Source organism: Aplidium turbinatum, chromosome 14 (assembly GCF_918807975.1).
Source record: "Aplidium turbinatum chromosome 14, kaAplTurb1.1, whole genome shotgun sequence".
Classification (NCBI taxonomy): Eukaryota; Metazoa; Chordata; class Ascidiacea; order Aplousobranchia; family Polyclinidae; genus Aplidium; species Aplidium turbinatum.
Window position 1 is genome coordinate 659,367 of NC_137485.1, and position 112,528 is coordinate 771,894.

The 112,528-nt window shown below is 39.4% G+C and overlaps 6 protein-coding genes across 6 annotated transcripts; 4 read left to right on the top strand and 2 right to left on the bottom strand.

Moving 5' to 3' along the window:
* The first annotated feature begins 11,015 nt into the window (after nt 1–11,015).
* LOC145783570 (kelch-like protein 12) lies at nt 11,016–12,491 on the top strand. Its single transcript, XM_082595466.1, has one exon. It carries the CDS (start codon nt 11,016–11,018, stop codon nt 12,489–12,491), a length of 1,476 nt encoding a protein of 491 aa, XP_082451592.1.
* Nucleotides 12,492–22,882: 10,391 nt separating this feature from the next.
* Nucleotides 22,883–26,006, top strand: LOC145783571 (kelch-like protein 12). Its single transcript, XM_082595467.1, has one exon. It carries the CDS (start codon nt 22,883–22,885, stop codon nt 24,503–24,505), a length of 1,623 nt encoding a protein of 540 aa, XP_082451593.1. The 3' UTR covers nt 24,506–26,006.
* Nucleotides 26,007–32,596: 6,590 nt separating this feature from the next.
* LOC145783572 (uncharacterized) lies at nt 32,597–33,598 on the bottom strand. The gene has a single exon (XM_082595468.1). It carries the CDS (start codon nt 33,596–33,598, stop codon nt 32,597–32,599), a length of 1,002 nt encoding a protein of 333 aa, XP_082451594.1.
* Nucleotides 33,599–39,914: 6,316 nt separating this feature from the next.
* On the top strand, nt 39,915–41,474 carry LOC145783573 (kelch-like protein 12). Its single transcript, XM_082595469.1, has one exon. It carries the CDS (start codon nt 39,915–39,917, stop codon nt 41,472–41,474), a length of 1,560 nt encoding a protein of 519 aa, XP_082451595.1.
* Nucleotides 41,475–51,468: 9,994 nt separating this feature from the next.
* On the bottom strand, nt 51,469–63,063 carry LOC145783574 (sushi, von Willebrand factor type A, EGF and pentraxin domain-containing protein 1-like). Its single transcript, XM_082595470.1, has 23 exons — nt 63,006–63,063; nt 62,616–62,701; nt 61,310–61,405; nt 60,909–61,026; nt 60,517–60,672; nt 60,145–60,237; nt 59,876–60,013; nt 59,477–59,603; nt 59,034–59,146; nt 58,663–58,857; nt 58,024–58,218; nt 57,554–57,751; nt 57,192–57,386; nt 56,557–56,736; nt 56,202–56,381; nt 55,806–55,994; nt 55,246–55,425; nt 54,872–55,060; nt 54,444–54,632; nt 54,188–54,299; nt 53,682–53,833; nt 52,902–53,071; nt 51,469–52,736 (listed from the first exon to the last, which is right to left on the bottom strand). Exons 1-23 carry the CDS (start codon nt 63,061–63,063, stop codon nt 52,485–52,487), a joined length of 3,561 nt encoding a protein of 1,186 aa, XP_082451596.1. The 3' UTR covers nt 51,469–52,484.
* Nucleotides 63,064–79,385: 16,322 nt separating this feature from the next.
* LOC145783118 (AP-2 complex subunit mu) lies at nt 79,386–85,206 on the top strand. The gene is made up of 11 exons (XM_082594896.1): nt 79,386–79,542; nt 80,003–80,129; nt 80,376–80,514; nt 80,863–80,945; nt 81,792–81,927; nt 82,252–82,390; nt 83,025–83,144; nt 83,269–83,353; nt 83,541–83,689; nt 84,192–84,303; nt 84,654–85,206. The coding sequence occupies exons 1-11, from the start codon at nt 79,469–79,471 to the stop codon at nt 84,786–84,788; spliced, it is 1,299 nt and encodes a 432-aa protein (XP_082451022.1). The 5' UTR covers nt 79,386–79,468; the 3' UTR covers nt 84,789–85,206.
* Nucleotides 85,207–112,528: the final 27,322 nt, after the last annotated feature.

Sequence of the window (112,528 nt, forward strand, 5' to 3'; positions counted from 1 at the left end):
AGGGATCGAGCGGAGAATCTCAAAATGAGGGCTGGAGCTGTGGAATATGTAGCCTACGCATATAAAAACAATATGAGGCAGGGTACAAGTTGAAATTTACTTTTCTTCCAGCGTTTTAAAGCTTGAAATTTTTGCATAGTTTCTAGCACAAAAATAACGTAACTGATGGTGGTAATTTGCAATGGAGAGATTGCAATCTAGATCTTGTAAGCTTGTTTAACCAGGTGACAGATAACATTAGCTAATATAGAAAAATTGAGAGGCGGAGTTTATGAAAAAATAAAAAGAAGGAACATGAAAGCGAAAGGTTGCAAAAAAGATCTGGTGAACTTGATCTTAGAAAAATATGAATAATTTTGATCTATTTCTGGATATTTTTGTAGAATCTGACATTTTCCAACTGCAAACCTTTGGAAAAATGGTGAAAGTTTCAAGTTTCTGCAGTGTTTCAAGTTTTATTTTTTAATTGGCACGTTGCGCGAAACCAACTCGTCCCCTTGATTTCTTACTAACAAATAATGAAACTAATTTTGATTGATTTTTGCAGCAAACAAAAATATCAACTGATTAATGAACTTTCCAATACGATGCAACCATAATGAATAAAATCAAACGAAACAGATTTTGTATCTTGCATAGCATCTTTTCACATATAAACTAGGTGGGCAATTGCCCACCTAGTCCCTTTGCTTGCCCCCCTAGCCCTTTCTTTGCCCACCTAGTTCAAAACTAGGTGGGCAATTTTTGAGACTTAATTTTTGTTTAAGTTAGATCCAAGTTAAAGAATGAACAACTAAATGGAAAGCTTCAGCATACATTTAGAACTTATCAGCCTACCTTTGACTTTACTTATAATATCCTTAATGTTCCATTCAAGCAGATTAATTATTATCAATTTGTGTTGTGAGTACCTCATATTTTGTGTGAGATTCTAAATGTCTGAATTACCGAAGTTTGTTTCCTGATTTTCATTAAAATAAAATACCATCAGCTCTTTAGAATCATCTAATTCTGCAAAGATTCAACTCATTGTACTATCTTAGCAGTTGTGCTTCATATACTGTATTATCATAGTTGTTTCTTTTTACTTTAGTACAAGAGAGCTCTGCAACTAAATGTCGCTAGATTAAATTTTATTAGATTACACAGGCCAACAAAAAAGATAAAAAATTTTGTGTCTGCAATGTAAGATGTGATTTGGGGTATAGGCTATTGAGGCTGCTGATTTCAAAAATCACAGATTTTACCCATCACATCAAGTTTTTGAGATTTTTGCGTGATATTTTTTCATAATTTTGGCTGTTTGGCCGAATTTTCTCTTACTGTTACCGTTTTGTAAAGACCTTATGAGCCTATAGTGTTTGAAAATTTGTCATAATCATGGAAATGATTTTATTTTGTAACATTTGTGTTGTATTTCCAGACGTTTAATATAAAATAAACAATAATAATTGTAGCGATAGCCAACCAAGTGAGAAAACCATTTACCTCTTGTTACTTACTGATTCAGTGTATAAAATCAACGCAATATATAGTACGAAAGAAACGCAAAACAATCAACTGAGGAACGTGGTACAGAACGCTCAATTGATTACACGCGCAGTGCGGTGGTAATCAATTCCAACGTCTGTACCAGAAAACGCTGAACGGTGATTATGTAGTGACGCTGGTCACGAGTTACATATATTCAACGTAGATGACGACTATAACACCTCCCCGATAATTTTTATACACAAACATAAAAAATGAACAAGACACCGAATTAACAATAAAACTCAAAGTCCGAAACGAGCCGGAGGTCTGCGGCGACGGCTCGACCTTCGTGGGTTGTGTGGCCCGAATTCCGGTACAGTCGGTGTGTCGTCCGAATTCGTTCGGGCTGAGGTGGAGAAAGCGGAAGAGTCGATTGTTGGTGCAGGAGTATCTCCCGGCTCCTGGTCCTCCGATGATGCATAGCGAGGTTGCAGTTGGTCCATATGGCGCCTCCACGTCGGACCATGTGGCAGCAGACGTACCAGGAAGATTCGGCTACCCTGTCGCTTGATCACCTCGGCTGGAACCCAACGAGGATCCTGGCTCCGTCGTGGAGTGAATGATAGCGCGTAACAGGGATCTCCCGGTTTGAAATGTCGTTTGGTACCTTCGGAGGCGTCGGTGTTGTGAGGGTTTTGTCGGGGTACCACTTGAGACGGTGTAGGGAGAAGCGTGTCGATCTTGGTTCGAATCTGACGATTGTTGAGTAATTGGCTTGGAGAGTAGCCACTCGGAGTGGGCGTGCGTCGATATTGCTGTAGGAATTCCAAGACGGCCTGCTTCGGGGGTAGGGAAGATTTGCGAAGTGCTTGCTTGAACGTACGTACGAGGCGCTCCGCCGCTCCATTGGTTTCCGGATGGTAAGGTGCACCCATGATGTGTACCATACCCCTCTCCTTACAGAAAGTTTGAAATTCTGTGGATTTAAAAGTAGTAGCATTATCGGTAACTATAGTATGGGGATAGCCGAAATGAGCAAAATCTTCTTCTAGCAGGTTGATAGTAGCTGTTGAAGATAAAGAAGTAGTAGCATGAATACATGGGTATTTAGAAAAAGCATCAATGCTGAGTAACCAATGGTAACCCATGAATTCTACCGCATGATCTATGTGCAAGCGACTCCACGGTGCTTCTGGAACCGTCCATGATTGGACCTGGGTTTTAGATTGCGGTTGATATTCGCCACAGGTACTGCACTTGTGACAAAGTTCCGCTATGTCTCGGTCAATGTTTGGCCAGTAGACGGACGTTCTTGCCAACTGCTTCATTCTCTCAATGCCGAAATGTCCTTCATGAAGCAATTGAAGGACGGAAGGACGAAGTTTGGACGGGATGACCACTCTGGAACCGTAAAGTAGACATCCGTAACAAGTAGAAAGAGAGTCTGCGTACTTACGAAACGGTTCGACCGGGTCTTGTGGAGAACACTTGGCCGGCCATCCTTCATGAATGAAACGCATTACCGTGGAAATGGTAGGATCTTTAGAAGATTCTTTACGCAGTGAGGCAGCATTTGGGGTCTGGACCTGTAAATCCAAAGCATCGATAGCGCAGACGATATCAATGTCATCCGCACTTTCCTCTTCATCGAAGACTTTATCCCCTCCTGCTGGTAAGCGACTCAAAGCATCAGCGTTTTGATGATCCTTCGTCTTCCTGTACTCAATAGTGTATGTAAATTGCGACAAAAAGAGTGCCCAACGAGCCAAACGATTTGCTGCCAAAGAAGGTGTCGATTTGGTCGGGCCAAAAAGACTAAGCAATGGTTTATGATCTGTGACCAAAATGAATGATCTACCAAAAAGATATTGATAGAATTTCTTTAGCGCAAAAATTATCGACAAAGCCTCTTTCTGAATTTGACTATAGTTTCTCTGAGATGCTGTTAATACTTTTGAAACGTTTGCTATAGGCCGTTCTGTGCCATCTGGGTAACGGTGAAACAAAGTAGCACCGATGCCCACACTAGAAGCATCACATGCGATACCTACCGGAAGTGAAGCATTGAAATGTGTAAGAACCTCATCAGTAGAAAGATAATGCTTCAGCTGAACAAAAGAGTTTTCCTCTTGTTTTCCCCATCTCCAAGGAATGTCCTTTTTCGTGAGATGGTATAGTGGTTCTGCTACAGTAGAAGCGTTCAACGGTAGAAACTTCGAGTAAAATTGTAAGGAACCTAAAAATGAACGAAGAGAAGATACGTCAGTGGGGGCAGACATCTCCAGTACGGCGTTTACCTTGGGACCTTTGGAGATGCCCTGCCTGGACAAAATGTGTCCGAGATACTCTACCTGAGGTTGTGCAAACTTACACTTGTCCTTTCTACACCTCAGGCCTTTTGAGTGAAGTCGATCGAGGAGCCGTCGAAGATTCTGGAGATGCTCCTCAGCAGTAGTGCCACTGACAAGAATGTCGTCTAGGTAGACTGCGACCCCTGGAAGGTCGGCTGTAAGGTCGTCCATGATCTTCTGAAAATAACCTGGAGCAGAAGATATGCCAAAAGGTAAAACATTTTGTAAAAGTACGCCACGGTGAGTGCTTAATGCGAGTCGTTTTCGACTGTCAGGACCAAGTCGAATCTGATTGTAGGCATCAGCCAAGTCTATCTTGCTGAAACCATACCCACCACCCAACTTTTGCATTAAGTCTTCTGGTAAGGGTAACGGGTGACGATGGGTCTCCAGGGAAGGGTTCACCGTGACTGAATAATCGCCACAAATGCGTAACTTGGCCTTCGCTTCTGAAGAATTTGAAGGCTTACGGACTGGAACAACCGGTGTGCCCCAATCGCAAAACTGAACTGGTGTCCATACACCACGTGCAATGCCCGAATCATAGGCTTGTGCTAAGTCCTCCTTTAGCGCGAAAGGTACAGGCCTAGGTTTGAGAAAAACAGGTTTAGCATCAGACTTAAAATCTATGTCTAGTTCATAATCTCGTAAGCACCCGAGTTCAAGCTTAAAAACATCTTTGAACTCGTCACATAAGAGGGAGCATGCCTTCTCCAGACTCTCATCAGGCTTGTCGCATGACTGGATGCTCTGTAAAGTAGAACAGTTAGACAGAAGGAATTTATCGATAGAAATTCCTAAAGACGAGATTGCATCACGACCTAGCAAGTTTAGTCCTTTGACTGTCGTGACTACAAAAGAAATATTATCTGACCTTCCCGTGGAAGGACAAGTTACCTGGGCCGTGAAAGAACCCGTGATTGGTACTAGATGCTTGGTAGCAGATTGGAACTGCGACACTGGTGCTTGCAATTGAGGTGCGCCTACCCGAGTCCAGACGTCGCTGGAAAGGAAATTTCCATTTGTAGCAGTGTCCAGTTCTAAGTGTGTGGTTACCGAATTAATGGAGATCGGTACTTCCAACTTTGAATTTCGAGGTTTTCTGCAAGAACTAGAAAGCATGTTAATTTCCTCGATACAATTTACCTTAGAAGGTTTAAACTGTCTAGCTTTCTTTCGACAAACACTCTGTAAGTGTCCCGTAATATTGCAGAAATGGCAAGTGGCTTTCTTAAACCTACAGTCATTGGCGTTATGGTTGGAATTTCCACAACGATAGCATTCTTTATTTTTAGAAGTAAAGAAAGTACCTGTAAGTTGCCTAGTTTTTGGAGGTTTGCTGATGGTCCTTACTTTCGCAACTGGTGCTGGTGGAGTGCCGTAAACAGTTTCTTTGGCCACCTTGGCTGCCTCTTCGGTTTCTGATGCAGCCTCCACCGCACGTTTGAAAGTAAGTTCATCAGCTCTGATTTTGAATAACGCCTTAAGCACCGCCTCGTTACCTATTGAACAAATAAAACGAGTACGTAAAGCTTCGTCCAATGGATTTGAAATGGACGAGAAGTCACAGGTGGCAGCTGCCTGGCGTATGCGGATGGCTAGTTCTTGAGCTGTTTCACCGGGCTTGCGCTTCATTTCGCTCCAGAAACGGAATCGCTCCCTCACGATGAAGCGTTTTGGGTCGAATTGTTGAGCCATGTAATTTGTAATTTCCGTCATGGTGAGATCGTTGACTTCTTTTGGGTTTGTTTCCTGCGCAGCCAAATTTGTTAACATTTTGTAGATTGTAGGTGATTGATTGGTGAGAAAAACCTGCGGCATTTTGTCTTGTGCGACTGAATGTGCTGCTACAAAGGTGTTAAACCTCTTCCAATAGTCTGCCCACAGTTCAGTGGTGGCTTCGAACGCTACGAACTTAGGTAAAGATACCTGTTGTTGTATTGTTGTTGGCTGTGATCTCGCAGTTTGGGCTCGTATTTCTCGTAGTTGTTCTTGGTGGCGCCTTTCTTGTTCTTCTTGACGTTCCTGGTGACGTTCTTCTTGTCTAGCAATTTGCTCCTTCGTCTGGCGTTCTTGGTTGACAATTTGTTGTTGCAGGACTTCGATCAGTTTCTCCATGTTTCTAAAATCCTGTAGAAATTCTGTAAAGATCCTGCCGACGACGCCAGTTAAATGTCTGTTGTATTTCCAGACGTTTAATATAAAATAAACAATAATAATTGTAGCGATAGCCAACCAAGTGAGAAAACCATTTACCTCTTGTTACTTACTGATTCAGTGTATAAAATCAACGCAATATATAGTACGAAAGAAACGCAAAACAATCAACTGAGGAACGTGGTACAGAACGCTCAATTGATTACACGCGCAGTGCGGTGGTAATCAATTCCAACGTCTGTACCAGAAAACGCTGAACGGTGATTATGTAGTGACGCTGGTCACGAGTTACATATATTCAACGTAGATGACGACTATAACAATTTGGAGATGTATGATGATACCATGACCATTGGGGTGACCGACCTATCTTCAGAAGGTACACTAGTCAGAAGACCCCTTAGCTAGATAGTAGGGTGGAGTGAAAAAAGAAAATTTTGATTTTTGCTCTGTAATAGCGATTAAAAGTTGTAGTGTGGCTTGACTATTAAGCTTTGAAAATTTCAGCGTTTTAAAATAAAGTTTTCGTCTGCCGCAAGCAAGTTCAAGATTACAAGGGATGTGCTGATTAAATATCACAATTTGCCTCAGATTTTTTACCGCAACAAAACCATCGCATGTGACGTCATAGAGGATATTTCTTACGATTCAATTAGTCCATTTAAGCAACATAATCGGAAATATGCAATTCTTAAAAAGGGCATGAAAAAGCCATTGCAGCGGTTTGTATGTCTGTTGCATTTTAATGAATTACCACTGAGACACTTGATGCATTATCTTGATGGAGTTACATTTGGTCCACTAAGTTTTTCTGGCTCCATTGGTAAAAAACTTGAAGACTGTGACAGTTTACCAGTCACAGAGTTTGAGGCTGTTGATATTCAACTGCCTTCAATTGACGTGAGCTTAAGCACAGACCAGCAGTAGCCTACTGTACTTGTATGGCATCTGTAAAGCAATTAGCTCAGGGCGTTGTGATGCCAAGCTTGCCTATTGTAATCCAAGAAAGATGAATCACTCCAGATGGCTGACAACAACCAATCGCATTTTGAAGCTTTATGTTTCACGAAACAATCCGTGTAAAATCTGAGAGCGTTGGTCTTCTTCATCGTGTATCACACGGCCGTAGCCCAGAGCATCACGCAGGCTCTTGCTCTATCGTTGAACTCGGCCAAATCCTGTGCAGAGCACCTTGCTTTTAGGTCAGGGCATTCGAGTAGATGTTGCATCGTTTGCTCCTGTCCGCATTTGCAACTTGTGCTCCCCATGGAATACCCCCAGTGTCTCATCAAGGTTTTACACCTGCCAATACCAGTTCTTAAGCGGTTGAGGCATCGCCAATACTTCTACGGTTCACGTTTTCCGGGAGGAAGGCTCTCCATGGGTGTGAGCTCCATATTGGCCAATGTCGGTCCGGCTGCCAGTCTCTCCTGCCATAGTTGAACCCGCACATTGGCGGCGACATCGTCATGACCTATTGGGACAACTGAAGCAAGGAAACTTTTGGTGGAGTAGCCTACATTGCCAAGTTATACGCTCCAACGTGGTTTGCAGTGAAAACGCAACCTTCCTGTACTACTTACTGTAAAGGAGCTAAACACTTTGTTTCACGTAGTTAAAAAGTCGCGCTGTCTTAGCGCTGAACTAAAAGCAATAGTTGTCCCTGGTATCAACCGAAATGCCTTTTTTGCTCACCAAGAGAACCTATTGCTGTGGATGTTGGTAGATGAACGTCTGTACAACAGAAAATTAGCACTGAGAAGAATACTTTCCAGAAAACAAGGTCGTGGAGATTCCATTCGTCTCTTTAAAGTTCCACTCTTGATCTTTGAAGCAAACAAATACTTTGAACTGATTGATTGGCAGCATACAGAGAGATATGAACTACCGCTAACTCGAGACATACCGGACAGTCAGTTAATGTCCTTCATTCAAGATGCTGCAGCTCCAGAGCTTGAATTTCCTAGCTATCCGTGTCACACGCAAGCCATGGAAGGGGCCGTGCGCCTCGTTATTGAAGCAGCATCTGCGGAGTGTGGGCAGAAACAACGGGAAGGATTCATTCGAAGTAGACTGCAGTCAAAATTAGAAATGCCTGTATTCAATACAAAACGAGAGTTTTTGGCAAATGGAGTGCTTAATGAGATTTAAACTCATGGGAGTCGGCAGAGAGGGGCACTTGTCCCCCTGGATTTGGGTTTTATAAACGTTTCTTTCCTTATGAAAACGATAATTTCAAAAATGTTTCTTACCTTTGGGCGATAATATCTTTTTCATCCAATTTTCTTCGAAGTAAACCAACATTTTTCCAGGACTATTTTTTCGCGCTTTCGGAAACTATCGCTAAGTATGCCTTGGAAATATCTTTAATTGTAACGTTTTCGCTCGTGCCATCCAAATTTACGTTACATTTCATCAATACACTTAGCTACGTTGCACTCGTTGTAGCTCACAAGATGAAATTTGGCTTAAAAGATGTTTGCCCCCTCCCCCTGCAATCAGGGGCTCTATCCACTTTTAAAATTCGGGCGGGTGATTTTTGAACAGTGGGCTAAAATCGTCTTAATAACTTCAAAAACTCCAATGAGTGGGGGGGTGATCACCCCCTTCACCCCCCCTTGGATAGAGCCCATGCCTGCAATATTTCTGCCAACGCCCATGTACTGTATAAGCTGATGATTTAAAAAGCGCTTACAATATTTATATGGGATCAAAAGTAAACAGGCAACCGAAATCTCAATATTGTCATATTAAGAAAAACACTTTTCTACTGTAGTTTGCTTTACCTTCATTGCACATACTTGCTTAAACTGTGGTGATGAACTTGTGAAAGGAACAGAAATTTGAAGAAAATAGCTTAAAATCCGTGTTTTTTTTTATCAGTTGATCATATACATGCAACAAGCGTTCTAAAAGACGTATTTTCCACTGCATTGCAACGATTTATGTGTAATTTACAACTCTGATATTGTTAGATAGAAGTACCGAAGGTAGAAGTTAGATAAAAGTGACGATCTGCTAATTGTGATGACGTCATAGCTCCAAAATACCAGTGAAAACTTCAATGGACTTGCGGCAGACGTAAACGTTGATCAAAATCAAAAATATTTCAGCATGTGAATACATTTACCACATCACAACTTTTAGTAACTATTACAGATTGATTCTATCAACTTTCATTTTTAACCTATGTTTCACTCCACCCTACTAGATAGTCCACTGGTCAAAAAAGTCACATAGACCGTCTGGCTAGTGGACCATCTGTCTATGGTAGACCATTCAACTTATGTATCTTCTGAGAACTGTCCATAAACCACCCCTTACAGGCAGGGTTACGTTCACGTTGTCAGTACCACTCCACTTTTGATATATAACATCGGTTTTATCTTTTTTGTTGAACGTGGAGATTTAAGCTTATGTGAAACTTGTCTATAACTCATTCTTTTTTGAATTTTCATGTATTCAGATTTTTTCATATTAGCAAGGTGTTAATTCTGTTTGTGGTGTGAATAAGTAGCAGGATGGCATCTTCAAGGAGAAAATGTGAAAATGACCCTGATGTTTTTCGTTACATATGTGGCAGTTATACTGTTCCTAACCAAAGGCAAACCATAACAAACTTTGTGAAACTAGCATATTTTGCATACTTCAAAATTCGCCTGGGTGATCAGGACAAATCATGGGCTCCACATACTGCATGTAAAGCTTGTGTGGAAAACCTAAGACAATAGATCAATGTAAATCCTAAATCAACTCACAACATTCACGAAAATTATGCAAGCGAAAGTTTGTCCCAGAGTAACGTTTCCCAAAACTGCATGTGAATTTCCTTTTTTCTGTAGAACTGAACCTATTTTTAAGTGTCTATATTCTATTCAATTTCTACAATTTTATTTTTCTTTGCTGGCACAAACATATAGCGAATGACATTACAAACACACAACTGTAGCACCAACAATAGGACAAAATGGAAAAATCAAAAGGTTTAAAATATGCATTGGAGATTTGCACAGCCACCAAACTTACTTCTTAACACGAAAAAAATAACAATGTAGCCTATACTCTTGTAAAAAAAAGAACATTGAACGTTTAGTGTTAGCAGATAAACTTTGAAGAATTGGGTTCAAGTTACCAGACGTCAATAAAATAAAAAAATAAAACAGGTCTTGAAATACCTCAATGTTTTCATTAATATTATATTTGTATGTCTTGTGTAGACTTTAGACTTTATCGTGATGAATTTAGACTTTATCGCAAACCTTGTTGACGAAAAAGGGTTCAAATTCCATGAAACGCCATAGTCTACCAATACAGATCAGGAGTCAATTTTACCAATTTTTACCAAAAAAGCATACAGATATCATGAAATCCTGATGTGATACAAAAAATCTGATGTGATTTTTGAATTCAGCACCCAAAATATAGGCTACCCTAGAATGACATTTATTATGCTGACACAAAAAGTGTGTTGGCTTGTGTTATTATTTATAAAATATTGTGGGCAGGGATGAATATAGGAATCAATTATGGGTCTCAAATGTTTAGTCTAGGTATAATCTGCCTTTTTACCCACAATTTGCCTGAGAAATCTACATTTTTAAGCTTGCATAGTTTACGCTCGCGAAAAATGCCCTTTTTCCCATTATTTACGCACGAAAAGTGCCCTTTTTTTAAAATTTGCCCACCTAGTCCCAATTTGTGAAAAGATGCTATGGTATCTTGGTTTCCAAATTTACTTTCATTTCGTAAAACTTTGCAAATATTGTTTGAATAACGTTAAGAACATAGTTTATGTCCAATGAAGGAACTGAATATTTGCCATTTTGCAGAAACATAATCAATTAAGTTAACTGCAAACCAATAAAAATGAAATCAATAAACTATAAAAGTAATCACGCTTTAGAAATTTTGTCAATGTTGAACAATGACAGAATCAAAATAAAAAACTATTGCAATGTCACTTTAACTGCTGGATCTAACGAATTTGCTGGACACAAATGTATCCTTGGAGTGTTTTCAACATTTTTCTCAAAAATGTTTTCTGTGGAAATGAAGGAAAAGTATGAAGGAAAAGGAAATGTCCAAGGAGTGACTGAAGAAACACTTGAAGCTGTTTTAAACTTCATTTACACTTGTGACATCACAATCACAAGTGAGAATGTGTACAACTTAATAGAAGCAGCTAATTACATGGAGATTCCCCACTTGAAGGAATTCTGTGAGGAGTTTTTACTTGAGCAAATTGATGTAACAAACTGTCTACATATTCGATCATATGCAAAGCTGTATAATCTTGACAAACTTGTAAAAGAAGCAGATTTTGTGATTGCAAACAACTTTGAAAGTCTAATCAAGGAAGAACAATTTAACGAATTGAAATTTAAAGACATCAAAGAAATATTTGAAATTGAAGATAAACAAGTGACGTCTGAGGAAATAGTTTTCCATGGAATGATTGAATGGATCAAACATGACGTCGATGGACGTCAGCAACACTTGACTGAGCTTTTCAGTTTATTGAAACTTGAAAATTTATCTTTGGATTTCTTGCAAGATGTTGTCACCCAAGAAGAATTGATCAAAGTCATTGTTCGATCAAATCTTTTTCAATCTCGAATTCAACAAAACAATCAAGCCATTGTTGAGCAACATAAAGCAGAGAAATACTTCATTGCATTTGATGGAAGACAAGTATGGAAATATGATGTCATAAGGAAAGAAACAAGTAATCTACCAAACCCAATGTTTGATCACATGGGCGGATCAGTTGTGAGTCACAAAAGGAAAGTTTACCTCATTAGTGGAAGTACCATCAATGCCATGGAAAGATTGGACTTGGACGACCAGGCGTCAGGTTGGAAGGAATTAGCTTCTACAAATGTGAGGAGAGGATTTGGTGCTTCTGTTGTTTTCGATGATCGCATTTACAATTGTGGTGGATGGGGTGGTCAACGATCTGGAGAATGTTATAACATTGACGAGAACAAATGGTACAGGATTGATGACATGAATAAAGGACGTTCTCGCTTTGCCTTGGTTTCTACCAGTGGAGGAATATATGCAATTGGTGGTTTCAACAATGGTGATTACTTAAACTCAGTTGAACATCACGATCCTCGGCAAGGTGGTTGGAATATTCTTCCTTCAATGAAAGTTGAAAGAGGTGGTCTAACAGGTGTTGTTCTCAATGATCGATTATATGCAATAGGAGGCGGGAACTACAACAATGGAAAACTCAACTTAGTCAAACAGTTTGATGCACTGAAACAAACTTGGTGCAATGTTGCGAGTATGAGTTATGCAAGATCCTACCATGGAGCTTGTGTTTTAAATGGGAAAATCTACGTCGCTGGAGGAGGATCAGATGCTGTGGAGGTTTATGATCCAGAGAGGAATGTTTGGGAAATTGAGGCAAATATCCCAGAGTTTAAAAACGTCCAATTTGTTGTTCCCTCTGACGAAGTTACAGGTTGTTTTTTAACTTTGTCTTTCACAAAGTTATCGAAATAATGATTTCCAAGTTTCCCAATCGAACAAATCATTTGATGACCTCAGATGATTTGTAGTAGTTTGATTTATTTTATTGTTTTTATTGTTTTGAATGATTTGTAAAACTATGATCAGCAATTTCATAGCTTAGCTCAAAATTTTTTTTTTCTTTTTATTATATTTGCCTAAGCATTTGGCAACCCTGGTACCTTGTAGAATGTTACTCCAGGAATTGGCTGCTATAACGCAACAGAAACTGCTGTTTTTCGCTGCATATCAACGTTGTTGTAACGCTTGTATAATGTAACCGTCGAAAAACAGCAGTTTCTTATACCTTCTATCGAAATTTCTTATATCGAAAAACAGCAGTTTCTATTCATGGGACAAAAAATGAGACTAGCCGACCAATAAATAACTTGTTATATTTTATATTTTCAATCTTCTGCTCCACCAAAAAGCGAAATATCTCGTCGCTGTTGAGTTTTGTTCCTTCATGGATTCTCTGCTGTAAATTACTTTCAAGACATCCAAACTGCAACATAAATGTATTGTTCAGCTGCTATTTATCGGGAGCGTTGTCCCCTGCATAGTTCAAAGTGTAAATTCAATTATTACTAATGATACTTTTACAAAATTCATTTCTATAGCTATGTTTTTGTGTATCTGCTGTTGCTATAATTAATTAATAGGCTACAAGAATTCTCCGAAGAATTCCCGACTCAAGTGCAAAAGTGATCAATTCATTTCATAATGTTCAAACGATTTTTCTGACTCAGACGATAAGAATTTGGATGACGAATGCACATTTGAGATTTAATTTCTTTCATGAAATCAGGTTTTTAATGTGTTGTAACAAAAACTGGAATTTGTACATTACATTACTGTACAACGTGGAGTTTGTTTGTACATAGGTCGACTACAACGCTGTATCCACTGTCCTGGTTTGTAGCAACAAGCTGACAGCCATTATTATGCAAATATAATTGTGATGGATGAATGGAAGGTAATCTTATTTTTGTTTGGATGCGAAACGCCGAAACATACATAAAACAAAAACTGACTGAATAAGAATGTAAAAAAAGCAAAAAGAAAAAGACAAGAATGTAGCAAAAGACTATTATTACTCGTAGAATGTTGTGTGTCGATCTGTGGTGTAGGGCTGTAGGCTATCACTGTTGATGCAAAATAAAAGAACTTCTTCTCTCTATCAACCAACTTAGAAGACTCGATAGAAGATTAACAGTAGAAAATTGCTTGTACAAAATGTACGAAACTCATCTCATCAAAGAGTAAATGATTGTATTTATTGTTCCACTGAGAATAAACTTATTTGTTTTTGTTTAGAATATTGCTAGTCAATTTTAGGTTTATTGCAATAAATCAATTCGAGCCTTGATGAACGAAATCAAATGCAGCAGAGGCTTACCCTAATTATGTCACAATTGCATCTATGTCCTAGCTACATTCAGGCAAAGTGGAACACTCGCTTCACTTCATTTCCTGAAACTCTTTCAATGTGGAAAATTAGCGTTGAAACTTTTATCTTAGCATCATCAGCGCTTCAATGCAAATTACTAGAAGTTTACGTTGCTAGCATTTTGTCAATTTGTGTTTTGTTGGAATTCAGTGACGTCACTATATGGTAGTTGTTTTGTCAACTTTGATTTTCTGGTGATCAAGTAGTCAGCGCATCAAGAGCAGTTGAAGCGTGATTTCGTTTCTGTTGACAAATTTTAGTTTTTTGATTTCGTAGTTTTTCCTCTCAATTTGTTCATTACTGCAAACACAATTTAGAGCTACATTGATTATTTCACGCAGATACATTTACAATAACCAGCATGATGTAACAATGCAATGAGAATGACCATATAGTAAACAACTTCGCAGACGTGATGATTATATTTATGGCAAGTTGAAATTATTTCGCTACCCAGAGTGGAAGGTCTAGTGGCCCAAGTTTAGATCGTGCTCCCTATTTGTGAACTCGTAGTCTTTCAGTGAAGTTTCGAAAATCCGTCCGAAATGTTTTCATCCCTATACATCTCACCTCATATCTCTACTACTGATAGAATAGGTTAATTGTTAACTTGTCGAGTGAGCGACGAGTTTAATTTGGAATATAGCATAAGTTTTGATAAACACATCGGCTACAAAATGCCTATACTCCCTAAAACCACTGTTATAAATACGCGTTCCCAATGCAGCAGGTCAGGTTCATAAAATGTGACTGAACGGGAAAAACAAATGAGAAAAGTTTGCAAAAATTTAAAAAATAAAAAGTTTTTTCTTGTTTTTTTACTACTGTAGTTGAAACTCCAACTCAGTGATTTAACATCCGGGTCTCCAAAGAAGATGCTCAAGCGAGAGGATAATCTTCATCGAAGCGCACGTTGGTATGCGAGTGAATAAATGGTTGCTACACGTTGAAGATACGTAAAAAGTAAGCTGCTATTGGTTCAAAGATTTCAACAAATATTTCAGGTTCAAAAGTACCTATAGTCTGCTTTTACTCGAATAGTTTTCAGTGAAAAGACGTGAAAACAACGTTAATTAATATTGCTTTGATGGTTTTCACTGAGTCTTGTCAAGAATGTCTGCAGCTTTCATGGACAACTTTCCTTTGGTATTTTCACTTGGATTCGCTTGATTGAATTTCACTTGGTGCAGCAACAGTTGGAAGAGGACAGATTCAATGTGTAGGTTATATTCACAAACATGAAGATACTATGGAAAAGTAGCAAAAATATGTAGCGGCACCTTACTTGTTAGCATGCCCGCTCATATACAGTCGTCGATGGGACGACAACACTTCTGGGCATGATTATGGCTAGAAGTGATCAGGACACGATGATCTTCGCTATTGATTCATTCCAACGTAACAAGCTTGACGTAGAACGACAGAATTCAGGCAACAAGAACCAAATGGAAAACACCGGAACGACTGACAGTCTCACCACCAGAAATTAACACAACGTTCAGTCGTCCTATATTGCCAACTTGACTTCAAAAATTAAGATTTCTTGAGTGAGTAAGAGACTGAGAAAGAATCAGTAATCATGGTAGGCTACAGGCTTTTACGCATGATACAAGGAAAAAGAAGCAGAGGTCGGCAAAGATTGTTATTTTATTTAGTAACTTAACTTTTTTCATTAGTTTGAAGTAAAATCGAGTTATTGAAAAATTCGAATAAATGTGGAAGTTGAATAAAACGATCAGAGTCGAAGAAATTAAATTAACTGGAGCAGTGTAGATCGAATAAAACAATTTCTGCTTCGAAGGCTCCTAGTGATGCATACTCGTTTCAAAAGCTGGCAAGGTTTCTTCAGTTACTTTGAAACGTCATCGCGAGAGCTGATAAAAAGTTTACAAAACCAGTTGATGATATGCGCCATGCTTGAGCTGGGCAATGTGCCATGCTTGAGCTGGGCAATGTGCCATGTTGGAGCTGGGCAATGCACCATGCTTGAGCTGGGCAATGTGACGCATATCGGCGGAGAAGGAGTTGAAAACAATTTTTGCAAAGAGGACGTTAAATTGTAACTATGGCCTATGGGTACAGACAAACTAGTAGCCTACTAGGTACAGCTAATTTGCATTCATCAAATGCTGGCATTTGCACAACAATCTAACCTCTTAGTGTAATTTATTAAGTTAAGAATCGATTTCGCTATAGTAATAGCATCTTCAGCTAGCACATGTAAAAAAAGAAGAAAATTTGAAAAATACGTAAAACGAACAAATAAAGCAAACTCCGATGTTATCAACACGCATAAAAATTATATTTTAAATAGATGGTTACATAATATTAAAATCAAAACCTGCAAGCCTAAATCTTAACTGGTGTTCTCCCACGATTTCCAACAATACACTGGTACAAAATTCAAGAAATACATTAACCTGATCATCCGTCTAGTAAATTACAACAGTTTAAGAAGGCGAATACAAAGAAAAAACGCAATTTAGTTTCAGTCCATTGCTGTAAGTTTATATCGATAAAGCGTCAATAAAGAATAAGTGTAAATGGGCATCCATCTAGTAAATTACAACAGTTCAACAAGACGAATACAAAGAAAAACGCAATTTAATTTCAATCCATTGCCATAAGCTTACATAGATAAAGCGTCAAAAAAGAATACGTTTAAATGGGCATAGTTGAAGAATCTACACCACAGGGGTCGGAGGTTGCTGATGACATGGGATTTAAGTGGTTGGTCGAATCAATTTCTGTATGTTTATGGTGGCTTTGATTGTATGTAACCATTTATCTTCAGCGATGTCTAAATAATGTTTGCTGGGTTGTTCGGCGAAAGTAACGACAAAGCAGTCTGCCAGAGCTGGTTTCTTTTTGAGTTCAATATTGTGGAGTTTCGCATAATGTTTCAATAATGCTGCTTTGTCACCGGATTTATCAAAGTAATTAAAACTGTTCCAAATAGATCTATGTGTGGCCCAACGTGTGGAAAATTTTGTCATGGTTTGTCCTACATAGTGTTCGTGACATATGGTGCACGTTGCAATGTATATCCCGTAATTTTGGCAAGTTAATTTTTGTTTGAGACTGTATGTTTTGTTGAGTTAAATTTAATAGAGGTGCATTCTTTTACCATAGGCTTATGCGCTCCATGGTTACCACACAGTGCACATTTGCCGCATGGTTTGGAGTAGCCATTGGTTGGTGTTACTGTATTCAGGGCAATTTTTTTGTATTTTGTGAGTAAATTTCCCAGCGTGCTTGGCTTTTTATATGTCATCATTTGATTGGGCTGTAGTTTTTTCTCTGCGTTGGTGGTCTTGAGTAAATTAGGAAAAGATGTAGGCCAGATTACTCTGTGGGCTTTGGTTGCATTTTTTTCTGTGGGTTTAGGTATCCGTTCTGTCCATTTTTCAGCAAGTTGAATTTTTTCTTTGATAAGTTTTTGGGGAAAATTTGATTTCAAAGCCTTGTTTTTAAGATGTTTTTAAGAGGTACAGTACAGACAAACGTAAGTGCGCGGATGATAGCCCACAAAATGTAAGTTCTCAGGTGCACTAATGCTTATGGCTATAAAGTTGCCGAGCTCATCAAACGGACTTTACTTTTATCGATGCTAGCCCCTCAGTGCTGAGAACAATCCCCATTAGCTCAGTGGTTTTGCGCCCAACTCAAGTGGCGCTGGTTCGATTCTCGGGGTGCGCGCTTGAGCAACGCACTTCAGGACTACTTTCGATTTAGTAGATGAAATAGCTCCCGGGCAACAACACTTCAACACAATCGGAAAACTTCACTTTGTCAATCTCGGTAACCAGACTTGTGTCAAGAGCCTCTACAAGTATGCGAAACTACCAGGAATAACCAATCAAGGCTTTGTCCGCCCGAGGATAAAGATTCAAAGCCAAGCAATCACGTGGTTTAGCTTTAGAATACTGCGTTGATATGTGATAGAGAAGCGCCCATGCTGACGGTGTGCCAAAAGCCTGTCACTGGATGCGTGACCGTCTGCTCACTGGTGTAGAACGGTTTGGTGCAGATATGTTGCCTTGTGGCTTGGTAGAGATTGCTGCTTGTGCGTGCAATGAGGTATAGACAGCAGCACATATAACAATCAAGGACTGCAGCTGTTCAGACCTTCTTATGTTGTGAAGAGCATAGTTTCCATTGACATCAGGCAGAACCGACAGGCGCCTTGATAATTAAGGATAATACGAGAGAAGAAGAATGATCAATGCATAGTGCAGACTTTTGTGTTTTCCATGTTTTGACATAACATTAACTTAAGAGAGGTGAGATTTTTTCGATTTGAGCAGAAAGGTTGGAAATAGTAGGTTACCGTACAATATCTTCAAGACGTTCTAGTAAATTTCTGATGCTTTTTCACTTTTAAAAATTTGTCTTGACCGAAAGAAAATTTCTAAATTTAATTTAGTCACATTAGGCCTTTGGCGTTTTTCAAAGCGATGTTTTAAAGAATCAATCGCGCAAATTAACAAGCTGAAAAAGAACTTGGTTTTGAACTTCATCACTTCAGAAACATGATTATTTATTTATTCCTCACAATGCTTCACGTTTTTCATCAAACATTTGGTAAAGGACTATTCTACTAACTGCTGAAATGAATTTTGCAAGAAAGCGAGAATATAAAAGCCTAACATATTATTTATAGCCATAACATATTATATGATTTACCGCTTTCGTTGATTTAAAATAATCATTGCAATTGATGACCAATAAAACAAAGCTCCATCATGAGACGATGAACTATAAAATATCGAGCAATATTTTTATCTTTCATTTATCTTCAATAATCAAAACCTCATAATTTGAGACTGTAATAAATATTGATTGGCCTCATAAAGATTTCATTAAAGCTTTTTTGGATTAGCTAAACTTTCAACATACAAACACCAAAACACCAAGTTACAATTGAAAAAGCACGCGGAGCCATGTTGGGAGGTAGAAATTAAAATCATTGAATTTGCTACTTGGGCAGTGGCGTACGCAGAAATACGAGAAAACGTTGTTTTTTTCAACGTTGTTGTGATTGTGTAAAACAAACATGTTGTTGTTTGAGAGTGGTCTGGGGTAGCAGGATCGGATCATCTACCCCTGTACCCAGAGATGCGCTTGATCTAAGATCACTTTTTTTTTGTGTGATCTTGATCTTGAAGAACAATAAGATCAAGATCACTTTAAAATTGAAGTTTACTTACAAGATAGAGCCATTTTTAAAAAACTCTACTGCACGAAGTAATTAATGGCAACCAGAGCTGTGGAGTCGAGCGAAATATATACAACTCCGACTCCTCGGTAATCGGTTTATAACTGGCTGACTCTGGCTTCAGTGTTGCCAGATTTTTGAAAGTTGCCAGACTTTTCTGAATTTTTGTCATATTTTTTAAATCGATTTCACTTAAGTTGTGAACAAAATTGAAAAGGCGACTTCCAAAAACTAACAAAAACCATTTACCTGCCAAGGTTGCCAGATAGGTAAATAATGTAAATAATATAATAATAATATACTGTAAATAATATACTGTATATATACTATAATAATATACTGTATATAAATAATATACTGTATATAAATCCGACTCTTCGGTTTACAACTGGCTGATTCCGGCTTCAGTGGTGCCAGATTTTTGAAATTTGCCAGACTTTTCTGAATTTTTGGCATATTTTTTAAATTGATTTCACTTAAAGCTTTGGTAGAAAGTTTGCATTGTTGAACCATAGGGAAATAAAACATAGTAACTTTAGCGGGTTTAGCATACTTTATTACACACAAAAATATAACATAATTAAATAAAATAAACTCAAACGTTTTCGACACGTACGTGTGTCCTCATCAGGAATTAAATCTGCAATACATAAAATGAAAAATCGTAAGATAAATTTGACTATGCACTGTAACGACACTCTGGACTGAAAAGCACAAACTGAACAAATGATACAAGAATGATTACGAGTAAATTATACGGTGAGAAACAGATCACATGCATTGTAAGCTACAGGCATGTGACAAACAATTAGAACACACACAAAAGGAACGATGAGCTACAAACGAATAACTGCCGGTTGAGAGATGGATTGTTACGTTTGATTCTTAAGGCTTCCGTGATCTTAGTTTGAAAATCAGATCTGCCTCGAGAGGTGATTTTAAATTGGTCGATCGAGACATTGTCAGTGCACGTTTCACAAGAGGTGATGTGCTCTTTAATTGCACTTTTGGTTATTAAGTTTGGGTTTAAGTGCTCCCCGGCCCTTATCAACGAATGTCTGGTTGACATACCAATGTATGTCTGGTTTGCGTCACGCAAACAACTAAATTTATACACAACATTCGAAGAAAGAGCAAAGGGGGTAGGCGACTTCAGTTGAAAATATTGGTGCACTTTAAATGTTTTATATACAGGATGAATGCCACATGAAAATTTCTTTTTTATAAGTTTAGCTGTAGGTTTTTCGCAAAACTTGTTGAATCTTTTCCTAGAAAGGGTATACAACATTTGTTGACAAGGGCCGGGGAGCACTTAAACCCAAACTTAACAACTAAAAGTGCAATTAAAGAGCACACCGCCTCTTGTGAAACGTGCACTGACAATGTCTCGATCGACCAATTTAAAATCATCTCTCGAGGCAGATCTGAATTTCAGACTAAGATCATGGAAGCCTTAAGAATCAAACGTAACAATCCATCTCTCAACCGGCAGTTATTCGCCTGTGGCTCATCGTTCTTTTTGTGTGTGTTCTAATTGTTTGTCCAATGCCTGTAGTCTACACCTCACATGATCTGTTTTCACCGCATAATTTACTCGTAATCATTCCTGTATCATTTGTTCAGTTTGTGCTTTTCAGTCCAGAGTGTCGTTACAGTGCATAGTCAAATTTATCTTACGATTTTTCATTTTATGTATTGCAGATTTAACTCCTGATGAGGACACACGTACGTGTCGAAAACGTTTCAGTTTATTTTATTTTAATTATGTTATATTTTTGTGTGTAATAAAGTATGCTAAACCCGCTAAAGTTACTAAAACCACGTACTATTACTTCCACGTACTAAACCACGTACTAGCACTATTACTACTAATTACTTCACTTAAGTTGTGAACAAAATTGAAAAGGCGACTTTCACAAAAACTAACAAAAACCATTTACCTATCAAGGTTGCCAAATAGGTAAATAATGCAATAAACATTGATATAATCCAGCGATAGTTACAGCTACTTAGTCACTCGAATGAAAGCTTCCCATATGAACCACACAAGACTTTTGTAAACAAATGATGCAGTTTAAAGTTGTTTATTTTTTAAATAAAAAGCATAAAGTTAATTGCAAATTTTGTGACTTTTTCAATACTGCAATTTCCCTCGGCCTTGGGTGTGACGTTATAATTCTAAGCAAACCACGACAACGATTGATAGGAGTAATAGCAACGGTAACTAACTTATTACACATCTTAGGCCAGCGATCTAGTAATTGAAAGCAACAGGCTAGCAATACCAACCAGGTTGCTTATAGTTTTTTGTTGTTTTTTTGGTTACTTGAATAGGGCTAACATGTGTATGGCCGAAAACATTTGTAATTTTTAGTTTATTTTCATGTTATTATGATTGTTAAATGCTGTCTGGCTGTTAGGTTTTATTTGTCTATTTTTCATTTAAGATGCAGGTTGTATTAGTTTAGATTAGAAGCATAATCAAATTTATTCTTTCACATTAAGTTAGATTTAAGTTAATGATTTCATTAACTTAAAACAATGAATTTACCTATAACCCATTAATTTGATACATGTGCTGGCACAAAGGCCTTAATGCTGAGTTTAACAATTAATTTTAATTTAGTTTAGAAAAACTGAATTAAAATTGAATTAGTTTAGAACAGGGATTCCCAACCTGGGAACCATGGCCCCCTTGTGGGCCATGAGCCTTTTTCAAGTGGGGAAATTTTGAAATTTGGAAAAAATTAAAAAATAATATTTTTTTAAATTTATCATCTCTAAGTCCACTCCAACACTATATAACAAAAGAAATAAATTAAAATCTAATAAAAACACAAGTACATTTTGCCCAAATCTTTATGAAATGGTCTTTAATTCCCGGTTGTTTCAAAATAATAATATATGTTTTTGAGTTTTCAACAATATTACTTCTGAAGACAAAGCAGCGCAGTGTTTTGGATATTCAATATGACATGCGGCTCGCTCTTTCCACCACCAAACCAGCAATTAAGACATCGTCAGAGCAAAAACAGGCTCAACCATCACAATAACTGTATAGGTAATAACTAATTAATGTACTATCATGTTTATTGTGTGTTGTATTTATATCATTTTATCATTCTAACTACCGGTTACTGTATAAACAAGTTTTTTAATTAAAATGACGTTTCTTAAAATTTCAAACGGTTGAAAAAATAGGGGGGCCATTGATTTTTCAAAATTTTTAAAGGGGGGCACGATGTAAAAAAGGTTGGGAACCCCTGGTTTAGAAAAACTTGACTGACTCTTTGTGTTAGAATTTATTTTAGAATATTTTTAAGACCTGAAATTTTCCAAGATGTATTTTTCTCGTTTTTTTATTAAATAACAACTTTTTGTATTACATGAAACCAACTGCTCCTCTGGATAATGAAACAAATTTAGATCGATTTGTTGCAACAAAAACAAATCTTAATTGGTTAAGAAACTTTCGATTACACCACAAATACAACCAAACGTCAAAAATTTTGGATCGTGGTTTTCAAATTTACTTTCATCATGGCCACCTCCAGTTGGTTTCATTCTGAAAACTTTGCAAATGTTGTACAAATCAACAGAAGAATCTTTCGTAGCGGATGAAAAAGCATTTGTTGCTTTATATTTAATTTTTGCTTTACTGGATATTTATAATTTTGCAGAAACATAATCAGTTTGGTTGAGATAGAAATTGCAAAAATGAAATCGAAAAACTATAAAAGTAATCACGCTTTAGAAATATTGTCAATGTTGAACAATGACAGAATCAAAATGAAAAACTATTGTGATGTCACTTTAACTGCTGGATCTAATGACTTTGCCGGTCACAAATGTATCCTTGGAGTGTTCTCAATATTTTTCTCAAAAATGTTTTCCGTGGAAATGAAGGAAAAGTATGAAGGAGAAGGAAATGTCCAAGGAGTGACTGAAGAAACACTTGAAGCTGTTTTAAACTTCATTTACACTTGTGACATCACAATCACAAGTGAGAATGTGTTTGAGTTATTAGAAGCAGCAAATTACATGGGGATTCCTCATTTGAAGGAATTCTGTGTGGAGTTTTTACTTGAGGAAATTGATGTAACAAACTGTCTACACATTCGATCATACTCAAAGTTGTATAATCTTGACAAACTTGTAGAAAAAGCAAATTTTGTGATTGCAAACAACTTTGAAAGTCTAATCAAGGAAAAACAATTTAACGAATTCAAATTTGAAAACATCAAAGAAATATTTGAAATGAAAGATAAACATGTGACATCTGAGGAAATTGTTTTCCATGGAATGATTGAATGGATCAAACATGACATCGATGCACGTAAGCAACACTTGACTAAGCTTTTCAGTTTATTGAAACTTGAAAAATTATCTTTGGATTTCATGCAAGATGTTGTCAGCCAAGAAGAATTGATCATGAATTGTCTCGATTGTACCAAAACTATTGTTCGATCAACACTTTCCCGAATTCGAGCTCAACAAAACAATCAAGCCATTGTTGAGCAACATAAAGCAGAAACATGCTTTATTGCATTTGATGGAAAGCAAGTATGGAAGTATGATGTCGTAAAGAAAAAAACAAGTAATCTACCAAACACATTGTTTGATCACACAGAGGGATCAGCTGTGAATCACAAAAGGAAAGTTTACATCATAAGTGGAAGGAATACCAATGCAGTGGAAAGATTGGACTTGGATGACCAGGCGTCAGGTTGGAAGGAATTAGCTTCTACTAATATAAGGAGAGAAAGTAGTGCTTCTGTTGTTTTCGATGATTGTGTTCACAATTGTGGTGGATGGGGTGGTCTACAATCTGGAGAATGTTACAACATTGACGAGAACAAATGGAACAGGATTGATGACATGAATAAAGAACGTTCTCATTTCGCCTTAATTTCTACCAGCGGAGGAATATATGCAATTGGTGGTTTCAACAATGGTTTCTTAAACTCAGTTGAACATCACGATCCTCGCCAACGTGGTTGGAATATTGTTCCTTCAATGAAAGATGCAAGGTATGATCTAGCAGGTGTTGTTCTCAATGACCAAATATACGCAATAGGAGGGAGAAACAACAAAGGAAATTTGAAATCTGTCGAACGATTTGATCCACGGAACCAAACTTGGAGCAATGTTACGGAGATGAATTATGCAAGATCCTATCATGGAGCTTGTGTTTCAAATGGGAAAATATACGTCGCTGGAGGAGGATCAGACGCTGTGGAGGTTTATGATCCTGAGAGGAATGTTTGGGAAATTGTTGCATATATCCCAGAATTTAAAAACGTCCAATTTGTTGCTTACTTTGACGAAGTCACAAGCTGAAAGCTATAAAGTCGTTTTTTAACTAGTCTTTGTCTTTCACAAAGTTATCGAAATAATGATTTCCATGTTTCCCAATCGAACAAATTATTCAATGACCTCAGATGATTTGTAGTAGTTTGGTTTAATATCTTGTTTTTATTGTTTTGAATGATTTGTAAAACTATGATCAGCAATTTCATAGTTTAACTCAAAAATATTTTTTTTCTTTTTATTATGTTTGCCTCTGCCCGGGTTCCATTGTCCATTAGTGTCGCCAAATATGGAATGTTATCCTCAATTTAGCAAAATTTGGAAAGATTTGAAAGTCATTGTGGCACCAAATCGAGCGCCCTTGAGCACATCACGAGTTCGTGACATGCTCTTTCTCAGAACAACAATCAGGAACTCCATTGGACACGCGCCTTCTTCGCACGATTTTATAACCTTCGTTGACTGTGCCCTCATTCTTTTCTTTTTTTGTAGGCTACTGCATTGTTTTTGTATTGAGTGGAGATTTTGTTTAATTTAAAAAACTTCTTAAACCCTGACAACAGCTTACCTTGACGTCATCCACTGAGTCGTTTCATACATCTCAGTCTTTTACCAAATTTTGTTGTTTACTTTTCTGCAATCCAGTGTTTGTTGTGCTTGGCGGAGAAATGACGTTGACTGTCGACCTCTTTTCCTACTGTTGCACTTTTGTTTGCAAAAAAAGGATGTTTAAAATTTCCTGTTGACATCTAAAGCAATGGCCTGCTCGCTGTAACATATGTCGTTCCGTTTTGAAATTAAGAAATATTTCGTTTCGACCAAAAATTATTTATCTTGATTTCGTTTCGGAACAAATTTTAGCATCATCAGCGCTTCAATGCAAATTACTAGAAGTTTTCGTTGTGAGCGTTTTGTGGATTTGTCTTTTGTTGGTATTCAGTGACGTCATTATATGGTTGTTATTTTGTAAACTTTGATTTCCTGGTGATAAAGTAGTCAGCACATCAAGAACAGTTGAAATTTCGTTTCTGCTGACAAATTTTAGTTTTTTGATTTCGTAGTTTTTCTTCTCACTTCTGTTTGTTACAGCGAACACAATTTAGAGCTGCATTGATTATTTTACACAGATACATTTACAATAACCAACATGATATAACAATGCAATGAGAATTAAATTATAGCAAACAACTTCGCGGACGTGATGATTATATTTATGGCAAGTTGAAATTATTTCGCGACCCAGAGTGGAAGGTCTAGTGGCCGAAGTTTAGATCGCCCCCCCTATTTGTGGACTCCTATAGTCTTTCAGTGAAGTTTCGAAAATCCGTCCGAAATGTTTTCAACACCCCTTGCACATCTCACCTCATATCTCTATTAGGCTACTACTAGAATAGGCTAATTTAATTGTTAGCTGATTGAGTGAGCAACGAGTTTACTTCGGAATACAGGGTAAGTTTTGAAAAACACGCAGGCTACAAAAACGTCTATACTCAATAAAACCACTGTGATAAATAGGCGTGCCTAATGCATCAAGTTAGGTTCATAAAATGTGATTGAACGGGCAAAGCAAATGAGAAAATTTGCAAAAATTAAAAAAACAAATGAAAAGTCTTTTCTTGTTTTTTTACCAGTGTGAACTGAAGTTATGGCTGAAGCTCCAATTCAGTGATTTAACATCCGGGTCTCCAAAGAAGATGTTCAAGCGAGAGGATAATCTTCATCGAAGCGCACGTTGGCGTGCGAATGATCATGTCGACAACAAAGGTTTTGCGTGTGGATGAATGAGTGCTACACGTTGAAAATACGTAAAAAGTAAACTGCTCTTTGTTATGAATCCTATACTCATTCATCACAAATCCTCAAATTAAGGTTTAATAAACAAAACACACGATATAGCTGAACATAAACATAGCGGTTAACATCAACATAATAAGGTAGTAGGTCAGCGACGTTCGGTGGCTTAAACCGTTGGGAAAGCAACTTGGAAATATGCTGTAGCAATGTAGTAGGCCTGGGCACGAAGGGCGTAACCGTCGGGCGAAGCCCGAAGGCGTGTTGCCGAAGGCAACACTTCCAGCGGGGGGTCCTCCCCCAGAAATTTTTGAAAAACACTTCCAATTTGGTGCGCTCTGAGAGCATTTTCAAAACAAATCAAACATAAAAATCTGTCAAATTGTGCTTCGCCTATGTCGTGATCATACATCCATTTAATGTTTAGAAGTCATGAACAATCTTAATTTTAACGTTGCAGGACCAAAATCCAGTGTTAGACATGAAATAATAGTTGTCTAAATATTTAATTCGTCATGAATGTTCATTCTGAGATATTCAGTTAGGCCTACATAGATATTCAGTTATTCCTACATAGGCAGTCATTCATTACTACATGTGTGCTTCTCTCTGTTTTTGTTTTATTTTTTGCTATTTGTTTTTTGGGTTTTGTGGCCGTGCTAACTACTGATATATAGCCTAGGCTACTACATAATTTTCCATTCAGGCACGTTTTAAACCTTTCAAGGTTTTGCCACCTTTTCCCGTTCGTTAACGTGCTGGTAGGTTTATATCGATTTTTGTAGTTAGTATCTTTTTCGTCCCGGACGCGTTAATGACGAAAAATAAAATGATTGAATGATTGATTGATTACACTACAAAAGCTAACACTTAGGTCTAAACATTACAACCGCAAGCAATTTGTACAAAAAGCTGGATAAGTTTGCCTCCTGCGTATAGAAGCTTAACGAACTAAATATTGCATCCGCACCTGAACGTTCATTGGCGAAGTAACGTTATATCAACGCTGTAAAAAGGGCAAAGGCATGACTATGAAAGCTAGTAGGCTAAAGTACATGGCGAGGAGACATCAAAAAACAGCAACAATTATTTCGGCATTATGATGCTTGTGCTGTGTACCGTGACGAGCACCATTCTGACGAGTTAGTCTAGCCGCTCTAGCGAATGAATGCATTGACGTCACTGGGAAAGCAAGACTCACCTGGTCTCACCATAACACATCTGATTGGCTAAGCAGCTGGTGACGTTTTGCAAAACGAGTGATGATTGGTTAAAACGAAGGCGTTTTTTGACATTTTTGAATCTGGATAAGCAACTTTGATAGTTGCTTACCTTGGAGCAGGGTTGTCATATTGGCGTTTTTCCTGCCAAATTCCACAAATTTGGCGTTTTTTGAAAGCGTTTGGCAGGAGAAAATTACGTTTGGCAGTTTGGCATTTTTTTGGCATTTTTTATTTTTGTGACTGGCATTTTTTTGTAATTATTACGGTACTGGTAGGCTACAACTCACCACTACAGCTTTTTCAAAAACTTTTATTAATGAAAGTCCATCAAAAAACTTTAATTTATGGACTGGAAACTCCGAATTCCTGATTTATTGAAATGGAAGCTCCACACCAGAGGCCACTGGCCAGTCTCACCAGTCACCAACCAAAGTTGGAGTTGGACTGGGCAGCTGGAGGGATGCGGTTTTGACATTTATTTTCTTGCCCAATAGTAAGTGTTAACAGGGTATGGTTAATGATGCGCAGTCGCACCGTTTGAGTTGAAAGCATAGCTTAGGCCAGAGATCTTGTAGAAATTTGAACCGGAACGTATTTGGCCTACCGGTATGCTGTACTGTGTATGAATGGCTGGCTGGGCAGAACACGTTGACATACAGGTAGGCTATAAACCTATACGGGAGGCTACTGTCTCGAAGAGCACACGGTCACTGTGCAGCCTACCAGGAATTTCGTTGACTTGAGCTGCTGAATTGGTACCGGAAGTTCCTCACCAGTAGGCTAACGTACATGCAGTCTATTATATATGGCATGTGAAAATGACATGCGTTTTTTTATCAGATTATAATCAAAATCTAAAATTGTAGTCTGCAAGTGCCGCCCCCAGACGTGCCGCTTGGGGTGGGCCCCCCCCCCCCCCCCTTACATACGCCACTGTAGATCACCTTCAGTTAAGCTTATTCAAACAGAATATTTGCGATGCAAAAGTTTTAGACAGCTGTTTGATATTATAACTGCATGTGAAAACCCATCGGATGCCAGAATAGCTCCACATCCACTTGTAAAAACATGCACTACAAGGGCAATTGGTTTTTATCACCTTCCTCTGGTTGCGCTTGGTTGATGCTTGATAGCTCCAACTATGTGGCTGCATACAACCTTTGAAAGTTTGTTGTAATTTAGCTTGATACATGCAGTGTGTGTTTCATTATTCATACTAAGTGGTCTATCAAGTTAAATTAAGACAATATACCATCAGACAGAGCTATATGTAGCACCAAATAGTATGGTGTATGACCTTTCTGATTAACAGGACAAGTAACTACTAATGGCAAGTAACTACAAGTAACTACTAACGGCATCTAATGGATGGAATAGTTCCCCGGCAACAAGACTTCAACAATCGGAAACTACACTCTGTCAATCTCGGTGACCGGGCCTGCGTCAGTGATTCAAAGCCTCTACAAGTATGCGAAACTGCCAGGATTAAGCTCTGCAAGAAGCTTTCCCAGTCCGAGGATAAAAATTCAATCAATCAATCAATCAATCACTAACAGTTTGGCAGTTTTTTTTGAAATCCTGAAAAATTTGGCAGTTTTTTGGCGGTTTTTATGAAACAGTTGGCAGGCAAAGCTACTTTGGGTCTGGCAACCCTGCCTTGGAGCCTCAGTGATTGTTTCTGACAGAAGCGTTTGCGTTAATTGGCATTTGTAGGCAAGACATGCGGTTTGGTGAGGATTTAGACTACTCACAAGCGTTACGAGTAATTCTAGTCACGAATACAGTAATTTTCAAGTTAAAATAGACATGATAAAAATAATAAGAAGTTAAACCTAGAAGTCAGTCATTATAGCCTACTTTGCATAGTTTTCGCTCAGGTAAGCACTGCTTTCCTTGCTTTCCCTCACCGATCGTCACTGTAGTAGGTATTAACTTAAATAAAAGATTATACACTACAGCTTACAAACTAAAGATTACATGCAACTAATAATAATGTTATGGTTTTATTTATTGTCGCTCTACAACAGCTAAGGTCTTTTAGCGACAGAGCTCATTTTTAATTTGTATCAGGTTTACGATGTTATCACATTATTACCCGACTCATTCTCACTGCGCTATGCAGGATAGAACACAATCGGTACCGTTTTTAAAGTCTTCGGTTTGACCCGACCTGGAATCGATCTCAGATCTACCAGCACCAGAGCCGAAGGCGAAACCACTCGGCCACTGAGCTGGTTATTACATGCAACTGAAATGTCTTCACCACTAAACAATCTGCTGTAAGAAGCAAGCTACGCTGCTAGAACACAAGTAAAATGTCACGGCAGGTATTTGATTGTTTAAACGAGCAATAACCTACGTCATAGTACCGCAAGGAGAAGCAATAGAAATGATTAGGCACGAGGCAAAATACGAATGGTCAGTTGTAATCTACAACATTCTCCTCTGCCAAGAAATCGAGTTCAAACGGGTATTTGTATCATTCATACATCAAACGATCAGGAGGGCGCCTTATGCGGGAAGAACGCCTCAGCATTGATTCTTCTCTTGTGTTAGGCTCTTCATTGACTTCAGAATGACGATCAACTTCGGTGTTTGGTTCAGCACTTTTCACGTTGCTGTGATGCATTTTATCAACGGGTGAATCGCTTGGAACGGTTTCATCATTGTACGATTGATCATTAATGAAAACAGAAGTGTCAGAATCAGTTGCGCTATTTTCGAAAGCATTTCTTTCTCCCACAGGAGCAACATCACGCAATGATACAGTAGTCTGGCGACCATTCGGTAATCTCACAAAAGCATACGTTGGAGTAGCATGAATTAATTCTACTTCATCTACAGCAGGTTCATATTTGCTCGTGCGAACGTGGCGCTTCAATAGAACAGGACCAGGAGTACTGAGCCATGTGGGACTTGATGATCCCAGCATGGAACGCCGACTAAACTTCATAAAGCGCTCGTGGGGAGATACATTGATCGCAGTACAGAGCAGTGAACGTACGGAATGTAATACGTCAGGCAAAACACTTTCCCATTTTGAAATGGGAAAATTGCGCGTTCTTAATGCAAGTTGCACTGCGGTCCAAATAATATTATTATATTTTTCACATTGACCATTACATCGAGGGTTATATATTGAAGTTTTGCTGAGAGCTATTCCTTTGCTGTGCGAAAATGACATAAATTCGTTTGACATAAATGCAGGCCCTCTGTCAGAATGAATATATGAGCAAAGGCCAAACAAAGAAAACAGTTGCGATAAACATGAAATAACAGTTCCGGCATTTATATTTGCACAAGGAAACGCAAATGGAAACCTCGAATACTCGTCGATTACAGTCAATATATATTTGTTTCTTGTGGCTGAAGGCAATGGGCCTTTGAAATCAATATTTAGGCGTTCCATGGCTTGAGCAGATTTTATAAGCGGAGTTTGAATCGGCTTGTGGAAACGAGGTTTAATTTCAGCACAATCATTACAATCTGAGATCATTTTACGTATCTCGCCGAGCGAATAAGGTAGATTCTTTGTTTTGATATAATGGTGCATTCTTGTTACCCCAGGGTGGCAAAGACTCGCATGAATCTCGTACAAATAATTGCTAGACAAACTTGCACAATACGCTCTTGATAAGGTATCAGGTGCCACGTTAAGTTTTCCTGGTCGATAAACTATGTCATATTGATACTGTGAAAGTTCAACACGCCATCTCAAAATTTTACTGTTTTTCAACTTACTATGACTTTTGCAATCATACATAAACGCGATTGATCGCTGATCAGTTACAAGTTTGAAACGCCGCGCGGCCAGCAAATGGCTCCATTTCCGCACTGCTTCAAAAATAGCAGCGGCCTCTTTTTCTATCGAAGAGTGATGCTTTTCGGTTTTTGTCAACGATCGGGAAAAAAATGCAACTGGTCTATTTCGTTGATTTAAGGTTGCTGACAAGGCAACATCTGAAGCATCAGTTTCGACTACAAACATGGCTTCTTTATCGGTTACTCCAAGTGTCACAGTGGCCAATTCTGATTTAAGCTCTTCAAACGCTTTTAAAGTATCACCATTTAAAGAAAAGTCGCTGTTTTCTATTAACGGTTTAATTTTGTCAGAATAATGAGACACCCATTTGGCATAATATGCGAAAAGTCCGATAACACGCTGCTGCTCTTGTTATTTGTTGGAGAAGGGAGCTCTAAAAGAGTTTTCACTCGGTCAGGATCTGGTTTTAAACAACCTTTAGAAATTCGATAACCCAACAACTGTATGCAGTCAGTCGAATATTCACATTTCGACTCATTAAATGTCAAATTACACTCTTTAGCTACTTGCAAAAACTTCGACAAATTTTCATCATGTTCTTGCTGCGTTTTACCACCGATTGTAATATCATCAAGATAAGCGAACGTACCTTTACAATCATTAGACTTGATAATATCGTCCACAATTCGCTGGAAACATGGCACTGCATTTGTCAGCCCAAATGGTATTATTTTCCACTGCCAAAGTAAACCGTCAGCTTGAAACGCAGTAAATATCCTGTCGCATTTGGGTAGTTCTACTTGATGGTATGCACTTGTCATATCGATTGTCGAATACACATTAAACTTTGCAACATTTTGCACCACGTCCTGCATCCGTGGCAGCGGATACGCATCAATTCTAGTGAATTTATTTATAGTCTGGCTATAGTCAATGACCATTCGCCTTTTATGGTTATCTTGGGTAACCACAAGAGGTTGCGCACGCCATGGAGAGTTACTAGAGTTACGCCATGGAGCACGATGAGTCCTTCCTTCATCAGTCGTTTTACATCAGATCCTATGAACTCTTTATCTTGCATTGAATAACGCCGTTCTTTGGTTCCCACTGGATGGAAATCCTCCGTTAGATGCTGGAATAAATTGACTGGAGTTGACGTCTTTACAGCTTGCAACAATCCGAGGTGTAACGTGGGCTTCGAACCTCCGAAGTAAATGCTGACTCTTTTATGCTGTTCCATAAAGTCTTGACCGAGTATGACATCAGTTAGCAAATTTTCCAGTACCATTACATTCACTTTTTGGTATAGTTGACCACCAAAGTTCACGTCAACTTTACATATGCCTACACCTTTAGAGCTGCATCCTTTACTGCTAAACCAATTCGCTGATCAGTCTCAAGGTTTAGTTGCAATTGTTGACAAAACGACTTGCTTATGTGCGATAACGAGGATCGTGTGTCCATTAAAGCGTTGGCAGAAATACCGTTAATCGTGACAGGAATGATGACTTTCGTATCAATAGATTTTGAAGTCTTTTGAGGGGCTGTGTGCATCAAAGAGGTTGAAGAACAATGACTTTTATTCATAGAAAGTTTAGATGATCGACACATTTTGTAGAAATGTCCTTTCTTAGCACAACGATAGCACCCAGCTTCCTTGGCTGGGCAAAATTGTCGAGAATGCCGTTTATTTCCACAATATGGACATCTTACTGAAACAGTAGCAGCAACAGTATCTTGCTTTCTTTCAAGGTTATCTTTAAGTTCGGATATAACAGAAACTTGATGCGAATGCAGCGTCGAGGGTTCTGCAACTATTCGCCCAGCGTTTTTTTGAGCATCTTCCAACCACCGAGCTTTCTCGAAAGCAGCTTGTAGAACAAGGTTTGGTTCTTCCAATAAACGTTGCTTAATTTCTTGTGATATCAATCCGCCGATAAAGGCATCAAGAATAGATTCCTCTCTGTGCTGAACGGCCGACACAGCTTCGAAATTGCAGTCAGTACTCAAGCGCTTGAGCTTTTGATAATATTCATCAAGTGTCTGGTTGACCTCTTGCTTGCAAGATTTAAGCAAATAACGTGCATAAATTCGATGAGGAGCTTTGTCATATGCACTTTGAAGTTGAGTAATTGCAGCTTTATAAGTGCCAGCTTCTGAAATGACCTCATAAGCTGCACTATCAAGATGATTGACAAGAAGACCGAGTTTATCTGCATCCGAAATACCTTCGTACTTCTGAATATAATAGGTAAATGACCTATACCAGTGCGACCAAAGCTTCCTGGTTTCGCTACTGTGAGGATCGGCAGTAAACAGTTTTGGTCTCAAGTCTTTAAGATCCATTCTGTGTCTGTTTATTAAATTGTTATGAATCCATACTCATTCATCACAAATCCTTTAAATCAAGGTTTAATAAACAAAACACACGATATAGCTGAACATAAACATAGCGGTTAACATCAACATAATAAGGTAGTAGGTATTAACTTAAATAAAAGATTATACACTACAGCTTACAAACTAAAGATTACATGCAACTGAAATGTCTTCACTACTAAACAATCTGCTATATGAAGCAAGCTACGCTGCTAGAACACGTCAAGTAAAATGTCGCGGCAGGTATTTGATTGTTTAAACGAGCAATAACCTACGTCATAGTACCGCAAGGAGAAGCAATAGAAATGATTAGGCACGAGGCAAAATACGAATGGTCAGTTGTAATCTACAACAGTCTTTGGTTCAAAGATTTCAAATCCATGTTTGATAGGTATTGGTCAATGGTCATAGCACATGACTAGGGAACTGTGTTCCGAAAGCTACTGCAATTCGATATTGCCACAACGAACTCGCAGCATCAGGCTTAAACAGATCGTTAGAATCTACACTGTGAAGTAAGCAACGATCATGCTGCTAAAAGCGAAACTCAATCAATTGCATAATATTGCTTTGTTGGTTTTCTTTGAATCTTGTCAAGAATGTCTGCAGCTTTCATAGACAACTTTCCTTTGGTATTTTCACTTGGATTCGCTTGATTAAATTTCACTTGGTGCAGCAACAGTTGGAAGAGGACAGATTCAATGTGCAGGTTATATTCACAAACATGAAGATACTATGGAAAAAGTAGCATTTTTAGGCATGATGCAAGAAAAAAAGAAGCAGAGGTCGACAAAGACTAATATTTTATTTAATAATTAGCATTTTTCAGCTTAAATTTTTTCATCAGTTTGAAGAAAAATCGAGTTACTGAGAAATTTGAGTAATATGTGGAAGCTAGATAGAACGATTAGAATAAAAGAAATTAATCAACTGGAGTAGTGTAGATCGAATAAAACGATTTCTACTTCGAAGATTCCAAGTGATGCATTGCTCGTTTCAAAAGCTGGCAAGGTTTCTTCAGTTGCTTTGAAACCTCATTTGCGATAGCTGGCAATAAGTTTACAAAACCAGACGTTGATATGCGTCATGCTTGAACCGGGCAATGCGTCATGCTTGAACTGGGCAATGCGTCATGCTTGAACTGGGCAATGCGTCATGCTTGAACTGGGCAATGTGACACATATCGGTGGGGAGGTGAGCTTAACTTGAGGTGAGCTTAACCGCATATCGGTGAGCTTAACTTTTTTCATCAGTTTGAAGAAAAATCGAGTTATTGAGAAATTTGAGTAATATGTGGAAGCTAAATAAAACGATTACAATAAAAGAAATTAAATTAACTTGAGCAGTGTAGATCGAATAAAGAAGGCTTCAAGTGATGCAATACTCGTTTCAAAAGCTGGCAAGGTTTCTTCAGTTGCTTTGAAACATTTGCGATAGCTGACAATAAGTTTATAAAACTAGACGTTGATATGCGTTAATCTTGAGCTGAGCAATGTGCTACATTATCGGTGGAGAGGGAGTTGAAAACAATCTGTGCATAGAAGACGTTAAATTGTAACTATGGGTACAGACAAACTAGTACAACGTACAGTACAGACATACGTAAGTGGGAGGATGGTAGGTCACAAAATGTAAGTTCTCAGTTGCACTAATGCTTATGGATATAAAGCTGTCGAGCTCATCAAACGGACTTTACTTTTTCAGTTAAAAATAATGTGCCAAAAATTTTCAGTCCAGTTCACAATTCAGAAATGTCAGCTCGCAGTGCACTCTTAAAATGCCTTGCTAGCACAAGGTGGGGTGCTAGCCTCTCCTTAGTACTGATAACAATCCCTATTAGCTCAGTGGTTTCGCGTCCAACTCAAGATCAAGCAGCGCTGGTTCGGTTCTCGGGGAGTGCACTAGAGGACTACTCTCCATTTAGCGGCACCTAGTGGATGAAATAGTTCCTGAGCAACAACATTTCAACAATCGGAAAACTTCACTCTGTCAATCTCGGTAACCGGCCCTGCGTCAAAAACCTCTACAAGTATGCGAAACTACCAGAAATAACCTATCAGAGGCTTTGTCAGTCCGAGGATAAAGATTCCAAATCAACCAATCAAGTATTTTAGCTTTAGAATACTGCGCTGATATTTGATACAGAAGCGCCCATGCTGACGGTGTGCCAATCAACCCTGCCGCTGGATGCGTGACCGTCTGCTCACTGGTGTGGAACGGTTTGGTGCAGATATGTTGCCTTGGGGCTTGGCAGAGATTGCTGCTTGTTATTTGCGAGTGAGATGTAGACGACAGCACGTACAACAATCAAGGACTGCTGTTCAGACCTTCTTGTGGTGTGAAGAGCATAGTTTCCATTGACATCAGGCAGAACCGACAGGTGCCCTGATCAGTGGCGTAGCTAGGAAATGTGCCGCCCGGGGCGGATTCAGATTTTGCCGCCCCTTCAAGAAAAAGCATGTGAAAATGAAATGCGTTTTTTTATCAGATTATAATCAAAATCGTAGTTTAAAAGTGCCGCCCGGGGCGGTCCGCCCCCCTAGCTACGCCACTGGCCCTGATATTTAGTGACAATACGAGAGGAGAAGAGTGATCAACACATTGTGCAGACTTTTGTGTTTTCCATGTTTTGACATTAACTTGCAACGGTTCAGGGTTGCAGACACAGTGTTGAAGTTCAATGAAAGCTTCTTGACTATTTAGGAACATGAGTGAGATTCTGTTTAAGCTGAGTAGTAGTTGAAGCCAGAAAGTCCATTTGTACTGTTGCCACGTGTTGAAACTGGCAAAGCGAGAATTCACACAGGACACAGCCTACTCTCAGAAGCACAACTGATCGAAAAGAAAGATTTAGGCATTAGGGTACGCGAATCAATTTATACCAGTTCAAGCGATAGTGACGTCAGAATGGCTATAAGTGAGATTCACCAAATATGGCCAGTGATGCCAAAGCCACAAGGTGGATAAATCAAAACTTGAAGGTAAAAAGTTATATACGTAAGGGGACTAGACTGTAGAATATGACACCAAGATGAATATGTCAGAATGTGAAATCGCAATCGGTACAAACTTAAAAGAGGTGAGATTTTTTCAAGTTGAGCACAAAGGTTAGAAATGAGGAAGCTACTTTACCAAGTAGGCTACCGTACAATATCTTCAAGATTTTCTTGTAACTTTCTGATGCTTTTTCACTTGCAAAAATTTGTCTTGACCGAAAGAGAATTTCTGAATTCAATTTATCCACATTAGGCCGAGAATATAATAGCCTAGCGTATTATTTAATTTATCAACTGATGCAAAATATCATGGATTTACCGCTTTCGTTGATTTAAAATAATCATTGTAATTGATGACCAATAAAGCAAAGCTCCATCATGAGACGATTGACTATTAAATATCGAGCAATATTTTTATCTTTTATTTATCTTCAATAATCAAAACCTCATAATGTGAGATTGCAATAAATATTGATTGGCCTCATAAAGATTTTATTGAAGCTTTTCTGGATTTGCTAAACTTTCAACACAAAACTTTGAAAGAGAGTTTGCTTTTTTGAACCATAGACAAGCAAAACAAAGTAACCTTAGCAATTCTTTCAACATAAAAACATCAAAATTACAATTGAAAAAGCAAGCGGAGCCATGTTGGGAGGTAGAAATTAAAATCACTGAATTTGCTACTTGGGCAGTGGCGTAGGCAAGAGGGCACCATTCAGCCATGCTCCTCACCTTTCAGGAAAATGGTTTTTTTTTTCAACGTTGTTGTGATTGTGTAAAGCAACCATGTTGTTGTTTGAGAGTGGTTTGGGGTAGCAGGATGGGATCATCTACCCCTGTACCCAGAGATGGGTATGATCTTGATCTTGAAAATCACTTTCATTTTGGTGATCTTGAAGAACAATAAGACCAAGATCACTTTAAAATTGAAGTTTACTTACAAAATAGAGGCATTTTTTTAAAACTCTACTACACGAAGTAATTAATGGCAACCAGAGCTGTGGAGTCGAGCGAAATATAGCCTATACAACTCCGATTCCTCGGGTTATAGCAACCCTATTCATAACTGGCTGACTCCGGCTTCAGTGTCGCCAGATTTTTGAAAGTTGCCAGACTTTTCTGAATTTTTGTCATATTTTTTAAATTTATTTCACTTAAGTTGTGAACAAAATTGAAAAAGCGACTTTCAAAAATCTAACAAAAACCATTTACCTATCAAGGTTGCCAGATAGGTAAATAATGCAATAAGCATTGATATAATCCAGCGATAGTTACAGCTACTTAGTCACTCGAATGAAAGCTTCCCATATGAACCACACAAGACTATAGTTAAAAATGATGCAGTTTAAAGTTGTTCATTTTTTAAATAAAAAGCATAAAGTTAATTGCAAATTTTGTAACTTTTTCAATACTGCAATCCCCTCGGCCTTGGGTGTGACGTTATGATTCTAAGCAAACTACGACAACGATTGATAGGAGTAATAGCAACGGTAACTAACTTATTACAAATCTTAGGCCAGCGATCTAGTAATTGAAAGCAACATAACAGGCTAGCAATACCAACTAGGTTGCTTATAGTTTTTTTTTTTGGCAATATCATCGATCGAAAACTTTGTTATATTCAAGTACCGGTGATTGCATAAAGTGATTTTGAAAGTGATTTTGATTTTCAAGATAACCTTGTTTTGGTGATGTCCATCTCTGCTTGTACTCCGGCCGCAGGGGAGCAACGGCTGCTTAGGGGCCCACTCATTTCAGTTTGTTTAATATTTTTTGGCTATTTGAAGTGAAAAAACAAAACACTGCTACAAAAGCTCGATATTCCATAGCTTACATCATGCAAGGGCTGTATTTACCACTTCCAAAAACCCCGGTTGGGAGCCCACCCCTGTTTCGGGGCTCACCCAAGTTCATAATTAGATGATACGGCGTTTTTTGGCTATTTGGAATGAAAAGTGTTGTTGTGCCTTGCCTGTCTGTGGTGCAAGAAAAAATATGGCACAAGGTAGGCTACAAGTTAAGGTTTACTTCAGTTTCAGCATGCTAAAATTTAAAGTTTTGTAATTTTCCATTACAAGAAGATAAAAAATGGCATGTGGGGAACTGCGACCTATCACAGATGTAACGTTAAACGCTGATTACGAATCAACTCGTTTTTGTTCGATTACGTCAGGTTTACTACGTTTTACAATCGCTGTGATAGCAGTCTAGTTGAGCAAAGCAGGCATTAAAAAAAAATGTATTCAAAATATCAAAAAACAAGAAACATTTATGTGTTGACAAAATCATCCCGTCTTGCTGAAGACATCAAAAGTTCATTATTTTTTTTCAACTATGGGAATTAGATATGGAACTCAAACTGTCACACCACGAAGAGCGATTATTTTAAATTTGTATTCGATTATTGTGTATGTTGATCAGATCTTCAATTTCAACTTATGAAGAGCATCAGTCGGTTGGTTACTTGAAAAGAGTTAACATGAGTATGGCCGAAAACGTTTGTAATTTTTAGTTTATTTTCATGTTATTATGTTAAATGCCGTCTGGTTGTTACGTTTTGTTTGTTTATTTTAAATTTAAGATGCAGGTTGTGTTAGTTCAGAAGCATGATCAAATTTATTCGTTCTTTCACAGCAAGATTTAAGTCAATGGTATCATTAATTAATTTGATACAAGTGCTGACACAAAGGCCTTAATGCTGAGTTTAACAATTAATTTTAAATTAGTTTAGAAAACTGAATTAAAATTGAATTAGTTTAGACTTTAGAAAAACTTCACTGACTCTTTGTGTTATAATTTATTTTACAATATTTTTTTAAGAACTGAAATTTTCTAAAATGTATATTTCTCGTTTTTTTATTAAATAACAACTTTCTTTATTACATGAAACCAACTGCTCCTTTGGATAATGAAACAAATTTAGATCGATTTGTTGCAACAAAAACAAATTTTAATTGGTTAAGAAACTTTCGATTACACCACGAATACAACTAAATGTCAAAAATTTTGGATCGTGGTTTTCAAATTTACTTTCATCATGGCCCCTCCAGTTGGTTTCATTTTGAAAACTTTGCAAATCTTGTACAAACCAACAGAAAAGAATCTTTCTTGGCGGATGAAGAAACATTTGTTGTTTTATATTTAATTTTTGCTTAACTGGATATTTATAATTTTGCAGAAACATAATCAGTTTGGTTGAGAAAGAAATTGCAAAAATGAAATCAAAAAACTATAAAAGTAATCACGCTTTAGAAATATTGTCAATGTTGAACAATGACAGAATCAAAATGAAAAACTATTGTGATGTCACTTTAACTGCTGGATCTCATGACTTCGCTGGACACAAATGTATTCTTGGAGTGTTCTCAACATTTTTTTCAAAAATGTTTTCTATTGAAATGCGAGAAAAGTATGAAGGAAAAGGAAATGTCCAAGGAGTGACTGAAGAGACACTTGAAGCTGTTTTAAACTTCATTTACACTTGTGACATCACAATCACAAGTGAGAATGTGTACAACTTAATAGAAGCAGCTAATTACATGGAGATTGCTCATTTGAAGGAATTCTGTGTGGAGTTTTTACTTGAGCAAATTGATGTAACAAACTGTCTCCATATTCGTTCATACTCAAAGTTGTATGATCTTGACAAACTAGTAGAAGAAGCAGATTTTGTGATTGCAAACAATTTTGAAAGTCTAATCAAGGAAAAAAAATTCAATAAATTGAAATTTGAAGACATCAAAGAAATATTTGAAATGAAAGATAAACATGTGACATCTGAGGAAATTGGTTTCCATGGAATGATTGAATGGATCAAACATGACGTCGATGCACGTCAGCAACACTTGACTGAGCTTTTCAATTCATTAAAACTTGAAAAATTATCCTGGGATTTCTTGCAAGATGTTGTCAGTCAAGAAGAATTGGTCATGAATTGTCTCGATTGTACCAAAACCATTGTTCGATCAACACTTTCCCGAATTCGAGCTCAACAAAACAATCAAGTCATAGTTGAGCAACATGAAGCAGAAACATGCTTTATTGCATTTGATGGAAAGCAAGTATGGAAATATGATGTCATAAAGAAAGAAACAAGTAATCTACCAAACACATTGTTTGATCACACAGAGGGATCAGCTGTGAATCACAAAAGGAAAGTTTACGTCATAAGTGGAGAGTATACCAACGTTGTTGGAAGATTAGACTTGGACGACCAGACGTCAGGTTGGAAGGAATTAGCTTCTAGAAATGTAAAGAGAGAAAGTAGTGCTTCTGCTGTTTTTGATGATCGCATTTACAATTATGGTGGATGGAAGGTATATGAAGGTATTCATCGACCTGGAGAATGTTACAACATTGCTGCAAACAAATGGAACAGGATTGATGACATGAATGAAGAACGTTGTCACTTTGCCTTGGTTTCTACCAGCGGAGGAATATATGCAATTGGTGGTTTCAACAATGGTTCATTAAACTCAGTTGAACATCACGATCCTCGCCAAGGTGGTTGGAATATTCTTCCTTCAATGAAAGTTGCAAGGCATGATTTAGTAGGTGTTGTTCTCATAGATCAAATATACGCAATAGGAGGTGCAAACGACAATAAAATCCTCAAATCAGTCGAACGGTTTGATCCACGGAATCAAACCTGGTGCAATGTTGCAGATATGAATTATGCAAGATACAATCATGGAGCTTGTGTTTTAAATGGGAAAATATACGTCGCTGGAGGAGGATCAGATGCTTTGGAGGTTTATGATCCAGAGGGGAATGTTTGGCAAGTTGAAGCAATCATCCCTGAATTTAAAAACCTTGAATTCATTGTTTCCATAGAGTCCAGAATTTGAAAACATTGAATTCAAGTTTAGTTTTTTCACCTCTAGACAAAAATTCATTTTTTCAAATCCAACAACTTCACAGTTGTCAATGACGTCATCCATCGCTTTTGTGAACTTTGATCCAAGAGAGTTAACAAAAAATTTAATAACTTGAAAAAATGATTATTAACTATTTAATAGATTGTTCAATTGCTTTATGGATTGCGCTGCCAGAAGATGTTGGAAGTCAAAAAGTTAAGGACTCAAGGAAAAACTTATCAATTCTAATGTTCAAATGAATTTCTGGATCAGGCGATAAGAATTTGGATGCTGAATGCACATCAGAGATTAGATTTCTTTCATCAAATCAGGGTTTTAACATGTTGTAACAAAAATTGACTTTTTTTACTTACATTGCAACGTGGCGTTCTTTACACATAGGTTGTCTACAACGCTGTCGGTTGTTTGGTTTGGTTTTGAATCTTTATCCTCGGACAGACAAAACCTTGATTGGTTATTTCTGGTTGTTTTGCATAATTGTAGAGGCTCTTGACGCAGGGCCGGTTACCGAGATTGACAGAGTGAAGTTTCCGATTGTTGAAGTGTTGTTGCCGGGAGTTATTCCATTCATTAGGTGCCGCTGAATGGAAAGCAGTTCTGAAATGCGTTGCTCAAGAGCACACCCCGAGAGTTCAACCAGCTCAACCAGTTCGAGAGTCGAACCAACGCCGCTTGATTTTGAAGCTTCTTCGTTCTCGAAGCCATTCGCTAACCAACTGAGCTATCCTGGTAGCCAAGTGGTTTGTAACAACCTACCATTTTTATGAAAATGTAAGTTTGACGAGAAGTATCATTAACAGCGAAAGAGTTACAAGATAAAAGCAACAGAGCAAGGGTCTGCAAATACTTGATGGCTCGATCCTAAAAAAATATTTCTAAATCTTCATTACCTAAATACTTCGGGAGCATATAGTCTTGTGGAAAATACTTTGCATCTCAATAGAAGTTTTGAGACTATATTGTTAACAGTAGAATGGAACGTCGTGAATCTGGGGTGGCAAAGGGATAGATCCTCGGCCCCAGAGGCTCACACGACGACGACGACGACGACGAGTAGAATGTGTCTATCTGTGGCGTATCAACCAAATATTAAGATTATTATTAGCAATAGTTATTTTCTTCCTCGAATATGTATGAAGCTTATCACATCAAAGGGTAAATGATTGTATTTATATTTTCCAATCAGAGTTATGGGTTCTGTGTTTAGAACACAGTTAGTCAATTGTAGGGTTATTGTAATAAATCAATGCGCGGATTGATAGACTGTATTAAATCCAACAGTAGCCTACCTTAGTTATCTCACAATCTATCACAATGTCGTAGCTGCATTGAGGCAAAGTGAAGCAGAGTAGAATTCGCCTATAGTGACACCTGAAGGAACCGCGGAAAAAGTGTCACTATAACCGAAGTGTCACTTTAGACGAATTTTACTGCACTTGCTTCAATTAACTATCTGAATTAATTATTAACTATCTTTCGATGTGAAAATTTAGTGTTGAAACTTTTCAATGCAAATTACTAGAAGTTTACGTTATGAGCATTTTGTCAATTTGTGTGTTGTTGGTATTTAGTGACGTCACTTTATGTTTGTTATTTTGTAAAGTTTGGTTTTGCGTGTGGATAAATGATTGCTACACGTTGAAGATACGTAAAAAGCAAGCTGTTATTGGTTCAAAGATTTCAAATCCAAGTTTGATACTTCCGGTTTAAAAGTGCCTAGTCCGCTCTTAATTGGATAGTTTCAGTGAAAAGACGTGAAAACAACGCTAATTAATATTGCTTTGTTGGTTTTCGCTGAGTCTTGTCAAGAATGTCTGCAGCTTTCATAGACAACTTTCCTTTGGTATTTTCGCTTGAGTTCGCTTGATTAAATTTCACTTGGCGCAACAACAGTTGGAAGAGGACAGATTCAATGTGTAGGTTGTTTTCGCAAACATGAAGATATGGAAAAGTAGCAAAAATATGTAGTGGCACGTTGCTTGTTCGCATGTCCGCTCATATACAGTCGTCGATGGTACGACAGCACTTCTGGGACATGATTATGGCGAGAAGTGATCAGTACCTGATAATCTTCGCTATTGATTCGTTTGTTGATTCATTCCAACATAGCAAGCTTGACGTTGAACGACAGAATCCAAGAGCACCAAATGAAAAACACCGGAATGACTGACAGTCTCACCACCAGAGATTAACACAACGCTCTGTCGTCCTACATGGCCAGCTTCAATTGAAAAATTAAGAGTTTTTGAGTGAGTAAGAGACTGAGAAAGAATCAGTAATCATGGTACAGGCTTTTGCGAATGATACAAGGAAAAAGAAGCAGAGATCGACAAAGATTATTATTTTATTTAATAATTTAACTTTTTTCATCAGTTTGAAGTAAAATCGAGTTATTGAGAAATTTGAACAATATATGGAAGCTAAATAAAACGATCAGAGTAGAAGAAATTAAATTAACTGGAGCAATGTAGATCGAATCAAACGATTTCTACTTCGAAAGTTCCAAGCGATGCAATGCTCGTTTCAAAAGCTGGCAAGGTTTCTTCAGTCCTACTTTGAAACGTCATTTGCGAGAGCTGAGAAAAGTTTACAAAACCAGTTGATGATATGCGCCATGTTTGAACTGGGCAATGTGCCGCATATCGGTGGAGAGAGAGTTGGAAACAATTTTGCAAAGAGGAAGTTAAATTGTAACTATGGTTATAGAGTAGACAAACTAGTAGCCTACTAGGTAGCCTACTGTATAGACAAACGTAAGTGGGCGGATGGTAGGTTACAAAATGTAAGTTCTCAGTTGCACTGATGCTTATGGCTATAAAGTTGCCGAGCTTATCAAACGGACTTTGCTTGTTTTACTTTTATCGTTAAAAGTAGCCTACTTTGCCGACACAATTTCCAGTTCACTTCACAATTCAGAAGTATCAGCTTGCAGTGCGCTCTTAAAATGCCTTGCTAGCACAAGGTGGGATGTTAGCTCAGTGGTTTTGCGCTCAACACAAGCGGCGCTGGTTCGATTCTCGGGGTGCGCGCTTGAGCAACGCATTTCAGAACTGCTCTCCATTCAGCGGCACCTAGTGGATGAAATAGCTCCCGGGCAACAACACTTCAACAATCGGAAAACTTCACTGTGTCAATCTCGGTAACCGGCCCTGCGTCAAAAGCCTCTACAAGTATGCCAAACTACCAGGAATAACCTATCAAGGCTTTGTCCGCCCGAGGACAAAGATTCAAAGCCAAGCAATCAAGTGGTTTAGCTTTAGAATACTGCGCTAATACATGATAGAGAAGCGCCCATGCTGACGGTGACCGTCTGCTCACTGGTGTGGAACGGTTTGATGCAGATATGTTGCCTTGGGGCTTGGTAGTGATTGCTGCTTGTGCGTGCAATGAGGTATAGACGGCAGCAGATATAACAATCAAGGACTGCCTGCTGTTCATACCTCCTTGTGGTGTGAAGAGCATATAGTTTCGATTGACATCAGGCAGAACCAACAGGTGCCCTGATATTTAGTGACAATACGAGAGAAGAAGAATGACCAATGCATAGTGCAGACTTTTGTGTTTTCCATGTTTTGACATAACATTAACTTAAGAAAGGTGAGATTTTTTCCAGTTGAGCAGAAAGGTTGGAAATGAGGAAGCTACTTTACCAAGTAGGCTACCTTACAATATCTTCAAGACTTTCTTGTAACTTTCTGATGCTTTGTCACTTGCAAAAATTTGTCTTGACCGAAAGAGAAATTCTGAATTTAATTCAGCCACATTAGGCTTTTGGCGTTTTTCAAAGCGGTGTTTTAAAGAATCAATCGCGCGATCTACAAATTAACAAGCTGAAAAAGAACTTGGTTTTGAACTTCATCTCTTCAGAAACATGATTATTCCCCACAATGCTTCAACTTTTTCATCAAACAGTTAATAAGGGACCATTCTACCAACTGCTGAAATTAATTTTGAAAGATAGCGAGAATATAATTGCCTAGCTTATTTTTTATTTTATAAACTGATACAAGATAACATAGATTTACCGCTTTCGTTGATTTAAAATAGTCATTCCAAATGATGACCAATAAAACAAAGCTCCATCATGAGACGATGAACTATTCAATATGGAGTAGTATTTTTTTATCAATAGTCAAAACCTCATAATGTAAGATTGTAATAAATATTGATTGGCTCATGGCCACCTGGAGATGCGGCCTGATTTGTCACATTTTGCAGATTTTGATTACAGCTACTGCTAGTGCTTGACTGACATTTTTTGAGCTGTTTTTAATTTTTTCGGTTTCCTAATGACATAAAACTTTTTTGTTGCCTTGGGGAAGCAGTAGCAAATGAAAAAAGTAAGTTGAAAAACGCAAAATCAGACTGCTATTGAAAATTCACAGTGTGACTAAAATCTTCGAATTCAAATTTTCTTTGTTTTTCAACATGTGAGAATGTTAAAACCTATTGTGTCATCTGGGGAAAAGAATAAAGAAAGCGTAAAAATCTAATTTTTAGAAAAATTTATTTAAACGTTCGCCCAAAGTTAGAAAAACCTGGAAATTTCTCCAAAATGTGACAAATCAGGCCGTATCTTTAGGTGGCCATGATTGGCCTCATAACGATTTCATTGAAGAGTGTCTGGATTTGCTAAACTTTCAACACAAAGCTTTGGTAGAGAGTTTGCTTTTTTGAACCATAGACAAGCAAAACAAAGTAACCTTAGCAATTTTTTCAACATAAAAACATCAAAATTACAATTGAAAAGCACGCGGAGCCATGTTGGAAAGTAGAAATTAAAATTAATGCCATTGAATTTGCTACTTGGGCAGTGGCGTACGCAAGAGGGGTCCATTCAGTCATGCTCTTCACCCCTCCAAAAAAATGTTGTTTTTTCAACGTTGTAGTGATTGTGTAGTACCACAGTACCAGACCACTCTCAAACAAAATTGTTTTGCAGGCCGCACAAAATTCTTTGACGGGCTGCATGCGGCCCGTCGGCTGCAGGTTCGTCACCTCTGGACTATTGTGAATGTTGATCAGATCTTTAATTTCAATTTACGAAAAGCATCAGTCGGTTGGTTACTTGATAAGGGCTAACACGAGTATGGCCGAAAACGTTTGTAATTTTTAGTTTATCTTCATGCTATTATGTTAAATGCCGTCTGGTTGTTGGGTTTTATTTATCTGGTTTAAATTTAAGATGCAGCTTGTGTTAGTTTAGAAGCATGATCAAATTTATTCGTCCTTTTACAGCAAGATTTAAGCCAGAGGTGACGAACCTGAGGCCGCGGGCCGCATGCGGCCCGCATAACAATTTGAAAATCGCTCATGCATTAAAGACAAAAGACATCTCAAAGCTGTTTATGCCTTCACTGGTACACCTTTCCTTTGCTATTTTCTTGCCCTATAAACACTAAATTTCAGGGTTTAAAGTTAGAAAATAGGAAAGCTATAAGGTAAAGTTGTGAAAACACTATTCACCAACTTCACCTTGTATTTCTGGTCGATTCCAATCTATGACGTCATTTTATGAAAAATGGAAAATTAAACTTCCGTCATTATTAATGCAAGTACTATTGCTCTGTCCTTTTTGCTCAAGTTGATTTGTTTTTATTTTTTACTGTTGTATGTTTCGATTCCGCGTAAGATAATTTCAACTGTGCGGGTTTTATTACTTTCATCTGCCGTTTGTTACTTTTTATGAATAATATTTTGAGTTGCTTCTAAAAGATTTCATAGTAGGTTACGATTAAAAAGTTGTGCGGCCCGAGAACTCATGTGTAATTAACAAAGTGGCCCGCGACCGCAAAAAGGTTCGCCACCCCTGAATTTTAAGTGAATGGTAGGCTATCATTAATTTGATACATGTGCTGACACAAAGACCTTAATGCTGAGTTTAACAATTAATTTTAAATTAATTTAGAAAAACTGAATTAAAATTGAATTAGTTTAGAACAGGGGTTCCCAACCTGGGAGCCATGGCCCGCTAGGGACTTTTTCAAAGGGGGAAATTTTGAAAAATAATATTTTTTTAATTTATTATCTCTAAGTCCACTCCAACACTATACAACAAAAGAAATAAATTAAAATCTAATAAAAACACTAGTACATTTTCCCAAATCTTCATGAAATGGTCTTTAATTCCCGGTTATTTCAAAATAATAATATTTGTTTTTGGGTTTTCAGCAATATTACTTCTGAAGACAAAGCAGCGCAGTGTATTGGATATTCAATATGACATGCGGCTTGCTCTTTCCACCACCAAACCAGCAATTAAGACATTCTCAGAGCAAAAACAAGTTCAACCATCACATTAACGGCATATAGTAGGCTACTATCGTGTTTACTGTGTGTTGTGTTTATATCATTTTATCATTTCAACCACCAGTTACTGTATAAACAAGTTTTTTAATTAAAATGACGTTTCTTAATTTTCTCAAAAGGTTGAAAAAAATAGGGGAGCCATTGATTTTTCAAAATTTTCCAAGGGGCCACAGTGCAAAAAAGGTTGGGAACCCCTGGTTTAAAAAAACTTGACTGACTCTTTGTGTTATAATTTATTTTAAAATATTTTTTAAGACCTGAAATTTTCCAAAATGTATTTTTCTCGTTTTTTTATTAAATAACAACTTTCTTTATTACATGAAACCAACTGCTCCTCTGGATAATGAAACAAATTTAGATCGATTTGTTGCAACAAAAACAAATCTTAATTGGTTAAGAAACTTTCGATTACACCACGAATACAACTAAATGTCAAAAATTTTGGATCGTGGTTTTCAAATTTACTTTCATCATGGCCACCTCCAGTTGGTTTCATTCTGAAAACTTTGCAAATCTTGTACAAACCAATAGAAAAGAATCTTTCATGGCGGATGAAGAAACATTTGTTGTTTTATATTTAATTTTTGCTTAACTGGATATTTATAATTTTGCAGAAACGTAATCAGTTTGGTTGAGATAGAAATTGCAAAAATGAAATCAAAAAACTATAAAAGTAGTCACGCTTTAGAAATATTGTCAATGTTGAACAATGACAGAATCAAAATGAAAAACTATTGTGATGTCACTTTAACTGCTGGATCTAATGACTTCCCTGGACACAAATGTATCCTTGGAGTGTTCTCAACATTTTTCTCAAAAATGTTTTCCGTGGAAATGAAGGAAAAGTATGAAAGAAAAGGAAATGTCCAAGGAGTGACTGAAGAAACACTTGAAGCTGTTTTAAACTTCATTTACACTTGTGACATCACAATCACAAGTGAGAATGTGTACAACTTAATAGAAGCAGCTAATTACATGGAGATTCCCCACTTGAAGGAATTTTGTGTGGAGTTTTTACTTGAGGAAATTGATGTAACAAACTGTCTATATATTCGATCATACTCAAAATTGTATAATCTTGACAAACTTGTAGAAAAAGCAGATTTTGTGATTGCAAACAACTTTGAAAGTCTAATAAAGGAAAAACAATTCAACGAATTGAAATTTATAGACATCAAAGAAATATTTGAAATGAAAGATAAACAAGTGACATCTGAGGAAATTGTTTTCCATGGAATGATTGAATGGATCAAACATGACGTCGATGCACGTCAGCAACACTTGACTGAGCTTTTTAATTTATTGAAACTTGAAAATTTATCTGGAGATTTCATGCAAGATGTTGTCTGTCAAGAAGAATTGGTCATGAATTGTCTGGATTGTACCAAAACCATTGTTCGATCAACACTTTCCCAAATTCGAGATCAACAAAACAATCAAGCCATTGTTGAGCAACATAAAGCAGAAACTTGCTTTATTGCATTTGATGGAAAGCAAGTATGGAAGTATGACGTCATAATTAAACAAACAAGTAGTTTTTCAAACCCAATGTTTGATCACACTTGTGGATCAGTTGTGAGTCACAAAAGGAAAGTTTACGTCATAAGTGGAATAAATACCAATGCAGTGGAAAGATTGGACTTGGACGACCAGGTGTCAGGTTGGAAGGAATTAGCTTCTACAAATAGAAAGAGAGAAGATGGTGCCTCTGTTGTTTTCGATGATTGCATTTATAATTGGGGTGGATGGGAGGAATTGGGTGGTCTACGATCTGGAGAATGTTACAACATTGCTGCCAACAAATGGAACAGTATTGATGACATGAATAAAGGACGTTGTAACTTTGCCTTGGTTTCTACCAGCGGAGGAATATATGCAATTGGTGGTTTCAACAATGGTGGTCCATTAAACTCAGTTGAACATCACGATCCTCGCCAAGGTGGTTGGAATATTGTTCCTTCAATGAAAGTTGCAAGGTCAGGTCTAGCAGGTGTTGTTCTCAATGATCAATTATATGCAATAGGAGGTAGGAACAACGAGAATAGAAAACTGAAATCAGTCGAACGGTTTGATCCATGGAACCAAACTTGGCGCAATGTTGCGGAGATAAAGGATGCAAGATGCTATCATGGAGCTTGTGTTTCAAATGGGAAAATATACGTCGCTGGAGGAGGATCAGATGTTGTGGAGGTTTATTATCCAGAGAGGAATGTTTGGGAAATTGAGGCAAATATTTCTGAATTCAAAAACGTTGATCTCTGTTGCAGGTTCTAATGCTCCTGAGGATAACATTGAAGAATTTGATGGATATACTATTCAGCTCTTAACGTCCAATAGATCTTCAATCAAATTGAAATGAAATATCTGCAACACTTCACCAGTTGTGCTCTACTGTAGATCAGGGGTTCTTAAACTTGTTGGGCTGCGCCTCTTGAGGCTTCACTTGTAAAACTTTCTGCCCCTCTGCTCGTGTAAATTATTAATCAATGTCAAATTACATAAATTTTACATATTTTAGATTTTAAAACAAACAAAGTTTATTTCTTATTTGTAATACATAAACACTATTTACATACATAATAACCATCATGTATAAATCAAAAGACTAAGTAGATCCCAATCTACTTTTCCTCTATATTATGAGAAGGATGTAGCGGCTTTTCCGAAGCAAGCAATTTAACTTGTGGCTTAGTTGAAGACAACGCACATCCCAATTAAATGATTGTTCTTCTTTGCATTTCTTTAACAACCTTCTAAATATAAATTTGGTGAAGAGATGATTTAAATAAATCACTGCTCTGTGTTGCTTACATATTTATTCATTTGAAGAACACCAAAGTAATTTTTCACAAGTCATATAGGCCTACCTATCTAGAAGCTCTTACATTCATAGACAAATCCGCATGGATCTTTTCCTTGTATATTCCTCCTCATTTCTTGCTATATATATTTCATTGACATTCCATGCTCGTTACAAGATTCTAGTAAACGCAGTTCTGATTGGCCGAAATTCCAAGAATATGAAGAGGTGTACCAGCAAACATCTATAGGATTGGCCCATGATACTAGAGAAGGATCCACAGAGGATACAAACTGATATGAATGAAGAAATAAAAAGAGTAAAAAGGCATGTAAATCACTTTGCGTGGAGCTACATGTACTTAAGAGGTTAACTGTTATTTTTTTATTCACTGATTGGCCGACTTTGTAGTTTTCATAAATGAAAAAGACTGTGACGTAATAGAGCATTTTGGCATCACTGGTAGAAAGCTGTCCGTGTCCAATGGCCACTCAAGTTTAATTGAAGAGGATTGACGTCATATTGGAGAGCAAAGTGGGGAAAGTAAAATTAAATCCTAAACAAAGATTGCTCTCAAAACTTTTTAATGCATTTTGTTTAATTTGATGCAATTTATATTTTGACATTTGTGATTGAGATAAAGGAATCGTGTCCATAAGCGGAATGAAGAACAACTTTTAACAAAAACTCTTAAAAAATAATGGAATAAATAATCAAATAATGACTTCACTTAGCGTACGACTGGATTAGATGTTTGTTTGTTGATGCATCTAACTGCAACAAATTGCTGCTCCGTGTTTAAAGTTTTGTTGGTTTCATTTCTTGATATACATCATTATAAAGTGATTATATTTCGTTGTATTTCATCATTCATTGCGTTTTAATTGTTATTTTATTAATCAAAAGTATGCTGCTACTGATCACTGTGGTGATTAGGCGAAGCTGTGTCACAGATATATCATCGATAAGAAACAAGCAATAATGACTTTTGTATTTTATTGCAAGGTCACCTTAAGCTCGAAACATGCGATAGTCAAACGAACAGCAAATAATAATAAATTACTTGAATAGTTACTCAATTCAATTACATTATAATTTATAATCGAAAAGAGAAAGATTAAAATGAACCACGCTCAAACAAAAGAGATTTGCTGAGAACAAACAGCATGTGCAGGATTCCTACATTCCAGATATAATGGAATCCACCACGACCCGCGATGAGTGGATCTACTTTTTCAAATAAGACATAAAAACAACGTAGCAGCGACGTGTTTACTTGTCGAAGAACACGTGTTTCTTCTGTACGTCATAAAACTTCACAAAAAACAATATAAAGATGTCCACTTAAGAAGCGATTGAGGAACAGAAGTGTATTATTACGCAACAATATGATGATGCAAACTACAATTGCCAGGAGCGGAAAGGCGAAGTGCGCAGGCGAACAACATGCAACTGGTCTTGTGCAAATAAGATGCTTCAACCGCGAACAAAGAGGCAAGATTGCAAAAGTGTACAGATGGGCGTTTATGAACAAACAGAGCTAACTATGCTGTGTAGAGAGTTGAAGCGCTTCCTAAAACAAGTAATTATTGAAACAATATTAATCGATAAACCATAAATCTATTTCGTGTCGGCTCATAGTTAGGCATTGCAAAAATAATCGGCTTCAATATTAAAGGACAGGCTAGCTGATTAGCTGTAAGTTCATCAAGAGATGTTGTGTCACAGTTGAATAAGCAGAAGTTGTTGAACCACGTTGTGACGTGAAAAGTTCACGTTGTGACGTGGAAAGTTCACGCTTCATGACGTTTCTTGTGCAAATTACTCAAAAAAGTGTTGAGATGACAAATCTGTTCCAAGAGACTAAGCTTCTACTTTCTTGGAGAGGGAGACTCGTTTACGGTTAGGGGAGACTGCGTGCTTCCTCTGTGACCGAATGATCGATTGTAATCGTCAACGCATCGATTCTCACAGATTTGTTCGCTCAGCTTCAGCGACAACGCTTCATCGAGTTCAGCGAATCCTTGCTCCGCGATTAGGAGGTGATCTTCGGACCCAGCAATGTCCATAAGCTGGTTAAAGTCCAACTTTCCTCTCGGGGGTTGAACTCCAACGCCGTAAGTCTGAAACAAAACAACCATTTATGTTTGTTGCCGCGAGATGCAGATTGTGGTTCCACTTCATTTGAATACCGGGATATGACATTTGCGACAGTGACGTCGTCTCATTGTGTGAAAATAAAAGATGATTGCGGTGTACAGTTACGTCACAGTAAAAGAGGGACTCACCAGAACGCCATCCTGCCTCAGTTGGATGGAAGCATTCCTCAACACATCCCCATCTTGTGCTTGTCCATCAGTGATGACGAGAACAACATTTGGTGCATTTATCCTGTCGCCGTTCTCTGGCCGGAGGATCACATCGGAGACATACTGGACCGCGCTCCCAGTTCGCGTCCCTGAATCATTTCATCATTTTATTTCGCATCCAATGTGGCAACATCAGTAACTTAGAGTTACAAACCAAGACAATAACTAGGCAGCAGATGCAACAACTACTGCAAACAGCGTCTGTTGCGTCGTAACTGAAGTACCCAATCAGCTGCTCACGTTTGGAATGTCACACGTTGGATAGGTTGCAATACAGAACCAAGTTCGACAGGGTGCCGGTTCGACACCTCTCCAGAGCATGTGGCTGTGTCTTCGCCAAGACACTTAAATACATCCCGTCGATTGCGGAGTGAAACTCCTTAATTTCTGTGATGATCATTAACAGCAAACTGCTCTATAGAAATGCCTACGGCCCTTCTTAGTGCAATATGCTGAACTGAACTGAGCAACACGTAGGCTTGGACCGTATTGGACATTAACACTTGTTCAACATGAAAGATTTGGTAACATGATTTTGTTGTACTTAAAATTGATGTTGACAAAATAATTGTAAATCTTCAAATGGCTTTAGCTTCGATGGAGAATTATATTGTTTTCAAGACCAACACAAAACCAAACGGAGGTTGCTTATGTCCATTAGAAATCCTGAGCTGGAGAATGTAATCTTCTGTCCCTTACCTCGCCCGCTGTATGGGATATCATCGAAAGCCGCGAGAAGTCCCTCTCGATCATCGGGGAAGTCGCTTAGCAAGATTTGAGAACTCACGTCAACGCGTCGATTGTATCGAATCACAGCCACCCTCGAGACGTTCGAAGAAATGTAGAAGGATCTGCGCACGATGAGATATTGTGACGATGAATGGAAGAAGTAGAAATGGAAGATCGAGAGAAACGTATTTTATGTTTTAGTATAATATTGGTCATTAACTTAGACCCGGCAGGCTTATGAGCTTGTTTCCATCAATTGTTAGAATCACCTGGCAACTATATCGATGGGGCATCATGATTGATCTTTCAAGTTGGACGTTTCCCAAACAGCCTCACCAGTTTGCATGTAAAGTTCATGGGTTTGCAAAGATTGTAAGAGTCGTAAAGGTCACAGTTCTGCGGAAGTTTCCATCGCGGTGATGTCGATAACATTATTACCGTTTAGGAAGTGATGTTATAAAAGTAAGATAACTCACTCTATGATCCTCCTGATGAAAGTCTTCATGATTTCCCAATTGGCATCTCCAATAGATGAGGAGGAATCTAGCACCAGGATCAGATCCATCACAGCGTAAGGTGGACACTGACCTAAGATGGAGGAAGTATTGTAGCTCATTAAACAATGAAGTCCAGAAGTGATCGTGCAAATGTATAAATGAATGTTGTTTCGAAAAGACGAAATGTCTACAAATGGTGGGAATCTTTACAAATGAATAATATTTGACCACTTACGGGCGCAGCAGGGCGCTGGTTTGTCCCATGAGGAGTTGGGAAGGCAGGTGGATTGATCGCTTAGAGGGGGGTAGAGAGCATATCCTTCCGCCTCGTTGCAGTCGATCGTGCAGACAGATCCAACAAACTCCTCGTTTGAACAAGACATTTCCCCGTTCGTGATTGGTCCAAGCTCTTCACACGTGACCGCTGAAAGATGAAAATGTCACTTGATGGCGCTCTTAGCAAAGTTTTTGTAAAGAATGTTGCGGATACCAGAATTAAACTTCATGTAACTGCGCCTGGATAGAGCTCTAATTGGTTAAAATGTGCTTTGTTGCGTCACAGATGGATCGCTTTTTGGTTACTTTCGTCTGTCAACGATTGAAGGTTGATTTTGAGCAAACAATTGCTTCTAGCTGTTGTCACAATGCATGATCTCCACTCACGTGTGCAGGATGGTGCGGGGTTGTTCCACCTCAACCCATCTGGGCCGACCACACAAGTCGAAGTGGGCGCCCCAACCCGGCGATGGTTGAGGAGGCAAGTGTACTCGCAAATGGAGCCGAACACGTCTCCGTTCGTACACTGACGGTCGCTGTTCGCCATGGCTTGCGGGGCCGGGGGGCACGAGAGACCTGATGTAAAAGTTGTTTATTGCTGGAATTTGTTGAATATTTGTAACAAATGACAACAAAACCGTTTCCTGCTTTCCTGATGATTAGACACAAAAACGTGCGTCATCAATGTATTCCTTGTTGACGTCATCAATCGATTTTGCCTACTGTTGCCATGACACTTTCACACTGTAGGCTATACTTACGCTCGCAGAAAGGATCCTGGGAGCTCCACGTTCCATCGGCGCGACACGTCACTGTTACGTCACCGATCACGCCATAGCCCGCGTTACAAGTGAACTCACAGACACTTCCAGCGTAATGCCTGTCAGAGCAGCTGACGTCACCGAATGCAGGGGCTCCCCCTCTCAAAGGGCATTCGATTTCTAAAAAAACAAATTGGAATATTTCTTATTAGAAATGTAAATATCGTTTTCAACAATGTCTGAAAATTTTATTTTTTAGCATTTAGCTTCGTCGATTTATTTCTATGAGGACGCACGTTGTACGTTGTCAATCCTTGAGTGAAGTCATTAAAGGAAAGTTTGTATTTAATTCTTGTAGGTTTTATGTCACCAAGCAAGGATTTCTGAAGTAGACTCTATGTACAGTAGTACACTATGCTCTGAGTGGTAACAGCTTGCACGCTGCCCTGCACATCAGTTGCTATTCATTGAAGTATATGAACGCAAGTTAATACTTGCTCTGATGAATCAAGTTTGCAGAAACAAGCTCGATCCGCCATGAAACTCTGATGATCACTTACGGACACACGATGGCGCTGGGTTGTTCCATCGAAGCCCTACTGGGGCGGTGACGCAGTCTGAGAACTGTGGCCCCACTCTGCGGTAGTTGAGGAGACATGTGTACTCGCATCTCGATCCAAGACTCAGTTCATCCGAGCAAGTTCTGATGCTGTTCTCCCGCGCTTCAGGAGGAATTCCACAAAATAATCCTGGAAGTATCATTCCCGTTAATTCCCTCCACTAAAATTTCACATCATAGTGAGTATCGCTCGTCGCGCCAATATCACGTCACAAAGAGCACAGCTCTCAAATAGCTCATGATAACAAAACGTTTAAAAAATGTTGAACTTAAAACGGAAATGTGTTCTAAAGCTTAAAACCGCGATTGGAATTAGAATAACGAGTTTGCAACTCACGGTTGCAGATTGGGTCCGGTCCACTCCACACCCCATCAAACTGGCAGGCCGCAAAGATGCTCCCTACCATTTCGTAGCCAGGATTGCAGCTGAAGGTGCATTCACTTCCCGCGAAGTTGTTGTTGCTGCAACTGACGCTTCCAAACTCCGGACCAGCAGTCCGAAGAGGACATTCTATTCCTGGGAACGAAACAGCAAGTTCATCTTTAAACGTAATCAATAAAACCGCGTCCATCCAGAATGAGAACAATGCTTCAATTGTGATTATTCAAGTCGCAACCCACAATGGTTTACTTTGGGCGGACTTCATCAACTGAAAGTTGTTTCTCACAAAGCGATCATTCGAACAACTTACTTTCACAAGTTGGAGATGCTGACGACCACTTCCCATCGACGTCGCATCGGGACAACTCTTCCCCACTTATGATGTAGCCAATGTCACAAAAGAAGCCACAGGAGCTGTAGACACGATTCTCATCAGTACAAATGACGCTGCCGGACGTGGGAGCAGAGTGAGGAGGAAGGCATCTGATCGCTGTCGAGATAAACAATTTTAATCAGACGCGACATGCAACGCAGAAACGCGACCTGAACGAAGCCTTTGTCAAGGAACATATTGTTTGCCCCGATAGTTCAGTTGATTAGAGCGTGACTTGATGAACGAAGAAACTTTAAGATCAAGCGGCGCTGGTTCGACTCTCGGAGTGTGCGCTTGAGCAACGTATTCCAAGGACTGCTCTCTATTCAGCTGCACCTAATGGATGGAATAATTCCCACAACAAGATTTCAACAATCGGAAACTTCACGCTGCCAATCTCGGTAACCTGCCCTTTGTCAAGAGCCTCTGCAAGTATTCGAAACTACCAGGAATAACCAATCAAGGCTTTGTCAGTCCGAGGATAAAGATTCAAAACCTAATATAAAAAGTTCATAAGCTAGGAAACCAGAAGCTCTCTGCTGCCTTGAAGTGAAAAACTTATAGAAACTTACCTTCGCAAGTTGGCGTTGGCGAGCTCCATTCACCAGATCTAAGGTCAAAGGGAGATTCCCTACAAATTGACTTTTCCTCTCCCACCAAATTATAACCGAGCTCACAAACGAAAGCGCATTCGCTGCCGACGCTGAAGCCAAGATCGCAGGACACTGCTCCATTCCTGGGGCTGCGTTGGTCGGGACAGATAATCGCTGAAGGAAAAACAGAGAATTTTAAATCAACCTCGAAAAGTACGAAGAGAATCTTCAAAGTGAAGGAACTTTTTGGAACAAAAGTTGTCATCATTATCATCAACAACATTCATCATCATAATCATCAACGATATTCATCAACATTGTCATTGGTCAAATCAACAAACCTTTCATGCACTTTGGAGCGGGAGAAGTCCATTGTCCTACCCCTTCACCGTTGCCGCCCCTACATTGTGACGTTGGAATTCCAACTAGCTCTAAATCGCCACTGCATCGGAAGTTGCATATGCTGCCCTCTAAATTATCGTTGGAACAGAAAACGCTTCCGCCAATTGGTGCTGAGTGTCTTGGTTGGCACTGCACAGCTGAAATATTGAAAAGTATTTAATCACAATGCACAACATAGTGACATCACATCAAGAATCGAAGCTGAGAGGACATTGCAGTAGATATTCAATGAAGATTTGAGAAGAAATATTTACATTTTCTTTGAGTTATTTGTTTAGTTAGCTTCGGCTATACACCAAATTAGTGTTCCACCATCAGAGCGATGTATGTGACGATCTGTGGTGCATCAACCACATTTAAAACCCTCGATAGAAAAAACATTGATGAACATTCAATTATTAATTCCAACCTTGGCATCTGGGAGCCTGGGAAGACCACACTCCGATTGTGTCGTCATCGCCATCATCCTGGCAGGTAGAGTCTGATCTTCCGATGAGAACAAATCCTTTCCTACAAGAAAATCCACAAATGCTTTCCACATTCCTTTCATCGCTGCATTCCATGCTTCCGTCAGATGGCGCAATGTGAGCCGGACACAGAATCGCTGAAATGAAAATTGTTTCCATCACAGAGTTGTCTTTGCCATCTCTCACACATTTCAAACTACTTTGCCCAATCCATGGTTCAAGGTGCCTTTTACCTCCCTTCTCTCGCTGGTGGTGGCCCAGGATAGACTACCGGGCAATTTATGACATTGTTTAATCATTTAACTCACACAAGCAGCGCACTGCCTTTGAAAGCGTTGCCAAGCGCAGACCGATCATTAGGTCTGTGGTTTGCTCTTTAATTTATTCAAGTAGAATAAAAACGGTTCAAGTATTTTGAAAATTCAATTATTAATTGAGCTTTCTTTAATTTTTGATTTAAATTGTTGAATTTAAAATCTGGAATAAATTTTCTCCTTTCTCATTGCGGAGTTCACAATTTTCAACCAATCACGTGAAAGATTCAGGAGAGCCGAGATTTCGTGAAATTCCAGTGAACCAACCTTGACATCTGGGAGCCTGGGAAGACCACACTCCGATTGTGTCGTCATTACCATCATCCTGGCAGGTAGACTCTGATCTTCCGATGAGAACGAATCCTTTGTTGCAAGAGAATCCACAAACGCTTTCTACATTCCTTCCATCACTGCATTCCATGCTGCCGTCAGATGGCGCAATGTGAGCCGGACATAGAATCGCTGAAATTAAAGCTTTTTAAATGAAAAAAATCTTGACACAAAAAGTCAAATAAACAGAAGATTGAAATAAAAAGTTCTCAGTAGAAAGTAGCATTATGTTTTACTCGTGGTAACAGAGAAATAGTTTTTATGGTGAGTTCAAGTCCCGAAAAAGGAAATGTTCTTTCTCAACCTACGTCGACAACTGGGCGCGCGCGTACTCCATCTTCCGTTGCCAGGGTTACGGCTGTCTTCTTGGCATTCGGATAGCGGGAAACCCACCAGAGCGTTCCCGAACACGCATTCAAATCTGGAAAAGAAAATCGTTGTCAAAGCCACACCAAGTTTGCATCTTTCCTTTTGTGACGTAACTATGAAAGCAATTCCAACAAAGCTTCCTCGTGCGTAGTTATCTATCACATGATCCTCCTCAAAGACCGGTACTCCTGGATAGAGAGATGTCCCATGGGGCTTGTGGACTATTAAGGCTTCCTACGCTGTATAGAAAACCTTGCCTTTCCATCCCCAGATGCTTGGGATCAAGTATGGAACTCGCTATTTTACCACCGTAGTGTTTGGCCGAGCTGTGATGCTCAATAAAACAATGTAGCCTGTGTCGTCACAATCCCAGTGTCGTCACCTGCACTCGCTGCCCTGCTTGTTCGCGTTTGTGCACGTGACCAGGCCGTTGGTGGGGTCGGTGTGGGGTGGGTTGCAATTTATGAGGACACAAGATGGCGCTTTGTTGCTCCACGTCCGTGATGATTCTGTGAGATAAGTACGTGTTGTTACGTCACAGCAACATGTTGTTCATAAAGAAGGTTCATAGAAGCCCAGGCGCGTTATTGAACTTTCAACTGATCTTACAAGATCTACAATGCAGTGCCAAGTTAATTTGTTCTCCAAGACATGACAGACAGGCACGCGTGTGACAATACTAATTTGTGTCGTCACAGTGCAAATCGTTTACGCTCATCATGAATGACTTTCAACTTCAAATTTGAAAATTTTATCCGCTGAACCACAATAGTCCACTTACGACATCTAGTGAATGGGGGACCGGCCATTGAGTATCCGGGCTCGCACTGGAATGAACAGGAACTTCCGATACGCTGGCCGTTTGTGCAAGTTACCGATCCGCTCTTGGGCGCCACCTGTTGCCGCAAGCATGTGGTTGCTGGAACAGAAACAACCAGATTGAATGCCAAGGCAGGCACCGCATGACGTCATCAGCGTAATCAGTACAAGGATAATAATTTGTTCAAGTACTCGATGGTTTGTGCCTTTCTGGGCTGGAACCAAACTTACGTCTGCAGGTTGGTGCTCTTCGGTTGAACCTTGCTATCTCTTGCCTCGGATCGCGGTCGCACATTGTCGCGTTGGCGCCTACTAGCTGGTAACCTGCAATGACATTGTATTATTGCGATGACTCAGCAATTTTAGGAAATCTATTATCACGACCATAGCGACCTTTAATTACAACCAAAAGATGAATTGAAAACAACAAAGTTGGTGCGGAGTTGCTGAAGGGCAGAGGTTGGCATCAAAAAGTTTCGAATGATAGAAAGTTTCAAAACAAAACCACTTAGTTATAAGTTTTTAAACCACTTAAATTTGGAACCACTTTTAAGCGGTGGCTCCATATTTAACTGATGAAAACATTCAATTTTATTCCCTTACCTTCGTTGCAGGTAAACTTGCATTCAGTCCCTAGCGCCACTCTCCCTCTGGGCTTGCTGGCCACATCCAACAAAGAACATTCCTTGTTGCCGTTTGTTGGATTCCGAGGTTGGAAACATGACAACTCGTTGTTGCGAGCCCGAGGTTGGACAGTTGCTAGGGAAACAAAGGATTGAACACGTTATGAACGTTTAACACAACGTTCTATAGTTAGTTAGGTAATGCTGACGCCAGGAAGATCGCTCCTTCTCAGCCATGAGCGTTCAACTCCCCTTCGTTTTGATCTCGCTTATTCAATTGTGACGTAGCCTATGACGGCACACCAAAACCATAAGTTTCAAACAAATATGTAAAGTTTTTGAGCACGACGTTGATATGACGTCATCACTTACGTCCTGCTTGGCAGTCCAGGGATGGTCTGTTGCATTCGTCGAAGTTACAGCAACATCTGCAGACGGAGCTGGGGGTGCGAGTGTTGCATTGGCTGGGAGACCACGCGGCTCTGGGGTTCTGGGGAGGAAATCAATTGTTAATTTGAACATTTGCTGCACTCATCCTTGAATATTGTCGGCAGCCATGTGGTGATAACCGGGAAGGCATTCGAATGACACCGGTTCGGCATCGCTCATGTCAACTCAAAGTCATCCCGATCACTGAGAGAGTAGGGTCGATCATTGGTCGGAAGCTGATGGACTGAGAAAGTAATTATTGAAGCTTCATCGATTTTATAAATCCTACAAAACTTGCTGTTCATCACAGAATGACGCGACAATGTGGTTGCTTTATGACTTACCTGGATGAAGTTGTTGTCGCACGCATGGGCCTGCTTACAACGTTTCGACACCAGGATCCCAAAGCTTCCTCGGCGTACTTCAGTTTGGCAAGCCAGCTGTGAAAGAGCGAACAGTTTATTGCTAAAAGCTTTTAAAACTTTAATTTATTAGATTTTGATTCCCAATAACTCGTCACTGAATGGCCGCAGGGTTTCTTCAGTTGGATGTTTTCTCTCAGATATCAGCAATACTGAAACATCTCTGCATGGCAACTGGCCACTTAATTCTTATGGGATCGCGAGTTGCCATTGTTTAAACCGTCTACTTCTATACGCCATGAACATACTGGAGGTAGTTTGACAGTATCTCATTTAAATGTGAAAAAGCAACAATCAGTGCGGATGAAACGAGATTCCACCCCAAGTCTCCTGGAGGGCATTGTTTAGTCACAAAGATCGCTTGAACGTGATGCAACCAGATGCGGGCATCGCGACTTTGTTTCAGTTTCATTCAACGAAACGAATCAATTATAGAATTTACGAATTGAAACTCAAGTCAATTGTTATGACGTCATAATCGTAGTTCGTTGAATCGAAAGTATCTCGTTGTTGAAAGTCATGGTGACGTCACTATTGGGTCGCAAACAAATCTTGTGCATTATAAATAACCCGAATACAGCGATGCCGGCTCGTCTTACATAATGGATAGTTATTTCTCAATAGTGACGTCAGGAGAAGCATGCGGCTGGCGGCGGGAAAGAAGCTTCGGCGCTAGATGCGACGACGGTGGGGTCACGTGACATACGTCTCATCGGTGGGACAGCTACAAGGATCGAACCAAGGTGCGCGACCGTTCATAGTGTTGCCATTAAAACGTTTGCGCTTGCGACAAATAAACGAAAGTTACTGAACGTACGAGCAAATTATATTGTTCATGATCGCTCAGCGGCCATCGCGTTCTGTGGAAGTTGTCGCCGTTTTGTTTGTTACGTCACCGATGTACGCTGCCGCACCGCAATTATGTTACGTCACACGCAAAGTGGCGTTTGGTAACCTCGCCAGGTGTGTTCACATTTCTACAACCTTCAAAAACTAAGGCGCCAAATTTTTGTCTTCTGGAAATTACTTCTTTTAATACGACTGAGGATTCGATCCAGCGCATAAAAATTATTTGAAATACAAGATTCATATTTTGCAAAACTACGAAATTCAATAAACTCACAAAACACAACAATTCACCATAAAAGTTTTAAAAAAATTATATTCTCTTTTTAATTTCTGAAGTTATTTTCCAAACTTCACATTTCTCGTGAACCCTCGAACCAACCTGGTTAGCTTGGCACCTGTCCAGTCTTCCTCGCTCGATGCATTCGTCGTTCGTTCGGGCGTTGTCGCAAACCCAACAATTGAGAGCTAAATATATACAAATTAATAAATAAAACTAAAATACTAATTTATTACAAAAAGTACTCAAAGCCAAGCAGAGCGAATTACATCAAATATAGTTATTACTCTCTAAAGCCTCTACAGTCTGTTTCACCCTAAAAGGGGGGTCACCAAAAGGTCCTTATTCAAATATAATAAATAAATAAATTATTAAATTGAAATTGTATTCGCAAACTTAAATTCATTCTTTTAATTTAAAAGTTGAAACTAAAAATCATGCTCTGCAGTTGAACAAAAAAGTTCCAAACAGCAATTCCATGATTCCACTGACCTTGCGCGGCAGCAGCGAATGATAACAAGATCGTGATTGTCTTTGTCGTCTTCATCATTTCGTCTGATGATCATATGCCGATGGACCCGGCGTCGTCCGCTTTTGTATCTCCACCTTCGCTCTGATTGGCTGCTTCTCGTTCTCTGACATTTCGTTTCACGTCATCAACTAATTGTCTGAACTTGAGAAATGTCTTCTGCCGCGGTCGTCGATGCCGCGACGCTGTCACGTGACCCACCGCCAGATAAACGTCGATTATCCGGATAGCGTATGACGCACGATCCGATTGTCGGCGTCGGCAGAATGTTTTCTAGAACTCTCCACGGGGTATTTCGAATTGAATCCTATCGTCTGTTGATGACAATCCAGCCATAATTAAAGGATCGCGCTTTCCAAGCGTCCCTTGTCGAGAGAATAGCAACCAACAATTAAAGGTAAATAGAGTATTTGTTTGCTGGCCAAGCAATTAAACCATTTATAGGAACACAGAACATTAACAAGTTACTCAACCACTTTGTTGTGTTATTTCTACTTTCTTCTATTGATAGAAATAATTGCAATAATTTTGTGAAAGATTTGCTGATAATTTTAAACAAAATAGGAACAAAGTCCTCGAGAAACAGTTCGTTCACGTTGAAACACTGGACGTTGTTTATTTATTGTCTGCGCATTTTCGTCTTTGCACAAAAGTCATTTTGTATAAATCAGCCAAGAACTCGCGATAACATCGCCCTATCGTCTATGACGTAATTTGAATGAAACAAGCGCGGCAAGGCATCCATAGCTTGAGGGTTGTAGACATAACTTTATTTCACATCACATTTTTTCCTACCCCCGCCCCAGACCCCACTGTCTCGTCCCATAAACGCCCCTGCCTCTATTTTAGCAATTCGACGTTGGTAGCTGAACCAAAACGCAACTTGCCTCACATAGGTTATTACGTAACAACAGAATTGTGTGTCAAACAAGAACATCGCGGTTGTGGCTGCAATGATGTCACAATTGGCTTGCTAGGCAACGTGATGTCACAATGTGAGAAGTTGTTTACAATAAACTGTTTTTAAGAGATTATCAAGCCTGTTGAACTTGAACTCGGGCGACATCATTATGATGTCAACAAATCTATCTGGGAACGCTTTATCGGGCTACACCAAACATATCAAATTTATATATAAAGTTATTACTCAAACTAGTTTGTTTTTTTGATTAATATTCTGTTTCAATTTGTTGGACTTGTCACTATTTGATATTTTTTGAAAATCTGAAGTCTCAGCAAATTTGCTGGAAATGAAAGCAACTTGGTTCAGACTTGTTTTTCACTTCTAAACAATTTAATGAGAAAAGTTTTCAATTATTATTAAACAAGTTGTTTCATGTTGTTCCCTTTCACTTTCTATCTCATTCTTTACAAAGCTTTCCAGGTAGTGTTGTTGTGATGTCATAAACAAGCGCCATAACGGCAACCACATCGAAAGTTCTAGAATGTGACTTGTGCCAGCTCCTCTCCCCCCAATGTCATGTTGCATTGTCACGACTCGATGATGCTTAGTCGTAACCAATGACATCATCAGGTACGTAATGATGATGACACATCTGGATAGATTTCGCACGATTTTAAATAAAAATGTTTCTTCTGATTTGTTTTGTTAAATTTTAAATTTAATTTGCAGTCTTTAATTTGCATTAAACGTGTCTTCAACATGGCGGTGTTGTCGTTCGTGGAACGTCATAATAGCAGCGTGTCTGGGCGATTACTCGATGGAATTTCATCACATTCTTTGATCACAAACTGTCGATTGTGAGTCATAGGAACTTGACCTCCTATCAACTTGTCCCATGCGCTTTTCATCCAACATAACGTTTGCTGGTTCTTGAAATAGAACATAGCTATGTGGCTCGAGTGCAGAAATGACGAAATAAAGGCTTCAAAGAGTCTTGAGTTGCTCAGTGAGGATCGGTAGTCGATGACGTAGCCATCTATGTGAAAACTGGTTCGAATCCAGGTAACTGAGCCTGGGACATTGGTTCAAAGCCTCCACACGCTTTTCAAAAACATTTTGCATGGTTGTCTTAGAGAAGTTAATAAAAAACTTGAAGCTTTTAGCTTTGGTGGTTTCTTCAGTTCTGCAATCCTTTGTAACTAAGTCACATCACGTAAGATTCGTCACAGGTATGTGAAGTTGTAAGATTCCTCATAGGTATGTGAAGTTGTCAAAATTACAATTTCAAAAGAATTTTGTACCAAGTTTTCAAGAATGTCTGCGGTAGATTCAATAAATCTAACATTTGGAATTCAGATGAAGCGGGTCGTCTGCGGAAACCACCTTTGTGAGTCATCAATAGTAGACTTGAAATTTGTGTCAATCAATTTAATATTTTTAACCCGGTTGTTAACATTGAAGCGATGTTAGATTAATATCAGCCATCCGGTAGATAATCACCATCCTCTTCAACAAGAAGAACTAACTCTTCTTGCTCACAAGTTTGACTCCATCTTCCCATAGTACGTTACGTTTACAATTGGAAGAATAAAATGACCCAGGTTATGATTCAACTGGGATTCGTTTCCAACCCGACGTTTCCACTTGAAGACAATTGAAGTCAATTACATTGTGACGTCACAAAGTATCGAGTTTGAAGTCGACTTCTGTGTCTAGGCGCTTGAGGCGGTGTGTTGTTGCATGGATAATGGTGGAAAGTTATTGTTGTAAATTGCAAGGATTTGTAAATGGTTGTGTTACAATTTGCGGCGTCTTCAACAAGATCTTCTTTTGAACGAACAATGAATGATTGGTGGTAGTGTGAACAAACAATCGGTGATTCAGCCACAAGATGCTTCATAACAAAACTCCAGACCATATTTTGTCACCCTACTCGGTTCGAACGCCATCGAATCACACGCTGTTTGTGTAAATTTAGTACCACCACGTCATAATCGTTATCGCTATGTGCGAAATGTTTTGTTGAAGAAATAGATTTCTTTCAATAAACACTTCCCGGTTATTTACGGAAATTTCAACAAATAGAATTTCAATGATGGATTGTCTAATTTGGTCAGCCGCGTCTTGGAAACAGCAGCCTCCCGCCATCTTGATTGGAATTCAATAAATCTGTATCTCGATGCACATCCAGAGAAGAATCATCTTCATACCTTTGTAAATCCAACGATAGCGCAAATGAACGATTTGCGAAAAATGTCGTGCGCATGCGCAAATGTCCATGTCAACAACTCGACTTTCTATTGTTTGAAGCAAAATGTTAAGTCCTATGAAAAGTTTCTATGCAAAAATAATCATATTATGACAAAACAATTCACGTCAAGCTTGGTCGACTCAAACGCACTTGTGAGTTACTACGCACAATCTGTTGCGTCACAATGTGTCCGAGACAGTAGATTAGTTGGTGGTTTCGTTGTTTATTTTCTTTCGAATCAAGAACACAGGATTAGTGTGGACACAGGATTAGTGTGGATACAGGATTAGAGCGGATAGGTTAATTATTTCAATGACAAGTCTGACCTTTTCATAATATGTTGCGAACCTCAACGAAACGATATTAATGCTGTATCAATCTTCATTGTCTTGGGCTTCGACATTCGCGGGGGCGACAGCGAGGATTAAAGACAAATACAAAATGTAATTCTTTATTGGCCTTCACAGATTTCTACATTAAGTTTGTTTTCTCAAAGGAAGATTAAAACTTTGTAAGAAAATTTGAAATCAACAAAATCGTTTTCAAATTGTTTTATTTCTTTGCTCTTCATGTTGTATTAACAATAATTTGTTAAATCAAAAACCTAAACATAGGCATTTGCTTCTGGTATTTGTTTTTCTTGAACATTGACGTTTAGTTTAACACCGCTTTCGTCGTCTTTATACCGCGTTTTCACTATCGCGAGAAAACTTTAAACGAAATTGATTGTCACGTGATATAGCCTACTGTCAGTGCCAGAAACAAAATTAGTAAAAAATTTAAAACCTTGAGTTTTGAAACAAAATTTATGGCATCAGCATTTTCTCCAGTGATAATAACGGCAGCGGCCGAGCCGTTCTGTGACATCGTGATGACGATAGATATCGCAAAGAATAGTTTCTTGGCAGTTTGTTCTCAGCTCTCTTTGCCATTCCTTCAGTGCGGGCGTGTAATCATTTCACGGCGTACACCGCGCAATAACTGACTTGTAACTAACTTAATTATTTTCTCGGTAGATGTTTCATTGTCTATGTTTCATTGTATATATTGTTACACACAAAGTTGTCTGAAGATGAAGGCGCTATTCACTCTCGCTTTGACAAATCATTTATTTCTTCAAATCGTCACTTATAATTTTTTTGTTTCGATATTTCAGGTAACTCAACAGTGCTGGCCCCCTGGCAACCCTATCGCGCTGCAGCAGATGGTGATGTTCAAGTTAAACTTCACTTTACGGTCATTCAACATAAAACAGAAGCTGCTTTACGCATTTTTTAATTCAGTGCGCGGACACGCTATTGCCTCACTGTCTACCTATGTTGATACAACTTCAACAATAATCAACGCAAGAAATCATGGATCAGTCGCCCATCAATTTCTGTCTGGGTTGCTGTCCAGGTTGATGAGTCACAATCTGAGACTCTTTGAAGAAGTTTTATTCAGAAATTTTAACGCGTTGCGGTCTCAGTTATTGAGTGGTCACAATAATGGCCCGGCGATGAATGGTCTCCGTAAATGGCGACTGATTGCAGGCCGCGTGCGTCCACACGCTACCATGGATTGTGGGATTCGCGTTGACGGAACAGTTGGTGGCCGCTTGGTGTCGCTGTCTGAGCAATTCCTTTCGCAGAAGTTTCCGTGCTCAGCTCAGTGACGCATCAAGACGCATTCCCCTCATGACCATCAGCATTCTTGATAACGCACCATGGCCGATCTTAATAGCAATTGTTTGTTTATACAATTCTTGAAAATATCAGCTAAAGTTATAATATTAGGCCCATGGGCTGTTTTTTTATATTTTGTCTGTAATATTTTCTTTTATTTCCCTTTCTATCTTAAATATTTCTGAAGGTGTCGCGACCGTGCCAAATCCTTCAACTTAATAACTTACTTCGTTCACAAGCACGTTATAAACTTATAACGTTCGCGTTTTGTCGCTTCTACCTTTTTCTCAACCTTTGCTATGTTGACGTGTAGCCTATTGTTTTTGCTGTGATGGTCAGAAATAAAATAACTGAACTGAAGCATTGTTGTGGTTTCTGTCAGAAGTTATTTGCTTTTGTTGACTATCTAAGATCAAAATTTTATGATACCCTTTGGCGGCTTTTTTTGTTTGTTTTTCATATCTTTATCCTGCATTGCGGGAAAGCGGACTTGAGCGCTATGCATCGGTGTACGCCTTCCGACGTACACCTGACCCACGCTGGTATTCATAAAAAGGAGTGTAGCAATCGGAGGTATAGGCCTACGTGAAAGATCGAGCGCCAAAGGCGCGATGCCAAGCTAGGAGGCCTGTGAGCATGATCTCCATAAAATTTTACCTCATTTTAGTGGTATTTCGTGCATTCTGAAGCTATTTGAGCACTTAAATTCCTGATGTTCAATATGTTTAAAGGCTGTTTTAGCATGTGACCTTTGGCCTTAACTTTTTATCGTAAGTTAACAATGAACCTAGAGTCTAATTAAGTAGGCCTACTGGTAACAACATTAATGATAACCTAGTCTAAGCTTAATTTTTTTGTGCAGAAAGCAAAGTACATCAGTCTAACCATGTAACAGCATCAGTCGCAGCCACCTAATATCGTGCTTGAAAACGATGAAGTATAGCCTACTTGCAACAGCAGTTAGCCTGACCAGCAACTGCAAAATTTGCAATTGCAAATTCGGAATTATGGGATTTTAACCGTATCTGTTACTGCTTCCTTTCGGCGGCAAGAGTTACTGGCCGAGACCATCAGGTCTACGTCTCTCTAATTGCTAATTACTCCATCGGCTTATATCAAATAACAACGGGAAAAAGTATGCCGTTGGTCATAAGCCTTATCTATCACTTCAATCAATTTACTTCGCAAAATATAAGTTATTCGTGATTGTGTATTTTAGGTAGAAATGGTGATAAAGACTCGGTTTTAGACCTATTTTTGCCATTTTTTGATCAAATTTCTCAGTTTACATTTTATTTTGAAAGTCTTCTTGCGTTGAACACAGAATTTCATCAATTTTGTTCTTCCGTTGCTGTGCAAACAGTATTCCATGCACTTTTTGCACTACAAAAGCAATTTGCGCAAATAACAAATTACCTTCCTAATTATTGTCTGCCAGCAAAGAATGACTCATATCGCGTAAGATCGCGACTCCCTACCCAGACAGAAAAATCGACATTGAATCAATGTAAAAATGACGGATTTTGCTGCCTGGGTACAGAATGGAATTTTAGCGCCGCAGACAAACACAAAATGAAACCGCACGCTAATAGTAACCTGTCAACAGTGACGCTGCTATATATACCATCATGCTTCTTATGCTTTTACATGTGCAAGAAATTAATTTAAAAAACAAAGCTTTTTTAACTATTTTGTCTTGATAATGAGCTGCCATATTGTGTATTTGTTCTGCAATCTATAGGCTACTTAATATCGTTGCTGCGAACACTTTATTTCTGTATAAAATCTGTAAATAATCCATGTTTTGATAGTCCATTACCTAATTACAATATGTGTGTGTTAGTTTGTTTTTGTGATGTTGTTAGGTTCAGTCGTGTTCTCATTGCTTTAAGAATTGGCGCTTCAATTGTTTCAGCAACGAGGAGGCGACTGATTCTTAACTAATTCATCTAGGCTACTCGTTTTACAGTATCAGGTTTGGTGGCCGTGCTTAACTATACTTATCGATGCAAATACCGCAATATTAGATCTTTTTATGCACGTCTTAAACCATTAAGGTTTTGCCACCTTTTCCTTTTGTTGGTTTTGTTACTGTATTTCTTTTTTACAATATCATTTCTTTTTGCGTTCTGACAAAGAAAAATAAATTGAATTGAATTGAATTGAATCGGTGAGGGAAAGCAAGGAAAGCAGTGCTTACCTTAGCAAAAACTATGCAAAATATAATGACTGAATTCTAGGTTTAACTTATTATTTTTATCACGTCTATTTTAACTTGAAAATTACTGTATTCGTGACTAGAATTACTCGTAACGCTTGTGACTAGTCTAAGTCCTCACCAAACCACATGTCTTGCCTATAAATGCCAATTGACGCAAACGCTTCTGTCAGAAACAATCACTGAGGCTCCAGGTAAGCAACTATCAAACTTGCTTTCCCAGATTCAAAAATGTCAAAAAACGCCTTCGTGTTAACCAATCCTCCACCGTTTTGCAAAACGTCACCAGCTACTTAGCCAATCAGATGTGTTATAGTTATGGTAGGTTAGTTGTGCTTTCCTAGTGACGTCAATGCGTACATTCGCTAGAGCGACTAGGCTAACTCGTCAGAATGGTATCTCGTCACGGTACACGCACAGCATCATAATGCCTAAAAGCTTGTTGCTGTTTTTTGATGTCTCCTCGCCATGTACTTTAGCCTACTGTACTAGCTTTCATAGTCATGCCTTTGCCCTTTTTACAGCGTTGATATAACGTTACTTCGCCAATGAACGTTTAGGTGCGGATGCAATATTTAGTTTGTTAAGCTTCTATACGCAGGAGGCAAACTTATCCAACTTTTTGTACAAATTGCTTGCGGTTGTAATGTTTAGGCCTAAGTGTTAGTTTTTGTAGTGTAGGCTTAGCTGAATATCTGAGAATGAACATTCATGACGAATTAAACATTTAGACAACTATTATTCCATGTCTAACACAGGATTTTGGTCCTGCAACGTTAAAATTAAGATTGTTCATGATTTCTAAAAATTAAATGGATGTATGATCACGACATAGGCGAAGCACAATTTGACAGATTTTTCTTTTTGATTTGCTTTGGAAATGCTCTCAGAGCGCACCAAATTGGAAGTGTTTTTCAAAAATTTCTGGGGGAGGCCCCCCAGACCCCCCGCTGGAAGTGTTGCCTTTGGCAACACGCCTTCGGGCTTCGACCGACGGTTACGCCCTTCGTGCCTACTACCTTGCTGCAGCATATTTCCAAGTTGCTTTCCAAACGGTTTAAGCCACCGAACGTCACTGCCTGTCAATCAAGCTATTGAATATCAACAAATTTCTTGCATTTCATAACTGGCTGTGACAAAAGGTTTATTGTGAACTTCACAATTATCCGAGACCGATACCAACATAATCGGGATTAAAAGTTGAGGCAAGAAAAAAAAGTAAGTCAAGAAATCTCAGGTTTCTAGCGTCACAGCTTCTATGTGAAATTGCTGAATTAGCAAAGGGCGAGACCATAGGGTCTACGCCAGTAACAGGAACGGTTAAAGCAACGTCAGCCAAAATATGACGTCACAATTCTCTTTGTTCTTCTTTTATAAGATTGCAACTGCAGAGCTTGCAGTTCAGGGCTTTCAAATACAAAACTTAAAAAATCATAAAGCTTTTTAAAATCCAGAAATTATGAAACTTCTAGTCGGTAGGATCTACAGAGAAAATGAAAAAAAAAACGTAAAACTAATAAAAAAATAAAATGCTGAAATGTGCAAGGGGTGCTGCAGTTCTGCAGTTTCTATGGACGAGCCGCCACTGATGATACGGGTGGGCTACTGCCTGTAAATTGTTGTACAAGGAAGTTTGAGATGTTTGTAGTCTCTTCCACGTACGTATATTTTTCCTCTTTTTCTTCATCTATCTCCATGTCGATGTGTAACATATGTGCATATCGGAAGCAAATAAACACAATATTGGCGCTGTGTATGGGTGGGTGGCTGAAACTACAACGCACCACGCCCGCTACACTGACGTCGAGCATGTCTTCAAAAGCTTTTTTATAAGTAAGTTTCTTATTAATTTTGGTGTGGTTGTTAAAAATAGAAACAAAATTGAATCGAACCCAGCAAAAATATTTTGAAAATTTGCCCTTGGCCAAACACACCTGTATGCGCCAAAATACAATTGCAACTGTTGCATTATTTGGGCGAGTCACTAAATCAGTCTATCATCGAAATTGGAAAGTTAGGTAATTTCTGAAGTGAGGTCAGGGTTTCAATCGTTTTTTGGATAATAATTAATTTGGATGGAATATTTGTGGCCGTGCTAACTACAGACATATAGCCTACTACATGATTTACTGTTCAGGCACGTTTTAAACCTTTCAAGGGAATTCAAGGTTTTACCACCTTTTCCCACTTTATTAACCTGCTGGTAGGCCTATATCGACTATTGTACAATTTAGTTAGTACCGGGTAGTATCTTTTTCATCTGGGATGCATTAATGACGAAAAATACTTGTGGCCGTACCAACTACGTGTGTTAAACTTATGGTTGTAAGGCAGCCGTGGCCGAGTGGTTAGCGCGTTGGGCTCGCAGTCGAGAGCCTGCATGTTCGACTCCAGCCACCCGCACTTGCTGTTGTTTCTCTGGGCAAGAAACTTAACGATAATTGCCTCTACCTAGTGATCGATTTCAAGTAATGGGTAGTACCAAATTTAAGTCATAAGTAGAGTAGACAACCGGAAACTGACATTGCCGTCGGCTGCAGCGTGGGTCAGGTGTATGTCGGAAGGCGTACACCGATGCATAGCGCTCAAGTTCGCTTTCCCGCAATGCAGGATAAAGATAAACAAACAAACAAACAAAACAGAGTGGTTACTGCCTGCGGTTCTGGTGCTCATAAATCTAAGGACTGCTCTCCATTCATTCAGCAGCATCGGGTGCAACCTAGTTTGTACCCTGAAATAATCGAGAGAAAAAATTAAAAAAAGCCAAAGTTGCTGATCACAGTTTCCGCAAACATTTTAAAATTTTCCCCTTGAAAAGATCGAGAGTAAAAATAGCACAAAGCCGAAGTCGTTGATCGAAGTTTCCATTTTTCCGCAAACATTTTAAAATTTTCTGTAATGATCCTAAGAGTTTGCCGAAGTTGCTGATTGCAGTTTCAGCAAACATTTTTAAAGGGTTAGGGTTAGGAAAAGATCGAGAAGAAAAATTTAAAAATAGCCGAAGTCGCTGATCGTAGTTTCCACAAACATTTTAAAATTTCCGGTAATGTTCCTAAGAGTTTTTGTTTGTTTGCAGAAACTGCAATCAGCGACTTCGGGTTTTTTTAATTATTTTTCTCGATCTTTTCAGGGTACGAACTAGCTTGCATCAAGTCTTAAAGCAGCCGGCGGCCATGGCCGCTAAGTAGTGCTTGAATGACCGCCTGAGCTACTTCCTCCGTCGGCCAAGTTTGGCTGCCGGTTTCTTCTAGCCAATTATTTAATTTCGCAATAGAATGATCGTGGATTAAATGTCGAAAATATGTAGTACTATCAAAGAGTGACGCAGAATTAGGTCAACGCATCATAGTTACTACAAGCCTTAAAGCAGCCGGCGGCCATCGCGGCCACGGCCGCTAAGTAGTGCTTGAATGACCGCCGGTGCTACCTTCTCAGTCGGCCAAGTTTGGTCGCCGGTTTCTTCTAGCCAATCATTTAATTTTGCAATAGGATGATCGACTGATCGTGGGTTAACTGTTGAAAATATGTAGTATCAAAGAGTGACGCAGAAGTAGGTCAGCGCGTTATAATCACCACTGTTGTATTGTGAGGAACAGTTGCTATTGTATGTATGAAATATATCCAGCTGCGATCACCAGCTGTACCCGCGCATTCGCAAATGCGTGACGTGCATTCCATTGTGCGCGATGAATAGAGTTAATTACCGTGACGCGAAACCACAAACTGCAGGTTTGCGATTTTTTGCATGATCATAGAGCAGTACGAGACGAACATAACTGAACAAAAACAAGACAGATTTTCCGCTTATTAAATATTACATGATCTAGAATAAAGTTTTTAAAAACCTTCGCGCATTTGTCTGTTTGACTAAGTCTTGTTTGTAATTCCCGACGTTTATTTTAACAAAGTGTTAATCTGAAGTGCTAATTTACATCGGCTGGCAATATTGTCGTTTTTATGTTGATGCAATGTTGTCGAACATTGAATCGTTGTTGAAAAGGAAAACTAGGTTAGTTGACATCCGAGGGAAAACGCCTGTCTTCATAGTTGAGAAATGTTCCCGCTATGGGTTCACACCCTATGTGGTGACATCATAACGGTATAAATGGTTAGATTTTATAAAAGGCGATATTCGTTAATGCAGTTGAAACAATTTACTGAGCAGCTGAAACAATTTAGTGTCGTTAGATGGTCCCGCAATATCGGATTACAATCCCGATAAAGCAGTTATTGCGTGGTACAACGATTCTATTGCAGGACGTCGCCCACACTTCAACAACGCTAAGTGATCATTTTAGCATTGTAGCAAGTTTAAGTCTATTTAGTTGTGGTATCGTTATTTGTATTTTGGCCTCCAAGCGCGCAGATTTGGCCGCCGAGAAGGAGTTCCCGGCAGGCCACGATGGCTGCCAAAAAAAAATACGAGTTTTAAGGCTTGTACTACTGTTGTATTGAATATATCCAGCTGCGATCACCAGCGCTGTAAGTCTTGTTTGCAATTCCCGATGTTTATTTTAACGAAGTGTTAATCCGAAGTGCTAATTTACATCGGCTGGCAATGTCGGACATTGAATCGTTGTTAAAAAGGAGAACTAGGTTAGTTGACATCCGTGGGTAAAACACGTGTCTTCATAGTTGAGAACGCTGTGGGTTAGTGACTTCACACCCTCAATGGTGACGTCATAAAACGGAATAAATGCTCAGGTTTTATGAAAGGCGGTATGCAGTTGAAACAATTTACTGAGCTGCGAGCAGTTAAAACAATTTAGGGTCGTTAGATGGTCCGCAATACCGGATTACAATCCCGATAAAACATTTAATGCTTGGTGCAACGATTCTATTGCAGGACGTCGCCCAGACTTCAACAACTCTAAGTGATCATTTTAACATTGTTGCAAGTTTAATGTTACAGTATTTACTTGTGCTATCGGTATAGTATTTTGGCCTCCAAGCACGCAGATTTGGCCGCTGAGAAAGAGCTCTCGGTAGGCCACGATGGCTGCCAGAAAAAAACACGAGTTTTAAGGCCTGTTGCATCCAGCGGCATCTAATGGCGATAATAATTCCCCGGTAACAAGACTTCAACAATCGGAAACTTCACTCTGCCAATCTTGGTGACCAGGCCTGTGTCAGTCATTCAAAGCCTCTACTAGTATGCGAAACTGCCAGGATTAAGCTCTGCAAGAAGCTTTCCCAGTCCGAGGATAAAGATTCAATCAATCAAAAATCAATGTACATACGGTATTTGCAACCACTTTTTTCAATTACCTCTGAAAATCGTATTTGTTATCGTAAATAGAACTTACACTTTTTATTTGAAAGATATTTTTATACTCTTAAACGCGCATGTAATAATTTGGTGGTATTGTTGTGTGTAATGAAATTACAATGGTGCATTATTCCAAAAAGCGTTCAAACACCACTGTCAGTCTGGCGGAATAATTTTGTGCAATTCACCTAATAAAATGACCTGTAAAAAACACGCGGTTAATAATACGATCACAGCAACAACATGCGTACTCCGATAAATGCACTTTTCGTGGATATATATATTTATTTTAATGCCGCTTGAAAGTCAGGATGCCATTTTTTATTTTTTTTAGAGAAAACAAAGTTTTTTAAATAACGTAATTTGAAAACCAAAAGACAAGTCACATAGTTAGAATAGAAAGATAAAGCTTACACAAGTGCAACTGGTTCGATTCCCGGCCCTCTGTCTGAAATCTCTAAAACAGTGGTTCTTAAACTGGGTGGTGTGAAGATTCTCCAAGGGGGGCGCAAACGAGTTAGGCTGTTGGTACTAGTATGCCACTGTATTGTTCAAGTCGTGAGCAGAAACGTTGGTAACAACGTACCTTGTGTCACGATTATTGAGGCAGGTCATATGACCTGGTTTTGACTTTAGTTCCTGGGGCCTATTCTTGCAGTTGTTGTTTAGTCAATTGTACGGTACCGGTAACAACGGTTGTTATCTTTTTTGTGTGAAAGTTGCTTTTCTGCACTTGCAAGTGTGAAGGCACAAGCTCGAAACAAACTTCACAGTGAACCTGACGGACATGCGATGTGCATTGTCTTCAACTTAGCCACAAATTGAACAGCTGGCTTCAAAAAAGCAGCTTCATCCTTCTCATTAATACGAGGAAAAGGAGATTGTGTTCCACTTAATCTTTTGATTGGTGTATGATGGAAAATAAACTTAGTTTATTTCAAAAAACCATGTAAAAACATGTATTTTTATATAAAACTTATGTAGATTGGCTTACGTAGATTTATATGTAACTTAAACTATCAAAGAAAGACAGAAAGTTTCGAGGGGATGTCAAAAAAGGCGCAGCCCAAAAAGTTTAAGAAAACTCATGATCAAGCGGCGCTGGCTGAACTCTCGGGTGTGCGTTTGAGCAACGCATTTTAGGACTGCTTTCCGTTCAGCGGCACCTAATTGATGAAATAATTCCCTGACAACAACATTTCAACAATCGGAAACTTCTCTCTGCCAATCTCGGTAACTGGCCCTCCGTCAAAAGCCTCTACAAGTATGCGAAACCGGCAGGAACAACCAATCAAGGCTTTGTCAGTCCGAGGATAAAGATTCAAAACCAACCAACATTGCTTGTTTTGATCATGGGTTCAACGTGAAACATTGTGCTTATCGTTGCAATTGTGCACATTAGGGTGGAGTGAAAAAAATAAAAATCACTAATTCAAAAAACGTCCCCTCTCAATAGTTGCCTTTGGTCCCAAAACTAAGTTTAAAAGTGGTTTTGGGGAGTTGCCTCGAATACTCAGGTGACAACCTTGACGTAAAGGTCATGCGGGGGTCAAATCCCATAAAAATGCCATAACTCTGTGAGCGGTGATGTTAGAGAGCTAATTTTGATGCCAAAAGAAGCAGAATGTGCACTTTCCTATCTGTCTCAAAAGAAGTTTTTTTCGAAATTTCGCTAGATATATGGTTATTTTCACAAAATGTAATTTTCAGGTCAAATGTGAATAACACATAGCATTATGCACAGTTTAACATCACCATAACATAATCACTCCACAAGAAATCAGCATAATGAGTATGATATATCTCTAACCAATGAAACACACATTTGAGTGGTTTTAGAGCAAGCACAAGCACAGGATGGTAACAACAAACAAATATGAAATTGGGTTTCATATGACTCAATTAGCCTAGACGACAGACGTTAAATGCCAGTTTTATGCAGGGGGAAATGGTATGGGCAGGAGGACCTAAGATTGAAATTGCTTTTTGGTATTGTATTGCTTCATCAGTTTTCGTGACCGAATCTTTAGCCTGATCAGACCGTCACGTCTGTTGAAGCCAGCTGCTGCTGATGAAGCTTCGGTTACAAGGTTTGTGTGGCACTCCACAGCTTAATTGTGGCATGGGTGGCGCATAATGAGCTTTTCTTTTCTGATTTTTTCGATGTTACAGTTACTCAGGTGTGGAATTGCTGGTGGTTCGTTGGTTTGGTCAGAATTTAAGTTCACAAGTTTGTAGTAAGATTTAGCATGATTGAATTTTCTCACATGGACAGAAGCTACGGATTCTTCCCCATCGGATGGCTCGTTTTGGACTGGTGCTGCTGCGCTTTCAGGCACTTCATTTTCGATTGAAAATTGTTCAATGACCCCTCTCAAACTAAGGATTTTGTTCACAGCTAAATGACGAACTGTTTCATCTGCCAACATCCCCAAGAGAATGTTTTCTTGGTGCGCAAAGAATGCATTTCGCTTAAGGACATCCAGTGCAATCTTCTTGACTTTATTGTTCGAAAATTTGACGACTCTTTGTAGCATATTGAAGAAGTTTTTTGGTCCATCTGTGATCGTGTGGTAGTGCTTGATTTCAAACTATGCCGGAAAGTAAACCCTAATGCAAAATTCTGCAATTGTTGTCAATATTGTGGTTGGTCGTTGTATAGAAAGATAGAAACGGGTTATGCGACAGGCCAAGGTCAGCCACCTTGCATGGGAAAGTCCTCCAACTTCGAGAAGCTTGAGATCTTCATCAACAGTGCCCAACATTACGGGCATACAGATTCTGTGCCCATAATTTTCGTCATTTAGCTGTGAACAAAATCCTTAGTTGAGGGGGGTCATTGAACAATTTTCAATCGAAAATGAAGTGCCTGAAAGCGAAGCTGTACCAGTCCAAAATGAGCCATTCGATGGGGAAGAATCCGTAGCTTCTGTCCATGTGAGAAAATTCAATCATGCTAAATCTTACTACAAACTTGTGAACTTAAATTCTGACCAAACCAACGAACCACCAGCAATTCCACACCTGAGTAACTGTAACATCGAAAAAATCAGAAAAGAAAAGCTCATTATGCGCCACCCATGCCACAATTAAGCTGTGGAGTGCCACACAAACCTTGTAACCGAAGCTTCATCAGCAGTAGCTGGCTTCAACAGACGTGACGGTCTGATTAGGCTAAAGATTCGGTCACGAAAACTGATGAAGCAATACAATACCAAAAAGCAATTTCAATCTTAGGTCCTCCTGCCCATACCATTCCCCCCTGCATAAAACTGGCATTTAACGTCTGTCGTCTAGGCTATTGTAATATTATGAAACCCAATTTTATATTTGTTTGTTGTTACCATCCTGTGCTTGCTCTAAAACCACTCAAATGTGTGTTTCATTGGTTAGAGATATATCATACTCATTATGGTGATGTTAAACTGTGCATAATGCTATATGTTATTCATATTGGACCTGAAAATTACATTTTATGAAAATAACCATATTTCTAGCAAAATTTCGAAAAAAACTTCTTTTGAGACAGATAGGAAAGTGCACATTCTGCTTCTTTTGGCATCAAAATTAGCTCTCTAACATCACCGCTCACAGAGTTATGGCATTTTTATAGGATTTGACCCCCTTATGACCTTTGCGTCAAGGTTGTCACCTGAGTATTTGAGACAACTTCCCAAAAACACTTTTAAACTTAGTTTTGGGACCAAAGGCAACTATTGAGAGGGGACGTTTTTTGAATTAATGATTTTTATTTTTTTCACTCCACCCTAGTGCACATAACTGCATGTAAGCACAACTAGAGTGACATAGAAATATAAAAAGCATGTAGGAAAAGCTGCATCTATGGCACTGCAAAGTGTAGATACAGCCACTATCTGTAGGCCTGTGGTGACTATTGCTACCAGAAAAATGGAACTATAGCTTCTGAAGCTATCATTGATACAATTTGGTGTTGATAAAATTTCTTTTGAGATTTTCAGTTTTTAAGAGAGTAACACTGCCACAAAGCTTATGTTTACTTCTGTAAACTTTAATAAAGAACTGATTTCTTTTCAGTTTAGTCTAGTTTATATCATTCTTAATATTTCCATGCTGCAAGGTTAGTTTCAATCGAAGCAAGATGATTGGTGGGCTGTTCCTTTACAATCACAAGGGGGAAGTTCTCATATCTCGAATTTATCGAGATGATATTGGGTAAAAAGCCTTGCAAATGTTGTGTGCTGTTTTGTTACTATTTGTGATAACAAAGATCTTTTTAAATTTTAGTGATGTGGCTTGCCAGTTTTTTGGCTGCATTTTTGTATATATAGATGTGATAATTGGTATCTGTGGATGTCATGTTCTAACTGTTCTGTGATCAACTGTTGTACTTTAACTGATAGTTTTGCATCTCATCCACCTGTCGTGGTGCCAATATTATGACCAAACATTTTTGGTGCGACATCTATGAGAATTGTGTTTTTGTTTGACGCTTAATGGTGGACTGTGGACACAAACAGCAATTTTGTTGCTGCTTCTTGTTCGTTGCAAAACTGGCAAAACAAGTCTGCTGTGGCATTATTTCATTTGTGCCAATGGTTGTATGTTACCACCTAAAACAAAGATAAATTATTTCTTTAAATTGTTGTGATCTATATTTTTTTTTGTTTTTTAGGAGAAACGCTTGCGATGCTTTCAGAGTGAATGTCATTCATGCGCGACAAAATGTTCGTTCGCCTGTGACTAACATCGCACGGACGAGCTTCTTTCATACCAAGCGTGGAAACATCTGGTTGTGTGCGGTGAGTGTGTACTGTGTAGGCTTTTTGATTATTGAGAGATTCTGCGTCTCTAGCTACAAAAGAATAATTTAGGATTTCTGTCTAGGGGTATGATTGCTATCCATTACTTTTCACATTTGCAGAGGAGGTGACGCATTGATGTGTGACACTACAGATTTTTGCTGTCATCATTTCTATTGACTTGTATTGCAAGACATTTGGTAGATTAAGGTCTCAATTAAAAATTCCATATTCCCATATTTGCAGGTGACCAAGCAGAACGTGAATGCTGTCATGGTTTTTGAGTTCCTTATGAAGATGATCGAGGTTATGCAAAGCTACTTTGGAAAAATCAATGAAGAAAACATCAAGAACAACTTTGTATTGATCTATGAACTTCTGGATGGTCAGTTGTGGCGGATTCAATGTGAACTTCCTTGTGTAGAGCTTTCTTGTTCAACAAAGATTCATTGTGCTGCAATTGAAGCAATCTTGAATAATTCTATTTCATAAATTCAAATTAAAAGAAATAATTCCAATGTCACTCCTGTTGTGTACATACTGTTCGTGGCAAAACATGGATGACAATAATAAATTTCTGATATAGTTTCACACATTCATTAAAATTTTAATGTGAGGAAAAGTGTTGTGTTGATGACCAACCATGATATGGAGAACTTTGCCTTGTAATGTTTCCTTCTATGTTGCCTTCATGCTGTTTTCCCGCCAATTTTAATTATTATTCAAACTTTAGAGGTTTTGGATTTTGGATACCCCCAGAAAACTGACACAGGAATTTTAAAAACATTCATCACTCAACAAGGAATTAAAACTCAGGTGACTTACGCCATGTCTAGCATTCAGTTCATTATTATCGTTAACTTTTCTAACGGCGATTGTTTTCAGATCGAAAGTTTTATGGGATCGAAGGTAGATAATATTGTGACGTAGCTGGTGTTCGTGCCCATCGTTTGTGACGTCACCGACCGTCTAGCGTATTGTGTTAGCTGTCGTTGGGTTTCGTATGTTATTTATCATTATTTTTAAAGAAAACCAACTTGAGGGTTAGCGAAAGATTCAATGTGATAGTTGATTATATTTACATTTTTTCTAGAAACAAGACTCTGCTAACGTGGTAATGTAACTTTGAGTTCACTTTTTATTATGATTTTTTTAATACTAGACAGTAAGCAAAGCAATAATGATGTTTCAATATGTCTATTGTCTATTTATTTGTCAACAGTTTTTTAAGCCTTACTTTTTTGAAAAAGATTCTTTTATCCCCGGAAGAATAGAACTTCCACTGTTTTTTTGTTTGTTTTTCAAACTTTACCTCAAAGAAATTCCGCAAATGTAACTTATTCTCTTTGTCTTCGTATCAGAAAAGTTCATTTTATGGCCCACAAACATTTGGTAAAACGGAACCTGAAACAAAAACCTTTTCCATGCTCCTGTTTTGCTGATGCACGATTCATTTCCCTGTGATTCATATTCAGTGGCGGCTTTCCTCGCAGTGTTTTAGTTGCAACGGAAATGTTGAAATTGGTGTTTTCATTTCACACCACCACCACATTGTCATTCACTTTGCATTGGAGCCAAACCTTTCCCTCATTGATCCTCCTGTAAAAGGGATTGCTGATGCACTTTCTCTTCACTTCCCATCAACTCTTCATATTTCCTCAGACAAAGGAAGAGACCACCCAGATCACATCCCAGGTGACCGGACAGATCGGATGGAGGAGAGAAGGGATCAAGTACAGGAGGAACGAACTCTTCCTGGATGTCCTGGAGAGTGTCAACCTCCTCATGTCTCCTCAAGGTAAGATGGCAACCAGTGATGCATAACCAACTGACGTGGTAGTGGCTGGTGTTATTTCACGTCATGCAAGCAATAACGATAGGATCATCTACTTTCTGTTTCTTAGTCACAGGAGGTTGGAGAGATGTGTCGCATCTTCTTCAGGATTATTTTTATTGCTGTCTGAGCAGACGAGTTTGGGCTGCTTGTGTGGTCTCAGTGCTAGCGCTAACTTTCGCCACAAAGTGTTGCCATAAACTTTCCTGCCACGAACACTTTCGTTTGCATCGTTTCAATGTTTGTTGATGCAACCGCACGATCTGACCGGGTTGATCTCCTCCACAGGGCAGGTCTTGAGCGCCCACGTGGCCGGACGAGTGGTGATGAAGAGCTTCCTAAGCGGGATGCCGGAGTGCAAGTTTGGGATGAATGACAAACTCGTCATCGACAAGTCGTCACGCGCCGGTGATGACATTGCAAAGAGGTGATTGTTAGCGACGTTCGGGCGTTACAGGTCTTGTTCGCGGCAAGCAGATCGTATCAACAGCTTGGCGTTTGTAGGTTATTGTACATGCTGAAGGGAATCGGTGCGCGGAGAAAATCGACCACATGGTTTGGAAACCACTCCACTAATGGGGATCCACATCCGTGCTCTTCAATCTTTTTGTCATCGCGGGACCCAGATTTACTTTCGCGTCTGTCACTCACAGGAGCCCCAATAATAAAATATTAGACTGAAACAACAACGGCCTTGTTACCATAACAATGAACAAGTGACGCAACAACTATCAATGTTTCTTTGTCGCCTATTGAGTGCACGTAACATCTTTAACTACCTGCCCTACTTGGAGTGTGAATAGGGAAACGGTGATCTAAAAACTCACAATTACGCATCAGTGAAGCAAGAAATTAATTTCCTTAAAAACAAAACCCTTTAAATTCACAGAACAAAGTAAACAATTTATGGCCCATTGAATCCTGATTGAAACTAAAGTTGCAAACTTATGTGAAGGTTTAATTCATGCCTGCTTGGTTTTATGCTGCTTCTATTTGAACAATCACTTATTGATGAGGCCACACACGCATTAAACCACGTCACAGTTACATTGCGTTGGCAGCGGGAAACCATCGATCGCTATCGACGATTGCACCTTCCATCAGTGCGTCAAGCTGAGCAAGTTCGAATCTGAACGAAGCATCAGCTTCATTCCGGCCGATGGGGAGTTCGAACTGATGAGGTGAGTACGACACCAAGTGCGTTCATTGCTTGTCTGTGATGTTTGGACCAATGAGTTCAACAATATGACAAACTGTTGCAAGAACGTATCATCTTGCAACTGGAACTGACCCCTACTTTGTCAGGTACCGGACCACTAAGGACATCAGTTTGCCGTTCCGGGTGATTCCTCTGGTTCGAGACATTGCTCGGACAAAGATGGAAGTGAAGGTGAGTTTTGCAAATATCGAGAATCTGGCAATACTGCGCACCCCGCCGTGGTTTTCTTGTTGAATGCTTCGGTTTCAATCATTCTGTTCATGCTGGGATCCACATGGAGTAACAACTTGCGTTTGTTTCTCGTCGTCTTTCCCACGCCACGCTGCAGCGATCCTATTGTGACGTCACTGTTGCGCAGGTGATACTCAAGTCGAACTTCAAGCCGACTCTATTGGCGCAGAAGATCGAGATTCGTATCCCCACTCCCCTCAACACTAGTGGCGTACAAGTGCTATGCATGAAGGGGAAGGCCAAGTACAAGTCCAGTGAGAACGCCATCGTGTGGAAGTAAGTGGTATCCGTCCTCAGGTAGATGAACTCCGCTTATAATGAAATCAACACACGGCAACGTTGGTGTCTAACCTTTGTGACGGTAGCCACTTTAACAGGTCGAAATTCTGCCACTGCGAATGACTACAATGCAACCGCCAACCAATCAGAACATGTTATAAGAGGCTACCGTCCAATTGTGACCCTTCTAGCACTCATCCAGAGAGTTAATGCTTGTTTTGAACTTTATTTGGTAATTACAGAAGAAAAAGAGCAATAGCAGTGGTGGGAATCGAACCCGCGTCAATGAAATGACTACTTTCTAGCCCTAACCCCTAAGCCAACCAGCTGACAAAAAATCCATCACTTAATTTGCTTTCTATCATCTTCTTTTCTCCATTTTTTTACGTCACTTAAACCGTAGCTTATGATTGGTTGGCGGTTTCATTCTAGTCAAGTTTAGTGGCAGAATTTCGACTTGTTAAAGTGGCTACCCTTTGTGACCCCCTTGCTCCTCCAGGATGAAACGGATGGCAGGGATGAAGGAATCCCAGATTAGCGCCGAGATCGAACTCCTTCCCACCGCCGAGAAGAAGAAGTGGTCGCGACCGCCCATCTCCATGAACTTCGAGGTGAGGCATTGTTGCGTCACAGCCGCCATGCGGATAGAACACGCGCCGCTTAGTAGAGCTAACATTGAACAAATGTGACGCTTGACTGCGCAGCAGTTGTTCAAGTATATGACGCAATCTCGTGCAAGAATAAGGCCCGTGTTGAAATCGAACCCACATCAGTGCTGGAAGGCGACTTCGCCGCAGTTGCAAATTACCCAACCTCAGGTCTTCGCGTTTTGTTGCTTCTAGTGTTCTTCTGGGTTCTAGGCTGTTTTGGCTGTGGTGAACAGAAACATAAATTAACTGATTTGCATACATCGATCTTCCCGGTTCGAGACAAACCCTTTATAATTTATGTGTTGTATCAGGTCCCATTCGCCCCTTCCGGCCTCAAGGTCCGATACTTGAAGGTCTTCGAACCCAAGCTGAACTACAACGATCATGACGTCATCAAGTGGGTGCGCTACATCGGAAAGAGCGGACTATACGAAACAAGATGTTGAATCATCGTCCAATATATCGCCACTTTGCCATCGAGTACCATAATATTTCATTGAATGCCGGCGGACAACAACCCTTTCTAATCCAAGATCCCTAAATTTGTACTTGTTTTCTAATTGGCCATCTCCGGTGTAAAATGGCGCCAAAGAAATAACGATGAAAATACTAAACGTCGCAAGGAAGTTGCAACAGTTACGTCACACACACACGACCCTCCATGTTGATGTTTGCTGACGTCATCGGGCCAAAGTCATGAAATGATATCTGAGTGGATGTCGTCATCTTATCAAAACGTGTATTATCATAGTAACCACAATTGTGCAATGCCACTCCGTTCCATTGTTACCTGATAGCCGGGCAACTGTACGTTCCTCATCGTCATAATTCATATTATACGTAATACACTATGTATTGATTGCTTCAGCTTGGTTTTATTTCTGACCATCACAACGAAAAACAATATATGACAAACATAGCAGAGGTCCAGAAAAAGGTAGAAGCAATTATAACGTTATAACGTGCATGGTACCAAAGCACAGAGGTGGGCAGTAGCGCGCTACTTTTGTAGCGGCGCTACTTTTTAGATGGAGTAGCGGCGCTATTTTTTTTCCAAAGCAGCGGGAGAGGCGCTACTTTTTTTCAGTCGCACTCCCGCTACTTTTTAATTTAAATTGAAAAAAATGCTTGTTTTTTTGCAATACTGGCGTGGTCAAGCAGCTATATAATCGGCTTGGTTGCAAAGTTTCGGTCTTTTCTTGCTGACGTTAACTTCTTCGGCGAATATCTCCGTGTGATGAAGCCTATCTGCCAGGCTTTAGACCAGTGGTTCCCAACCTTTTGGTTGTCACGGACCCCTTTAGACAAATTATTAATTCTGCGGACCCCCACCTAAATTTTGCCTGAAACTCAATTAACATACTATTGACTATTGTAATGGGGGGGAAGAACAGTCACCTTCACGCGGTCCCCCCTGTAAGTAGCATCATAAAAAATGCGAAACGAAGACTGTCAAAACCGAACCTCGACCCGGAACGCTCAGTACAGGACCCCACGAGAACCGCTCTTTTCAGAGCGCGGCAGTTCCACTGTCGACAAGTACCGTCGTCCCACCATCTTACAGCTGAACGCTGAGGGCATCACATCCAGCAAGATTGATGTGATCGAGCAGCTCGCTCATAAGGACCGAGCTCTTGTCATCCTCCTCCAGGAGACCCACTGCACTTCTGCAGATAAGCTAGTAATTCCACACTACTCACTAGCTGGGTTTACCCAAAGCAGGAAGCATGGCCTTGCCACGTTTGTCCATGAGAGCTTAAACTGGACGCTTGCGAACTCCTCCGCCAATGAGGAAATAGAATGGGTTTGTGTGAGCATTGAAAATTACAACATCATCAATGTATACAAGCCACCATCCTCACACCTGAACCCATCATCTATACCCGCATTCCCCTCACCCAGTATCTATGCTGGTGACTTTAACTGCCAGCACACCGACTGGGGTTACAAGTACATCAACAGCGACGGAGAATGCCTGGCTGCGTGGGCTGCAAACAACAACCTCGCCCTCCTTTACAATCCAAAAGATCCAGCCAGCTTCTGGTCCGGACGCTGGGGAACGGGCACAAACCCTGACCTGGCCTTTGCAAGCATGGACACAGACAGCTCTCTTCCTGACAGACGTGTGCTAGAGAAGTTCCCACGTTCCCAACACCGACCTTCGCTTATCACTGCTCCTAAGCTTGTCTCTCCCATCCCAAGTGCCCCAGTGAAGCGATGGAACTTCAGAAAGGCCAATTGGAATCGCTACAGCCTCATAACCAATCAAACCGCGGCGCAACTACCCTCACCTTCTACCGCCAACGTGGATGAGGCTTACCAAGACTTCTGCCGTGCTATCAAATCCGCAGCTAAACAAGCTATCCCTCGCGGCCGCCGAAAGAACTACACGCCGTGCTGGGATTCAGAGTGCGAAACTTTATACCGCTCTTATGTTCGCGGAATGGCCCGTTTCGGCGAGTCCGATTCGGCGAGTCCGATTCGACTAGTCCGATTCGGCGAGTTCCCTATTCGGCGAGAGCCTTTTTCGGCGAGTGCCCTATTCGGCGAGTTTTTGAAATTTTTAAAAGGAAATTATCGGGTACCGTAGCTTAATTACAATTGCCGTTTTTACATCGTTTTAACGTCGCAAAACGTTGAAATCGTGCAGAAAGGAATAAAAATAAAATGGTTGAACTATTAAATTAAAATTCGTCATGTCAGTTCAGTTATTTTTATTTTTGACCATCATATCAAAAACAATTCACGTCAACATAGCAAAGGTGTAGAAAAAGGTAGAAGCGACAAAACGCGAACGTTAAAACGTGCTTGTGACTGAAGTAAGTTATTGAGTTGAAAGAAATTTGGCACGGTCGCAACACTTTCAGAAAAATTTAAGATATGAAGGGAAAATAAAACAAAGAAAATGTTACAAAAAAAAATCATGTTTATGTCTATAAGTTAGTACTTTTGAATAGTTAAAATGATTAGTTTGGATCAACAAATGTGTGACCTACAGCTTAGATTGAAAGGAAATTATCGGGTACCGTAGCCTAGTTAGTAGTTATCCCGACCAGCAAAAATTTGTTCCAAAAACCCAGTTAGCCTAACAGTTCATTTTTACATTGTAGTAACAGAATAAAAAGGCTAATCAAATGTGTGGCTTATCGTTTTAACGTCGCTAAACGTTGAAATCGTGTAGAAAAGAGAACTTTGCTGACTAGGATACGTTGAAACTGAAAAACATTCACAGAAGCCCTACGATACGTTGCATTTTTAAGATAATGTATTCAGACGTTGAATCAATGTACAAATGAAATGTTATGCTAAATGGGTTCTTGGAACAATTCGAAGGGCTTCTGTGAATGTTTCTCAGCTTCAACGTATCCTAGTAAGCAAAGTTCTCTTTTCTACACGATTTCAACATTTAGCGACGTTAAAACGATGTAAAAACGGCAATTTTTGCTGGTCGGGATAACTGGGCTACGGTACCCGATAATTTCCTTTCAATCCAAGCTGTAGGCCACACATTTGGTTAGCCTTTTCATTCTGTTACTACAATGTAAAAATGAACTGTTAGGCTAACTGGGTTCTTGGAACAAATCAACAAATCGAAAGGCTTCTGTAAATGTTTCTCAGTTTCAAAGTATCCTAGTCAGCAAAAGCTCCCTTTTCTACACGATTTCAACGTTTAGCGACGTTAACACGATAGGCCACACATTTGGTTAGCCTTTTTATTCTGTTACTACAATGTAAAAATGAACTGTTAGGCTAACTGGGTTTTTGGAACAAATTTTTGCTGGTCGGGATAACTAGGCTACGGTACCCGATAATTTCCTTTCAATCCAAGCTGTAGGCCACACATTTGTTGATCCAAACTAATCATTTTAACTATTCAAAAGTACTAACTTATAGACATAAACATGATTTTTTTTCGTAACATTTTCTTTGTTTTATTTTCCCTTCATATCTTAAATTTTTCTGAAGGTGTTGCGACCGTGCCAAATTTCTTTCCATAGGCGCCGACTTTTCAAAAAACCTTGGGGGGCGAGAAAGGTGATGACGTCATAACCATAACGCTATTTTACTCAATTAAAATAGTCTTTGATTAAGCTTAGTGTCTTGTTTATATTAACAAATAGGTCGCAAACCGAATTTATTAGAAGCGCTGCTTGAAAGGATTAGTTTTACGCATGCAGTACGCCTAGTCCTAAAAATTTTGGTATTGTTAGCTCATAATTGGAACTGTTGGAAAACAAGCCGATTCATTTCCTTTTCGTGCGAGTGAATAACAACGATCAAGACAGTGAAGTTATCGAAATAAAACGCAAAAAATCATGATCTCAAGCCGAGTGAAAACCCGGTATCAGTTTGATTAACCTCGTTTCGCTAATTAGTTTACTTACTTTCAAAGCGTTGACAACGGCGAAGTGTTTTCTCTTCTGTTTTTTATCGAAAGTCTTTATAGTCTTTTATTGAATACAGTAGGCTATACTCGAGTAAAGGTCGAGATGTTCGCAAGTGATTTTCACCTCAAAAAGACAAGTTCAACTAACACGGGACAAGCTGTTGTCTACAGCTCGGCAATTTTCAAAATGAACGCACTAAAACCATTGTCGACGTAGATGACGGAGTGTGAAATCGCGTCGGCCTAAGTAAAAGTTTTGAATACGTTTATTTGCAGTGATTCAAACTTAATTTTCAAATTCAATGATTTCATGTCAATTCTAAACTTTATGCACTTCTTGAGCAATATGCAAAGCTCACGAGACAAAACAGAAAGAGGAGATCATTTTTTTATTTTTCCGTGTAGGATATAATCGTTCTTATTATTACGTAACATTCCATGATCGTTAAAGTCGATGTCAAACCTTAGCGGCCGCATAAAACAATGATGTCAGGTTAGCTAGGTGATAATAGCGGTAAGAGACGTCGTTAATGCAGGCAATATCTGCGACCAAGACCATTAGACACCTTTTTTTTTATCGGTTTTCGATTTAATACTCACACATTGCGAAGAAAACAATGCGTTCTGTTGTATCATAATTGTCTCACAGCGGGAAGACTTCGTTGAAAATAGCGCGTCTAATTTAGCTGATTTACTTCATATTGCAGTGAATAGTTACGTGACTATTCCAGCAGCGTAAGTTACTCTACAGTCTACCATCTACTTTGAAATTTCCATACCGTATGAGATAGCCATGCGATCAGCTGCTGTTTTGCGGGCAAGAGCAACGTAGGCTTTTCTTGCTTTCGGCATTCTTTAAGTCCGTTTAAATTATCTAAATCTCTTTGGCGAAGTGCTTTATCTTTGAAACACCACTTGTCATCACCATTTTTGTTGCCCCTCAACCATAAATTTAGGGGGGCGCCGCCTCCCGGTAGTCGGCGCGTATGTTTCTTTCAACTCAATAACTTACTTCGGTCACAAGCACGTTTTAACGTTCGCGTTTTGTCGCTTCTACCTTTTTCTACACCTTTGCTATGTTGACGTGTACTGTTTTTCATATGATGGTCAAAAATAAAAACAACTGAACTGACATGACGAATTTTAATTTAATAATTCAAACATTTTATTTTTATTCCTTTCTGCACGATTTCAACGTTTAGCGACGTTAAAACGATGTAAAAACGGCAATTATAATTAGGCTACGGTACCCGATAATTTCCTTTCAAAAATTTCAAAAACTCGCCGAATAGGGCACTCGCCGAAAAAGGCTCTCGCCGAATAGGGAACTCGCCGAATCGGACTAGTCGAATCGGACTCGCCGAATAGTAGCAGACGCTATGTTCGTGCCTCACCAGGTGCTGCCTCTATCTCAGCCGCAACAAGACTGCTTGATCGGCTGGACTCACGGAGGCTAGAGCGATGGAAAAACACCGTCAACACTATCGACTTTACACACTCTAGCCGGATAGCATGGAGTACTGTCAACAACCTTACGGGCCGTTCAGCACGCCCTTCCCGCCAATGCCCCGTTACTTCCAATAACATCGCATCAGAACTTGTGAAAAACGGGACGTACAAAATAGGCGACCGCAAGTTCTCCAAACTTGTAAAGAGGGAAACGTCTGATCTCTGGAAAATCCCAACACCAGACGAGGAAAGCATTTCTGGTGAATTTACGTCCGATGAGTTTACCGCTGCCCTACAATCAACTAAGACCCGTAAGGCCCCTGGTCCCGATAACATCTGCCCCGAACTTGTACTCCATGCTGGCACCGCCATGAAGTCTTGGCTGCGCAAATTCCTGTCTTCCTGCTTATGCCAACTCAAAATCCCCAAAATTTGGAGACGAGCCAAAGTAGTCGCGATCCCTAAGCCTCATAAGCCACAAGAGGATCCGAAGAGCTATCGACCTATATCTCTTCTCTGTATCCCTTTTAAAATCTTCGAACGTCTTATCTACACTAGAGTCGAACCAATTATAGACCCACTCTTGCCCCGGGAACAAGCTGGTTTTCGACGTGGAAGATCTACTGTAGACCAAGTCACTCTCATGACTCAAGACATCGAAGACTGCTTTGAGGCAAAGAAGAAGGCTGGTGCTGTGTTCCTTGACCTCACAGCCGCATACGACACCGTATGGCACCAAGGCCTCACCTGCAAACTCCTCCGCCTGCTCCCGGACAGGCACATGGTCCGCATGATCATGGAGCTCGTTTACAATAGAAGCTTTACCCTCACCACCGGAAGTGGTAAACCAAGCAGGTTACGACGCCTTAAGAATGGCGTCCCTCAGGGATCTGTCCTGGCCCCCCTTCTGTTTAACATCTACATCCACGACTTGCCAATCACGGTATCCGCAAAGTACGCCTACGCCGATGATTTGGCCATTTTACACTTGTCGAATCAATGGGATACATTAGAAGAGACTCTAAACCAGGACATGTCGACACTTTCGGCATACCTCCAGAGATGGAGACTGAAGCTCAGCGAAACCAAAACAGTGACGACAGCCTTCCACTTAAACAACCGGGAAGCGAAGCGTGAGCTCAAGATCAACACCGATGGAAAAACCCTGCCCTTCTGCCCAAACCCTAAATATCTAGGGGTAGTCCTGGACAGGTCGCTCACTTACCGTCAACACTTGGAGTCACTACGCAAAAAGATCTCAACACGCACAGCTTTGCTAAGGCGTCTGGCCGGCTCAGGCTGGGGAGCCGGAGTCGATACCCTGCGCATTGCCACCATCGCGCTAGTTCACGCTCCAGCAGAATACTGTGCACCTGTCTGGAGCCGCAGTGTCCACTGCCATCAAATCGACACTGCCATAAATGACGCCTTGCGTATCGTGACAGGATGCCTGCGACCTACACCATCGGAAAATCTCCCTGTCCTTGCAGGCATCCAACCAGCTGAGCTTCGTCGCGAAGAAGCTATCCTGTCTCTTTCTCGTCGCGCTACGAACCCCAACCACTTGCTCTACTCAAGTCTCTATGAGTCTGTGAACGAGAAACCTCAGCGACTGAAATCGAGACACCCATTTGTACGTGCCGCACAACTCCTGATGAAAACTGCTGAAGACCAATCCATCAGTGCGGCTACCTGGGCGGACCACCAATGGAGCTCGGAGTGGAAGAAGAACTCCTCAAGACTCCAAAGTTTCATCTCCGACACCAGCAACCACCCAACCGGAATGCATTTGCCAAGGAAGGCCTGGGTGCGGCTCAACCGCCTGCGTACTGGCGTCGGACTATTCCGCTCGAACATGCACAAATGGGGGATGGCTCCATCCGCGATTTGTGAGTGTGGCAAGGAGGAACAAACCGTAGACCACACCATTTGTAATTGCGCCATCTACCATGCGCCAAATGGCGTGCGTGGTCTGCGTGAACTGGATGACAAATCAATTGAATGGCTGCTCGACACCTGCCCAAACATCTAGACCGCGTCGCCGCCACTGCCCAAGGGTGGTAAAAGGCAGAGCCCCTCGACCCTTGGAGTGGCGAAGAAGGTTCAAACGAAGAAGAAGAAGACTATTGTAATAATTATGCTACTCAACTACTGTAGGCTACTGTGTGATATTGCATTGCCGCTATGACTCCTGCGGCAAATATCACGTTAAACAGTTGCTCAAATAAGAAAATGAGTGAATTGTTCAAGAACTGTCAGCAGTATTTGAATATTAAGGTGACCCAAAGTGCCATGCCGAAACTTTTTTACCGTAAGCAAATTTAATGAGCGGGCTGTTGTTGCCTTTCCTGAACTACACGACTGAGCTGTGGTTGAGTTTTTGACAAATGCAACACGCATGTCATCTTCAACGTCCAGGCGATTTCGATGTTTAATTTTTGTTGTAACAAGAGTTTAGAATCCTGCCTCGCAAAGATAAGTGGTTATGAATGGAAACAAAACAATAATTGCTTGCTTTGCCAAGAATGGGTAGGTTTGCAGTTGTGAGCACCATAATTCTTCCACAGCTTTTGAATGAAATTCAATGCGTAATAACTCTTTCGATGTCAAATCATGAGAATGTAGCCTAGCCTACTCGACGTCCGTTGTGGTAGATAGAGTTTAAGGCAGGGGTTTTTTAACTTTTTTTAACGCGATTTTGGTTCGAAATGCAGATTGTTTTTCAATATCTTCGATTTAATTTTATTAATGTGAAGGATGCTGCTGCTTGTCTTCAACAAGAACATGAAATTGTGGCTTCGTCTTTGATAGGGCAACACGCATGTCATCCTTTGCATCCAACCGGTTTCGACTCTTTGTTTTGATAGTTACCAAGGATGAAAATCCTGACTCACATAAATATGTGGTCGCAAAAAAGATGATAGCAGCCATGCTCTCTTTACCAAAAGAGGATAGATATGCTTGCGTCAACGAGCTCCAAAACTTGCCAATTCTTTTCGAATTGAAGTTGCCCTTAGTTCAATGAACTCATCTTTTGCAAGGTCCTCATCACTGATAGATTCCAGTTCAACGAGGAAACAGTAACGTATCCACTATCCATGCAGTATTTTTAATATCTTCTGCGGCTAAGCAGTAACCCCAGAAAGAGCTTTGCAATGCTTCCAAATGTCTGTACATGTCTGTGGCAGAGAAGGTGGTAGAGCATTACAAACTGCAGTTCCATTTTAAAGCATCAATTCTTCCAACGTTGAGAAATTAGAATAGTTGTTAGTCTCCAATCTCTTTTCCACAGAGATAACTTGTCCTGAAAAGCTTTAAGAAAACTTCCATTCGAAGTTCAAATAAGCGCTTCAAAACTTGTCCCCTTGACAGCCAGCGAACATCTGCATGATAGAGGAGAACTTCATGTTCCGTTCCCATATCTTGACATAACCTCTTGAATATTCGATGGTTCAAAGCACGAGCTAAGATAAAATTAACGATTTTCACACTACCAGACAAAATTTCTTTCCAATTTGTTGGGAGAGTTTTCGATGCTAATGCATGGTGAATGGCGATGTAAAATGCGATAACAATTATCTGGAAACGCCAAACTAGAAATCCTCAGCGTTGTTTGTACCTCAGCGTACTTAATCTCTTTTTTTTTGAAAAATTTATTCCATTTTTGAAATTTTACGCTAAGATTTCCATTGGGCCTTCATGGACCCCCTAGAACTAGTCCGCGTACCCCTTGGGGGTCCACGGACCCCAGTTTAAGAACCCCTGGTTTAAGGTCAATGTACACATTGCAGGCAGCAGCATAGATTTGTTTTAATACATACCGGTACTGTGGCGGTACAGTTTATTCTCGCGGGCTTGAGCTTGATATATTTGCATTTAAAAAGAGAAATGAAAGTAAAAAGGTCGCTTTTCGTTTTTTTTCTTCTAAAAATCATCAAGGTAATCAAGGAACCTCAAATGCTTTCTCACGGACCCCCAAGGGGTCCGCGAACCCCAGGTTGGGAACCACTGCTTTAGACATTCTTCAGGGCAAGTCCAAGGCATATTAGGCTACGGAGTCTTGTTTCCAACCATTACAATTTGCGAGAAGAAGTTGACCGAGATCAGTGATTTTGTGACCTGTGAGGAGTTGAAAGTGAAAGTCCTTGAAGGGGTGAAGAAACAATTCAACAAGTGCTTCAACCATAGCCGTACGAGACCAAAGCATTTTGGGGGGGCAGAAAGTAAATTTGCCCAAATGTGCACGCTTTTATAGAAATTGCCCAAATATAATGTATGCGGTGCATGATAACAGTGAAAAAGTAACATAACAAGATCACCAGCAGTGGCGTAGCCAGTAATTTTGAAAGGGCGGGGGTTGAGGGCGTGTTTCGCTTAGGGACAGTGGAATACCGGGACGACTCACTTTATTGATTTTTCTTGAGAAATGGACAGCTGGAGGGTCACTAAGAAGTTCAAAAATTAGAAGAACTGCACAACGTTTTCTTTGCTTTTAGGTAAATTCATTCTCATCAAATGAATTGCTATATTTGGTTAAAATTTTGGGTGCTAGAAAATCTTCAAAACCTTACTGCAGCAGTGTGAAGCTATTTACCGTTACCGGTGTTACATGAAGTCTACCCCTGAATTATCACGACTTGAATACTATAAAATAAACATGATATCACATATTTCCTACATTTATTTTGGCGATACACCCTTTGTACACATGTGGGCAGGTCATATAAACTGCACCTGAGTATGCGACATTATAGCAGTAGACCTCAAGCTATAGTTGCATCAGATTTTGTCATAACATTATGACCCTCCAGTTGTCCACCTTACTTTTGAGTGAGCAATCCCCTACTTCTACCATCCCTAGTTTCGCTTATGACGACACCCAGCAGTGGGAGGGTCTGGGGGGCCTCCCCCAGAAAATTTTTATTTCTGACCATCACAACGAAAAAACAATATATGCCTAACATAGCAGAGGTCCAGAAAAAGGTAGGAGCGACAAAACGCGAACGTTATAACGTGCATGATGCCAAAGCAGGAATCAGTTTAAAATGTGGCACGGTCGCAGCACCTCATTGCCTGCTCTTGAATGAAAGCGCGCGGGCTCCATCACTGGCAGCTCACGGAGAAGCGGAATAAAAATTTTCAACATCAATCATGACGTCACACAAGCACACCACAAACTATTCGTTGCAGTTTATTTGAAACGAAATGCAGCGTTAAATGAAACAAAAATGTCAGAAATTTTTTAAAAAGTTTGTGGTGTTTGTTTGGCAAGGAAAAACACCTTAACTAATAGGGTGCAAAAGCAACAACATTTATAAAAATATTTCTGGTTTTTCAACAAGTTTTTGGGTATGTAGCTTGATCTAAAAGTACTCACTGGACCGTCAATGCTAGTGGCTGCGATATACATCGAGCCTGGCTATGCTCAGGGGCGCCGGAAGCAGGGGGCGGATGCCCCCCCTGCCCTCAATTTTTCTGCAGATGGAGGGGCAGGGGGGCAATGGTGCCCTTTTAAAGTCATGTAAGCTACTGCACCTTTTGCAATATAACAATTTCTGCTATTCGCTTTTAGCCTATTTATAATCTTTTATTTTTGCCTCAAGATAATATTTACGGCACAAAATTTTGCAACACAGTACAGGCCTTAAAACTCGTATTTTTTCGGCAGCTATCGTGGCCTACCGGGAGCTCCTTTTCGGCGGCCAAATCTGCGTGCTTGGAGGCCAAAATAACGATAGCACAAGTAAATAACATTCAACTTGCAACAATGCTAAAATGATCACTTAGCGTTGTTGAAGTCTGGGCGACGTCCTGCAATAGAATCGTTGCACCACGCAATAACTGTTGGAAACAGCGGCCGCACATTGTATCTTTCTAATTCTTTGTGTATTTACCGCCACCTAATGTGTTGATCCTGTATTTGGCAACTCTGTTTCTCGTACATTTTATCTGCCATGAGTTGTTTTAATTGTCTTTTCGATCGTCGGTGTTGGATCGCTCGGAGGTGTGGTCTGGTCAATATTTTTTTGTAAATTGTTTGGTGCAGAGTCACTTAAAGTAAATCCCTGATCTCAATGGTACGGTTGTAGATTCTCGGCTGGTACAGTGTTAGGAAATCGGTAGTACAAATTCAGTCTTCGAAATTAGCCTCGGCAATTGCCGAGGCAGATGCATGAATGGCACATTAGCCTCGGCAATAAAAATGCCGAGGCCACACAAGCGCTTGTAAGGACCACAAGATTACAAAAATAACCCTAATTTTCTTTGACCACACCAGACAAGGAGGTTGATTCAATCTTACTATTGCTTGATGTTTTTATTTGAGTTACTTTCTACTTTGCCGGCGCTTAGACACGTGCCCAGCTGGGTGAATTGAATCTTTTATAAAAATATCACCCTATTTGCATTGATTCAACACCAGTAGACGTCAAATTATTGTAAGCATTTACTCCTTATCGCGCTTCGCCTTCCGTTATCTCGTCCAGCTGTATCAGAAACGATCGCGCCGCTTTCACAACAAACCACAACAACATCAACAGACGTCGAATACATGTAAGTAATAGGTTAACGCGTTAACCTTTAGAGTGAGCTTTGTTCAATTCAATTCAATTTATTTTTCTTTGTCAGAATGCAAAAGAAATGATATTGTGAAAAAGAAATACAGTAACAAAACTAACAATTTTAAGGAAAAGGTGGCAAAACCTTAATGGTTTAAGACGTGCATGAAAGGATCTAATATTGCGGTATATGCATCGATAAATATAGTTAAGCACGGCCACCAAACCTGATACTTTAAAATAAGTTGATGAATTAGTTAAGAATCAGTCGCCTCCTCGTTCCTGGAACAACTGGAGCGCCAATTCTTAAAGCAATGAGAACACGACTGAACCCAACATCACAAAAACAAACTAATATACACAGTTACACACACATTATGAAATTACGCAACGGACTATCAAAACAAGGACTATTTACAGATTTCATACAGAAATAAAGTGTTCGCAGCAACGATATTAAGTAGCCTATATATTGCAGAACAAATACATAATATGGCAGCTCATTATCAAGATAAAATAGTTAAAAAAGCTTTGTTTTTTAAATTAATTTCCTGCGCATGTAAGAGCATGAGAAGCATGATGATATAGCAGCGTGTTTTTGGTTTTCTAATAAGAGTTGAATCATCTTTTATAGCGTTAATGAGGGATGGAGTGTTTTTGGTATCGCTAATGAGAGGTGGAGATTTTTTGGTAGTGCCGATGAAGGATGCGGTTTGTGAATTGATGCGGTTTGATTAATTGCGGTTTGTGATAGATGTCTGGTTGCGTAACAACAACAGGTGCAATTTTATGCGCTGACAATGCTCATGTGAACTATAAAAAAAGTTTGCAACCTTATAAATACTGGCTTAATTGTTACGCAAAAGTTATTCTTTCATCGAATGCTTGTTCTTTACCAGTGTCATTGCAAATATAAATCATGGTAAAGGAAGATACAGTTAAAAAGTGGAATTTACCTGCTATAGCTTATGAAACAGAGGGAAAGAAGGAAAAGTTAGTGTAGTATTTTGCAAAATTTGTAAAGAATTTTATGACGGAAATAAATCGGAATTCGAAAAGCTACGGGGCCCAGTTAAAAAAGTAGTACAAAATTGGATAAATGGTACTTCGGCAGTAAAGAAAAGTAATGCTTCCGATCATATGACATCGCGCGTTCATGAACGGGCAGTTTTGCGTCTTCAAGAAACTAGCACCAGCAGCAAAAGTTTGACTTCAGGGGAGATTGCAGCGTGTGCTGTTTCGAGTACCCTAAGTAGCATTCTTCACCATATTTAGGCGCTAAATTTGCAGCAACGGGACCAACTCATGAAAAAGTTCCAAATGGCCCATTTCTTGGTTTTGAACAATAAATCTTTCAAATTTTACGAAGAACTATATAAATTTGAAAAGGCGTTTTTAATGCTGACTTGGGAATTGGATACTCTACTCGTAAGGCCTCTTGATGTGTCTGATTCCAGTGATGACGTGACAACCTCATCCTCCGATACAGCATCTGATGATTCCGATTCTGACTAGTTCTTTATCAAACAGACTTTGTGTTGCTCGCAGTGTCCCAATTGTGCCGAAATTATGTTAGTGTAAACGTAAATCAAGGCAATCTTTTCGCAGGAAGCTATTAATTTGTTACCGGTACCTGGTTGAGCAATTAACGTTATTTTATGATAATTCAACGTCGCTAGATGTCGAATTAATGTAAAACAAATGTAAATTTCTATTGGGCATTGTTGTTACGCAATACAACCGGTCGGGAAAATTAAATCGATTTGTGCTGACTCGAACGTTGAATCAACCCAAAATTAACATACTCCCCCCACCCCCCCCCCGTGAGTTATTTAACATGAATTATCGTAACATCGTGCGTATCGCGTTGCTCGCTTTATCGCTACTTTTGGTATTATTACATCACAACAAATCAAACAATGCGCCTTGATAGACTACTCTATTATATTTTTCGCTTCTCGTTTTACATGTTGTAGTAGCCTACAATTTTTTCGTAATAAACGTTCACAGCAATTGCAGAGGCAATTTCAACTTTTGCCGTTTGGCCTCGGCAACGTTTTTGCCGAAGTAAAAATATGCTAATTTCGAAGACTGCTAATTGCTGTGCCCCTGTAGATTCTCTAGTAGTCAGGTAGCTTTATTTTGGGTTTCTCTCGCATCGAACGATCAGCAAGACCCACCACACTAAGAAGAAATATTTGGTAGGTACAGAATATTTCTTACATTCATTTACAAAAAAATAAGGTAAGTGTTTGTTTATTATTTGTCACTATTTTGTTTGTTTGTTTATCTATATCCTGCATTGCGGGAAAGCGGACTTGAGCGCTATGCATCGGTGTACGCCTTCCGACGTACACCTGACCCACGCTGCAGCCGACGACAATGTCTGTTTCCGATTGTCTACTCTGCTTATGACTTAAATTTGGTACTACCCATTACTCGAAATCGATCACTGGGTAGAGGCAATTATCGTAAAGTTTCTTGCCCAGAGAAACAACAGCAATTGCGGGTGGCTGGAGTCGAACATGCAGGCTCTCGACTGCGAGCCCAACGCGCTAACCACTCGGCCACTGCTGCCGACTGCTTTATCGGTTAGTGAACTTTTATTTGTGTAGTCTAGCTCTGTATGAGTTAGCTATATTTACGGGGACAGTATCGGCAACCTGTCAAATTTACGGTGTTGTGTTGAGAGGCAAGGTTAATGCTTGGGCATTGAATTCACTATTTATCGGTTAGTGACCGTGATTCTTTATTTGTTGTGGGCTAACTTTGTAGTTAGCTACTGTATAGTCTTAAGGACAGTTGAAGCCTGTCTAGAGTACGTACGTACCGGTATTTGGTTAAGTTGTTACTGTTACTTTACCGACTACTTAAAGCGTAGCCTATTTAAGTTTGGTTATGGCTGATGAGGAGATTAGTGGTTCTACACCTGAGGTTCAATTGGGTACTAGCAATGCTTCACCTAATACTCAAGAGGGTAGTGATTCCTCGTCTGCTGTTGAAACACAAAGTGAGTCTGCTGAATCGAGTCATGGCAGTGATTCAGCAGTGGTAATTAAAACTTTAAAAAGAAAGTTATATCAGGTGCAGGTGAAGGTCGCTGCACTTAAAAGAAAATTTAATGCTTTGCAGTCTAAGCCCAACTCTCTGCACTTGATAGCAACATTAGAAAAGGAAGTTGATGATTACTGGCAAGAGATTTGAGTGCTGCATGTTGAAATCTTGGACCAGGAGTCAGCGCCAACAGAAAATTTAGAACTAAAAGCTGATCAGATTGAAGACTTAATTTGTAAATTGAAAGAGAGTTGTCTACTTGTTGTAAAAACTCCCAGTGGTGAAGATAGGTCTTCAGGTTCTTCGATTCAGTCTGCGGAGAACCATGATCAACCTCGTCCAATCCTAACTGGGGAGTTTGTTTCGGAGCGTCCCTTTGTGCACCATCAGGAAATGTTACAGAGAGCAGGGAGCCTTCAACATCTAGAGGCATGCCAAATCACTTAAAGCATCCACCTACTGTTCCCAAGGTTGAGCAAATATTTGGATGACCTACAAGATTTATTTTCTACCAGCAGCGAGTCTCCGAAGCTGGAAATCAAGACTGCTGGAAAGTCCGGGCAAAAGAAGGGAGTTTGGGTGAAGAATCTGTCGAATGAAGAGAAGGAACTAGGTAGGGGAAGAGAAGACCTCAAATATGAGCCGACAGCCTCGACCAAGGAACTTGAAAAGCGAGAATCTGCAAATGAGGTGAGGATTAATGATCTGAACCAACAACTGCACAATTACATGATGGACCAGAGGACACCAAGCCTGGTCGAAGAACTGAAGAAGATCCTGTGTTTACAGGAGGAGATCTTGTTTCTAAAACAAGACCTCCACATATCTGAAAGCGGCCGGAGGAAATTACATAGCATGTTACAAGATCTAAAGGCCAATATCAGGGTGTTTTGCCGTCAGACCCCCAGAGGAGGAAGACACCGGTGATTCAATGGACCACATTCAGTTCCCAGGAGCCAAAAGCCAGTGTATTTTCATGACATTATGAAAATATGTCAAAAGTGTGATCACTGCGGCGACACGCATCAATGGTTTTTGATAATATTGTGTTTAAAATGTCATATATCTTTCTAATTCGTATATTGTTGTCATTTTAGCAGGTTAGGTGAACCTTTAAGACATTCTCAATCACCCCATTCCAGTTTTTCATATTTTTGAAATATGGGTCAGTAATTAAAGGGGGGTTTAGTTTGGGGGTATGTGCATGTGCATTCATGCGTAACGATAACTTTAGCTCATATCTTGAAGTGTACACTAGCTAGAAAGTTGAGTAATGGCTCAAATGAAAGCTCTTGCTGAGTACCTTACTTTGTTCTTAATTTTATGCTTGCTTTTTGTAATTTGTTTCGAGCAGGGTCATAATAAAACACAGTTTCATTTTTCAGATATTTTCGTGATCCTGCTTCTATCATCTATACTTTATGTGACCTAATTTGTGATTAAAAGTTGTTAAGATGCAAAAGTGTAGTGTTGTTGTCTCACTGGATACTGAATGCCACAAAAAGGCATATCCAACACAAAAACAAGGTATCTTACCAATTGACACTCTGACAGATGAAGAACGAGTGCTTCTGAATATTCGAATTGCTGCTGATAAGGGTAATGAATGTTGTTTGGAGAACGTATGTATTTTCCACAAGTACAATTACATTGATCGGTACTCTTCCTTGCAGAAAAAGTGTTGTGATCCTTTTCAAGTCCACAGTAAAGCAGTTAAAAATCGTTATATACGTCCTATCACTTGGGAATGTTACCAAAAATCTAAAAATTACAATTTAAACATTGTACCGGGAAAAAAGGTGTGTGCCAATTGCAGTGCAAGACTTCAAGAAACTCTCTGTCAACATGTATCGTCAAGTGAAGAAGCTTCGAATTTGACTGACAGTGAAATATACGACATTGCATCTACTGTTGAAGCAAACGAATCCTTCAGCAAGCTTAATGAAAGTTTACAGAGCGTTGAAAAATCACCTGTGAAGTTGCATAGTATGCCTTCAAGCAGTAAAATTTCCTATGGAAAAAGGAAATTACATCAAATTCATGATACCTTTCGAGCAAAGATATCCAATGTTCTTAATGTCAGTGATGTAGATCTACAGCAAGACCAACCTGACACTAAAGACGAAGACAAAATGAAAATAAAATCTTTTGACAACATTATCTCAAAAATGAAAAAAAAAATTAACAACATTGACAGTACGAGAGCATGACAGTACGAGAGCAGAAAAAATACAAGTCCTCACAATGGCACCAAGCAACTGGTCAAGAGAAAAGACTATGAATGAATTTTCTGTCACTGAAAGAATGGTCAGAGTAGCTCGAGCGCTTGAAATTTCAAGTGGCATATGTGCCTTGCCATTACCTCGAAAGGGAAAATCACTTCCAAAAAATATTATCGAAAAGGTTAAATGCTTTTATTGAAACAATGAAAATACTAGAATAATGCCAGGAATGAAAGACCGTGTTAGCATCAAGAAAATCAATATGAACAAAAAAGGTTGCTTCTGTGCACATTGAAAGAGCTCTATATATCACTCAAAGAACAAAACCAAGAAACAAAAATTGGAGTTTCTAAATTTTGTACACTTAGACCTAAATGGCGCATCCGGAACACATTCTGTGTGTGTGTGCACAATACACCTAAATGTGGTGCTTTTGTTGCATGCCGCACAGATGGAAGAGTCATACAAAGATCTTATAAGACTTGCAGTCTGTGACATGAACAACAGAGATTGCACGTTACAAAGATGCGATTAATGCCCAGGAATTGCAGGGATTGAAGCAAAGTTGTGTGAGAAGTTTGAAGGCACAAACGAAGAATTACTTTCAGACAGTGGACTACAGTGGACAGAACTGAACTCGTATTGCAGTAGTTACCAGTTTCGGACTTCAGAAATGTAATTTCTTCTAAAATGTCAGCATTAATACCCCATCATTTTATTTCACACTCACAATCTTCATATTTGAGAGAAAATAAGGAAAATCTTGACTGTAATTCAGCTATTATTCTCATGGATTTTGCAGAAAATTTTTCATTTCATGTGCAAGATGAGGCACAAGGTTACCACTGGACTCACCAGACCTGCACTGTCCACCCAGTAGTATGTTACTATAAAGAAAATGACGAATTGCATCACACATGCATGTGTTTTCTTTCAGAAGAGTTGCAACATGATGTTGTTATGGTGTACTTGATTCAAAAGAAAACTATTGAGTTACTGAAAACGAAAATTTCAAATTTGCATTATGTAGAATACTTCACTGATGGCTGTGCTGCGCAGTACAAAAATTGCAAGTTATTTTATAATTTATCCAAACATGAAGTTGATTTTGGTGTACAAGCAGCTTGGTCTTTTTTTGCCACTAGTCACGGAAAATCCCCTTGTGATGGAGTTGGTGGCACTGTAAAAGATCAACTGCAATGGAAAGCCTTAGACGACCATTAGAAAATCAAATAACAACTGTTTCTGCAATGATGACTCACTGCAAAGAAAAACTTCCCACTATCTCATTTGTTCAACTACTCAAAGAAGATCTAAATGAATTAAGAACAGGTCTCAATAATCGATTCAAAGAAGCATCCACAATTAAGGGGACCCGCGCATTTCATTATTTTAAGCCACTTGACTCACACAAACTGGGCATGAAAAAAATTAGCAGTGACACTGAATTTTCTCTAGTAGTATCTTTAAGTTTACAGCCTGATGCTCAAGATGTTTCATCACAACTTCATGTAACAGAAGGCCAATTCCTATGTGTTGTGTATAACCAAAAATGGTACATTGCTGTAGTTAAAGATGTTGACAAGAATACTGAAGATTAGGGTGGAGTGAATTTCACTTAATGTTTTGGATTTTGATTTAAGGTGTTGTAATGTTGTCTTTGGGCCTAAAAAACAACCCCGAACATAATTTTGGTTCTCCTACCCCTAAATTGACCCTCCTACCTGAGGTCAAAGGTCACGTGAGATCAAAATTGCTCTATCTCCACTTCTACTGGTACTACAAATCTGTTTAATGGCTTAAAAGATTCAGAAGACCCATATTTCTACCTGTTTTAAGAGAACTTTTTCTTCTATTGCTAGTAGAATTTGACTAAACAACAAAAATATAGTTTTTGTGGTATTTTTGCTTATACAACATTATAGTTAACGAACTTCAACAGCCAAAATACTAAATTTCAGCAATTGGTTGGATTGTTATGTAAGAATCACAAAGCTTTTCACAAAGCACCGGAAAATACCAACCTGCAGAAAAATTTGATACTATCCTGCAGAAAAATTTGTCAAATATAGGCTCAGATGGAACCCCAATTATGACAGGTAAACACCACTGCAGCCTTGCCACATTAGAAGAGTTGCTGCAAAGACCTTCGCAATAGGTCATCTGTCTCCTGCATACCAACGAACTGCCTCTCAGGCATTTCTTTAAGCACTTAGATAGAGTCTCTTTAAACTCCGACTCGTTTTCAGGCCCAATTGGCAAAGAGCTAAATGGTTTAGTGTCTGATTGGCATGAGGTTAAGTTTAAGCCATTATCTTCTATTGAATTTCCTCAATTGCCAAAAGAAGTTATGGAAAGTTTGAATTCCGATCAATTTTATGCATACCAAATTTGTTTGGCTGTCATATCTGGAAAACTTGAGAATGACTTAGCACAGTTTGAAGTAGATGGCTTGTCACATGCAAGATGGTTGACACTTGCATGTCGCATTTTGAGATACTACACTTCCCAAACAAAGCCGAGTAAAATTTTGAGAATTCTGGTAGAATTTTGTTTAAAAGTCTACTTCTTAAGTTGTTTTGATATCAAGCTTAACTCTAAAATAAATAAAGTAGCTGTCAACTTTTTTCGCATGCTCAAACGAATCAACCAATTTCCCTAGAAGCAAGCAAGAGACATTGCATCAAAAACTTTGATACGTAATGGCTTCTCAGCTCACCTCGAAAACATTCTTCTTTCGATGATGGCTGACGATGATGATACAATTCGATCGCAAGCTGTCAATATTGTGCTATCGCTACGCAGAAGCAAAAATGTTGAAATGACCCCAGATGATGAAAACTGTGCAAAGGCGAAATCTATCGCAGAGAGGACAGTAACTGTTCGAAAATTTATCATACTGGAGATCAATATCAACGCCGAGTTCTACCACAAAATAGTAAATTTTGATGAAATTCATGTCACAGGAACCTCCCACAACCAAAGTCATAAATGATGATGCAATACAAAACTTCAAAACAAACAAACTTGAACTTGATCACCCATGCCACAATCAAGCTGTAAGTGTAAAGCGTCATGTGAAGCTCATAACAGAAGCTTCCATGCATGTGGCTGGGTTCGAAAGACGGGATGGTGTGATCTGGCAAAAGATCAAATCACGGAAGTTGATGGCCTCTTTCAACACCAAAAAGCAATTTTACTGCTGAATACGATTGAATAAAAACCACTTGTTTTTTCGTTATAATTACCAGAGGCATAACGGGAACCTAAATATGAGGGAGGCAAAATATTTTGTGACATTTTTTGAGTGTTTAAAAGTGCAATTGGATTTTCATTTACAAGCAATGGGATTTTCATTAGGTGCTGTTTGGCTTGAAGACCTGTCGGTGGTCCCTTCGCAGCCTTCCCGTTGTTGCTGGTTAGTTCATGCTCAATTTAAATTTTGATTGTTTGTGTAATAATTATTATTGTACGTAGTGTGACTTGTTGGCAAAAACTGTATCTCAATAATTTCATGCCTTTCAACCATTGAAATGTCATCTTAAATGCATCAAAACATTAATTTCCTACTTAGTTCAAACTTCAGTTCCTCATCAATGCTACAGATAAGAATATTTCGATGATCAATACACTTATTCTTAAACAACAATCCAACCAATTGCTGAAATTTAGTATTTTGGCTGTTGAAGTTCGTTTACTATTTAATGTTGTGTATGCAAAAATACCACAAAAACTGTATTTTTGCTGTTTAGTCAAATTCTACTAGCAATAGAAGAAAAAGTTCTCTTAGAATAGATAGAAATATGGGTCTTCTGAATCTTTTAAGCCATTAAACAGATTTGTAGCACCAGTAGAAGTGGAGATAGAGCAATTTTGACCTCACATGACCTTTGACCTCAGGTAGGAGGGTCAATTTAGGGGTAGGAGAACCAAAATTATGTTCGGGGTTGTTTTTTAGGCCCAAAGACAACATTACAACACCTTAAATCAAAATCCAAAACATTAAGTGAAATTCACTCCACCCTACTGAAGATGTTTCAGTTGATTTTATGCACCCAAATGGTCCTTCTCGATCCTTCTATTGGTCACAACAATCAGATGTCTGCTGGGTTCCATTTCAGCATATCTTATGCCCTATTGATGTTCCTTCACTCGCCACAACCAGAGGACAGTACCATCTCAATGTGAAGTGTAAAGAAAAAATCAACAGAAACTGGATACGCTTTCAACATAATACAACCCTTTTTGCTCACAGCTAAAATAATCCTTCAAAAAGCCTGCTTTGCCAAATTGGGGTGGGATGAAGAGATAACTCTTCCTGATTTAAAGTTAAGTTGGGAGAAATGGTTAAATTTATTGCCTGAGACTGAGAACTTGCAGCTTGATCGTTGTATTTTGTGTGCTGGCAAGCAATTGGTTAGGATCGAGTTGCACAATTTTTCTGATGCCAGCTCAGTTGGGTATGGTGTTTGCTCGTATGCTACATGCGTGTATGCAGATGACACAGTACAGCGTCGTTTTGTGATGGGCAAGTCACGTGTTGCGCCTCTAAAAAGGGTAACAATTCCCAGACTGGAATTGGCAGCTGCAGTTCTTGCAGCCAGGCTAAGTGTTGTTATTTGTAAAGAGCTTGATTTTACATTCAATGGTGTATTTTTTTGGACGGATGCCTCAGTAGTGTTGCGATACTTGCACAATACGTCCACACGTTTTGAATTGTTTGTGGCCAATCTTTAAAAATTCCCTGTTTGTGGCCAATCTTTAAATTTCCCTGTTTTAGAGGAGAAAAAAGTAGAGTTGTTACTAGGGAGTGAGCTTCATCAGTCATACCTACTAAAAGATGTGGTTCGAGGAAAGCCTGGTGAGCCGTGTGGGTTGCGTACGGCTTTGGGTTGGACTGTATATGGTGCCAATAGTGGGGACAAGAGCTGCAAGTTGTACCACGCTTCATGGTGAACTTTGTTGAAGTGCGAAGAGAAAAAGAAATTTGGTTGGAAGTATGCGTTGAATGCCCAAAACCTCGAAATTTATTTGGATGACCTACAAGATCTATTTTCTACCAGCAGCGAGTCTCCGAAGCTGGAGATCAAGACTGCTGGAAAGTCCGGGCAAAAGAAGGGAGTTTGGGTGAAGAATCTGTCGAATGAAGAGAAGGAACTAGATAGGTGTTATAGTCGTCATTATATTTACGTTGATTTTATGTAACTTGTGACGTGCCTCACTACATAATAACACTCAGCGTTTTCTGGTACAGACGCTGGAATTGATTACCACCGCGCAACGCGTGTAATCAGTTAAGCGTTCTGTACCATGTTCCTTAGTTGATTGTTTTGCGTTTCTTTCTTGATATACAGGGTGATTGAAAACTAACTCCCTATTTTAAAATAAATACAATTTATTCAAATGCTATATCATGTTTTTCAATTTTTGTGTATATATTACTTAATGTATGGCAATTTAATTTATGTTCTTGTTTTCCTTTCAGATTTGTTTAAATATTGTTCAATTTCAATCTTTTCAAATTTATTTTATTTCAAAACCCTACAAAAATGGCTGGACGTCTTACTCTACAGCAGGGGTCACCAAATGGCGGCCCGCGGGCCGCATGCGGCCCGCCACGCCGTATCGCTGCGGCCCGCGGAAGGTATCAGCGTACAAGTATAATCAAAAATACTTTTCTTGAGGAGTCAATGAGCATGAAGGTAAAAAATACTTTCCGGGAAGCATATTATTTTCGCTTTGCATACGATTCCACCGACCATTCAGATTGTAGTTCTAGGTGGGGGTCGCTCAACGTTATTTTAATGCGATGTCCAGCCACACTGTCCCAGTGGTTGATTAAAACGTCTGTTTTCGAATTTCGAAATTGTCTGTGAGCATAGGGTTGCTTATTTTAAGTTTGTAAGTGTCATGTAAACACTAGTGTGCGTTTCACCGTTATTGTGTTTCACAAGCAGTGTTCCCTTTAAGCAAGTTTTTGTTAGCAAAATAGGCCGGTGTGCCAAGTCAATTTATAATAAATTGACAAAGTATCATATATAAATTTAAAGACTTTTTCTGGTTGTATCAATAAAATGAAATATCTTCTGACAGGTGTTGTTTGTATTAATTGTGGTTGTATTTTCATAAGACAACTTCTGGTTGTATTATGGTTGTATTTTCATAAGACAACTTCTGTTTGCATTATGGTTGTATTTTCATAAGACAACTTCTGGCGGTATTATGGTTGTATTTTCAAAAGACAACTTCTGCTTGTATTATGGTTGTATTTTCAAAAGACAACTTCTGGTTGTAGGCCTATTATGGTTGTATTTTCAAAAGACAACTTCTGGTTGAATTATGAAAATATTTAGTTTGATACTGCAAAATGTTGTTAATCAACAATTCTTGCCATGCTGATAAGCACCGCAAGTAACAGTTGTCAAATAATCAAGAAATACGGTTTTATAGACTCTTACAAAAAGATAATAAACCAACTCATTGCTTTTTTAGAGGGAACACCGTTCATGAGTTACGATAGAAACGTTTTTTTTCGGTGATTTCTACAAGTGTTTGTTTCATGGTGCCTAGTTTCTTTCTCCCCGTTATTGGAGCCTATTTTTTGCTGATATGTTAGCAGCATAGCAGGTCACTGTTGTTGCCTGTATTGCGATGTGTCAAACATTTCTTTGGTTACTGAAACTGTTAATTGCAAGATATCTTTTGCGAAGCGAAGTGACATCACTCTTGCTTGGCGATGAATATTCTGATGAAACCGTTCGCCTCGCTACAAGTGCGCAAAACAAGTGGCCTCGTTTATTAGACATTGTTAAAGAAGTCAAAAGTGTTGTTAAAGGAGCTTGGCCTGGCGGTAGCGTTGTTCGACTAATTTTGTTGCTGCGGTATTCTAAGATAAATAGTAACAACATGTAACGCTGAATACTAGGTACGAAATGCGTTCGTTTCTAGCATAAGAGTCAACCTACCTAAAATTTTATTAGTGCGGCCCGTCACAGCTCTCCTTAGTGCCAAAGTGGCCCGCATGCAAAAAAGGTTGGTGACCCCTGCTCTACAGGAACGTGCCCAGATAGCCGCGCGTTACGAAGTTTGGGGATGCATTGTTCAAGTGCAAAGATGGTGGAGAACTATTAAGGGAAAACATGCCCAAATTGACCCGAAGACGATCAAGAATTGTCATAAAAAACTTATGACCACAGGATCTGTGGCTGATACTCAAAGAAGCGGTCGTCCTTCCAAATCCAGAGATCCTGAGGTAGTGCAAGTTGTTCAAGAAATGTTTACCTGTAGCCCACATAAGTCAATTCGTCAAGCAACAAAAGAAAGTGGGCTCTCCTTTCATTGTGTACGTAATGTGCTAAAAAACGAGCTTAAATGGCGTGCTTGGAAGCCGCATTACTGTCAAGCACTCTGTGCCGAAGACTTTGACATTCGTATGGAGTTTGGTGAAATAATGTTGGCTTGGTTTAGAGATTGACCCAACCTCTTTAAAAATATTCTATGGAGTGATGAAGCTGTATTCCACATAGGTGGATTTGTGAACCGTCATAACTGCCACTACTGGGCGGAAGAAGATCCTCATGTTACCTGTGAAAAAATGCAAAATCGACCCAAAGTAACGGTATGGTGTGGAATGACTTTTGATAGGATTGTGGGTCCTTTCATTCTTCGCGATACCATGAATGCCGAAAGGTACCTCGCTATGTTGAAAGATGAAATTTGGCCAATTATCAGTGCTTGGGAAAATATTGAAGATTTGATTTTCATGCAAGATGGAGCTCCTCCACACTTTGCTATTGTTGTTCGTGAATGGCTAAATGCTCAATTTCCTGGAAGATGGATGGGTCGTCGCGGTTCACACGAATGGCCGGCCAGAAGTCCTGACTTAACACCCTGCGACTTTTTTCTCTGGGGTTGGCTGAAAGAGGAAGTCTACTCAACCAAACCAAGAAATTTGGAAGAACTTGAAGGGCGAATACGAGAAGTTATGATTTCCATCCCGCAAGAGTTTCTTGCGAAATCAGTTGATGCGATTCCTGGTCGACTTGAGAAGCTGGTGGCAAATAAAGGCGCCCATATCGAATTTTAAATAAAAGCCCATGCATTATACTTCCTTCCTATACTTCCTATCCTATACTTCATTAATTGTAGAAATTATATTTTAAAAATAAATTATAGTTTTTTTAAAATAGGGAATTACTTTTCAATCACCCTGTATATTGAGTTGTTTTTGTGCACATAAGTCAGTAAGTAACAAGAGATAAATGGTTTTCTCACTTGGTTGGCTATCGCTACAATTATTATTGTTTATTTTATATTAAACGTCTGGAAATACAACAGACATTTAACTGGCGTCGCCGGCAGGATCTTTACAGAATTTCTACAGGATTTTAGAAACATGGAGAAACTGATCGAAGTCCTGCAACAACAAATTGCCAACGATAATGCTACTACTTTTAAATCCACAGAATTCCAAACTTTCTGTAAGGAGAGGGATATGGTACACATCTCGGGTGCCCCTTACCATCCGGAAACCAATGGAGCGGCGAAGCGCCTCGTACGTACGTTCAAGCAAGCACTTCGCAAATCTTCCCTTCCTCCGAAACAAGCCGTCTTGGAATTCCTACAGCAGTATTGACGCACGCCCACTCCGCGTGGAGCTTCATCAGGCATACCTACTAAAAGACGTGGTTTGAGGAAAGCCTGGTGAGCCGTGTGGGTTGCGTACGGCTTTGGGTTGGACTGTATATGGTGCCAATAGTGGGGACAAAGAGCTGCAAGTTGTACCACGCTTCATGGTGCACTTTGTTGAAGTGCAAAGAGAAAAAGAAATTTGGTTGGAAGTACGCGTTGAATGCCCAAAACCTCGAAATTTATTTGGATGACCTACAAGATCTACTTTCTACCAGCAGCGAGTCTCCGAAGCTGGAGATCAAGACTGCTGGAAAGTCCGGGCAAAAGAAGGGAGTTTGGGTGAAGAATTTGTCGAATGAAGAGAAGGAACTAGATAGGTGTTATAGTCATCATTTTATTTACGTTGATTTTATGTAACTTGTGACCTGCCTCACTACATAATAACACTCAGCGTTTTCTGGTACAGACGCTGGAATTGATTACCACCGCGCAACGCGTGTAATCAATTAAGCGTTCTGTACCACGTTCCTTAGTTGATTGTTTTGCGTTTCTTTCTTGATATATATTGAGTTGTTTTTGTGCACATAAGTCAGTAAGTAACAAGAGGTAAATGGTTTTCTCACTTGGTTGGCTATCGCTACAATTATTATTGTTTATTTTATATTAAACGTCTGGAAATACAACAGTAGGGGAAGAGAAGACCTCAAATATGAGCCGACAGCCTCGACCAAGGAACTTGAAAAGCGAGAATCTGCAAATGAGGTGAGGATTAATGATCTGAACCAACAACTGCACAATTACATGATGGACCAGAGGACACCAAGCCTGGTCGAAGAACTGAAGAAGATCCTGTGTTTACAGGAGGAGATCTTGTTTCTAAAACAAGACTTCCACATATCTGAGAGCGGCCGGAGGAAATTACATAGCATGTTACAAGATCTAAAGGCCAATATCAGGGTGTTTTGCCGTCAGACCCCCAGCGGAGGAAGACACCTGTGACTCAATGGACCACATTCAGTTCCCAGGAGCCAAAGGCCAGTCTATTTTCATTAATGATGGATCTTCCGCCAAACATCTTATTCTGACCTCATCGTTGAACTCAACTTGAAGCACTTCCGGTGAGACAAGAAATCCATCACCCTGCTACCAGCAATTTTGACAATTTTTTTGAGTTGGCTTCTCTAGATCAAGTCTATTTCGTGACGCACCCTATTGTATAGGCGAACAGTGAACGCAACGAATAAACTTCACAAGTATTTGTTTGACAAAGTGTTCAATGCTAGGGTCATTCCATGTCAACTGCCCAGGCAAGTTAACCCAACCCCTCAGATTTTTATCATGTTTTGTATGTCCATGCAGCTAGTTACACTGTTCAACAACAAAAAAATTTTTGAAATCGATCAATGCTTGCCAAAGTTATGACATTATGAAAATATGTCAAATATGTGATCACTGCGGTGACATGCATCAATGGTTTTTGATATTATTGTGTTTAAAATGCCATATTTCTTTCTAATTCGTATATTGTTGTCATTTTAGCAGGTTAGGTGAACCTTTAAGACATTCTCAATCACCCCATTACAGTTTTTCATATTTTTGAAATATGGGTCAGTAATTAAAGGAGGGTTTAGTCTGGGGGTATGTGCATGTGCATTCATGCGTAACGATAACTTTAAAAGCTCATATCCTGAAGTGTACACTAGCTAGAAAGTTGAGTAATGGCTCAAATGAAAGCTCTTGCTGAGTACCTTACTTTGTTCTTAATTTTATGCTTGCTTTTTGTAATTTGTTTCGAGCAGGGTCATAATAAAACACAGTTTCATTTTTCAGATATTTACGTGATCCTGCTTCTATCATCTATACTTTATGTGACCTAATTTGTGATT

Bases quoted from the DNA above. Each gene is read 5' to 3' on its own strand.
- LOC145783570 (XM_082595466.1), top strand. From the start codon at position 11,016: ATGTTTTCTGTGGAAATGAAGGAAAAGTATGAAGGAAAAGGAAATGTC.
- LOC145783573 (XM_082595469.1), top strand. From the start codon at position 39,915: ATGAAAAACTATTGTGATGTCACTTTAACTGCTGGATCTCATGACTTC.
- LOC145783118 (XM_082594896.1), top strand. From the start codon at position 79,469: ATGATTGGTGGGCTGTTCCTTTACAATCACAAGGGGGAAGTTCTCATA. The intron at 83,145-83,268 runs GTGAGTACGACA...CTACTTTGTCAG, and splicing joins GGGGAGTTCGAACTGATGAG to GTACCGGACCACTAAGGACA. The intron at 84,304-84,653 runs GTGAGGCATTGT...GTGTTGTATCAG, and splicing joins CCATCTCCATGAACTTCGAG to GTCCCATTCGCCCCTTCCGG.
- LOC145783572 (XM_082595468.1), bottom strand. From the start codon at position 33,598: ATGGATCTTAAAGACTTGAGACCAAAACTGTTTACTGCCGATCCTCAC.
- LOC145783571 (XM_082595467.1), top strand. From the start codon at position 22,883: ATGAAATCGAAAAACTATAAAAGTAATCACGCTTTAGAAATATTGTCA.
- LOC145783574 (XM_082595470.1), bottom strand. From the start codon at position 63,063: ATGATGAAGACGACAAAGACAATCACGATCTTGTTATCATTCGCTGCT. The intron at 58,858-59,033 runs GTAGGTTGAGAA...CTTTAATTTCAG, and splicing joins GCGCGCGCCCAGTTGTCGAC to CGATTCTATGTCCGGCTCAC. The intron at 55,995-56,201 runs GTGAGTTGCAAA...TGATACTTCCAG, and splicing joins ACCGGACCCAATCTGCAACC to GATTATTTTGTGGAATTCCT.